This window comes from Thalia democratica, chromosome 1 (genome assembly GCF_965202585.1).
Source record: "Thalia democratica chromosome 1, ktThaDemo2.hap1.1, whole genome shotgun sequence".
Classification (NCBI taxonomy): Eukaryota; Metazoa; Chordata; class Thaliacea; order Salpida; family Salpidae; genus Thalia; species Thalia democratica.
The window spans coordinates 64275978-64415235 of NC_139165.1; the positions used below are offsets into that span (position 1 = coordinate 64275978).

General features: G+C 25.3%; 6 protein-coding genes across 11 annotated transcripts; 2 read left to right on the forward strand and 4 right to left on the reverse strand.

The window, feature by feature from the left end:
- Positions 1-7886: 7886 nt before the first annotated feature.
- On the reverse strand, positions 7887-18447 carry LOC145829384 (histone deacetylase 11-like). 2 transcript variants are annotated; one of them, XM_082937168.1, is made up of 8 exons: positions 18316-18447; positions 15285-15430; positions 13825-13925; positions 11716-11807; positions 10468-10612; positions 10111-10283; positions 8926-9091; positions 7887-8617 (listed from the first exon to the last, which is right to left on the reverse strand). In XM_082937168.1, exons 1-8 carry the CDS (start codon positions 18339-18341, stop codon positions 8351-8353), a joined length of 1116 nt encoding a protein of 371 aa, XP_082793294.1. In that variant the 5' UTR covers positions 18342-18447; the 3' UTR covers positions 7887-8350. The 2 variants fall into 2 exon arrangements, with proteins under 2 accessions (XP_082793294.1, XP_082793285.1); XM_082937159.1 differs by lacking the exon at positions 18316-18447 and having other exon boundaries at positions 15285-15899.
- Positions 18448-21980: 3533 nt separating this feature from the next.
- On the reverse strand, positions 21981-31982 carry LOC145844820 (thrombospondin-1-like). The gene is made up of 11 exons (XM_082952243.1): positions 31905-31982; positions 31527-31714; positions 30983-31160; positions 27289-27446; positions 26833-27028; positions 26181-26224; positions 25627-25740; positions 24312-24434; positions 23435-23557; positions 22485-22679; positions 21981-22127 (listed from the first exon to the last, which is right to left on the reverse strand). The coding sequence occupies exons 1-11, from the start codon at positions 31964-31966 to the stop codon at positions 22012-22014; spliced, it is 1497 nt and encodes a 498-aa protein (XP_082808369.1). The 5' UTR covers positions 31967-31982; the 3' UTR covers positions 21981-22011.
- Positions 31983-36933: 4951 nt separating this feature from the next.
- On the forward strand, positions 36934-59474 carry LOC145830603 (protein fantom-like). Of its 2 annotated transcripts, none has more exons than XM_082938278.1 (29): positions 36934-37104; positions 37391-37461; positions 38470-38576; positions 38719-38798; positions 40393-40556; positions 41111-41255; positions 43350-43470; positions 43862-43977; positions 44344-44483; positions 44722-44832; positions 45367-45486; positions 47045-47151; positions 47747-47848; positions 47908-47982; positions 48285-48496; positions 49441-49510; positions 50990-51119; positions 52349-52431; positions 52891-53050; positions 53364-53524; positions 53714-53839; positions 54361-54521; positions 54848-55034; positions 55131-55438; positions 55621-55817; positions 55963-56063; positions 56644-56854; positions 58407-58535; positions 59038-59474. In XM_082938278.1, exons 1-29 carry the CDS (start codon positions 36944-36946, stop codon positions 59208-59210), a joined length of 4029 nt encoding a protein of 1342 aa, XP_082794404.1. In that variant the 5' UTR covers positions 36934-36943; the 3' UTR covers positions 59211-59474. The 2 variants fall into 2 exon arrangements, with proteins under 2 accessions (XP_082794404.1, XP_082794405.1); XM_082938279.1 differs by having other exon boundaries at positions 55966-56063.
- Positions 59475-96037: 36563 nt separating this feature from the next.
- LOC145832692 (organic cation/carnitine transporter 2-like) lies at positions 96038-109078 on the forward strand. 3 transcript variants are annotated; one of them, XR_014369751.1, is made up of 11 exons: positions 96038-96346; positions 99309-99397; positions 100046-100149; positions 102633-102787; positions 103551-103719; positions 104472-104628; positions 104809-105038; positions 105365-105579; positions 107119-107321; positions 108013-108148; positions 108617-109078. XR_014369751.1 is itself a non-coding variant. In XM_082940037.1 (11 exons), exons 1-11 carry the CDS (start codon positions 96052-96054, stop codon positions 108702-108704), a joined length of 1821 nt encoding a protein of 606 aa, XP_082796163.1. In that variant the 5' UTR covers positions 96038-96051; the 3' UTR covers positions 108705-109078. The 3 variants fall into 3 exon arrangements, 2 of the variants coding, with proteins under 2 accessions (XP_082796163.1, XP_082796224.1); XM_082940037.1 differs by having other exon boundaries at positions 107119-107301; XM_082940098.1 differs by having other exon boundaries at positions 99312-99397; positions 107119-107301.
- Positions 109079-122507: 13429 nt separating this feature from the next.
- On the reverse strand, positions 122508-132800 carry LOC145830068 (uncharacterized). 2 transcript variants are annotated; one of them, XM_082937956.1, is made up of 7 exons: positions 132642-132800; positions 132536-132578; positions 131655-131855; positions 128235-128303; positions 126545-126689; positions 123922-124055; positions 122508-123123 (listed from the first exon to the last, which is right to left on the reverse strand). In XM_082937956.1, exons 5-7 carry the CDS (start codon positions 126606-126608, stop codon positions 122773-122775), a joined length of 549 nt encoding a protein of 182 aa, XP_082794082.1. In that variant the 5' UTR covers positions 126609-126689; positions 128235-128303; positions 131655-131855; positions 132536-132578; positions 132642-132800; the 3' UTR covers positions 122508-122772. The 2 variants fall into 2 exon arrangements, with proteins under 2 accessions (XP_082794082.1, XP_082794090.1); XM_082937964.1 differs by lacking the exons at positions 131655-131855; positions 132536-132578; positions 132642-132800 and having other exon boundaries at positions 128235-128530.
- Positions 132801-133988: 1188 nt separating this feature from the next.
- Positions 133989-134891, reverse strand: LOC145838032 (SWI/SNF-related matrix-associated actin-dependent regulator of chromatin subfamily E member 1-like). Its single transcript, XM_082945557.1, has one exon. The coding sequence runs from the start codon at positions 134889-134891 to the stop codon at positions 133989-133991; it is 903 nt and encodes a 300-aa protein (XP_082801683.1).
- Between the last annotated feature and the right edge of the window lie 4367 nt (positions 134892-139258).

Genomic DNA, 139258 nt, shown 5'->3' on the forward strand with positions numbered 1-139258 from the left:
TTTACAAGATGTAGCTGAGTTTCACGCTCTTCTCCAGAACCTGTTATGTTGGTGTGCTACGAAGAATGGTTATGGACAAATCTCAAATACTCTCCCATCACTATTGAACCAGCGTATGTTATTTTACGAAGTTCCTCTTCAAAGGCTGAATCTCTCAACGCTATCGCCAAAGTATCGTTTGCTTTTATGCAGTTTGTAGCCAACCTGTTGTGCAAATCAGTACCAATAAGAACTTGTTCGCCACACCAGAGCTGTACTAATGAACTGTAGCTTTCATACATGATGCTGCAGTAAAATGAAAGCAGCCTAGTGATCTGCTGCGCATCTTTGAGGATTCTTTCCGCTTCAGTCAACTTTTTAGCTTGGGTTTCAGCGTTCCACCAAACCCTGCACAAAATTCTAATGAAATTCGTGGTGATGCTGCTGACTGCTTTGTGAACTTTGTATGAACTTTCGTCCGCAGACACGAATTCTGAAAAAAGCTGGTTTACAAACTTTGAATTTGATAAAATCGTTTCTTTCGGAATGAACTTTGTATGCCATTTTAAATCTTTAAGGTTAGGATTCATAACCTCAGGTTTCTCATTTTTCAGGTTATTTTTATTTACAGCAGTATTTTCATCTTGTAAATGATCGATATTTTCGTTATCATTTGTTAGTGTAGGAAGTAAGTTTTCATTGATTGTTTTTAACATACGTTGAAAAAACACTTTTAAGTAAACATTATTGAACCAATAAAGAATACAAATCTCTTTAAAATCTTGTTTTTGAGTAATTTTGGTGGTAGTACTGGCTTTTTCTTCTTTTTTCGTAACACTAGTAGATGTTTTTGGTGTACTTTCGACGTTGGCGCTACTTGGTGGTGTTTCCAGGTCGACTTGTTCACCTTTAATACCAGAAGAATCAGTAGTTGGAGTTTTTTTGTTTTTCCTTTTATTTCTTTTACGATTTTTCTTAGCTAAGTTATTAGGCTTATAATTACTAGAATTACCATTAGACTTGAGTAAATTGATTTTTTCGCAATCCACAGAGCTTTCTTTCTGTATTTGTTCTGCAACATCAGCTGTTTTTGAAACAGATTTAGATTTTACATTAGGTTTCTGTTTATTTTTCGTTATGGCTTTTTTGGAAGGACCTATATTCATATTAGTAGAGATTATATTTTTCGAATCAACTTGTTTGATTTTAGGATGCGATTTATCATTGTTTACACCTTTGTTTTTTGTTAATACTCTTGTTTTATTCTTGATGAAATTCTTTTTGGGCTTTGCTGCTGATTGAATCTTCTTAACATTCAAATTATCAGTGGAAATGAAACTTTGATCCAATTCCAACTTTAAAGGGTCACTAATGAACAACTTTTCATCAGTTACTTCCTTAGAGGTACTTTTAGGTTCTAAACGTTCTTTTGGTTTGTTCTCAACAGTTTGCAAGACTTTTTTCACATCACTTTCAGACGCTTCATTGCAGACCTTCTGAACGTTTTCATCGTATATTTCAAGAAACTTTTTCATCCTCTTGTATTTCCGAATAGCTTTTTTCATTCGCAGAGGACTAACTTCTTTTGAAAACAAAACAACCATTTTTACACCTGTTTAGTTTTATTGATTTAATGAAATTAATTGCATTAAACTGATGAAATTAAAAAACATAAATAAATTGTAATTTCTTGAAACTTATTTAGGATTTTTTTTAATAGTTAGGTATCAAATATATAAAACAATGTTTTTATTTTTACTATTTTAATCTTGTCTTATTGAAAAATGCTATGTAGGTTTATGAAATAATTTCATTTAAGAAATAATTAAACATAAACTATGGGTTGTAACAACAGTACAAGAGATGCATTGAACTTAAGTAAATTTATATAACTACAATGATTATCCTGTTATGGTATCAATAATACTTTTTATAACATAAATTTTATTTCAATATCATCGGAACAAGAGTTGGAGGAAAATGGTTTTCTTATAAATATGAAATTTAATAATAAAATGACTAGGATTTAACTTTAATAAGAGGAGGTTGAAGTTCTTAAAATTACTTTTGTAACACATGTCTGAAGTTTGAAATTTGATTAGAACACAAAATTTTGATATAAATGAAGTTAACAAGACATTAAAACTTAAACTTGTCAACCAGTGATCAAATTATCTTAATGTGATTTCAGTGTAAGTAAATTGAACCATTATATAGAAAAAATTCACTCAAATGCATAAAATAAAATTAAGTTTATGATTGAATATTTAAATTATACTGCTATTGATTTGACTGAAAAAGTGTCGTATACACTTTTATGGTTTTTTAAGTTAAGTTTGAAATAAGCATTGGTGTATAGCATTTATGGGAAATAAAATAACTTGTAAAACATCAGCCGAACGATTGCGTTTGACAATATACAGTAAAACAAATTTTTCAGTTAAAACTTAATGGAATAAAAACAAATCTGTTTTTTTACATCAAAATTAATGAAAGGGTTAATAAAACATACGTAGTTAAAAAAAATATTAATATATACCAATCAATTAAAACTTAGTATACTCTATAAAAAGTTAAATGTTGTAATTAATAACTTTTCTTTTGTTTCTTTTACTAAGTTTAATTTTTTTTTTACGATTTTGTTTTCATTTTATTTTATTTTACGATTATAATATAGTTATTATATTCTACAAAGTTTTAGATGATAACTCTACTTTTGCTATTAAAATCAGTACTAAACTTGTCGAAAAGTTATAAAACTACTTTAAAACCTATTTATCAGTTTTTTATTATTATTGTAAGAACAGCACTGTTTTGAAGATTTTTATATTCAGTTTTTTTATTTTCTTTTCTATTATAAAGCTTTTGTTTATGTACCATACCTTGATTTTTTTACATCATGTTTGTCGTTTTACTAATAATAATAAAAAGTTACCATATAAATAATCCTAATTAAAAAACTATATAAACTACTGTTTATAATATTATTTCAAAATTTGTGTTGTATAAATTTAAAACTAAAACGTAAGAAAAGTAAAGAGAAATGTTCTGGTAAGCATATCAAGTTTTAATAAACTGTTTTTTAAATAATTTCAACCTTTTACTTACATTTTTATGTTTCCTTTTCTTTATTTTCTAAACTTTATTTTGGTTATTTTGTAGAACAAAATTGGATATTTTGATAAGTATTAAGTTTAATTCACTCTATATTATAACTTGTTTTCTTTTTTTACTAGTTAAATAAGTTATAATAATAACTTTACTGAAAAACAAAATAATAATTGTATTTTTATTTTTATTCTTGCAAGAATATAACTATGCGGTTTTTCTATAATTATTAGTTGTTTAACTTTTTTTTTTATAAACTTAGTTGTTTGAGGAGAAAATGTCTTAAACTAGTGTAAAAACTAGTGTTCTATCGGATCAAACTATCCAAATTCGGATTCGGCCGGATAATGCGTTTTTAGATCCGAATCCGGATCCGAAACGTATACTATTTTGTAAAAATATCCGAACCCACATACTGCCGGATTTTAGTTTCCGGATTCGGATCCAGTAGATCACTAGTATTAGTTTAAAAATAAGTCTTAGTAAGCTATTTTATCTTTTCGGACATAATTAAAATAAAAACATTATTTGTTTTAAAACTAAGTTAAAAGTTCTTAACTTTAGTTTTTGTGACATTATTAAATTTGAATAAAAAACTGTACAATTAATTTAAAGAAAGTTTGTAATGTTTTACTATTGTATTTAACTTTTATAAGGTGAGGTTGAAGTTCTTAAAATTACTTTTTTAATACATGTCTAAAGTTTGAAATTTAATTAGAACACAAAATGTCCTGGACATGACGTTAAACTGGTCTGGTGTATGACTCGATAACCGAAAGGTTTTTTCGTGCACCAGGTCCTTGAACCAAACTTTTTGATCGTTTTTTGTCACTCAATAAACAATATTGAATTAAGTTAAACATTAAGTTAACGTAATTATGTATTTGAAATTTTTTAATTATTCTATTAATTTTTATGAAGTATTACTAACAACAAACTTAAGAAAATAGACAAACTTATATCATTAGTGTAAATGTTATTATGCATATCAATTAATTTCTTTAAAAAAGTTAAAAGAATAATAGTGAAAAATCAAAAATTTAATCAAAATCACAAACATTAGTATTAAAATTATTAAGGTTATAGGAAAAAAAAAGCAAATATCTTAAACAATGTACTAATCTTTTTTTTTAATGTTTTAAAGTATTAAAAATTTTTTGGTTAGTTCATACTAAATGCTAATACATATATTTTAGAATAAATGATTATCTCCGAACTTTAAAAGATTTAATAAGGAAACTAACAAGATATTCTAACTTTAAAAAAAAATTTCACAGTTATAATAACTTTTACAAAGAGTTGTCTAAATGTATATACGATTGTGACACATTTTTTTTTAGACGTGTTTAAAATAAAATTATAAAGTATAAGTATTTTATATAAATTATAAAGATATGTATTTAATCGTTTTGAAAAAGAGAAACTTTTTTCTAATTATTTTTGATATACAAACAAAATAACTGTTGTACGTTAATTTTATCTAAATTATAGTACTAAAACTTTGTCGTGGCAAATCTTTGAATAGTTTTTATGGTGAACAAGCAAGCCTGGTAGATATAAAACTTTGCTTACAAAAAAATAATGAACTTCACACGAGCAATAACAACAGCATCCGAGACAATCTACGACCGGTTTTGTCGTTATTGGGACTCATTAGTTAGGTGTAGTCGCGAGAAGCCGCTGCTGTGATCCTACCAAGCAGGTGTAATTACAGAGTACTGAAGCGAACGTTTGTGAAAAAAGTTTAAAAAACTATAAGTTCATTATTTATTGCTGATGGCGCGAACATCTCAACTTTGTTGATGATGGCCGAAATAGATATTGCTTACAATAAAGAGTTAAGATTCTAGGAGAAGCACTTTATAGTTATATGTAAATAAAATAAGTTAATAGAACTTTAATAGTTATGATTGATGACTAAATTATAGTTGTTTGAGATAATTACAAGTTTAAGTACTTTTTTGAATACATGGGTTATTTGATTAGATGCAGATGTTTCTTGACAAACGGTAGTCTTGTGTTTGTGCTTCACTGTGGTTCTAACAGGAACGTATTTTGACTGGTATTCTGTGCGACCTCTGAAAAACTGGAATAAACGTAGTAAAAAAGCAATTGAATATGGCTTTATTTTAAAATATTTTACTTCAATTACTTGTAATTATATACTTATAACAATAAAAATCATCTATATATGTTTAATTTTTGGTATTATGTAATGCCTAGTTTATGCTTTATAAAGATCAAAATCAAAATTTGATATTTTTAAAAGCTGCTGCAATTAAATCCGCCCATAAAACAGTACCCCTAAAATTTTCTACTGTTTTTTTAAGAACAAAGTCAAAAACTAGGTAGTTTTAAAAGTTTTTTTTCTGTAGAATAAAGTACAAACAGTATTAAATTCAATTAACTTCCACAATTTGAATAAATTTTTCGTTCAAAACTAGCCAATCAAAATTATAAAAAAAAACCATTTTTGAATGATTTTACAACTCGAAGAGTTTCATTTTCAACTTTAGAAATTTTTTAAAAATTACATATTGTTTTTACATTTACAACAATTTTCACAATTTTTTTTCATTAAGTTGTAAAATAAATGTTTACCTCTCTATAAGTTTGGTTTTTTATTATTTTCATTTGATTTATATCAAAATTATTTTAACTGGGACTGTTTGACAAAGGAACTTATCAAAACATCATTGAATATGTTTTCATTTAAGAGTTGCTCAGGATGTTAAAACATATCAAATTTTTCGGTTGGAGTTACTCAGGTAGGGATTGATTTGAATTGGAATTTTTGTTATTTGGAATTGTCGGGTTGGAAGTAAATGGACAAAATAAATTGGGCGGGAATTAATACGGAATGGAATAAACTCGGATAAAATTTGATCAGGTGGATATTGACTCGGGTTGAATTTACTTGTGTGGCAAATGATGGTGAATGAAAAAACATGGATTGAAACTAAGTGTGTTTCCTATCAAACATAACGGTGTTGAAATTTGACAATTTGAAAACATTACTTTTTACTACTTACTAAAATTAACACCAAAAACTTTAAGAAAACCTCTGTTTCTTATATTTTTTAAAACTAGATATCTTTGTTTTTTTTTTTTCTTGTAAATTTGTTTCCTTTTAAAATTATTTTACCGTGTCTTTGGTTTTATGCCCTTATTATCCCCGAAAAGAATTATATATAGGTAAATTGAAGAGACCTACAAAATTGTTCTCCAACAAAAATTATCTTTGCATATATTTTTAAGCTCTGTAGAAAAACTTCAAACTGCTTGTTTCAAAGTTAGAAAACACTTTTTATTTCACTTGTTAGACATTACGTAATTAAGCGTTAAATCATGGGCATCCAAATAAGCAAAGCCTTTTGGAAAATAAAAGCAGCTGTATTGTATGCAAATACATTATTAGACCGACTGAAATAACTATCATATTTAAAAGCAGCAAAACGCACTCATTTTAATAATTTATTTGCACATACAGGTTTTTTTTGTATGTTTTTATTAATTTAACGATTGAGTTATAAAATTGATGAAAATTTCTATTTTATTTTTACAATATAAAACGTAAAAAAACTTCATAAAGTTATTTATTTTTTGAACTTAATTAATTTTGTTCAGCATTAAGTTAGGTTTAAACTAGTTTACATTTTAAATCTATATGACTATATTGTTCTAAATTTAAATTTTTTTTAAAGAATTTAAATAATTAAGTTAGAAAGTTCTTGAGACTCTTTTATCTAATGACAAAATTAGTGTATAATGATCATTTTAGTATGTATTTTAACCAAGTGCTCCTTTCACTTTTGTCAAATTGAACAACCGAAATTTCCATATTAAGTTCTTGGATAAAAGTTTAAAGCTTCTTGCAAAAACTAAGTTTTTAATTGAAAAGTTAAACTAGTCAGTCTATTTAAAATCAGCTAAATCTTGTCAGGCGAAATAACTCACATTTGTTGTTTATAACTTTCAAAAAAAAAGCAACCGAATTCCAACCAAATTTTTTTAGCATTTTCTCTGGAAACTGACGCTGTTTGTTCTCGGTAATTTATTTAAAACAATCCTATAAAGTTATATAACTGCTTCTTGAATTTTTTTATTAATTTATAAATTCTTAATAAAAGATATCTATCTTTTTTGAATGTTTTCGATACTTCGTAAGTTAGGTAATAAACATTAACCATTTCTTTATATGTTTTTCTGACTCACTATTTTATTTTATTATTTAGTCGATTTTTCAAGTCATAGTCTGAAAGGTGTAAAAAGGATAAAAGCACCGATAAGTATTCGTTTTTTATAACCTTCTAACCGCAGTGTTTCAACTGTAAGAAATTTTATTAGTATAAGAAGAAAATAGCGACAAGACCATGGTTGGTATTATCTACGGCAGCATTCATATGTTTTGTTTTTTATTTACTGAAAATAAGTTAATTTACAAAACGGTTGTTTTTTTAACTAAATTACAAATAACATATTACTTTAATACAGACGTGAAATCCGAGAGATCCGACAAGCAGGACTCATTTAAAAATCAAAACAACTGTTTTTGTACCAAATACAGTCAATAGAGTGTTTGCGTACAATAACAGTTGAAAAATTTAATTACTTAATTTTTAGTTTTAGAAGTTTAAGACTGTTAAAGCTTAAAAACAGAAAATAAACTGTTGCTTGCTTTCTAAAGTTACTTTCAAAAGCAGTTTTTCCCATAAAAGTTAAGTAAATCACCTAACTCATAGAGATTAAGTAATGGATAGTTAAGCAATTAAACATGAAGTGTTAGATTTTTGGTGAAATATTATATAAACTTTGAATTTTAACAACAACAAGAAAAATAAGTTAAATACACTAAGGTTTAAACAGTTTGATATATCTCTATTAACAAATATTTATTAATAAGTAGAAAGCAGTAAACATGTGACACTAAAAAATATGTATTGCAAAAAGGTGATAATAAGAACTATATTGGCAAGCTTATGCGTAATACTAAAATGAAGGCTTCGACGTAAAATCAAAAATATCGACAACATTTACTATAAAAAAGACAATTAATTTAAATATAGCTACTACCACATAAAGGAAATAAAATGCATTAACTCTATATAAATATTCGACTTATAAAATTAACACACCCGTTCTAAAGAAATGACAAGTAGTATAAGATCATAAACATAAAGATTAAAAGAAAATTGTTTAATGTAACTTAAGGTTAAATAGCTTTTTTTAACTTTATATCAAAAAATTAATTAAGTCTAACGATTTAATTAAAACCAAATAGTCTGGAAAGAATGCTAGTGTTTTCATTTTCAGTAGTGTTGCAATCCACAAAAGTGCTATGAGCGCAAGGGTCTTGAGATGCAATAGTTTGCTCCATTGGAACTAACAGACCCTTGCTATACATAGAAAGTATGGATTTAGAGATTACTTCAGCATTTAGTTTTTGATATCCACCGGATAATAACATACAAATAGGAACTTTATTTTCAAGACAGTTCTGGAAAACAAGCTCATCTCTTTGAATAACACCCTGTTTTGATACACTTTGAATTTGAAAGCTAAATAAAAGCTACTCAAAGGTGTAACTTGAACACTTATGGATTCTTTATAACTTTTGTATAAATACATTGATTTTTTAATCTCAAAACTACTATTGATAATCAAATAGGGTAAAATTTGATAAAACGAAAACATATTTTTTTTTATCAAAAACTTCTTTTGGTTAGCAGGGAAACCCCGTAAGTCAATAAGCTTTTTGCATAGAAAACAAATAGTTTTGATTTAGGTTATAAACAGATTTGATAAAACTGAAAATAGTATAAAAAGTACTTGAACTACCTCAGGTGTAAGTGACATTTTACCGAGACAGTCTCCACGTAGTACATCTGTGCCAGCATTGTACACTACGAAATCTGGTTGGCACTCACACATTGCTTCTTTTAAACCTTTTTCTAACAAACTTAAGTATTGCTCATCTTCAATATTGTTTTGCACTTCAATTTTTCTATATTTATTTGTTTTTGTTACAACCAGTTTCTATATACTTTTTTTAGTATTATTAGATGATATATATAAATGTAGCTATTTTTGATCATAAATAAAAGATAAAAATAATGGTAAATAATGCTAAACAATACTAGATATGATATTTTGTAAAATATAATATATATTAATTTTTATCTAATAATTCAAACCGATTACATATTTTTATAAGAGCACTTCGATAGTTTTACACAGATTAATTTACAGTATTTACTGAAAAAATAGATAAATGAGAATCCCTCGGTCATGATGAGAATCATAACAAAAAGTAACTGTTACAGCAAACAAAAGCAGACATCTTTTTAAGTCCAGTGATCACCTTGGCTACATAATCTTAACTTTTTACATTACTTCTTTAGCAACATTTTGAAAAACTAAATTGGCTATTTCAAAATACTTAAAATTTCACCAAATGACCTATCTAAAGATCTGCAAACTGTTTTTACTCGTACTTTTGTGTTGTATTTTAACACAAAAATCCAGATAAAAACAATCTAAACTAACTAATAAACAGCATTGCTAAAATTATAAAACTTTTAGTATTATATAGCAAGTAAGGTTTTAGAATTAATGTTAACAAATCTATCTTGGCAAAGTTTAAACTCTTAGAATTAGAATTAAAACTCAACTTTAAACAGTATCTTAAAAGTAATTTAATTAAAGTAATAGATGCGTTAAAAAAAAAATCTATAATTTTTTATGTTTAAAAAATTTCGATAAGAATTTAGTATCAAAAAAAATAAAAAATAAATACATTTTAATTTTTGTTACTTTTGACTTATTAATAAACTTAAAATACAGTTTTTGTATACTTAAAACTTAACTTGGAAACCTTCTTTCCATAATCAGTTTTAAATCATAAAAATAGTTTTTTTTTAATAAATTGACTTTAACCATTTTTTTCTAATATGAAATAATTAAGTATAGTAACAAAAAATTTTAACAATCACTAAATAAACAAAAATTTAATTGAATATAAACTTTTTTATAGCACGTTTTGCGTAACCATCCTGAGGAAACACATTGCGATTGAAAATGTCGAATATGTACACAGAGTTGTCGCACATCAAATCTCTCGCATATCCATTTCCTTGATGTGCATCTAAATCAACTATCATGACTTTTCTTACTCGACAGTAGTGATGCCGTAGGAACTAAGTTAATTTAGTTACAATATTATAAAAGAAAAGAAATAGGAAAATAAATTTCATTTAATACGTTATTCATACAAGACACTACTTTGTCAAAAAAAACTAGTTTAACTAAACTTTAGCAAAACTACTGATGCAAGGCACATAAGTAAAAATTTAAATAGTATAGCTCTTAAATAGTCTAAACCGCAATAAGAAGTTGAATATCCGCGTACACACAAAAACCCCCTCCTTTTTCGTAGCTAGCATGATGGAAACCACCACCGATGTTGATTGACCAGCCGTACTCCATTGCCAGCTTTCCTGCCATTACACTGCCTCCCGTTTGCATGCTGTAATATTTCATATATAAACTACATTTAAGTGTAAGTTTTTTTTTTACCAAAAGAAATATAATAATATCAAAATTTAATAATTTGAGGAAGTGTTCTAATATAAAAAACTAACTTACGTAATAAATTTAATCATAGTTGAAATGAATATTTGGTATAAATTTACTACATTTTGGTATCAATATCTTTTCCAAAATCATCATTTTTTTCTAATAAAACAGATAAATACTAAATCTAGTCATTTTGTATTCTAAAGTTGTGTATAATATTAGTTAATTATGGAACATAATTATGGTATGTGTATTAAAGTTTTTATAAAATTGTTTTTTTAGGAAATCTAATTTGTTTGAAAATATAAATTTTATTAAATGTAAATCACTTTATTAAATTAGCCTCATTTTTTACATTGATAACTAAGCTACAAATTGTTTTAAATGTTTTTTAAAACTTAAAGTATTTTTTTTAAATATGAGCGATCAAAGTTAAAGAAACAATAAGCTTCTTATAAAAGCGCTAGAAAGTTTTATAAGATTCCTATGGAAGGTGGAAACTAAAAAGATAAAAGTAGACTAATATACTAAAAATCAATCTCCTCCTACAATCTCTAAGAAAAATTTTTAAAACTTTCTTAGTTTAATCTTTAGTTTAATGTGAATAAATTAGAGGAAACCAATCTAATAATAGCTACCTAAAAAAATTTATCGAAATTTAACAAAAAAACTGATCTTTATTGTTTTGGTTTTTTTTTTTTCTTTTTGATATTTATAATTTATTCAAGAAATTTCAATTAATATTTCATAAAAATTTGAGGCAAATTCCTTAAAAATGTAGGTAGATAGATTTTTAGTTAATTTAAAATTACCCAAGAAAATTCGCCATGAAATTTTCCCTTTTATAAGCTTAAATCAGAAATTTTTCAATATTCATCATATTTCAAACACTAATTTACTTGTTTTATGTTTTATAAAAAGTATCTTTCACTGTATACTTTGGGCTTTTAAGTAAGTTTATAAGTAAAACGATTAACTGACTAACTAGTTTATTATATGTAAAGATTTTCTAAATTACAAAGAGATATGTAATGTAATTAAGTAGAAAATTACCGCAGAGGAAGTAAAACTTTTCTTTGAAGTAGTGAATTAGGTATCAATGCTATAGCCATCACTTCTGCAATTCTTGCAATTGATGAGCTCCACTATAAAATATATTAAATTTTATTATATACACTTTCATTATATTCAATTAAAATATATAAACTTATAATGTAAATCTAAGTTTAAGTTACTTTATCTAAAATTTAAACATATAAATAAAGAATAAATTAATTGTTTAATTGTACTATATAAGGGTAAAAAAAATTTTATTTATTCTTTTACTTTAGCTACTTAACGATTTGAAACAACAATAAATTTTGAATTTAAAATATTTAGAGGTTGTAATAAGAATTAAATACTTAATTCTTATTTTTAATAAAGCAATATACAGTGCTTCCTCACTAGTTATCCGGTTCCATGCTTATCCGGACAGTTTTAGTAAGAAAAGGATTTATTTAATTCAGCTAAAATCAATGCTTTACTATAAATACATGTCTTATTTGATTTCAATTACTAAGCACTCAGTTCATAGTAGCGTAATAATTTTTTATAAAAAACTTGCTCTTATTATTCATATTTTTTGCACTACACAAATAAAAAAATATTAAGGGCATAGGTAAACAACCTTTTTTTTTGGTTTTTGATCTTATTTTATATAGTTTTTACTAAGCTACAAAATGCTTTTTACTGATTAAAAAAATTCAAAATAAATTTTGAGCTATAGCGGGTCAAAGTCAGAGGCAACAATAGGATCCTTATGGAAGGCGCAAACTAAAACCGCAAGTAACTAGAAAGCACTAAAAATCTATCTCCTCCTACGTTTTTTGAGATAACTATCTCAAATTTTTAAGAAATGTTCCTTGATATATTTAGAAAAATTAGATTATATTAGAAAATTCTGTCAAAAACAATTTTTAAAAAACTAAAAAATAAAAATTTTATATAAAAAATAAACAAAAAACAGTTTTTTTTTTTTTTGTTATTAAATTTCTTTTTTTTTTATAAATTTTGTTGCAGAATTTTCTAAGTACTGCAAGGAACACTTCCTGAAAATTTGAGGTATTTATCTCAAAAAACGTAGGAGGAGACAAATTTTTAGTGATTTCTAGTTATTTGTTATTTTAGTTTGCGCCTCCCATAAGGATCCTATTTTTGCCTCTGACTTTGACTGGCTATATCTCAAAAAATTTTTTGAATTTTAATAATCTGTAAAAGACATCTTGTAGCTTAGTAAAAACTATATAAAATAAGATCAAATTTCAAAAAAAAAAAGTGTTTTACATCCCTATGCCCTTAACTAAAATTCCAATGGTCTGTAAACAATATATTTCATAGTAAAAAGTCTGAGCTTTCAAATAAAGGCCAGTATCAATTTTTGTAAAACAAAGTATTTGACCAATCACTTATTGCATTAGTGTTGTGCGTATTATATTCTGTATAAAATTAATAATAATTAATGAACTTTACCGCAAGATCAACAACAACAGCATCCGAGACAATCATACAACCGGTGATGTCCTACTAATGACAAAACCAGTTGTAGGATTGTCTTGGATGCTGTTGTTGTTGATCTTGCGGTAAAGTTCATTAATTACTATTGATGGCGCGAAACATCTCAACTCTATTGGTGATGGTGGTAATAACTACTAGTTAAACTTCTGTATAAAAGAAAGGATGTCACTTAAAATTTTATGGACAGTTTTTATAGGAATTTAGTTTTAACTTGAGATAGTGTTTAATAAATATAGTAAATAAATATAATTATAGTAAAAAATTATAAACAACAAAAATGAGAAGTTGTCTTCTGCAGACCATAAACAGTTACTACTTAAGAGCTCACCCCAACTGCAGCAGAAATGTGTGAGAAGAAATAATAAAAAATCAAATAATTTTATAAAAATTGTCTCTAAACATCCTAGAAGCAGCTAGTTCATCTTGGCCCAAAATCAAAAAACTAAAGTGGAACTTTTAAACTTTAAAATTACATATTTGTTTAAAAATCAATATTCTACCTACAATAATTTGAAAATTATACATTACGTCAATGGTTAATCTAATTGGTAAAATCTGATAGCATTTATTTGTCTAAAAAACAATTACTTGTTGTAATATAATCACCTTTAAACTATCCAAATAACTTTGATCGTGCACTATTAATAAGTCTTTTTCAGTGGCTTCACTTGCATTGTAAGTTTGATATTTCATAACCATCTTCTCTTCTGCAACAGTATACGTTCATAAATTTCTTATAAAACTAGCAATATGTTTTTAAAACGTAAATACTTAAAAAAATAATATAGTTACTTATATACCATTTGCAATAAGTGTAGAGAAGTTACTCATTTTTATTTTATACCTTATTTCACCAACGTTTTCAAAACTATACAAGATTCATTCTCAAGTGGTTTAAATGAATTTGAAAAAATTTTGGTTTCTAAAACAGTTTAAAAATTAAGTTTTAATTATGATGTATGAATAAATTCAAATAAAACAAATTTTAAAGTCTAGCAAGTAAATCTTAAGTAAAAGTATTTTATTTGATTTATTTTAAGTTTTGCTTTTCCACTTAATGCTACTAGTTTTGCGTATTTAAATTAAGTCAAACTGCCTCAATCAATACTGATTCCAGGCTGTAGAGTTCGCTTTGTAATGTTTATTACATTGTTTGAAAACTTTAAAGTCTTGAACTATGTCAGAGTTTAGACAGCTTGTGCAATAAAAATATTTTAAATAAATAAGATTTTAAATCTACTTAGAGTAGTTAAATATTTTATTTTTAATCAAACAGTTACTTACGATGTTGATAACTTAGTTTAGTATAATTCAATATTTATATTCTCGGAACAATAAAATATAAAACAAAATATTTAATCAAGTTGTTTTATTCAATTTAGAAATAAGTTTTTGAAAGACATTGATTATCAATTACTACATCATTTTAGTATCTTTTATTTAGCATACTTTGTTTATAAAATATTTTAGTAATTAAATTTCAAAAAAAAAACGTTTTAACTAGTACGGCAGAAAGTACTTAAAATGATACTGTTTTTCATTGTGCAGTTGGTTAGTTTTTTTATGTTTTTCTCAAGTTTTGCACAGGGAAAAATATTTTTGATTTTAAGACTTATTAAAAAATACTTTGATATTTGTTTTTTTTATCAGAAATGTATTTTTAACAACCAAAATTATTGGAGAAACTAGCTTTTTACTTAATCACAAAACATTCTCGTTTGACCTCAATGAAAAAAATATTCAACACACTTTTGTAAATAATATAAATTCAGCTTTAAAAAAAAGTATGATAAAAAATTCAAGTAGTTAGTAAGGTCTGGTCAAATACTGAAAGATATTGGATATTGTGCTGACAAGTATTGTTAGATGTTACTTATGAGAGTCTACAAAAAAGAATATATTAAATTAAATAGAACAAATACAGGAAAATTTAGTTAATAGATAGCAATTATTTATACACTAAACAATTTTAAATTAAAGCTAAATTTAACTTTATAATTTTTCTTAAGGTTGAAGCAAATAGATCCAATATCATAAACATTTTTATATTGAACATTTGAAAAAACCTATCAATTTGTTGAAAACTTTAGGCCATTTTTGAGTATCAAAAGGATGATATTTTTCAAAACCAAAAACTGATACAGCGTATTCTGAGTTAAAAACTATTGGGTATTTTCTTTTGTTCACTTCAAAGTCATACAAGTTTGATTTTCTAAAAAAAATTTTTTTTTTAACTATAAGACTTACATACTTCATGTAAAAATCAATAAATAAATATTAACGCTATTGTCATCATAAAACACAATGACTTATTACTTATACTATATACCAAAAACTTGTCTAGATCAAAAAATATTGACACTAGTTTATTCTTACATTCAACTAGACCAAATGCGGCCCTCAGAGCCAAAATCTGTAGCTTGCAAGGTAATTTTTAGCTTAAAACATACTTTTTTTAAACCATAAAGACAAAATGTTTTGTATTAAATCTTAGGTTAAGGGCATAGGGGGTTGGTAAACAACCTTTTTTTTTGGTTTTTGATCTTATTTTATATAGTTTTTACTAAGCTACAAAATGCTTTTTACAGATTTTAAAAAATCAAAACAAATTTTGAGCTATAGCGGGTCAAAGTCGGAGGCAACAATAGGATCCTTATGGAAGGCGCAAACTAAAACAGCAAATAACTAGAAATCACTAAAAATCTATCTCCTCCTACGTTTTTTGAGATAACTATCTTAAATTTTTAGGAAATGTTCCTTGCTGTATTTAGAAAATTATGTAAAGAATTTTTTTTAAACTAAAAATAAAAATCTTATATTAAAAATAAACAAAAAAACAGTTTTTTTTTTTTGTTATAAAACTTTTATTTTTATTTTTTTAAATTTTGTTGCAGAATTTTTTAAGTACTGCAAGGAACACTTCCTGAAAACTTGAGGTATTTATCTCAAAAAACGTAGGAGGAGACAATTTTTTAGTGATTTCTAGTTATTTGTTATTTTAGTTTGCGCCTCCCATAAGGATCCTATTGTTGCCTCCGACTTTGACTGGCTATATCTCAAAAATTATTTTCAATAAAGGGTGTTTACCGCCCCCCCCCCCCCCCCCCCTATGCACTTAAAGCTCCTAAATCAATAAACACTTCTTACTAGTGCTTTATTATTGCTTACTTTATCATATTTTTTGCTTAAAACTGTATTTTTATATTAAATACTACAACTATTAAAAAATAATTGCAGCCCTTAAAAAATTTTTTTTAAATAGTGCGGCCCACGGGCTACAAAAGGCTGCCGACTCCTGAAGTAGACAAAAAGCAAGTTTTTAAGAATGTAATTCCTTCAAAGAAACATGCTCCAAAATCAATCAAACTTATAGTTTTAAAAACATTTAAACTAAACGTTTTTTTAATTAAAATTAAGAAAAAAGTAAGGTAAAATTCAAAAGTTTAAAAGCTTTATCAAACAGCTGGAGGAAAAAGTCAGAGGTTGTTAAAGCTGATTAAACAGCAAACAAAATTAAAATTGATTTTGGAAAATAAAAAAAGATTCTTCTTAAAATAATAGCAACAAAAGAAAAAAAAAAGCCTTGTTACTTCTAGCTTTAACACAAACAACTCTTTAAAAAAACAGTTCAAATTTTGCAGACCTGTTAATTAATATACAACTATTTTATTATTATATCTTATAGTTCTAAGGTATAGCTTTAAAATTTTATAACCACTTTAATTGTACCTTTACAAAAACACTAGTTATCTTCTAGTTTAGGAATATGTATTTTATATATTAAATTTATTATTACTTAAGGAACTTTTTCACATTATATTTATTTTTTTGTATTAGCAGGGCCCTGCTAATCTTTACAATTATTATCAAAGTTAGTTTCAATTTTTTATTTTGTTTTTTTAGTAATTAAACTTTTAGAGCCAGTATTTATTTTGGCCGTCATCAACAAAGTTGAGATGTTTTATGCCATCGATAATAAACAATGAACTTCACAGCACGACCAACAACAGCATCCAAGACAACCTACGACCAGTTTTGTTCTTATTAGGACTCATCAGGCAGGCTTAGTCGCAAGAAACCACTGTTGTGATCTTAACCAAGCGGGTTAAAAAATAAGTCCTAATAAGAACGAAACCAGTCGTAATCGGATGCTGTTGTTTTTGGTTAGGCTGTGAAGTTCATTGTTTATTTTATATTTAACTTTTATATTAATGTTTTTATTATCACTGTTACTCTCAGTCAGTAACTTATTTATTTTACTATTATCTATTTATTTTTTTAGTTATTATTTGTATTTTATTTTTTATACTTACTATCACTGTTACCCCTAACCCTTACCCTTGGTTGGTAGATTTATTTTTATTATTATTTTTCTTGTTTTTGGTTCTACTTAATAATAATTTTAGTTAGTTTTTTTCATAAATTTATACTAGCCCTGCTAATATAAAATAATCTATATAATGTAAAAAAAGTTTTTCTGAAAACAATAAATTCAATAAGTAAAATACACATTTCTCAACTAGAAGATAACCAAAAAACTTTCTAAAGTATAGGCCATTACTAAAAGCACTCTTACTCAAACAATTGACTAAAGTTTTTATAAAATCAGTTCAAGTTAGCAGATCTGTTGCTAAATGTACAATATAGTTTACTTTTGTTTTTTATAGCTTTTACTAATGCATTAAAAGTTTTTACAACTATCTGAGCTTAGGCATAAAAAAGAACATTTAGATGTGTTGAGTCTAATTTTCTCTAGTGAAAAACAACTATGGTAGTCGCATGTCTACTTAGATAACGATTATACTACTATATAGATAAATATTACTTTTAAAGTTTAACTTTTTTAATATTTTGATTGTATGATGCATTAACTTTTAAAATCATTTTATTGGGAAACCACATTAATTAACATGAAAATCATAGGTAAAAAAATGTCACAAACTTCCTAAAACTTGATTAAGCTTAACACACAGAAACATATGTTGGTACAATAAAGAAAGATTACTGTACAATTTGTTTTTATTTATATTCCAGTTAAGTTACTTCACTAGGATCTTTTGTTAGCAAAGGATTAAACCTATACTTTTGAACAGTTACCTGATATATCTAACTTTCGATGTCATCTTCTTTTATGTTTTTTAATCGATATTTTAAACAAAACAATTTAATACTTGACAAAGTTTACATTTGTTACAATAGGGCAGACAAAATGTACAATCAAACTTTTCTTGAGATTATTAGTGTTAGTTACAGTAATTTTGAAAGGAATTCAACATTTTGTACTATTTGGAAATGTAAAGGTTTGATCATACTACTTAGTTAGATCGTCTAACCACAAGCTTTTGGTAGACTAAGACCGAAAGTATACTTAGAGATCAGTCTTATTTGTTGATTTGCTAATTAAGCTAATTTTTTTTTAAGTTTTTTTTTTTTCGATTTTTTTTATACCCTTATCCCTAACCCACCTTACCTAAACATTCTTAAAATTAATCGAAAAATAAAGTTTTAATTATTAAAATTAAAAATACAAAGAAAAAAAACTTTTTTTTTAGTTGCTTAACAAGTGTGCAAAATATACTGAACTTTAAATGAACTAGCCGACTAAGACCTAGGTTTGATTCTTATTGAAACTCGTCAGTCAGTCGCAACCGAAAAACTTACAGTATTCAATCTACAAACGGCTGATAATGTTTACCATGAAGCTGGCTTGTACGATAAATGACATCAGTTTTGTCCATTTACCGTGCAAAACTTAAACATTTTCCACTAGGCAAACCATCTGAGACGCTTGTTTTAAATATAAGTCTAACAGAGCTTAAGCCTGGACGTTCGTACTCCGTGAGAAAAGCTTACATAAGGGTTAGACCATACCACTTCAATCATCAGACTGGCTAACGAGTTTCAATAAGATAAAGTCTCACAAAACCTTTAGGTCTAATGATCGAAGTGTTATGGTATGATCAAGCATGTATGCATGGTTAATAAAAAACTTTTAAAAACATGGAAAAAACATAAATTAAATAATTCAGGCAAAAAGACCTGAAATTTTAAACAAAGATCACTTAAAAAATTATAAAAATATGAAGTTTAAACTATTTTGCATGTAAAGTAAGAAAATTTGAATTAGATGTAAAAAATCTACCATAAAAACAAAAAAAAATGTTCAATAAAAAACAAACATAATCATTAAAAAACACGTTTAAGCTAGCTTTACAGTATATTTGTAATGTTCTTATACTATTTAAGAAAGTTTTTTTTTTTAACTTATATTTAATTTTATACTAAAAGTGGGTCAAAAAATAGTTATTTTTTAAATTTGAAAAATAATCAGAAAACTTGTAAGAATTTTACTAAAAATAGTTGGCAACCCTATTTATTTTAAATTTAGCTTGTCTCACGGCATACGAAAGTCCAGTCCAGGCTTTGTTCAACATTTACCAATGTATAATTGATTTGGAATTGTAGAGAAGAATAACGAATTTGAAGCTTTCTTTAGATTTGTATTGTAGTAGTTTGCCTGTTTAATGTGCATTCCGCATGAATATACACTGAGTAAACGAGTAAAAATATATCGTTTTTTTAATAATCTAATAGAAGTTTCAATTACTTAAAACTGTATAAGCTTTTTCAAACTTAATTTTACAATTTAGAATTTAGTAACTTATTTTTACTATAAGCCATTTCAAAGTCGAATAAGCAAAAACTCCACTTAGTTTATTGTTTGTAAGTAATGTAATGAAAATAAAAACAAAATTTCTTGTTTTTAATTTCTCAAAAATTGTTTTTTGTTTACATATTTTTAGTTAAACTCTTATCTTAATTGAAGCTTAGTTAACTTTTAAAATAATTTGAATATAGTGAACAACTTAATTTTCGTCAGCGTTGCTTTTTACAATTAGTTACTAGTTTTCTTTAAACAAAAAATATATGTGTTTGTATGTCTTTGAAAAACCTATATAATCCAACCAGTTTTATAAAACAAAGAAGCTTTTTGAGAAGTTTACAGTGTAATTAATAAAACAACAAACATGTTTGATTTTAAACTACTGCATAACCAAAAGTTTACTTATTTAGTTAAATAGTAAGAATAAATGAGGTTTTTATAGAATAAATGAAATATCGAGGTTTTTTGCATTAAAGAAATAGGCTAAGCTATTATATTAAGTATCTCACAAAATAGCGATAGAGTTAATATCTATCTTTTTTATACTAAGGAAGACAAATTAATTTTAAAAGTAAAACTTTAAACTTCTATTACTAAAATTATTTCAAACAAACAACCACGAAGTAATAAAATGTAGAATTTATAGTAATTAATTTTTCTTATCTTTTTTTCCTTTAGTATTAGACAAATTTTATTTAAACACTTAAACTACTTAGGTATTGGTGAAAAATATTTTAAAAGACTGCTTATTTTAAACAACAAACCTTTTTTATAATTTCTCTTATATTAAATCTTTCTAGATTATAGACACTTAAAACAAAAAATATAATTTTTTTTGCTGTAATAAAACAGGCTACTTTATTTCTAGTTTTAAAGTTTTTAACATACCTTTTAAATTAATACAGCTTGTTTTAGCAATCATCTTTTATGAAAAAAAGTGCAATGAAATCAACATTTCATTTTATATTTTTAAAGCGTGTGAATAAGTATGAGACTTTTTGTAAAAATAAAGATTATTAAATTGTCACTTTAAAGTATCGTAAACTAATATTATAAAAATGTATAATATGGTTTTATTATAAGGAGTTATATTTTTTGAAATGCTTATAAAAAAAACACTTAACTTGCAATCTCTCGCAGTTATTGGTGAAGGCGATATGCTTTATTATGTTGTATTACAAACACGTTAAGTTTAAGATGCTTCTTTGATTTAAGCTCTAGGATATTTATTAGTATTCTTTGATCATTTTTGTTAAACTGTAGTTTAAGTATAGTGTGATGTAGTTATCATGTATCCTTATTTGTTTTAATTCGTGTAAAGAAAATTTTAGTTATCATTCGTTTTGTATATTAATCTTTATGTTTCTATACTTTATTTACCCAATTGCCCATAAGAACCTTTGTATTGAGATAATGTCTTTAAAACACATAAAAAAGTCTTAGACTGTTATTTGAAAAATTGTTTGATATTTATAGAAACTTTTTCAAGAGTCAATAAAAAGAAAAAAAAAAAGAGATTGACTGATTTAACCTAGTTTAAAATATTTATACATTTATGAAATTATATCAAAAACATGTTAATAGGTTATAAATATATTTTAACTTTTATTAAAAATTCTGTTTTTTGAAGTTAGTATAAAGAAGTTTGTATTTTTAAGTAAACATAGCTTCTACTTAAATAATGAAATAGATAGTGTTGATTGATATCTTAATTAGTTTAAGTCTAAAGCTATGACTATAATAAGAAAATGCATGTAAATTTGTTTGACTAGTTTTGTGATTTATTTGAAAAATGGCCTTGAAAATGAATAGTTGTTTCAAACAAAATGAAAAACCTTGATAAATGCTGTGTAAATTTAAAAAAAGCTTTACTATATACTTGACAAAATATAAGATTTTACATACAGTTTTACAGTAAGATATTTATACATTTCTTTAAACTTCCAAAAATAAATTGTCTTTTTTTATAGTTTTTTAACTCATCAAACTAAGCAGTATTTAATGCTCTCAAATAGTTGCCTAATTAATTAGTCTTATGAAACCTAGCTCTTTGAAATAAAAATATTTACAATGAAGTTTTTATAATAAGGTAGAAAATTTTACACACGCATGAAAAAAATGCAACATTGTTAGCAGAGTTTACAGCTCTTTTGACAGAAATGATTCATGAAAACTCTGTGTGAACTCTGGTCACAGTAACCTCGCTTCTGCCACCGACTACATTGTCTGTTTTTATCCTTGCAGTCTGAAATGTTTTTGTGTCGCTAACTTATATTTATAAAGATAATACTGAAACATGCAAAAGTTTAAATATAGAAACTTGGTAGAAAAGTATTTATAAAAAGAGTTAAGCTAATTCGAAAGCTTACTATTGTTTATTGAACGACAAAAAAAAATGCTCAAAAGATTTGGTCCTAGGACCTAGTGCACGAAAAACCTTTCGATTTAATTATTGGGTCGCACACCACGGATATCTTTCAACGTCTTGTCAAATACTAAAAACATTCAGTTTAATAATTAAACATAAAATCAGATATCTTCCAACCAATTAGAAATTTTCGACTAATATAGAAATTTGTAGTAAATACTTTTATAAACTAACCTTTGACACATATCATACTTCCTTCATTAACGAAACCATTTTCTGTGCAAGTTGTAGTAGTTGCCCCAGTAGCTTTGTATCCATCTTCGCATTGAAGATTTGCTTGTTGTCCTATTGCAAAAAAATCAAATACATATTCTTCCTCATAAAATCCTTCACCTTTAATTTCGGGAAGCTCATCGAATGTGCACCCCTCTAAATTTTTTTTTATGTTATGAAGTCTTATAATATTTTATACTACTATAGAATACATTATAAACTTTAATAAGCTTTATATTTTTATACAATTTTATGTTTTTTAAATACATTTTAATACTTTTTTATCAGAATAACCATATTTCAATTTATATGTGCGACTGCTGACTTAATTAATGCTTATAAATTACTCTTGTTATATCATAATATATTAGTTTGAAATCTTTTTATTTTAATAGGTAAAGATGGTGTATATATTATTTATTGAACGATAAAAAAAGCGAACAAAATTTTTTGTCCGAATGCATGACAAAACCTTTCGGTTATCGAGTCGCACACCATGAATATCTTTTAACGTCTTGTCCGAGTAATTTTTAAATTTATTATAATAGATTTGTTTTAGATGCATCATATTAAACTGCAGATTTTATAATGTCCTCCTAGCCTAATCATAAACAATATTTACAGTAAAAATTGCTTATTTTATAGCTATATTTTTTAAGAAGTTAATAATATTACTTAAAACAAATTTAGTTATTTCCTCTTTTTTCCTTAGAAAAAAAAGTAATAACTTTTCAATGTGTTTATAAATTAATAAAAGCTTTTTGTTGAAAAAGCTTTTAATCTATATAAAAGTTTAAAAAGCTTTATAACATATCTTGTTATAGCGAAAAAAGTATTAATTTTTTACAGCTTAAAGCTCAATAATGTTTTTTCGTTTAGTAGTTATAAATGTAGTAATCAAAATAATTAACGAGTGCAATTAAATCCGTTTCCATGGAAACCAGGGAAACAAAGGCAGTCGTAACCACCATCGTTGTTCATGCATGCTGCTGATTGGTGGCAATCAGCTGTTTGTAACTCGCACTCGTCCTTATCTGAATATTGATTGTTTCAAAGTAAAGCTATAAAGTCGTTTGATTAACTAAAGTGCAAAGAGTTACTTAATTAGTTAGTGATTATAAAGCAAAAATGCAAATTTATTAAAAAAAAAAATTAATACGTGTTAAACGGTTTGATCTAACAGTTTAATTTACATAATTTAAAAGAATAGTTATTTTTTAACTAAGTTGGTGCAAATAAGGTGTTCTATTATCATAAAAGTACTAAGCTTATTTTTTAATCAAATTTGAAACAAAAAGCAATTCAACTTAATGCACTTCATATAATTGCATGACAATGGTCAACTAAATTTTAATTTATTAAAATTTTAAACTATAAAAAGCAAATAAATAAATTTATGTGTCCATATGATAATGTGCTTAAATTAGGATTTTCAAAAGTGGGCGACATCGCGCTATAGGACGATTTTGGTTATAATATGGCGAGCTAAAAAGTAGATGAGTAATTAAATAGTTTAAGGGAGATATTTAATAAATAGAGGCGACTTTTTTTCTATCAAGTAGGTAGTTATGATAATAATTTTTGGATAGCCTAGCTTAGATAGTTTAAAATGTTAATTATACAGCTCAGGTTAAAAATAAATGTACATTAAACTATAATGAATATTAGAGCTTTATGTTCTATGCTATACATCATTTATCTTAAATATTATTAATACTAAAAATATTCTTAAAATTCTCCAAACAATCAAAATTCAAAAAAAATATTCAACAATTTGAAAAAAAAAACCTTCACACAGAAATCCATCACCTTCGTAACCATCTTTACATTCGCAATCGAATGCACCATCTGAATTTATACATTTAGCGTTATCCGAACAATCATGTGACCCTTCTGTACACTCGTTTTCATCTGAATATTTAAACTTTCTAATTTAAATATAACAGATTATAAGAAAACATCGGCGAAAGTAATTAGAGTCAAAGTCTAGACTTTCATGGACCTTGAGACAAATTAACATAAAGTGTTGTTCATACAATATATCACTTGACTTATATCAGACCACAAACTTTCAATAGACAGAGACGATGTTTTCTCTGGTCGCATTACAAACGAGCGTACCAGCTGTATTGCCAATGTACAGTATAATAAACGTTTTTCGGTAATTAGAAAAAGCTGACGTCACTGATTACACCAGATGACGGTAGCCTCATCACGATTAAGTTTTAGTAGATCGACTAACTGTTAAGTATTAATAAAAACTAAACCTAAGTCTCTGTCTACTGAAAGCTTGTAGTTTAATGATCTCTAAGTGGTCTAATAAAAATTTTATGTGAGATTAATATAAATTTAAGAACAGTTTTTATTTCTCAAAGTTTTTGTTAGGCATAATAAATACTCTAACTCTATGTAATATTATTATTATTTTGTTTAACAAATAAACACAAAATCATGAAAGTTGTTTTATTTATCCGTATTATCAAATTCTTTTAGTAAAACTTGGTCATGTTTAACAATAAGACTGTAATTTTACGCATTGTAACTCTAGTATACAAAACTGATCAAGCCTACTTTTTAATTATTGGTAGGGTATAACTCTGTAATTACTTTTAAAAATCAAATTTAAAAACTAGTTATAGCGTTTAAAAGCATAATAAATAAAAAATCGAAGTGTTTAACTTGTATATGTTGTTGTAGAAATTATTGACAACTAACTACTCAACTTTTCAATGGATAACTTTACGTTTTTAAAACTTTAAACTTACTACCAATTATATAATGTTATATCTACAAAAAAAAAAGTTATCAGAAGTACCTAAACATAATTAGTTATAAACTAATGTAATTTTTAAAGTAAGATAAATACATTTATCATTTTTTAAGGACGATAAGTATATCTGCTATTTAAAGAAATAAAATACATTTACTATAGTTTTATGGTAAACTCTAAATTTGTTCTAAGAATTTTTACAAATACAATTAAAGTATCACAAAATTTATAAGTAGTTCTTTCACAATACTTGATTAAAGCTTTGGTTATACAAGTTATCAAGAAAAAATGTTCAGAATACTTTTAGTTTTATTAAACAATTAAGAAAAATACCTGCACAAATTTTTCCATCTCCACGAAAACCAGGTAGGCAGTGGCATGCACTATACAAACAAACTGCGTTGATGTCACAAACTTCTTGTGGATTATCTTCAGTACATAGTACTTCTGTATAAGACGAATATTTCTTTATCAAGCTTTGTAAATTATATCTTAGTATAGATAATTTATGATATAAACCAAACAATATTTTAAAAAGGAATATTTTTTGAAAGAAAAAGCTTAAAGTCAGAAACATATCTAAACTGTTGTTTGGTTTAAACAATAAATAAATATTGCTTTAATTTTCCTATGAAGTATAGAGTAAATTAAATCATATCTAAATAAAACAACACGTTACATACTTATATTGAAATATATAGACCAAAAGTATACAACATAAACTTTTTCCCAAAAAAATCATAGGTAAAACAAAATCTTACAATATCAAATAATGTAAAATAACTCGTCTAATAGGCTACTTTAATTTACAAACATTCATTTGATTCGTTCTTAGTTTTGATATAATAAATTTTTAAAAATATCGTAAAAACACTTCTAAAACATACCGTTTTCACAACATGTTCCATTCCAACCTTTTCCGCACATGCATCTGTATTTATTTAGGATATTTTAGCTGATTAGAAAATAAGGTGCTTTTCTTTTTTTTTAATTTAAAATAATCGGTTATTAGCAGTATTTTTTTTACAAAAAGTCAAAATGTAACTTTTCGATGTAAAAGTTTATTGATAATAATTATAACTATTAATTAAAGTATAAAACTTTACTTAAGTACTGCTGTTTTCTCTTGATAAATGATGTCATCTAACTTTCGAAAAGCAGTGATGTTTTTTATACCATCGTAAAAAAAGTAGTACACTGCACCACACAACCACCAACGACAGTCCATGTGACAATATGCGGTCTGGTTTCGTTATTCATAGGACTCATCAGGCAGACAAAGTCATTACGAACTGTTGTATGTAATTTTCAGCTGTAGATACAACATCGCGACTATGTTTATCTGATGAATCTTAATAAGGACGAAACCAAGTCGAAAATTGTCAAATGGTCTGTTATTGATGGTCGATTGGTGCATTCTAGTCTTATAAAGGAAATTAAAAGCTTTTAGAAATGTTTGATTTTTTTTATAAATAAAATAACAAACTAGTTTTACTTTAAAAAATGTGCAAAAGCCTCAAATAGTTGTAATTTTCTAACTCATTGTTAACGCTGTCTATAACTCCTTCATTCAAACAGATTAAATTGCAAACAATATTTTCATTCAACTTTTTTGGGCAGAAACCACCACACTCCGCCTTTTTTTTTACTTTTCTTTCACGAAAAGAAACTCCGCTGAGACCACACGTTTCAGTACATGGCGACCAAGAGCTCCAAGCCGTTATTTCGCAGTCAACTAGAGTTAGTTTACATATAATCTACTCTTTTGTCGCTTGAAAGATTGAAACATTTTTTTTCAATTCAATTTTTTCTAGATTTATTATGCAAGCAATGTTTCGCACAATGAGCTCAATAGTGCATAAACTAAAATTCTCAAAATATGTGTCAAAAAGTCACAATAAAACTTTTTTCTCTTATATTTTAAAGTGACGATTTTATTAACGTATATACTGTATTAAAAAAAAAAACAAAAAAAGAAATTAGTTCAAAACCTACCAGCGCAGCACTCGTCATTACAGAAGGAAGTTTCTTCATTACTTCCTTCACATTCTAAACCTCCACAACTTGCAGTTACCTCTTTCATTCTTGATCTCATCATTGTTCCATTGCCGCAGGAAACCGAACATGCACTAAAGTTTCCCCAAGAATCCCACCTATTTGGAAATTGCCTTTATACAAGTTAAATAGAGTTTTAAACCTTATGTTCATTTTTAATACTTTTTAGCTGATATTTTATTCTCTTTTTAAGCAATTAATTAGAAATAGCGAGATATTACATAACAAGACAGTACATCAAACTGCCTAAAAGTCTAATAAATACTGAAAATTGTGGTTTATAATAGTTTCTAAAAATGTTACTTCAGATGAAAAAGCAACATTTGAAGTTTAATAAGTATACAATATAAGCACTATATTATTAAGTAAAAACATTTTAGATGAAGTTTTTAGATTTTTTCTTCATCACCATTTAAAAACAGTTTTTTTTTTAATTCAAGAATTATGTGTAGTGGTAAACAATGAATGAAATATATAAACTTATATTAGTTCTAGCATCGCCAAAGTATATAAATAGATTTTTTCATAAAGCATTAAGATTTAGCAAACAACTTACAAACTTCACAGATCAAACAATTTTATTTTTTAGTTTTATGTTTTTGTAAAGTAAACGTGCATCGACTAAACATAAAAGTAAAGAATTTGATAAGTTTGAAATATTGATTAACCTTTTTACAAAGCTGATGTTTTTGACTTGAATTTTAGATTTTTTAATTATAAACCTTATCTATGAACCCTAAATGCAATCAGTGATAGGATAAAGTAAAAGAGGTCTATGTACAAATCAAGGCTCAGGTAATCTGGTGAAATTACTAAAAGAACATATAAATGTATTTGGAACGTTTGCTTTAAATAAAGACAACGATAAAACATTTATAGTTAATACCAAGTCTCATTTCAATCAATTAGTAAATAAAATAAACCGATAACAGCTGTGATAAATTTATAAAACTTTGTCAAAATTTTAGTAATTAGTTGTATTTACTAACAATCTTAATTAGTCAAAATACTCAAATTAAACAATAAAAGATAGTTATACAACAAGAAATTATTTGAAAAATCAAATTCTTTTTGATAATACGGGCTTATTAAAACAATTTCAATAAATATTAAAGTTTAGGTGTTTTTAAGTATTGCTTTTAATATAAGGAATTATACCTAACTTTTATCAAAAAATATTATCAACATTAAATGTATTGTATCACATGTAATGTCACTAAAAGCAAAAATTAAAGAAACCGTTCAACCTTTACACAAGACTTATAAACTACTAATCGGTAATGTTCTAAATATCATACAGCTGTTTCTCTTTCATAAAAGCACTGACGTGCATAACAAAAAAAACCTAATCGGAAGTAAAGAGTAAAATCTCAAGTATTTTGAAAATAAAATTACTTGTCAAAAAATCAAATGCACGTGACCGATAAATAAAAAAAAACAATATCAGAGAAAGGTAGACAGGCTCAACTATTTAAAACCTTTTTATAATATAATATTAGTAAAGCTACTTTACTAAACATAATTAAAAACCTCAAATTGTATAAAAGTAAAAAATCCAAATTCTCGATAAACTGGGCAAAGCGAAATCAAAAAAAAAGTTTACAATAGAAATATTAACTTATAAACTAATTAAATAAAAAAACTTATTTAATTAAAGAGTATACATTTTGGCAAAAGCGGACGAAGGCAGTGTATTAAACAATTCTTTTTCATACTAGTAACTGTTGTATACAAAACATTTTTGACAAGACTTTTTTGATATGTATCTTATATTTTTTTCTTAACACTTATGTTTGAGTCTCATCAAACCATTTTTAGTAGGAAAATCCTAATATTTTTTACTTAGCATTTAAAATCGCTTCAGTTTTTAACAGTTTTTGTTAGTTGACTCACAATGTAGTAATTTATTTGACTATTAAGTAATAATATAAAATACAAAGTTTTCTATCATAGTATCGTACACTCAAGGACGATACTTGTCCAGTGGGACAAGACCTGTCACGGAGTGCAGAGCATTGCGGGTCAATAAGCCGGGGCTCGACGCCTTGGTCTCGCAGTCGGTTACTAACTCGTCTTGTAAAGTTAAGCTCACTGTCATTACTATTACTAGCCATGATGGAAGTTATTTAGGGAGTAGGGGTTCTAAATCCACACTATTGAATTACACTGATGATATTATTTCAACAGGGTATAGGGTGCTAAGCCACACTATTGAACTGCTGGTATCAAATTTATATAACTTAGTTTGATAGAAAAATGTTAACAAGTGAGAGAGACTGCTTGCAAATTATTTACTAAAATCACAATGATTTACACATATGAATAATGGTAGAAAAAACTAAAACTTATTTAATTATAGCAACAACCAAATATAAATTAACTAACAGTTGGTTATTAGAATACTTTACTCAAAGAATTCAATTATTTTAAAACTCTTAGAATTAATCTTGACTGAGATAACTTTTAAGAGAAGCAAACTGTTTACAAATCTTATTAAATCTATAGCAAAAAACTTTTACCTAGTAATGTGAATGTAGCAACCACAATGTATAAACAAATCAAAGAATTTATTATAACACGAAATTTACTGCAAAAACAATACCAAAACAATATCAAATATACTCACTAAGTTTTATAGTCCACTTCTATGTAAAATTCTACCAAAAAAATCCAATCTAAAAAACTCCAAAAAGGAAAAACCGCACTATTCAGTAAGATTATCATTATATAACTTTTGTTTGTTTGGCGGCAAAACAATATAAAAAACCCCCTAATGTTTGCAATATTGAAAAGTTTATTTTATTTAGCCAGAGGCGTTACAATAGCATTGGTTAATATACTGTTTTAGATCTTTAAAGATTTATTATTGAACTTTTATGAAAATTCAAAATTAATTTTATAGTACAGGATAGGAAACATACTAATTAAAAAAAAAAAAAAATAATGTTGTCCTACAGAAGATCGCGACTTTTTCACTTAATCTTTTGAAGCCTTTTGTATAAAAACAAGACTAAGTAAAAAAATTGTATACAACTTAAAGTAATAATATATTTAGTTATATTAGTTCAAATTCCGAAATCTTCTCATAAGATAGATTTTTAGTGTTGTCTACTTTATTTTGTAACTTCACTAAAACTTGAACAAAACGGTCTTATTAAAATATTTTTTAAAGTTTTAAAGCAACTAGTACGATACTAGATATATTTTTTAACTTTAATATCACTTTAACACTGATTTAAATTTTCAATATTTTTGAAATTTGTTTATTAACTTAAAAAAAAATGATACTTTGCTATTCAATGCATATTGTTATGCAAAGAAAAAAATAAGGGGAAACTTAAATTAAAGTTAAAACTTTCGTAAAACATAAACTTCAGCTGTAACACTTTTTTTTCGATCTCCTAAGACGACCTTTAATGCCTCCTTTGTTTCCGTGGTTATAGATTGTTGAATAAATTATTTTTCTAAATAGAATTTAAGTTTCGTTGATGCAACGAGGAAAAGTTATGTTAAAGATTTAACTATATTATAATATAAGTGTTTCATTCATTCGATAAAGAAAAAACAAGATAAAAATAATAAATTTTAGTTCATTTAATTCAATGAAAAAAGCATTAACAAAAATTAAGCTAACTTGCAATCAACAGGACAACACTGATTACCACATGGTTGAGTTTCATGAGTGTCTCCCACGCAATCAGCACCTCCGTGTGCGGCTTCTTCTAGCTTGGATCTTGTTCGAACCCTCGTTCCACCTCCGCAAGACACTGTACATGATTCCCAAGTGTTCCATTGGTCCCACACACAGTTGACTATTAAAATTTGTTTAAATAGAGTTTGATGTTTGTGACGTAAATAAATTTAGTTCGAACTTTAATTCTTATTTATTAATAAATATAAGTTAATTTTAGGTTTCATTAAGTATGATTCATTTTTTAACTTATTCGCAAAAAAAAGTGTTTTAACAAAGATAAAAATGTTTAAGTTCCTTTGTAAAACTCCATTTATAATTTCGTCTTTTTTGTTTATTGTTAACTAAACGGTAAAGGTCATTAGTAACTTTTGCTTTAATAGTCATGAAATGCCCTACTAAACTATTTATATTTTTTTAAATTATTTTATATAGAGCTAAAAGCACTAGGTCTGCTAGTTATTTAAAACGGAAATAAGCAAAATACCAGGACATGCCCTAAGGTTGCAACTTCTTGGAGACGGGACAGAACAAGCACCGCAAGGTCCCTTTTGTCTAGTTATAGCTGCAGTTTGAGTTCCAGGGCCGCAAGACGTAGAGCATGATCCCCATTGCCAACTGCATGGGGTCGTGTCGCATGGTGGCGGGCTTCTGCGGCGTCTCCGTACACGGAAGCTTAAAAAAGTAGTAAAAGATTGTAAAAGAGAAGAAGCAAGAGCATATTTTTGTATGTTTTGTAAATTTTAGCAAAACATTTCTAAACCATCTTTTAAGTTTTATAATTATTTTTATTAGTTTTTATTAATAGAAGGCAAAGGCAATGTAGAAAATAGTATTAACTGTTAAATTAAAAACCAAAGCTTACCCTGCTGAAGCAAAATTAAAGATTAAAAACAATGCAAAAACTAAAAATATATATTTTCCCATTACTTTATTACTTATATATTCTAAAACAAATCTAAAAATAGAAAACTGTTGTTGTTGAATGCACTTAAAAAACTTCAATCTAATATCGTCTGCATTGAACTTTACAATAAACTTAGTGTTTTATACTTTTAAGTTAAAATTTCAAGGCAATTACTAAACTAGAAAAAAAAGGTAGTTTTATTCACGTTTAAGTTATTTATAAATTAAAGGTCGCCAATTGGACTTATAAAAAATAATTATAACGTTAAAACTTTATTTAAAGTTATAAAACTGCTAACGAAAGTTTTGTACATCGAAAATCTAAAAAGAACATCGTACAAGACCTTAAATAGTTAAAAAAGCAATTATAAATTCAATTTTTGAAGTTCAGCTTTTGATTATAAAATAAAAAACAAAAATTAAGATGTTTATTACTTCCGTATCGGTACAAAAATAAAGTAGTTTCTGTTTTCAACAAATTAATTAAGTAACAGTTAGTAGAAACTAAAACTTAAAAATAAATTTTTATTTTACTTTATTAATGCTAAGTAAAGTGCAGTAAATTCTGTTATTCTGATAAAAATAATAATAAAACACAGTTTATAAACAAAGAGAAAAAGTAAGATTCTTTTTAGATAGTCTCCTAAAACTTATGATAATATTTTGATAAGGAAAGCTTAAGAACTAAGCAAAAATTATTCCCTAAAACGGTCTAAAACAAATTAAAAATATTAACTTTAAAGACTTATAGTTAACAACTATACTTACAATTTCAATAAAGCGTTATGATTCCATCTATTAAAATAAAGTATTTCTAAAAGTAACTTAATGTGGTGTTTAATCCTAAAGACTCTGAAATGCAAAACTAAACGTAAATGCAAAAGAAAATTATATACAAACACTTTATTCAATACGATAAGTTATAAAAAGTAGTATTAGCCTAATATTCAAAATAAAAATTGTCTCTAATTTAATAAATATTTTTAGGCACAAGCTAAAGAAAATTTGAGTTTTAGTTTTTTAATAAAACTCTAAAACTTTCTACTCAAACTAGTTTAGTTCAATATCTGCCCTAAAAAAAGAAAAAGAAAACAAATAAATTGACGATTGTATGCAATTTCGTTTATTCTCATAAACTGATTGTCTAAGATAGGCATTGTAATGTATAGATTTTACCTTAATATGATGGCGATCTCGCCTGCTTGGTAATCCTTGCTCTAAATCTTTTAACAAGTAATCGATCCGATTGTAAAAAAGAACTTTTATGCAGGCTGTTTTATTATATTTGTTGTATATCCAAAATAGTCTAGTAGCATTTCTTAATTAAATATTATATAACTAAACGATGTTAAATACAAAAAATTATAATAATACAGTAAAAAATAAAAGTAACCTCAGTATAACTAAATAAAGTTCTTTTTTAGTAAAATACCTACCCTAACGAAATGGACTGGAGGTAATGCTTGAATATTAAAGTTTTCTAACCCTTGATCGTCGTAATTTCTAAAATAAGTCAAAATATTTTATCTTAGATACGCACTAGAAGGGTGCCAGAATGCTGATGTTGGTTCGCCATTTGAACACTGAAAAACCAATGAACATATTAACTACATACTTCAATAAATATTTAACAAGTAATGTGTTTTTATTCGTTTTGCTTCAAAATTTCATGCGCAAAAATTTTTGTCAGGAATTTCTAAATCAAATAAGCAAGTCTGCTGCACACCATGACCAATAGAAATAAAAAAACAGAACAATGAATAGATTTTTTTTGTTTTAAGTTAAAATGTCATGCTTTTTTGTGTCTAAGTTAGATGAAGGATGGCAACCAGCTTAACACAATTAAAAGTGTATATTTTTTAATTTTTTTAGTTAAAAAAAAATATTTTGTATAATATAGTTGAGAAAATTATTTTTTTTAATCAAAAATTTATGTCACTAGAACTTCTTACAAGTTTTTAAAAAGCATGTAAAGTATATCAACTTTTAATTAAAGATTTAATATCTAATAGCTTTAAATTGTGGCCAACAAGAAGTTTGAAATGTCACAATTAAAGACAGATAATTTGATAATGCTTTTGCTTTTTTTTTGATTACTCAGCATCGTTTTATTTACACTTTATCATTATTATTAAAATCGTTATTTCTCTCAAGAAAAAAAAATATTTCAAAACTTTGTATAAAGTCATATAATTGTACTTTTTTGTTGAATTTGTACTAAAATTAAAGACAAAATTTAATTTTTTTATAGATCAGTACTGGGAAAAGTTTACTTAGGTTTTTTTCTTATAAATACATAGGTAAAAAAAAAGGCATCTGCAATGTAAAATAATGTTTAAATGATATGTATTAAAAGGCAGCAAAACCCACAATGTATTTGTCTATTTTTACGGGTCAAATTTAGGCCTAAAACTTTTACCATTGAAAAAAATTTTCTGCGAAACAGCTGCAGCAAAAATGAAGAAAACAAAACTCATATATCGCTTGTATGACTTTACGAAAGCTTTCAAATTGTGATATTGTTGAACATTGTTTGTCCCCCAAGTTCCTTAAATCTATCAACCTTAAATTGTGTAACTAAAATATTGACTACAACTCAAAATTTTACAAATTGCGCTTTGTGTTTAGCAGGAATTAAATCATTCTAAAAAAACAAAAAAAAAAGTTTAACTTAAAGGGTTATGGTCAAATTACTTTTAAAACTATGCTTAAATCTTAAATTTAACTTATAACACACGTATTTAATTTAAGTGTGTTATAAGTGTTGTTTAGATTAAGTTAACTCTATCAACAAAAATTACAAAAAGTAAAGTTTAGTTTGTAAATGTTAAAAATAAGGTAAATATACATTCAATGTTCAAGAAAATAGCTATATGATGTTTATTCGTTGTTTTGTACATACCTAAAGTTTAACATATCAATTAACTGTTTTTTCTAAGTTGTAAAAGTATAATTTAGATTTCATACTTGCTTGTTTTATAATTACACTTAAAAGTTTTACTTCTTTTATTATTGTTTCTTCTAAATGATCTAGGTTTTGATACCTAGACCAATCGTTGGCTGGGCAACTTCTACACCAAACCCTTACCCTTGGTTGGTTTTTTTATTAAATCAATTTATAAAAACTTTTTTTTTTGTTTTTCTTACTTTCATTATAACCCAAAACACTTGCACTTAGTCTTAATTGGAAAACAAAAAAAATTGTTATTATTACTTTCATATTTTTTTTTACTTTCGGGAAAAAATGACCCATCGTAAAAAGCAGGTGAACCATTGTGCAAAAATTACCCTTCGCTTAAATGTTTCTTCTTTGATATTGACCGTTTTCATGTGCAACTTTTGGAAGTACTTGTATGAAAAAGGATTTTTGTCGGCGATCATGCAACAGCAACATATGTTCAAAAAGAATATTGTCTACCTTAGGTTATTTTATTTTTTCCAAACAAGCTACTAAAACTAGTCTAATTCAAGCTGTTTTATAAGTTTTAAAAATTAAATTTTTACAGTAGTTTATTGAATAAAAAAAATACCTCAAATAGTTTGGTCCCAGGACATGGTGCACAAAGAATCTTTAGGTTCTTAGTCGTTCACCACGAATACCTTTTAACGTCTTGTCCAGGACAAATACCTTACCTACATTTTATAGCATCTTAACTTAACTGTGTAAAGTGTATTCAACACAAAATGTTAATGCTCATAAATATTGTGAATGGACCTGGTTTGGATTAAGACCTTTCTATCACTGATCTTAAACATATACTTTGACTGATTAATGATTGAAAAAAAAAAAAAAAACTTCTTTTTCTTACTTCTGCAAACACTTTGGCAGGCATCTTTATTTTACCTCTTATTAGGCCTGTAATGGTGATTTATATGTGAGTATGAGTACTACTGCTTATTTGTCAATCAGTTGTCTAGACCTGTAACGAGATCTGATGTATCCTCAGACCTAAAAATCAGTACCCCTTCCAAGCAATAAGGTACAAGAAGCAATAATGAATGCACTGAGTAAATAATGTACAGTAAAACTTTATTGAACAAGTACAATATATCTTAATAAACATAGATTCAAAAGATGGTTCTCCTTATGCCTTTAAGAATTGAAAGAAAATATTTAGATACAGTTATAATATGTAGGTACAAGTATATTAAAACTTGATATTATAAATTATTATTAATATAACAAATTGAGGTGGAATCACAAATTAAAGCTATTTAGTATCTATCATGATAAATAGATCTTTACACAATTTGCTAGGAACATAGTACCATTATTATGTTAAATAATCTAAAAATCCCACTAAGACTTCACATTATAAAAGTAATATAGTTTGTTGCCTTATCTCAGTTTGTACAAAGAATTAAAAAACTTAAGCATAATAAGCTAAGTTGTATAACTATGGCAAATGTTTTCTTGGTCTAACTTTTGATAACCTGTTTTACTAGTTTTTTTATCTTAGTCGTACAGTTGCTTATTATAAATAAAAAAAATTTAAACTATTAATTTTCTTTTTGTTAAGAATAATAGTTAAAATCTATCCACCATTGACAAACAGTATAACTAATGCATGATAATTTTTTATAAGTTGTGGTCTTAGGTAGGGAATTTTCTTTTATTTGTTGATTACTGTTAGGTTTTCATCACAGTTTTCTTTTAGTTGTTTTAATAATATTACTTTAACTTTTTTATTGCTTCAAGTAAAAAAGTTTATGTTTCAGTTGATTTTTGTAAGTAAAGTATAGCTATACTTGAAATCTCTTATTACTTGTGTTTTTTCCTACAAGTTGATGAAACTTGTTTAATTAGATCAATGTTATTTAAGTTTACTTTGTTTAAACAAAATTAAATTAAAGTTATAAAGATAAACTTTAGTATATAAATTGTTGTTCAGTTTTAGAAATGCATCAAAAGTTTTAAAAATTTCTTTTTAATTAAATTTTTTCTGCAAATTGTTTAGTCTAATAAGTTTTTACATAAAGGTTTTTTATTAATGGTGAATGCTTTATGGATCTATGGCAAAGTCAAAAAAATACTCCAATCAAACTTCTCAAATTATCAACTGGGACAGAGAAAAGCTTGAAGATGCTTACTTTAAAACTTCTAGCAATCTTGAAGCCCTTAAAGTCCATGCAATAAAACAGGAAGATAAAATTAAACAGTTAGTAGTTAATTTTTTAAATTCAGTTAAAAAAAAGTTTTAATGGTTTTAATAAGTTTTTTGGTTAAGCAAATATTTCAACCTTATTATACTAATCAAAACATATTCTATAGTTAAAAATTTAAGTTTATGATTAACATATCTATATTATAAAAAAAAATCTAAAAAGCTTAGATTAATATCAAATCATTAATAGTATACCTAATAAGCTGAAGTACCTTTTGTAACCTTTAAATAATTTTATACTTATAAATGACATTATCTAATCAAATCATATTATTTTTAGCTTAACAATCAAATTTAAAACTCTTCACAAGAAGCTAGAACTGCACAATATTTCAACTAGACTAACAACAAGTTAGTTTGGTTATGTAAATTTTTGCCTTTTATTAAACACTGTGTAACAAATTTATTAAGTATATGCTTTTTAACTGGTATTAGATGTTAATTTTTTAGTATAAGTTTAGTTGTATTATCTGGTTGTATAGCATTTTATTATTATTATTTTTTTTGTATACTTAATGAACACAAAAAACTAAAACAGTTAGAACAGAATTAGCACCAACTGTATCCTGCAAGCTTCATTTAATTTATTTTTTACAATTTTATTTTAAACACTTGTTATTATGTATTATATTTTTACTCTATTTAGTATTTTGTCTCACAAAATAATTTTATTCAAATAACTCTTTTTATCAGTCTAAAAGTGTTTTTTTAGGCAACTTTTGATTGTTAATTTAAGATGCTGTTTACCCCTGACTTATTCTATTTTAGTTACACATTTTTATATTCAAGTGTTTGTTAGTAAATATGTATTTTTACATATTAGGTTTTTCTAATTTTCTTTAATATTTTGTTTATACAGCTCTTAATAGTGTAGTACTTTTTTATATTTATAATTTTAATTTACACTGTGTTTTTTTCTCACTTTAAAGTTATTTGTTTAAAAGGATGTCTTACAATATATTGAAAAGCTTTAAAACATGAATATTACTTTTTTTATTACTTTAAATATAAATTAGCAGTTAAAAAAGTCTACAGTAGTATTAATTTGATTAGTACTTAAGTTGTATCCTATAAGCTTATCCCTTTCATTATAACACTTATTTTATACTTTTTTAACCCATTTAAAGACATTAAAATGATTAACTTCAAACAAAAAAGCTAGTTAAAGTGCTTAAAAACATTCGTAAGGATAATTTATATATGCCAACTAGTTATAAAAATGTTTAGTTTTAAGAAAGTATTAGTTTTGGTAAATGAAGTATATAGTTTTACATTAATAAGTTTAAATAATTACTAGTCGTGATAGAATTGTTATACATACACATATAAATTACTTTCATTCCTAAATAATATTTTAAGATGAAAATGCAACTGAAACTTCAAATAATGTTCAGAAAAGTGCAAATAATGAACAACCAAATCGAATAAAGCAGCTACAACTAGATAAAGATGTTTTAAAGAAAAAAGTAAGTTTAGTTTTATTAACACTAACATAATCCACCATTATTCTGTATTATGTTAACATAATACAAAAAAATACTCATCAAGTTATTATTTTTATAGTTTTAACGTTTTTTTATGTACTTCTTTTAATTTTAGTATTTTTAGCTCCACCAAATCAATCAGCAGTTCAAACTTTATGTAAAAAGGGCAGGAGTTTCTCCAACTGTTTCTAAAACAGTTAGCAGGTATTGATTATTATTAGTTAAGTAGTGTTTTATATTTTATCTTAGTTTATTAATTTTAGTTTAATAACTTTTTATACTTTAAGTCTTATTAAAACTAAACTTCGCACTTGTTTTACACTTAACCCTGAATAAAAAATGCTTGGTACATAAAGTTTAAGCTATCAAAATCATGTCAATTTAAAGAGTTTTTTTTACAAACTGGTTTAGTTTTGTTAGTTTTTATCCTCTGAGTTACTTATGATTATTTATAGAACTTAAAGTAATTTTACAACATGAATCATTTAAGTTTAAATAGTTCAGTAGGTTCTTAATGTTAAGTGCAAACTAAAATGGTAACATAGACTATGTAATGAAAAAAAATTAACTTCTTCAGTTTTTAGGCAATCCTTTTAAAGCATTTATAGTTTGGTTTTTCCAAACTTGAAGACAAATAATTGTACTGATTTTTGAATATTTTTTTAGTAAAACCTTTTTTTTACTATAAAACCTATTTTTTATGTCATAGTTTGATTTTTTTACACTATTCACTCTAAATAATTGTTTTAACTGTGCAAGGAATATATTGTGAAAACTTAAGATCCCTAGCTTAAAAAATCTAGGGAAGGTAGGTTTTAATAAAACAGTTTTATATATGCTATTTTGTTTGTGTCTAGGAATTAATTAAAGACAAAATTGTTGTAAGATTGTTTGATAAGCGTTTTTCATACTAACTGTATTAAATGTACTTAATTTTTATTGCTGCACTAAAAAATATCTCTTGTTGTTTGAGTTGATTAAGATTCTTTAAATAATTATTCTATATCTAGCTACTATTACTTCCTACTAGCAATTGTTTAAAAAGTTTTTGCTTATAAAGTATTTTGTTATAACAGTTGAACCATAGGTATATTTGGCAGAAAATTGTGTTTCTTAATTGAAGTAGAGCTGATGTAATGGTAACATTATATAAAAGTTCTAATTATCTTAATTTTAAGATGTGAAAATTGTTTTTAAGTTAAATTGTGATAAGTTTGTTTTATTGAAAATAAGGACGCTGTTCATCAACATTTTTTACTTTAGTTTTGAAGTTTTTGATAAACTAAAATTTTTAAACTGTTTTGAAAAATAGTTATTTAATAAATTAGTAATAAAATATAAGTAAAACATATTCATTAGAAGTAGTTGAGAAAAAAAAATCTTGTTAAAATTTTAAGACATAATATAAAAAAAGTAGGAAAAACTTTGTTTTTTAAAACTTATAATAATTTATTTACGAAAACTATTAAAAAACTCTAAATCACGTTTAAATAAACACAGATAAGAGGCAAAAACCCAATTTTACTCTTGTAAAGAGTTGTAAGAACTTCAGCACAAAAAAAAGATAAACAATTCATTTGATACTCAATATTAAACTTAAACTTATCAAAACTCGATATAAGCTTACAATATGAATACTTAAATAACAGAAAAAAAAAGTTTATCCTTTACATTTTCGATTTTTGATTTATTTTTTATTGATGTTTAAGAATATCTAAAATGTTATAATGTTTTTATAATTGAAATTATGATTCAATTTAGTATAACAAATTTTTAAGTATTGAAAAAAATGTTTTAGTGCAGAAACAAAATCTCGTATTGAATTGAGAAGACTTGGTCATGTAACAGACAAGCTAAGTTCAGAAAAGAATTCATTACTAAGTGATATCAAATCAAAAGATGAAATGATCAATGTTTTAAAGGAAGAAATTGAGAAATACAAAATGGAAATTAAAAACATGGGTTTGTTTTTTATAGAAGTAAGTTTGAAATTGGTTAATAAGCTGTTTATTGCATCTACGTAAATGAAAAAGGACTAATTTTGCTTAACTTGAGCATTATCGTTATAAATAGGTTTTCCAAATATCCAACTATAAGTGTAGAAGATCGAGTTATAAAAATAAAAACAATAAAATTGTTTTAAAACTTAACTAAAATATATTATTACCTTAATTTTATTATTAACATAACTGCAGTGTTTATTAAAGGGCTTACTAAATCATTTTGCACATGTTAGGAATATAAGACATATTTAAAAAAATATACTTAGAGTTTTGTTGTAAATATACTTCAGTCATTTTTAAAGCTTTAAATAACTTTATAAAATATTTTTTTATACATTTTGAAAATTGTTACAATTTATACCAATCGTATTTCGTTTGTTTTTATTGGTTTGTTGTATACTTAAAAAATAAAGTTTAGGGTTGTTTTAATAAAAAAAGGATTATTATTTATTGTAAATTATTTAAAATTGGTATAAACGGTTTTGTAGTATCTTAAATAAGAATATTTTTTAGATATTGCTCAAGAAAACCAATTACTTAAGTTAAAGGAGCATATGTCATCATCGCAAAGGATAACTGTGAATGAAAACATTGAGTTGATCAAAGTTAAAAGAGAAATTAAAGAAAAGTCTACTGCCTTCTCTAAGATAGAAAATAGGTAATTTTTAATAGTTTTAAAAACATTTGTAGCTATATTTTAGTTAAAGATAATTATAATTTTTATTATTTTGTCATTTCCATCATTAACAATTTATTAAAATTGTCATTCTTAAAGTGTGTGATGTATGAATGCTTCTTGACTAAAAATCTAAATTATGTGCTAGCCGTAAAAATAGAAAAATGTTATGATCGTAGGCTTCTTGAACATAAAACTAAAATTACACCAGTTACCTGTTTATGCATTTTACTATGTAAATTAATGGCTCAACCATAAAGGAATCTAGTTAATTAAATTGATTTCTGCTGTACCTTAAAACCAACCAACAAGAAGGAACTAGTAGCAATATCTTGGCTAATTGTCAGCAAAGATAAAATGTTTTTCCTCTCATACAATAAGAACTAGACTACATCAACTGCAACCATAAAAAATTTCCGCGTAACATTCTTCGACCTGGTTTCAGTATTAGGACTCATCAGGTAGACATAGACATGTTGGACCATTGCTTAAGTTTAACTAAGTGAGCTTTAGTACTAAAGAATCTGTTCATGGTTACAGTCAAAAGCTACAGGTACAACAAGAACTAAGTAAGCTTGATTAAACAAAAACACTTTTAAATTTATGAGAGTTAATTAAAAAATTTAATGTCGAATAGTGTATGGGCATTGAGAAGTTTTGTTAATAACTTTAACTTTTAGACTCTTTTAATGCTTAATAAAATTCAAAGTAACTTTTGAAATATAAGTGATCAAAGTCGATGAGCTTCCAAACTATGGAAGCTGCAAAACTAAATGGCAGAATAAGATTAATCTATGTTACTTTCATTTTTAGTAATTTTTAAAGATTTTTATAATATTTTTTAATAGTGTATGTAACATACTATCAAAAATATTTAATATTTAGTAAAAATTAAAATTAAAAACCAATTTTTTAATATTATTTTTTGTCTAAAAATTTTGAAGTTTTATATAAAAAAATATTATTATCAATATTTAAAGTTTATTGTGATTGTTGCTTGAAAATTTGAGATCTTTAGCTTAAAAAGGTATATATTTATACGTTTTCAGTGAAATTTTAAATAAAAAACATGAAAAAAGTTCGGTCCTTGATACGTTTTAATGACTTTATCTCAAATAGTAATTAAAAGTCTAATATTTTATTAAAACTGATTTAAAGTTAATACTTTAAGCTTTTATATAAGTACCAATGTTGATTTTGATGAAATACATGCCATTAAATAAATCTATTTATGAAATAGAAAAAAATATGTTTCACTTACCAGTAACTCATAGTAAGTATGTATAACCGTAAAATTAGTCATTATTTTCTGCTTAACTTATAAGAATATACTCACAATTTTTATACTATTTTGACAACTGATGAAATTAACTTTTTAAGCTTAAAATAAACATTAAAAAAAATTATTATTGCTAGTTTATTGTCAATACGATGGATCCATGCATCAAAACCTAGGCTACTTAAACAGAAAAACTCATAGCGAAGAGATCGAGAAAATAACAAAAAAAAAATCATTTTGTTTAAAACAAAAATAAATACATAAATTAATTTGATTTTAAATTTATAGACTAACATAAAAATAAAAAAATTTAACACACAAACTTCTACATTTTAACTTATTTACGCTTCAAATGTAAAAGTATGTTGTCTCTTCTCTTCCTTAAAAGTAATTCCATCATTAACACTTACAATGATCCGTCAGATCCAACAACAGTAAAAAGATTCACACAATTTGAAATCGATATAGTAGTATATCTGCAACATTTGATGTCATTTTAACTTCAGAAAACATAGTGCAAGTTATTTCTTTACTATATAAAAATAGTAATCTAAGTTTTAACTATTTTTATGATGTTTGTTCTTATGATAAGTTTTTGTTGCACATTTCGTAGGTTTGATGACTTTTTAGATGCATTATTTTAAGTCCTGATGTTATCTGAATATTTTTTAGTTATGCTGTCCGATTTATAGAAAAAATCAGCTTTGATTTAAAAAAGGTACAACAGTTAAGCTGTTTTAAAAATGAAAACTTATTGATTTATATTGTATTGAAAAATAAGAATCAAAGACTTTTAGATACATAACCATGCAAAAAGATTACGAACGAATGCGTATTTACATAGAAGAATTAAATAAGGAAAAGGCCAATTTACAGTCTCAACTAGCAAGGAATGAAGCAACATCTATTATATCTAATGTATGTTTTAGCTTTAGAGTAACTTTCGAGATAATTTTAGAGAATCTAATAATGTTATATTTATTATATGTTTCAACAACATTATTGTTTAGTATTTTATTGATAATATTTTTATCATAAACTTAGTTTATTTTCCAAAAAGGTGCTATATAAAGCTTAATTCTTTCGAAACTAAAATAAAAAACATATCTAGCTCATACATAAACTAGTTAAGTTGTGTTTTTTATTGGTCTTCATCAGTTTTTATGAAGTATTGAGTTGTTTCAGTTTTATTATATTATAAAGTTAAAAGTATATATTTGTTATTTGTTTTGATTTTTAGAAAATAATTAAAAGCTTTTATTAGTTAGCCAATTGATTTAAATCATAAATTTAAAAGTATGTTTTTTAGACTAAAGTGCAGCAACTTAGCTCTTCAATTAATAGTGGTAATTATTCAGAAAGATGCAAATTTCTTGAAAAAGAATTAGAGATTCTTCAACAAACTAACAATAAGCTTGCTAACAGGTTAAAAAAAAAGTTAATAACATAAGTTTGTTTGTTATAAAAAGAAGTTAAACAAACAATAATCGTTTTTTTTTAATTTACAAAAACCTTCCGTGGTTTTATGCTAGAAATTTTTCTAAACTTTTTAATTATTGATAAGTGTTTGTACCAAAATTTCAGTTTTTGAAAATAAGTATCTAAAATGTTACCCATACAGAATGTTTTATTTTAATGTTTTACAAAAAGCTGACTTTTTTTTTATTACTTAAAAAAGTTCATTCGATAAACCATAATAAAATAAAAAAGTTTATTCAAAATATTTAATATAAAATATTGTCTTCTTTAATAAACTATCAATTTAACAATTAAAGTAATTTTTTGTTTTAGTGCATTTGATGTTGATCAAGAAAAGAAGTGGAGAGAGCTGGAAAGGAGGTTGAGAAGTCAGATAGCTTTATTGGAGGCATCAATAAAATCTGATGCTGTAGAAAAAAATAGTCTCATTGACAAGATGTCAAATGAACAAGGTGTGTAGTAGTTAAGTATGATGTTACATAAGTTTTGTTAATTAAATATGGTATAAAGTTGTAATAAGTTAGTTTTTTTATAAAAAATAAAGTTTATTATTTAATATATAAATATTTTTTACATTTTATTTTTAAGATACTTTTAACGTATCATAATAGTTTGTTTAATTCCAGCTTTAGCTTTGGTTCGTTGAAATACTTTTTGTTTTAAATATTATATTATTATTTTACAAATCAGATTACATGAAGCGCTTGAATGATGACTGCAGAAATATGAGACAGCAATACGAAAGATTAGGCAATGAAAATATAGAATTACGACAAAAGCTTCAACTACTTTCTGCTATTGGTAAAACATTATATAATGATATGTAATAGATTGAAATATCAAATCAAGTATTTGATAGGATTGCCTATCACTCACACTTACTCAGTTTTATTTTTCAACTCTTTAATAACTTTTGCTGGCTTAGACTTTTTTTGGAATACTTAAATTAGCTTGAATTTAATTTATAAAACTTAGGCTAATTTGTGTTTTATATTCAATTCATTTTGACTTAAGTTTACATATATAGTTTTTTTATTTTTAGGTACTTTATTTTATTTAATTTTAAAAAGTTATTGTATTGATAACAAGTTTTCAGTTAAATTTTCTATCTGTAAGCTTTGACTACTGAAATAACTAATTTTAATAGTTTTATAAATTTAAACATTAACTCAGGCTAGATTTAATTGACTCAATCTACTTATTTCGTTGATGGTGGTACCCATGACCGTTTCAAAGTATAAATTTTATGATATAAAATAAAGTTATTGTTTTTTGGATAGTTTTTATATTTTTAATTACGAAAAAACGTTTCGGTAAGAAATTTTATATTTTAAGATTCAGAAGTAGAAGCCGATGATCTGAGGGAAGCCTTGATTATGTTACGGAAGAAACAAGATATTGATAAGTTAAAGGAAAAACCAGATTATGTCGAACATGTTGATCAAAAATTTCAAAGTTAGTTTTTTTCCAACTAATAAATCTGTAAAGAGTTGATTCTATTAGAGGCAATTGCGTTTTTTTTGATAATTTATACTGCAAGAATCTTTTAGTTTTAAACATCATAAAAATACATACTTTTAAGTTTTAGAGAACTTGAAGTAACTTTGATCTAGAAAGTTTCAGTTGTCTTAAAATGATTTGAAAATTAAAATAACTGGAAATTAATGTTAAATGACTATCTATCTAAGAACTTTCTATCATAAAAACTCAAAGTATTTATTTTAAAGTATAATTACGTTTACGAGTTTTTTAATAATTATCAAAACTTTCCAAACAGAAAATTTTTATAATATACATTTCTATAAATTTAACCATGCATATGACATCTTAATAGTAAGTATAACTTTTATTTTGCAAATTTATACCAACTTTTTATTGATTTTAAAAGTATCTAAGTCTTAATTACAAATCTTTAATAATTAAGAGTTACAAAACAATTTACAATATAAATCGAAGTTATTAACTTGTAGAATACCATACTATTATTTACTTTTTATATAACTAAACATAAAAACTAACAATTATAACTTTTGAAAAAAAAAGCTTCTGTCTTATAATTTTGAGAAATATATCATTATTTTTTTAAACTAGTATTTCTTATGCTAATTTTTATTTGCTTTAGTTATGATTATAATTTAGCATACTACAAAAGACTTAAATAATTCTTCTTAATGGTTTATTATTTTTTATAACTCTTATACTTAATATTTAAAAAAAGATAATTTGATGATAAAAAAGGGTTAAATTTGTAATGTTTAATTAAGTTATTCTAATGCAATTTGTTTATTGTAATTCTTAAATAATTCTTTTCTACAAAAATTAGCAGTTCTTTTCTACAAAAGTTAGCTTTGGTCTAAAATATGTTATACAAATACACTGGTGACGGTTATTATACTAATTCTTTATTGCAATTGATAAATTCTAAATATGCTTTTGTGAAATGCAGACATTTTTGTTTTTTAAGATCATAATTCTCTAGCGAATTTTGATTTAAGTCTTATACCATTTGTATCTTGAAGTCATCATTTTATTAAAATTGCTAAAATATGTACTAAAGCTCGTTTTTTATAAGTATCAAAATTTGTTCAAAAGTCAATCTGGTTAAAGTTTTATAAGATTTTAATTATACAACAAAAATCAAGAATTTTTATAAAATTTTTCTTAATAGCTTAAAATCAGAAATAATTTCTTCATGATAATAATTTTTTTTTCAAATAAGTTTATTATCTATATTGATAATTATTTATAGAGAAATAAATAATAAGTTTACAGGTTTTAAAATACTTGACCGCTCATTTAAAAAAACAACGTTATTTATTTACTACTTTTTAAAAAGTACTTAAAGTAGAGACAATAAAAAAAAAACTTTAATAGCTCAGCATTAAAAAAATCAAATAAAACAAATATTTACGCGTTTATAACTATACTGTAGTTTTGATTGTTAGAAAACAATTAGATGTCTCTACTTCATAAAAGAGGAAAAAAAGTGTTTTTATTACTCTTATAATACTAGGTTACAAAGAACAACAAGAGTTACTGGTTAAAACATCGCAAGAGTTGAACAAAACTAGAGAAATGCTTGTCATGCAACACAAAATAAATAAGGACTATCATCAAGAAGTAATATAAAATATGTCTTGATTGTTTTTTAGTATTTTATGAAATATTAGAGTAGTAAAGAACAAAAGAGATACAATTTCGTTTGCATAGTTATAAGATGTTTAGTTTGGTTTTAGTTATGGTATGTTTTATATAACAAGTTTTCTGTGTAGTTATGATTTAAAAGATCTTTTATATTTTAATATACCAGTTTTTAGTACATTTTGACAAATATGAAAACTTATTGCGTTAAATAAAAATGTTAACTATATATACTTCATTTTTTCTTATTCAATGTTTAGACTTCAGGCCATTGTACTTTAATTCTGTAGCAACGTAAATTGTTAACATGTTCAAGATTTCAATTACTAAACTGTCAGTAGCTACGAAAATATTCAAATGTTATTATAAATGTTTCAAGCAAACAGTAGCTTATAGATCTATACCGTATAACAATCATCAAAATTTGTAAAACAAGTTGTTAAAAAAAATGAACTGAGTAGTTGTTTTTTTTGTTTATTAATGTTTGATGCTGACATTTATGATTTAAACAGCTGATCATACACAGAATGCTGTGCAGTCTGTTTATTACACCAATTGTTTTATGTCTTTATAGATTGTTGCTATGACGAAAAAGCACGACGAAACTAAAAGGAGTAATGAAGAAAAGCTCAAAAAAATGGCAGAAAATATCGATCGTAAATCAACTAGAATAAAAGTTTGTTACTTTTATTGTAATTTATTGGTTATAGATTAATTGTTTTAAACATGTTTCAGACTTTAGAAGGTCAGCTCAGAGATGTTGCGTATGGAACTAAACAATTTAAACTTAAAAATCAGCTTAAACTTTCGGTAAGAATGACAAAATGCATTGTTTGTTTTTAAGAAGCTTTAATGTTTATGATATTATTTTTTTAAGTTTAATGTTTTAAAATAAAATTAAACTTACTTTAAAAAATAATAACTGTATGATAACGCTAAGAAATATTAAATTATCTTTTCCTATATTTCAAATAATTCTGACAATAAAAATACAACGTTTCAATTTAACGATGAAAGAGCTTCATGAGCTTTAATTGAATTTCAATTAGATTTTCAATAAGTAAACTGTCCTAATAGGAGGTACATGATACTATCATACTATGTTTTTTTAGGAAAAAATTGAATCAAACGATCTTGACTCAACATGCGACGAGCAGGAGTTAGTTGAACTTAAAAGAGGTGAAAACTTGCTAGAAATCAACATATCTAACGTCCTTCTAATTGCAAGTTGCATGGAATGCTTAGGAAACAGTCCTAGTATATTTGTTACCCATGCTTTCTACGACTTTGAAATCGTTTCCACTCAAGTATTGTCTGCCACAAAGTTGGTTTTATGTTTATTTCTATTCAACTCTGTTATACTTACATTTTTTAGATATGTAGAAATAGTAGCTTTGCTGCTTTTAAAAAGCATTTAATACTTTTTCAAAGTAGTCATGTAGTAAGTACTGTTTTTTTTTTTTATTTAAAAACCCTTAATTTTTCAAAATAAACGTTTTGTTTAAAATTTAAATAAAGTTTTTAGTCAATGCAATATGCTAATTAATTGTTCTATTAGGTTGATGAATGTGATAAAATTTTGACGGTTTTGTAACTTTTATCAAAAAATATTAGTGAATTAAGATAATAGAACTTAATCAGTCAACTAAAAAAAAAATCAAAGTTTTACAATTTTTTTAATTTATTGTTTTCTATAATAATATTTTACGTTTGGTTCTCATACAATTAAAGAATACTCAGTTTTACTTTTTTTAAAAGCTACATTAATATTTATAGATAGTTTATTTAGGAACTCTGATATGAGTTTTTGAAAGATTTTTTTTAACTTTTAATATAGAAAATAATCTTCTTAATTGTTTAAGCTAGTTAAATTTTTAGTTAATTTTTTTGAAGCTTTTTTCCATTTTTAACTAACTAGCTATTTATTTTTTGGGTGATGAACGTTTTTATAAGTTCTTGAAATTATGTTAAGTTAGCGTAGCGTAAACTACATTATTTAGACAAACTTGAATAAAAATAGCTTACGCTCTTAACTCAATTGAATTAACTTTACAACCAATATTTTTAAAATCAAGCTAAGTTTTTAAAAATCAAGTTAAGTTTTTCAACTTACATATACAACTTAACCTCCTTTGTGAGTTAAGCCCTAAAAAGAATGTTGTTTCCTAAAATTTTCATATAATATTTGAGAAAAGATTTTAAAAATTTATGAATCATGACAAATATAGAAAAAAGTTATTTTATACTTTAAATTTAATCGTTTTATAGTGCACATTTCAACTTTACCTCACAGTACAAGGTAAAAGTAGACGAAATATTTCTGAGCTACTTGTGCAGAGTTAGTAGTTATTTTATTACACTTATATATTATTATTAAGATGTCAAATTTCAATGTTAACTTTTTAAAAAAAAATAAACACGTTAATACATGAAAGTGAGTACTAAAAGTCTTTCAATTTTAATATAAAAAAAACAGAGAATGATGTGTAGACCTTTTTAACTTTTATTTTATAAAGTACATATTAGTCACATTTTCATTGGGTTTTATGTGGTGTAAACTATCTGTAAAAAACTTTGTAAAAAGCTTTCCAGTAAAATATTAGTACACATTTTAACTTCTGTTTTAATGTAATAAGAAATTTTTAGTCCGTGAAGTATTTCTTTGAACTTGAAACCAACTTGTGCAATTTCAATAAATTTGAGCTTTTTAATATAACAAAATAACAAATTTGAAATGTGATCTTAATTAGATTATGAGTATATCATACTGTTTTTTAAGTAAAAAACAGATAAAAAAGTGTTTTTATCTTTTTTTTTGTTTTATTAAAAAATCCCGCATCAAATAGATCTAAACATTAGTAATAGACTTACTGTAAAAATTTGAAGAAGATTGCTTAAAAATTAAAGAAGAAGATAAGTTTTATTGATTTTTTATTTTTTCGTCTTTTGGTTTGCTCCTTCTAGAGCCTATTGAGCTCACAAACTTTAACCTCTTATATCTCAAAAGTTACTTTGAATTTTTTAAGCTGTTAAAAGTATCTGATGGCTAATATAAAGTTATACAAAATAAGATCAACTTGTTAATACCAAGGTGGATCCCTATGGCCTTAAATGATTATATTAAAGCAATTTTAGTTTTTAAGAGTGTTCTTTACAGTACAGTTTTTCAAAGTTTCGTTAACCTCTAAGGTTTTTTTTTTTGAAAATCCGGTACGCGAAAGATTTTTTTTGATAAATCCAGCCCTCCAGCTTGGAATCTTCCTTTGATGAACATATAATCGTTAACTCTAAATATGTGCTCGTAAAGTTCTGACGTGTTCTTTTTGTTGTTATATGTCTTTTTATTACAAGTTGAATTTACGATTTAAAGTTATATAAAATTGTTTAAATAAAATTAAGTATGGTTCAAATAAAGAGTAGACAAATTTTTGTAGTCAGCGGTCCACACACATCAGATTTTTTTGCGAGTCGCGTAACCTTATAAAATAGTACCATGTTTACAAAAGTTAACTTTTAAAAGTCTAATGAAATAATCGTTTAATAATCACTGTGCTTTTTAATGTGCACTAACAATAGAATTAAGAGTATATTTCACAGTATTTTTTTAATAAAAGTTCAATTTCATTTTATTTACATTAGTTTTTTTAAACTAAAAAATACGTCGCAGCTATCTCTAGTTTATATGAACTACAGACCTTGATTATTTCATAAAGAATTAAAACTTAAAAATGGTATTTTTTACTAAACATAATAAGTGAACGACATATTTTAATTGTTACTTCAAGCTTTTTTTTTTAAATTTATGACTTATAAACAGACTTCAACGAAATTTGAGGTTCATTTAGCTAAAGGTGTTGAATATGAAACTGTCGCCAGCTGCAAAGTCACTTTTGATAAGCTTCTTGATTCTCCACAAGCTAAAATGTACGCCAGTGCTACTTTGACTGGTTTGTTAATTATAAGATTGTATTTAATAGCAAATTTAAGCTTTTTCTTGTTTATCTTAGAAAATACTTGCAGATTAAGTTGTTAAAACAAACAAAATATAATTAGCTAAATGTTCATCTAAATATTTGCTTATTTCATTTTAATGGTTTTTTCACCAAGTTGAATAAAGTTTAAAAAAGTTATGTTAAATTTTATGCCATTGGTAGATGTATACAAATATTAATTCTCAATTACGGTTGTTGAAAAAACAAACAGTATGTTACTAATATTTTTGATAAGGTGTTTTTTTATTAGAATATAGGGGTATAAAGACATTTGTTTTAAAAAATTAAGATTGGCTAGTATTTAAAGGTTGAAAGTTTGAATTATAATTTTTATAGGAAACATTTTTTGAATTATTTTTTTATTAAATTTTGTATACCAATTTATAGACCGCGGATTGTTTGTTTTTAAGAAATTTCAAGTGATATAAAAGTCTACCTTTTTTTTTAGAAATCACCTTATTTAAATAGTTTAAAAATTTGCACGTTGGATAGAATAAAAATATATCAAAATTACAAAAACTCAAACGCGTTTTAATAAAATCAAAAGTAAAAAATATACCGTAGTTATTTAAAAATATTAGTTTGAAATTATATAGAACATAAATTATTATTAAATAAATTATACTTTTGCCGTAAAATTTACATACTAACCATATTAAACTCACTAACTTAGATCCCTTGTATTTTAATTCAAAAGATTCTTTTAATTATGTTCAGCTGTAAAAATATCTTGCAGATGAGATTATTATTTACAAATTTAAGCCGGCTTGTAAAAAAACACGTTAACCCTCATATGGCCTTAATTTTAGATTACTGTTAATTTTATTTTAATAGTTTATGTTAAGACAAGCATGTATATTTTGGTTTCGTGAGTGTAAAGGTATGTTAAGGTATGTAAGGTTAGTTTTATGTGGTTAATTATTTTAATTGATTACTTTAAAAAAAACACTCGTAAATTTTTTTCTTTTAGGTTTATTTTTGCTGTTGCCACTGTTATCAATTATCAATGTAATTATTGATGCAAACTATGCACATTCTTAACCCTTATCAAATATAACTTTGTTAAGAAAATGTTATTTTTACTTTGAACTAAACTATAAGAACTAAGAATAAATATTTATGCAACATGAAACAAAATTTCATACTGTCAAATGAACTTGGTATCTAAATTAGTTAATTATTAGGTACAGACGGAAGTACAATAGGAGTAATGGATTACTGGGTGAGGTTAAGAGTTCCTATGGAGCAAGCAATCAGACTTTATCAGGTAAAGAACACTTTTGTATCAATAAGTTAAATGAAAAAAGTTTAAATGGTTTTTAACATTTTTTAGTACATATTTTAACGTTTTGTTTGCTTTACTTACACAACCCAATTTTTATAAAGCCGGTTTCGCTTATTAGCTAAAATCTAATAAATAAAAATATTTAATCACATTAAACAAAAATAATTTCAGAAGTGAGGTTAAAAGACATTTTAAAGATGAGATTAAATTGTTTTAACTTGTTTTACTAAAAGAAATTGTTTATCAATAAACTAGAAAACTTTATAGTTAGTTACCTTTGTTATGTTAAAAAAAGTTACTGTGTTTTGAAACCCTTACTTTTTCTAACTTGCACTTATTTTGAAAACCAGTCCGTGTTAGTTCTTATAAATAAAATATTTATTCAATTTAACTTAATAATAAAATTTTGTATAAATTAACACTAAATCCAATATTTTGCAGTCAAAGTTGAAGGCTCTAGGTTACATTTCCTCATCAGTTGGAAATGATATCCTGCAGGATGATGACGTCACAGTTAATGAACCTAAAATTTTGGATCTTAATGAAAAAGTTAATAAATTGCACGTCACAATACATAACTGTTCTGGGTTAACTTCGATGAGTATGTTTAGTTTTTACTTCCAACCTGCTTATATTAAGTTAAAAACATTATGTAATCATATAAACGAAGTTAAGTTTAAAATTTTAAGAAATATATAAAAGTATAAAAAATACAAAAATGAATGACTGTAAATAAAAAGTCTGTCATTTTCATTAAAAAAAATTATAGCTAAATATGTATTAAATTTTGGTTTATTCTTACTTGAAATATGCGATTAAGTTTTGCAATACATTTAGGTGGTTACAATGCGAATATTTAGAAATATTTAAAAACCAGTAAAATAAATGTTAAGAAATATAAAGATTATAAACAGAAAATGAAGTACAGCCAGATGTATACTGCGTGTACAAGTTATTTGACTTCAGCAATCATGCAACTTCAATTGTGCCTTCTTCTAATCACCCTGTTTTCAATGACCACCAAACTTTCACTATAGCCATGAGTTCGAGTTTTCATCTATACCTACAAACTGAGGTTTAATGTAGATTCATACAAATTCTAATTTTTAAATGCTCTTTTTTAGTTTAGAGGTTAATTTACTTAAAGAATATGCTTTTAAAGTTTTTCTTTGTGAGTAAATTTTAAGAATAACCTTGCCTTTACGTATACATAAGATATTTCAGGACATAAATAAAAGAAAAAAAAAACGAAACTTTACAACAGAAACTACTGATATATGTGTTTGATGATAAGGACTCAGACCTTACAACTTACATTGGAAAAGCAGCTATTGACTTAATACCATTAGCTTATAATGATTCTATCAATGCTCCAATTGAAGTTTATAATGTAAGACTTTGGTTTATGATTTTTTCCTACTATCCAAGTACATAATAATTTTTTTTTATAAAATGGGTGAGTTTTACAAAAAAAATATTTCGAAGTGTCAAAAACACGTAATTTTCAATTGTACCAAATGTGTTTATTTCTATTGATATTTAGCTTCATAAAATTAAAAAAATCATGGTACAAAAGGAAAAGTAAACATTATTCCTAATGTTAGGTATAGTTTAGTCACTAAATTTTTCATGTCAAGTTTTATTTTTAGTATAAGTGTAAATCAAGTTTAATGTTAGTTGTATATTATTTCTACATTATTTTGTCAAATTACTTTTATACTAGTAACTAAGTAATGCTTAAAGAACAATTGTAATTTCAATATAATTTTAAGTTTCTTCAAAATTTTTGTTGCAGCTGAAGTTCTGTAAATTGTGCTGCTTTAGTAAACAGTAAAAGTTTTTTTTTAAGGCTAATTTTCTTTAACGTAGTTTACTTTATTGAATTAATTAGTGTATTATTGTTATTTATAGAAAGAAGGCCTTGTTAATGGCACAATTCAAGTAGAAATAAAGTGGCAGAACGACTATGAAAATACAGCAAGTGACTTGGTTAGTCCAGAACCTAAGAAGTCAGCTGTTTCTAAAGTTGATGAAGTTTCCCCATATACGCCAGCTAAGCCTCCTAGAAAAAAGTATTTGTTTTTAATTAGTGAACATTTTAACTCAAAATATATAAACATCAACTTATCAAATTATATAGTGTAGTTATTGCTAATTTTGATCTTTGTATATCACATTCTAAATAATAAACATTTTTTTTAAATGTTATTTTAGTATTAGATAGACAAACTACTTTGTTTTAATTCAACAATGTGATTTGATTTAAGTTTTGTTACATGCTATGTAACTATTTAATGGAGTGTGAACCTTCTAAGGTATGTAAATGTAATACTAGTAAAGTTAGTTGTACTAACAAATTACAATTAAACAGTAAATAAAGTTTAAACTACTAACACAGAAAAGTGCTCCCAGCAAACCCACCTCCCAAGTCTACATCACCTCCACCACATATACTTAATGATTTAGAAGATGCAAACCTTAAAGTTGATGAAAAATTACCTGATGTGAAAGATGTAGAGTCCGATAATGGATCTAAGGATAATTGTGAAGATCAAGTGGAAGATTCTAACATTTTTACAGAGCAGGTTTCATTCTCTTTTATGAGATTTTTTGTTTTGTTTGTTTATTGTATTGGTTCTTGAAATTTTTTTTTAAACTTCAACTTTATTTTGATAATTTAGGAAAATAATGAGGTAACAGAAAATGCTAATGATAATGATCAAGTGCAACACAATGAAGAAAGTGTCATCAAAACAGTTGATTCAGCTGAAGAAAGTACCAGCAGTGATGGTTGCAGCGGCATTCATCCAGTTCCTTTGCCTCGAACCAAAGTAATTAAAGCTCATGACGAGGCTGAGAGTGTCAATAGTGAAACAAAAGATGAATCTGAACATTTTGAAAGTGAAGATGTTAGTGTCAAACCTGTAGATGATATTTTAGATGAAGGTAATAATCCGTTTGATGAAGACACAAAAAGCGAAGACGAAAGGTGCTGAACTTTGTTTAAACTGAAATATTTAAACTTTACTGTATTAATATTTTTTTTGTTTTGTAAATGTGTCTACTAAATATCACAACAACATTATTTGAAGTTTTATAAACGTAAATAGGATTTATACTGTTTTTTATTTAGTTGTTAAATTATTTTTTTTACATCTGTTTGCTTTACAGCGAGATTGAAGAAGAAATTGCTGTTTTGCCAAGTGAAAAAGACGAGGAAGAAATATTTACTTCTGAAGATTTAACTGGAGGTGAAAACGAAGACACTTATTTCAGCGACAAGAAAAATTCAACTGTTGCTGGACAGCACAGGGTGAGATTCGTCGACGATGAAGCGGATAAGTCGGACGAAAACTTGCAAAACGAAAGTTGTTTTTTATAGTTCCTTCATGTTAACCCTTTAAGAAACGTAAGCCTTGCAAAAACAGTTTTTGTAAAAATAGAAACTATAAATGTAATTGATAACATTTGTGAATACTCTATTAAAGTTTTATACTATTTTTTTTTTCAAAGAAGAGTTTGAAAATACTGAAGAATCAAATGAAATAACCGTCTTAGAGGCCAATGAGGCACATCTTAATGAAAACAATGAAAAACAAGATGACGCGTTAAAAGTTTGTATGAAATACGTTGTAGATAATATAAGAAAATATGAAACTTTATTAACATACATTTCAAATTTCACTTGTGAATATTTAAGATAATTTTCTTAAAAGAAAAGTTTAAGATGATAATTCAAATTTGTTATTTAAATTGTAGCGACTGACAGGAATTTCTTTAAGCATGAATTTTTATAACTTTTGTAAAAGTTTGTAATACTTAATTAACTTTTTCTACTTAATCTCTGTTTAATGTTTTAAATTTGTTGAAACAAAGTTTAACGTTCTTTTAAAAATACAATCTATTTGCACATCAGTAAAGTTTAACCACATTATATTTATAGTTTTTTTATGAAATATAATCAATAATTGACTATTGTAGTACGTTAAAATTATTTGTAGCATTCGTTTTATTACTTAATATTTAAAACTTGTTTAAGGTCGTCATATACATTTTGAAAACTTCAAAAAAAATTAAACTGCTAAAACATACTAGAAAACTATTTTTACTCAAGTTTGTTTACAAATAAATCTATATTTTGTAAAAATAAAGTTTGTAAAAATTTAACTCTTAAAATTATTATTTTTAATAAAGGTAAATCAAAACACAATCAATAAAGATGACTCGCTAAAGTTACGTGTTTCAGTGAATCACCTCACACTGAACGATAGCCAACGCTGGTTGGACAACAATATTGATCACGTGTTTGTCGAATACGATATTCTTGGTAATGTGCATGAGACCCCCCAGTCGATTCCTATACCGAGAAAAAATGGCGAGAGAATGCTTTTCAACCACACGTCAGGTATCATATTATTGTTTATTAGATACATATTTTTATTTTACAGTTAATGTTTTTTATGAAAATGTCGTATGTAATTTTTCGAAGATACACTTTTATCATTAAGAGTAATACGTTAACTGTTTTATTTATTGCTTCTAAATGTATACTCTTCTATCATGTAGCGTATATACACCCTTATCAAAGTATTTTGTGGCTAGTAATTAATTACTAGGTTTTATTACATTTTCAGTATTTTATATAAACTTTTTTTTCTCGTTTTAATTATTTTGAACAAGAACCCTTTTTTAAAGTTTTATAAGCATTTTAAAAAATAAATATTTGAGCTTTTCAGGCAGAAATAGTGGCGAGAAATCTCTGTTTCATTGCAATTAAACAAGCGTAAATTATAATTTTGCATTAGAACAGACAATGTGTTAGACGTTGAGTTGTGAACGATTTAATTGCGTTAATTTTTTCGACTGTACCCAAAAACATTGTAGAACGACATTACTGAGTTCAATTTTCTTACATTGAAATATTTGTTTCTCGCGACTATGGTTCTGATATGGTCTTATGGAAATAAAACCGGTCGTATATTGCCCCGAAACTGTTGTTAATGGTCTTTCTGTGCAGTCTGTTGCTTTTTGTGTTATAGCCAAAACATCTCATATTTGCTGAAGGTAGCCAAAAACTACTATAACCCTCAGCTTTGATACTAGCATTTGCCGTTAGTTTAACATTATCCTCTGACATCAATTTGTGTCGGTCTGATACGTTAGTCGGCTCAGGGTTACTTATTTGTATGTGGTTACTGGCATCCAAAACCTTTTCAGCGTCTTTAGCACGCAACGCGTGCTCAGTAACTAACCTCAAGCGGTCATAGGCTGACAAAGGTATGGATTTCTTGCTGCTAGCACTCATACTCATATATTAGTGATTAGTGCTACTAATTGTGTTAACGAAATTATGTTACAATTAAACATACTCTATAGAAGGCCTAATTTAATCTAGCCTATAAATAAGTGCTAGAAATATAACTTAAGCTTAACTAGGTTAAATTCTAGTTAGTTAACAATTGCAAATTAACACTCAATATTTATTTTACAATATAAAAATCTACGATCTTAGAAAAGAAACTAAGTGACTCGCTGAATTAAAATTAGTATGCTGTCAAGAATATAAATCAGTGCCCAATTACAAATAATGCTTAGTAAGCGACTCAAAAATATGTCTCAAACATAGTGCTCGAAAACTAAACACATACGCCTACGCACGCTTGACTTTAGGAAAACGCTACGAAAACACTAACGTCTATCCTCTCTCGCGGTGTTCGGATCGTTTTTCGCGTGTTTTATAAATCTCTTCAGAACGAGACATAGCAGATATGCTTGCACTACTACTATTATTATTTTTAAACAAAAAAATTTAGGCAGTTGTATAATTTTCCCAACTTGAATTTATTTTGTTAGGCGTTTTGAAGTGTATTCTGTATTATATTATTAAACGACATGATAATTAATATTTGTTTTTAAATTGTAAACTAATTTAAATTTAGCATACGTTTAAATAACAGAAACGAAGTTTGAAAACGAGGAAACAAGGAATTTATTGGCCAGAATGCTGCAAGGAAGTTCTTCTGATTTCAAAGTGTTGCTACTGTCTGACCCAGTTGATGATAATGACCGTGATTGTGAAGAAATCGGTTAGATTTAATAAACTTATTTCTAACCTCTTCGTTGCTTTCTATGTGGTTGTTATGTTAATGGATTATGTAAAAAATATTTTGTAGTATAATGCGAAAATTCCAAAGTTTTAAGTAGTTGTATATTTACTCTTAGTGTGCTTTTAATGCATAAGTACTCATAAGTGTTTTTGATTTGCTTTGATATTTTAGTTTTTTTTATGTTTCCTGCATAATTTATTTCAAAGCATAATTTACTAGTGATATCAAAGTTATCCAGTCTTTAAAATTATGCTACTGAAAAACTTGTATGTTCTCAATTGACATAATTTTCATGACGTAAGATAATTACAAGAATTTAAAAAACTGAAAAGTTTATTATACCTGTTACCAGCTTGGTTTTTTTTTAAGTTATAGGTAATAGTTTTTGTATGTAATGGCTAGGGTAGCATATTACATATCTTTTAGATAAATTGATCGCAGTTAAATTTTATTAAATTTAATTTTAAGTTTTATTCACTAGGAAGTGCTACTGTTGATTTGGCTGAAATCGTGCGCAATCAAGACAACATAATTGGTAGAGAGTTGGTTGTCAGCGATGGCGCAGGAGAGGTTGTCGGTAAAATAAACATGGATGTCGATTGCTACCAGCTCCTGCAATCCGTACTGCAAGAAAACCAAGTCTTGAAAGAATAAAGGTAGACTGTCGAACGACAAAAAAGTTAAGAAAAAAAGTATCTTTATTGCAACAGAGCTTGTTGTATGTATTTAGTTTTTAAACGTCTTTAATTTTAGCTCGCAGCTGATAAGTTACAGTTTGTTTTTTTGATTCTGACAAAATTTTGTAGGTAACACAATGTGAGTGTGCGTTTTTACAATTTAACGTTCTGTTGTAAAGTTTGTATCTATTTATACACTCTTTTAAAAACAATTACTGTAGTTACAAACAAAAAAAAAACAAATTTTATACATTCTTAAAAATACTTTATTCTGAAATTAAATAAAATCTTTTATTTTACTTTTATTTTCAAACTTTGTTTTAAAAGTATTTTCTGTTTAAATTGAAAACTAATGATGCTGACTTTTTATAAACTATTTTTACTTTTTTTCTTCACTTATGCTTACTTTATATATTAATGTATTATGGTTATATATATCAAGTGGTCTAATCCATAGTTTCCCAAACTTGTCGAATAAATCACCAATTTTTGACTTTAAAAACATCACTCCGTTATCGAATGTACATTAAGCTAATATGTAATAACTAGTATATTATTGTTATTGGAGTTTATTATGCGAAGATGGACTCGGGCATTAAAATCTGAGCCGCTTAAACAATACACACGAAAAAAAACAAGTTACATTCAATGAAAATTAAAAAACTAAACATAACATAGTAAAAATTACAAACAAATAGTCCTTTATAATCAATTAAAACTTAGTATGCACAAAAAACTAAACGAAATAAATTCTCATATAAAAACTTATGCATTGACTATTAAATATCAAATGAATCTATATTTTGTACAGTAAAAAAGAATACAGCTTTAAAATAAATTCATTATATAGAACAATGTAAAATAGTTTTAACTCTTAAAAAGCTATTAAATAAGAACCAGTGGGTTAAAACTTGATAAAATTTGAAATCAAAAGCAAGCTTGATTTTATTATGTTAAGAATATTTAGTAAAAAATATAGTTTTTGCATTTACTTGTTTTACTAGTCTTAATATTGAGCTACTCGCTTTGTGTCAACAGTTGGAATTAATGTTAATTTTCTATGCCATTGAAATATTTTAATGGTTCGATAGTTTTACTATATTTTTCCAAATAAAAAAAATAAGGACATTGTATGCACTGCACATACCTAGACGCCATAGCATAAACAATTCAAACCTTAATAAGAAGAAAACCAGACGAAGGGAAATAACAAACTTCAACCTATTATTTTGAGAAATTGCAAAAACGTGCATAAGATAAATATTTAACGACATATGGACCAATATTTTAAACAGACGTACTCTAAACGAATTAATAAACGAAATAAATTGCAGACTGTCATAAAGTTGAATGGCTAACATAAAAATTATAATACACCCGCAACAAAAAGCCTAAAACAATATCGACAAGATAGAAGTACAGGCTTTAAAGAGCGAATGTGCAGTTGTTGAAAATCTCATGGAACTACGTCATGCTGTGTTGAGAGCTACATAGATTAGATAGTTGGTTCAAATTCCATCTAGAGCGAGAAAAACTTACTACCTCTCCGTCACACAATCGCTTTTCATTATAACTTGCGAACTGAAAATCTGTAAACAATGAAATGTGTATAATTTAAAACTGTATAATAATTTTTTTTGGGTGTTTATGCAATGTTTTGCTTTTTTAATTCGGTTTTAAAGTTAATTTATTATAGTCGATAAGTGTTTTTTTCATAAAATCCTATTTTAGATCGGTTAAGAATAACTTATTTCAGAGTAAATATGTTTTTAAAAACATGTTTTACATTTAAATGTTTATTAGATAAATATTTTAACATATTTTTAAAGTGCAAAGTTTAAAGAAATATTTACTTACTAGGCAATTGTTGAAACAAGTATTACACAAAAATTTATATTGTTTTATTGGGTCAATATTTTAAAATGTTTAAAGATATATATGATTCTAATTTAGTATATAACTTTTTAGTACTACATATCTTGTACAGAAATCTAAGACAAAGTTCATTCAAAAACATCTTTATTAAAGCAACAAACAAGTAAAATCGATTTCGGCTAACGCTTTTCAACTACTTTTGTTAGCAACTAATTTTAAGATTAAATTTTGAGTATATAAATAGTTAGAGGTTACATCAGAAAAATCAATTAACACTAATTAGCATAATTGAGCAAAAATTAATTAGACATTCACAATTCATAAATGCATATATAAAACAGTTGATCAGTAATTTAACTAAGATAAGCAATGTTAAAAATAAAAAATAAGCGACAAAATTCAAATAAAATCTATAACAACTTATAAAGATTAGATTTATAAACGTATTGTTGCTTACACAAATTAGGTTTACATGTTTTTATAAATAAAGATTCTAAAACACTTAGGTGATAATCGTTACGAGCTTTACTTAAAATTGAAAAGTTACTATCACTATAGTTCTTTGCGCAATCTGAATTGTTAAATAAGTGTTCAGCAATCGCTGATGATCTATTAGGTGTTTTTTTTAAACCAGTTTCCATCCATCTTCTGAGGGAATTAAAAACGTGTTAGTCCCTTCTTATCTGGAATCTTTGGGACGTTCTGCCAATGTACTCACTGTCACAGTGGCATTTGTACATGTAAATTATTTTGCTTTTTTCATGATCGGCAGTACGGTCTTTACAAATTCCATTTAAGGGCTTTCTTGTAGCATGACTAATAAGTGTTCAGCAATCGCTGATGATCTATTAGATGGTTTTTTTAAACCAGTGTCCATCCATCTTCTGAGGGAATTAAAAACGTGTTGGTCCCTTCTAATATGAAATCTTTGGGACGTTCTGCCAATGTACTCACTGTCACAGTGGCATTTGTACATATAAATTATTTTGCTTTTTTCATAATCGGCAGTACGGTCTTTACAAATTCCATTTAAGGGCTTTCTTGTAGCAATACGTTTATAGATCTAATCTTTATAAGTTGTTATAGATTTTATTTGAATTTTGTCGCTTATTTTTTATTTTTAATACTGCTTATCATAGTTAAATTACTGATCAACTGTTTTATATATGCATTTATGAATTGTGAATGTCTAATTAATTTTTGCTCGATTATGCTAATTAGTGTTAATTGATTTTTCTGATGTAACCTCTACCTATTTATATACTCAAAATTTAATCTTAAAATTAGTTGCTAACAAAAGTAGTTGAAAAGCGTTAGCCGAAATCGATTCTAATTTTCAAAAAATGTACAACTATTTAAAAAGTGTTAGTAAAATAATAAAAAGCTCATTAGTGTATTGCAAGAAGTTTTTTCTATATATTAATTTAAGATATGCTGTTAGCGTTAAAAGTTAAAGTTGTAATTAAGTTGTTAAATTTTTTTAACTCAAAATTTAGTTTTGGTTTACAACGAACCATTAAAAAACTTATAAGTTTAAACTTTAGAGTCATATTTGCAAAAAACTTGAAGTCCTGGACGTGACGTCAAAAGGTATCCGTGGTTTGCGACTCGATAACTGAAAGGTTCGATATAGTCTGTTAAAAACTTCAATCAGTACTAAAACCATATTGTTAAGTCTATGTCCAAACGATCCAATAAATAACCTAAAACAAAAACCTATCAATTATTAAAATTTTTAAGTTACATCTTTTTCATCAAGATTATTTGCAATATTAATACTTAAAAATCATTGATAAATAAAGTTATTATTGTTCAAAACTATTAAATCTCGAACAAAGTAGTTATTTTGTTCTGTTCATCAATAAATAGCAAAATGAAGAATCAAGAAATGTCAAAAACAAAACAGGTATTTATATAAATGTAGTATAGAATCGAAATGACTACAAAAAAGTTAAGTGATATATATTTTTGCACAAAAAAAAAACGATTGATAACGACAGTAAAGCAATCATTCAATAGATTACAAAATATATTTAGAAAAATGTATTTGTAAATAGAAAGAAAAAGTTAAGTTACCAAACGTTTATTAGTACTGATGTACTCCAGGCTACCTGGGTCTCTAGCTTTATGTGAAACCGCCTCTGTAGCAGGTTCGACAATTTCGACAGGAGCCAGATTAGCAGTAGCTTCGGGGCCATCTTTAGTTGCTAAGAGAGGGTTTAAGAGCTAATATCCTATTCATTTTACTTATAATGTTAGTTTAAGTAAAAACTAACAAATATCTATATGCTTTATTATACAAAAAAAAGGCACAATAATAAAGTTTACTACTTTAGAGAATTCTTGCAGTTCACGATTCTAGTTGTTCTGTAACAAATGGTTGCTCGTACAGCTTACTGGTTCAGAACGTAGGGACTTATACTTTCTCATTGACACCGGGTGTAGAGCAAGCGAGATAAAAAGATACAATATTGAAATACATAGATGAAAGATAAAAGTAATAAGTTTATGCCACCGAATATAAAGGCTTATGCGTGGAGTTCAATGTTCAAATTGACCCAAAATGGAAGTTGTTGCTGGAGGTCAGCTTGTCTGCTACATGTGCTTATGAATATAATGATTATGAATATGGCACGTTAACAACTCAAATCGAGTTGTACGCCCCGTCGACGTTTAACAGATCTTGATTGTATAACAGTTCCGCATGATCAAGGCATGATTCTAATTATAACATGCTGACTAAAGTATGATACCCGGCGTGATTGGTAGTTAATTCTACATGGCATTAAGGAAATGCGTCAATTATTGTTGTTGTTATTTGTTCGAAACAATGTTTTTAAAAACCAAAGTGTTTTTATCATTTTAAGAACTATTAATAAAAGACAACTATTTAAAAATTAAACTATCTATAAATTTAAATTTTGGACTATCGAAGCGAAAATAATAACATTTTTACGTCGATGTCCAACAGTACAACTATAGTTTCACTGCTTTGTAGCAGATCTTCCGGTACACATTTAAATGAAATAGCATTGGTGACAGAGTACTATACTTAAACAAAAAAACTTAAGTAAAAAAATGTTGAAATGAATGTACTTTTACCAATCTATAAGTGTAAATAATAATTAGTTAGTTATTGAAGATATGTTATAAAAAGACGATAAAATAATTATCATTAAAAAATGGTTTTAAAATTTTGGACTGTCATAAAATTTTGAAATTTACACTAGATATTCTTGAGTGGCAGATAAAAAGCAAAAAAACAAAAAAGGTCTTAGGTGTTTTTAAATGGTAGTTTTTGAGAAGTCTTGTTGGAGTAGGCAATAGCCTTTTTAATTTCTTTAAATAGAGCCATTTGAAAAAAGTTTAGGAAACTCTGCTCTAGAGTAACATGATGACGAAGTTTAAAATAAGTAAAAGAAATCAAGTTTCAAAAATTTACAGACTTTAATTAAAAATACAGTATAAAGAGAATAACATTAAACTTAGATACCAGTACAAACTAGTTTAATATCGAGTCGTATAAAAACCGGTTTAAAATGTTTAATTGAGTGTAAAAGTTTATATATTTCCTTATAAAATAGTATTAAATTAGAAACATTTATAAAATTTACCATCTTAATTTATTTTATATTACTGGAATTTCTAAATACATAACACAATTGGTATGTTTGTCAAAGTTGTGATTGTGTAATATGTCATCAGAGTTTATTTTCAAAGAAACATAAACTTATTTTCTTCAGGTCAAAAAACAGCTGTGTAGAAAAAGCAAATACTAAGTGCGACAGGCTCCTCAGATATTTCGAAAATGGAACTAAAATAAAAGCAGACAGAACAGTTTTAGGTTCGTCCTTAAAAAATAATTAAATTTTTGAAATAGCCAGTGCAGATTTATAGCGATAAAAATAAACAGTTTAAAATTTAAAAACAGCTTGTTGTTTTTTGAGATGATTCGAAATGTCTTTGTCAGCAAAAGTTTTCTAAAGCAACTGTATCTAAATCTTCTAAGAACTTTAAACAAAAGTAACTGCCTGCTTTGCCGTGTAGTTTTGACCTTGTTTGGACTTGAGTTACCAATTAAATACTTCAGAAAACTAAACTTGTCTAATTCTTGAAAACGTACATTTAAAAATTTGTGTTTCAAATATAGTATTAGCTACTGATAGAATAATTTCAATGTTTGGTATTTATACAACAACTTTATATTTACTTTAAAAAATATAAAGAGTTAGATCGCCAGCTTTTATCTGCTGAAATTAAATAAATAAAAAACAATTTGTACAGGTATTAGTTTTAATATTAAGTGCAAACTTTTCATAATAAACGATACATAGTTTTGTAAATCAAGACGTTTACACTTACTTGTTAAATGAGCTTTTACACTTAGCCCGACAGTCGTCTAGAAATAAACAGTTAAGTTTAAAAAGCTGTAGTGCCACTAGACCAGGTGTTCGGCAGCACCGTTTTTTTTTTCGCGGGCCATAGTCATTTGAAGCCATTGTAGAAATCAATAAAAAATACTAGTTTAAACTACAAGACTGATAAACTAAACAATAGTAAAAATCATAGGAGCTAATTTAAAGTTTTATCATAAAAACTATATTTTAAATCATTCGCATATAGTAGGTTTAAAGTTTTTCACGAGATTTTTGCTATATGAGTCCTTTGCTTAAGTTATTTTTTAACGGTCCTTCATTTAAAAATATTCATTTCGCAATAAAAATGTGAATTGAGAATTTTACAATTAACTGGAAAATTAAATTATGGAACTCCTAATTGTTATTTCTCTTGTTTTTCAATATTTTTTTTCTGACAAAACTTTTGTGATAGTTTTTTGATAAAAAGTTGAGTGGAAAACTTAAGCAGAAGCTAGATAATATTTGTCTAAGTAGTTATTTTTAAATGTAGTATATAAGAAAAAGAATAAACTGTTTGATCTTATAATGATAAAACTTATTAAATGTAAGCATTTTTAACAGATGGTTTATCTACGTATGAGCTAATGGCTAAACATAAACAAATATTGTCGATTAGGAAAAAACTACAGAAACATCACTACAGGTTTATACATCTCATACAAGTTTTTTAATGAACTGTTATGAAGTTGAAGCGAATCATTTAAAAGACGATGTAGCAAGATTAAAAAGTGAGTTCTGTAATGTTAGAGAAAATATAATTAAGAAAATAAAACAGTTGTTTGACAAAAAAATCTACAAATTATCTGAAGCTGCAAAAGAACGGTTTAAATATAAAATGAACCCTTAACAAAAGACCATTCAGGTCACAAGCTCCTACAAAACTCTCTTAAACCCACTACAGAACCACAAGTAAAACGTTTGATAACTCATAAAAACGATTAAGTATAAATCAAAGTAATCGAGAGGGAAAATACACATAGTTGTTCCAACAGACCCCAATACGAATAAAGCACGTAAGTGTGAAATTCCAAGTATACTCCTGCTTCATTGACCTAAAACTTTAAACATAGATGGGATATTAAAAGTGGGTTTTGAGCCTTCACTTGATGGAAAACATGGCTCAGAAGTTAATTTGACCAACAGTTACTACTAAGCCTCTGGCTATGGAAAATGTTAAATAATTGATGACAGAATTGTTCATTTCAAGGTATGTTTACGTGTAAACGAGGTCAATACATTTCGAGAATCAAAAACAATGAAAACAGAATACTTAGAACAACCTTAAAAAAGGGCTTGTTGTTAAAACATTTGACCGTGTATCAGGAAAAGAAATAACTAATATGGACGACACTTTACTATCCATTTTTGACAGTAAAAACAACAAAATAGAAAAAGGAACATTTTTAAAGTAAAGTTATTGCAAATGTAGAAGTGTAACAGTGGCTAATAATTAAGTAATTCCACTTTACCTCGTTAAAAATCAAGGAAATGAGAGTCTTGCTCAAGTGTTTAAAGAGGTACTTTACGTACTTTACGAAAACTTGAAAGTAAAGATATTTACTGATCGTCAAGTTTAAGTTTACCAAAATAAGGTAAAAGAGTTCGATTTCAAAATACTAATTGATGAAAAAAAAAACAAATTTTAATCACAAAGCTTAAATAGCACACATTGTAGTACAACTCTGTTTTGTGTGCTATTTTTAAAACAGACTCAGTAACTAAACAACTAAAATTTGTCTTTCAACAGCCTTTTTAAAACCTGTCAAGAAAAAAGTTACAAAACTAAAATTTTAATAACTAAAGATAACGATTGCTAGTACATAATGAGCTTGATAAAAAACAAAAACAGTTTTTACAACTACAAAGTTTTTCAAATATTCAAAACTAGCCCGGTGATAGTAAGGAAGAAAGATTGAAAACGTAAATAAAAACAAAAATAAAAAGGCTTTTTCTGTATGGAGTAAAAGCGGACATGATTTAATCAATTCTCAAAAGCTCATTTAAGTTTGACAAAAAATCTGAAATGTACGCAGCAACTAAAGAATTTGAAACTGAGTTTGCAAAGAGCCGCAGCTACTGTATTGCAGAGAATGAGGTGAAGAATATTCATTTGTGTTTGTTACCAATTCGTTAAAAATAAATAAAAAGTTAGAGAGAGAGATAAATATGTGAATAAAGACAAGCGTATAAAGACCAACAACTGTTTTAGAAGTAAAAAGCTAGAGATAATAAATCAAAAACTACTTCAATGTTTACGACTCCGAAATTCTTAGTTATTTTTGAGGTTTGAAGAAATTATCTTAATATAAATAAACAAAAGGGTTGCAAGTTTTTTTATACACTTCAGAAGTTTCATTACTATTTTGTATTATTTTTAACTGAGTTTAAAACTCGGAAGTTAAGTTTAACTAATACTTTGTCTTTAAGTACAAAATTATAATTCAAATTTATCTTAGTGTTTACTATCTTATTATAAACATACTTATTTAGCTTATTGGATTTATATATTTTTTGTGTTCCTAAATTTTATGAAAACTCTGTTTGAAGTTGTGAATACTAGTTTCTTGACTAGCAAATAACAAAAATTAAAAACAGCTAAGATAACTTTTTTGAAAACTTTTAAATTATATGATCTGTAAAAGCATTTACCGATTTTTTTATCAGCTTAGTTTTTTTTTTGCTTTTTATTGTTTTTATAACGAAGACGCTACAATAATTTTTTTCTAAAGTAAAAACCTCCTGAATATTTCTAAACCTCTGAATGATATTTACTTAATTTTTCTAAAGCAAAAATATTGTATTACAGCATTAACTTAAAATATTACATTAAAAAAAACATTTTTTTTTTATTTAAAACGTTTATTAGATACAACATATAATTTAATAAAGCTAATATATTTATAATAATAACATATTATACAGTATCCTTTGTTTATTAAACTAATGTATTATACTGTACAACTTGTTATTATTATATATTGCAGTTAACTTGTTCCGATAGGATCTTTTGTTAACAAACGCTTAAATTTATATTTTTGAATAGTTATATTTATTATAATTTTGTTTTTCATAAAGATTTAGTTAGCCATACTAAAAAAAAATATATATGTAGTTTTCAAGGAAATAGTTTTTTAGTACCAGCATTTGCTTATTCTGTAAATATGATTTTTTACTCTTGTCTAACCTACAGAAATGACACTAGAAAAGGTTCATGGGTGGTTTTTTAGTAGTTTCATGTAGTTGTTAATGTGTTTTACTATTATTTTTAAGATGAGTTTTTAATCGAATTTTAGGTAACGTAATGTAGTATTATAATAATTAAATATTTTTAGTCTAAAAAGTTTTTTTTTGAAAAGTTTTTGACAAGGAGAATGATCAATTCAAAATTTTTAATTTTATTAACAAAACAATGTTTTACTCGCTTGAACTAAATCAAACGAGATCACCAGTTGGATAAAATCTTATTCAAATAGAATTAAATTAAGGTTCTGTTTGAATAAGATTTTATCCAACTGACGATCTCGTTTGATTTAGTTCAGGCGAGTAAAACATTGTTTTGTTAATAAAACTAAACATTTTGAATTGATCATTCTCCTTATCAAAAAATTTTATTGCAATCTATAAAGTAAAAAGTACACTATACTAATTTTAAAGAAAAAATTTTTGCAATAAAAAATTAGATGTGTTTTTGATTTAAATAAACGTATAACATGTAAACCAACATAGATATTTTAAAAAATTAAACAATTAAAAAGAAAAAATATATAAAACAAACGTAAAAATAGATAAGCTGTTTAAATCATTACATATTAGTAATTTAGTAAAAATAACTATATATTAAAGACTTTAAAAAATCTACTTTGAATAAAAAATTAAACATAAGACTTTCAAAAATTAAAGAGTAAATTTTGTAGAATAAAAACCATTTGGTAAATAAAATCGGCTTCTAATTCTGCTTAACATAAAGTTTTATTAAATATAAAATTTTTGAAACTACAAACATAGGTAACTGAGTTAAAAAACTTCATCTAATACCCTTCTTTATCAATGGTCAATGGAATGCTTGCCATTGCTTTAATGTCAACAGAAGGTCTAAACACGTTTTGATATATAGCATCACAAGCAACTGGTTTTATCAAAACTTTTACGTCTTCAGATCCTAACTTTATCCAAACATCCCCATTGTTGGCATTTTGATAATTAATTTTTTGAATATCCGATAAAAAATCGTTGTAGTCAAATATCTTTAAAGGCTGAACACCTTTAGTCTTACAACTTCTCTCAACTTTTACGTCTTTTAAACTTGAACTTTGCACGAAAACTCTAGTTTGACAGAGGCGATATATCTCCAAAGACCTTAAATTATACTTAAGAATTATTCCTCCTTTCGATAAATTCAGTATTGCCAGTACTTTTGGTGAGTAGCCTGCTTTTAGTTTAACTTTTATTAATCAAATAAAGTAAAGCAAAATGTAACTTGAAAACCATTAATAGTGTTCTAACTACTGTAAAGTATAACTTTTTACTGACTTCAAGTAACTTAAAACTAATTAAGTCTTACTAGAAAAATATATTTGTACATATACGTTTACAAAATGAAGAATCAAACTTAAAACTTGATTTATGAAAACATACTTAAGTTACGCGCTTTAAAGTTAATACTTTTTAAAAAATTAATAAAAAGAAAATAGATTAAAAATGTCATCAGTTCACTACAAAAGTATAAAAAGTTAATAATGTTAACGACTTGCAACAAGCTATTCATAAGAATTAAGGACTTTGAACCTAACTTTTACTCTTACAGTAGTAAAATCCACTAACAATACTTTACCTACGTTTATAACTTTAATAACTAGAAAAGCACTAAAAGTGGCATAAAATTGAAACTTATATAAAATTTGAATAAAAAAGTTGTAAGTATTACGTTTCATTATGCAACTAAAACATATAAACATTTAAATATGTTAAGAATAATAAAAGTCTTATACAACTTATTATATAAATAAACGAAAAATAGTTAACTTTCTGTTATGTAATATTTTACTTAATTCAAAAAAAAATTTTATTTATTGTTTTTATTTTGTAATCTTAATAAAAAGTGTATGTCAATAAAAATTTTGTTTTAAATACTTTTGTAAATGTAATGTTTTTAAAAAATATACAAATGAAATTTTAATGAATTTTAACTTTTTTTTTGTCTGTATTTTAATTTCAGTTTTTTATCGTTTTATCGTAAGGTAGTTTTATTCTTTCAGGATTAATTTATAACAAGTAAAGAGTTTTGTTCTGAAAAAGCTATTTTTGTTGTACTTTTCGTGAATCAATGCAACTTTATAGCATATATTTTTAACGGTGTAACATAATTGAATGGGTTTTTGTTTAAATACTCAATTAAATAGAGTTGTGTAAATTTTACAATCTAAAGTATTTACTTAGAATTTTGTGACTAGTAAAAAAAAAGCTAGTTAGCAACTTTATTAAACACATTACTTATAATAAAGTATTTTTAGAGGAAATAACTTAAAATTTTTAAGTTCTATAGTTAATAAACTTTACACATTTATATTAAGACGAAATTGTTGCTGTAAAAAGCACATTTGTCCTATTTTACAACATACAAATCTAAACCAAACTACAGTAAATTGCACAAGGTGGTTGGAACAAAAACTATATTTAGTTTTTGATTTGTTTAGTACAAGCAATCAAAAAACCACGTTGTGTAAAAAGGGTCTTTTTAAAATATTTTTTTTAATACTAACTGCTCTTATTTGTTTTTCACTCTTTAAAGAAACATTTTTTTAATTTTTTATGTGGTTAATAAGCTATACTTGCAATAAATAAATAAATAAGTAATAAAATTTTCATCTAACCAGTATACTCGAGTACTTTAACTTCCGTTTTTTCGTCATCAATTATTTCTGCTTGTGTTAGATCATATTTAATAATACTATCGTTATAGTTTTTGATAAAGTTTATATGTACTCTTTCTTTAAAGTCATGCACGAAACTGTGTTCTACTTTGTTCTCGTACAGTACTTTAATTTCAAATTTCTCAAGAATGCTACCTTGTATTTGTAAATTAAGTTATTAATAACCTATTATGAAAAAAATATTTCTATGTAATATAAAAATATGTTTTTATTCATAACTCAAGTTTTAGTTTTGATTAAAGTAACTAAAAATATTCTTTTTTTTATTTTTTTTATTTAATTATCTTAAACTTTATTTAAGTTAAAAATTTACGTTTTACTATAGTGGAATGAATATTTTTTTTAAATAAATTTAAATCAAAAAAAAGATTTACATAAATAATAAATATAGTTTATATATACCTTTTTATTTTACTATGTTTTAACGATAATGTCTAATTAACATTGTTAGCGAAACAAATCTGTTAAAATATAAAAGCAGTAATTTAAAACCATTTAGTATTTTTAAACTTACGATGTTTTCCGTGTTAATTAATAGTTCGCGTAGCTCTAGAAATACTTAAGCAAAACAAAAAAATTTGTAAATAAATATTAATAGATATGTATTTTATAATTTTCAAAAAAATCAGCAACAAAAACCATAAATACTTCGTGAACTTCGACATAAACAACTTTTATCCAACGATAAAAAGAAAACATCTACTAGATGCTATCAACTTATTAATTTCTTATTCAAAATTTACAGAATTTGAGATAGATACAATTATACAAACATACAAATTAGTTATGATCTGTGACAAAACTATGTAGAAAGAATATCAACAGCAATGACAACTTCGACGTCCCAATGGGCTCATTTCAAGGCGCTGAAGTTGGTGACCTCGTGGAACTATAACTCTTAAACCATTTGTCTACAATAATCGAAGCCGAGTCAATTGGACTCTACAGAGATGATGGACTTACGATTATCAAACAAACAAGCAAATTTAATATTTGCAAAATAGAAAACTAAATTACAAGAAATCTATCAGACATTTGATTCAATATCACAATCGACGCAGGTGAAACCTCTACTAACTTCTTAGATATTCAGTCAATCCTTCTAACTGATGATTACTGTCCATACATCAAACAAGGTTCAAAAAATATTCGTATTAACAAAGACTCTAACTACCCCAGAACGATTAGGAATGTATTCTAAGATTGATCGAAAAAAGAACTTCGAAGCTTACAAAAACAAAGACTTATTTGATAACGCAAAACACATTCACCAAACGCTTTAAGCATAAGCAACTTCAATTATAATCTCGAATATAATTCGACAAATGATAACATTAAACCTAAAAACAGAAAAAAAAAAGTATATTCTATAACCAACATTTTTGCGAATCACAAAATAAACAAAATTTGGAAGTCTATTCTTAAAAATGCTGGACAAACATTTCTTAAGCTCAATTGAGCTCTATAAATTTTTTAATAGAAATTTCATCAAGATTTCATACATACCCTAAATATAAAAGCAACCATCAGCGGACACAACAAAAAGTTACTCGAAAAACCGCCAACAGACTCAGAACTAAGTAACTGCAAACACAAAAAACAATGTCCAGTCAAGAACAAGTGTAAATCCGAAAATGTAATTTATGAAGCCGTCGTATCATCTGAAAAAAATGCCAATATGTCATATGTTAGATCCACACGAAGACCTTTCAAGAACAGATTATACGAGCATTAAAAATTTCATAAACCAAACAAGAAGAAGCCCACCAACTGCACACAACTTACAAACTACTTATGGAAGTTATATGAAAAAGATTAAAAATACACAACAAAATGGAAAATAATTTAATGGACAAATTAAAAGCAATCTTAAACCAAAATTCATGTCCTCATTATGCAACCTGGAAAAACTATACATAGCAAATGCTAACAAATGAAAAATCCTAAACAAGAGAAGTTAACTTAACCACATTACCCTAGGGAATATTTTTTGTTCATTTTTTATGTGTTTTTTTTAATCTTGTCACATTTACTAAGTTTATTTTATCTATTATTTTGTAATTTCTATTTTTGTATTGTATATATGTAGTTGGCTTGACTTACAACCTTTTCATAAAAAGAAACATTTTAAAAATAAATCCTATATATAATTTTAAGATTTACATTTTTTCAAAGTTTAATTTGAAAAGATAATGGTTTAGTTTTGTACAGACTAATTTTTTTATATTCTTATTATAGATAAAGTATATTACACTACTTAAACAATAACTCAAGTTAACAAAATACTAGTATTAATACTTACCCATGTTTAATTTAGTTTTAATCAACAAAATGTTATAGGTTAGTCATGTTTTAATTTTATTTTTTCCTCTGTTTTTATTTTAATTCATCGCTCTTTATTTTAGTTTTACAACTTTTCTTGTGTCTGATGAACTGCTCTGCAGTGAAACAGCGTAATGCAATATAGCTTAAACAAAAAGTTAGTGATTTTTAAAATATGTTTGAAATATTTAGAAATCACATATAAAAGAAATATTTGTTAGTAACTACACTGTTTGTCAACTATAGCAATGTTTCGGCTATCGCAAGCAAACCTGAGATGAATTTGCTATTATATAATAAGCCTAGACTGTACCCTACGACCATCAAGAATAATCCACGCGACATTTAGCGACGTGTATCAGCTATCGTCAGCAAAGCTAAGTTGGTTTCGTCATCACACAATGTGATATTGTGATTTAACTTTAAGAAAAACATTTCAAATAATTCTTTAATGATTATTTTACTACATATTTTCTTTTCTGTATGATTATTTAGATTACAATGGCTCGCAAAAGACTTTTTAAATTCAATCAGGCACAATACTATAAAAGACTACATACCGACCATTGCCTTAACAACTTGTAACATGAATGGCTTTGGCTAAAAAAGTTACATATACTAAATATACATACAAATTAGAACAGCTAAACTACAGCTTAAGTATAGCATTTTTAAGACAGTAATCATTGAATAAATTATTATTAAATTTGTTTTAAGATTGCAACATAACAGAAAAACTAAAAACAAAAAACTCATAATACTTAGACACTGTTTTAAAATTAAAAGAATTTAATTTCTAAAAAAAATACTGTTAGATATTTTATAATATGTTGTTGTACAACTGTTTGTTTTTTAGATAAACGATAAAAAATTAAGTCAAACGGTTTTGTTACAAGACAAACATATTTTTGAAGAAAAAAATTAACAGAGTTCAGGATATTTAAAAAAAAAGATAACTAGTTCTAAAATACTTCCTTTTGTACATATCGTACTTCTTTATTGTTTAGCTAATTCACCTCAACACATTTTGATACTTTTTTAGTGATATAGGTTTTTTAATCTGGTACTTTTACCTCTTTAATTATTTCACCTTTGTTTTCTTAATTTAAAGTTATCATAGACATCAAAATCAGTTTGTTAAGTTTTTAGTCTAAAAAAAGTAAATTTAAAAGTATTAATATGTTAAAATACAATGTTACATCAAGTTGTTCTTAAAGTTACTTTTTGTATATGTATTTTTTTCGGTGTGAAATGTTATATCTGTAAGTATTAATAACTAAAAGTTAAATTAAAAAATATATCTTCAAATCAACAGACATTTACAAATTAACGATTGTTAATTTGTTACTATACAAGTTAAAAGTTTGATTTAAATTTCAGGTATAACTGTGCTTTGTTTAAACTTGGTTTATAGTGATCGATACTTTATAGACAAAGTAGAGCAACATAATTTCGATAAAGACAAAATAATAACTTCTAAAACAATTGTAAGTCTGTGTTTGTTTTTTATTCAATATGATAACAAGTATATGCATATACAATATACATTCACAAAAAAAATTGTTTAAAATAACAATCATGCGTTTAGGTAATTTAATGCAAGAATGCATATTTTAACATAAATTTAGAGTGATCTACCGAGTCCAAAAATTTTTGATTCGACCGAATCCGAATCCGAGTCTTATTTTCAAATTAGGATTCGGCCGAATCCGAATCTTATTTTTAAATTTGGATTCTGTCGAATCCGAGTCTGAATCCGAATGTTTTAACAATTGGACTCTTAAAGATTTAAGCTGCTTGTAATGTAAATACAATACAAGTTTATAAATAGTAGAGACTTATTTTATTGCTACTTATTTAGTAAATTAAGTTTAAAAATACATTTTTATTTAAGAATAGTTTATTTTTTAAGCAAACAAAAAGTAAACAAATGTCTTGCTAAAAAAAGACTTCATACACAAAAACTTAGTTTCAATATTTTGATATCCATGCAAGCAACATTAACAATTAACCTGTATTTTTTATGCAAAACAAATAATTCATAGACTTTAATAAATGCTTAAAGCAGAAAACAAATCAAAAACAAAGTAAAAACACTTTACGCTCAACTTAAGAGTTAGTTTTGATTTTGACTGTAAACGAATAAGAACATAAATTTTTGTAAGTGTATATGTTTATAAAACAAAGTGTAATTGAAAATAATATGGAGTCGTAGTAAATTAAAATATAATGCCAACTATAGTAAAGGCCTAAAAAAGAATAGGAAATGCATTTGTAATAAAGAGTTTTTAAATTCCATCGAGGATTTAACTTTTACAATTACAAAAAAGAAATATAAATTAACCTTAGCAACTGTTTAAAAATATAAAACAAACTACAATTGCAAAAGATGTCTTTTTTATACTACAAAAGACTTTTCTTGTTTTTTCAAGTTGTGATGGAGAAAGTTTTTTGTCAGTCTTTGGAAGCAATCATTTACGCTATTCCTCGTACAAATTAACATCTTCAGAAAATAAATTTTCAGAATACCTAGAAAATGATAGAGTAGCAAAATATTTCCTTGCAAAGCTGGCAAGACTTTGGTGTTTTGTCTTGTTCAAGTTCCATCAATATAAAACTTTGTTCTCTTCAGTTTCTGCATTCAAATTCTCTGCAGCAAAAAGGGTTTATTTTTGCTTCAATTTCTTCATCAGTAGGATCCTGCTGCTCGTCCTCCTGTGTAGCTGTGTTTGATTCTATTTTAAACAAAGTATAGTAAGTTGAAAACTTCTTCGGACCAAAATTTACAGAGGGTTGTGGTTTTGGTTTCTCTGGTGGCTGTATAGGAGAATCACTTTTTTTATCAGCCTCGAATATACATTTTAACATCTAGATTAACATTAACATTAGCTGCTTTTTAATATTTTTTTTGAGGTAAGAAGTGAAAGCGGAAAGTTGATATCAATGATCAACAGCTGTTGTGACTAGTAGTAGTTTGTTGTCATTCATGTTTAAATTGATCCTATTGGTATAGAATAGGGTTGGGCAATGTACGGCTCACGAAGTTAAAATGACCGGCGCCGACCCTTTTCTGAATTACAAAGGAATCCGGCACGCAGATGAAAATGACCGGCCCGCGATAGTGGTGTCCGGCCCGCAAAGTTCAAATTACAAAACTATTTAAAAATTTTGTAGCATATTTTTACACAACTAAACTGTAAGATTTTGACATAAAACATGTTTAAAAATGACTTTTAAATTTAATGTCTACTAATAAAAAACATTTCGTTCTTATATTTTGTGCTGTTCTAATTTAGTTGGAATATATTTTTGTCAAATTACCCAAAGCAAAATGTTTGTTTAAATCTGATATTTTACATACCAATGTTTGTCAATCACCATGTCAATTCTATTTGTAGACATTACATAAACATCTGACATGTCTCAATCTACAACTTAAGTTGTCACGTTTGAATTTTTTTTTTGTTAATTAGAAGGGTCTATAAAATTAGATTACGGCAAAATCCGAAACTTTAATTTAAGTTAGAATCCGACCGGATCCGAATCTTGATTTAAAATTAGTATTCAATCAGATCCGAACATTATTTCTAAATTAGGATCCAGCCGGATCTGGTTTTAAAAAGGCAATATCCTAATACTGGATCTGGTAAATCACTAATTTGAAATGCCCCGGCCTGCCAAAGACAAAAATTTTCCGCATCCGACCCGATTAAAAACGTTGCCCACTCCTAGTATAGAACCTTTTTCCGCAAGCCTATCCTATATTTTTGGCTAAAGTTTTACAAACACTTAATAGTTTTTTAAATTTCTATTAATGTTAACAAATTTCGTCAGTAATCTTGCATGCGGGATTGCGCTTGAAAGCAATGCCTTGTTTTTACAACACTCATTTGTTATAAAAAAAAGTTCAAGTAGTAGAGTAATGTGATTAACCAGTTGTCATTATTTAGCTGTAATAATTTAATCTTGATCGTTTTTATAGTTAGCCACATAGTACTGAACACCTGATTAAAGCTTTTTAGTCTCTCTAACATAAAATATGTTGATTTCCACTTTGTATCAACATCCTAAACAAGAAGCAAGGCTTTTTGTTTTGTTTGTGCTTTTTAATATTTCTTGCATTGTCTCGCAAAAAAAAAAGTAAATATGTTCCAAGGTAATATATCAATGACTAAGCATATCCTGAATGTAATTACAAATGTTTTGTCCAGTGTGCTCATCCTCCATTTTCCGGCAATGCTAAACACAATGTTTGCACTCAAAATTTTTATTTAACCAATGCGCGCTTAAATAAGTGTATGATTTGAAGATAAATAGCAATTAAAGGTCTCCACTTATTGCTAAAGAGAATGATATAACTTCAATTATTTTAATATTTTGTTTTTATAACAATCTTTCACTCCAAAAAATTGATGTTCAAAAAAATAAATATTAAAAATTATTTAAGAACTTATTATTAAAATATTATTTTTTCTTTAGTACATTGTTTTGAAAATAAAACATTAAAATGTTTGAAGTTATAACATATAAGTAAATAACTAAAATTATCAACTAAAAATATTAACATAAAAGTATATAGCTAAAAGTATGCAAGCATTTGCTTTAATGTTACATATTTAAATTTCATTTTTAAACATTCTTGAAAAAAAACAATCTTATTATAACTGAGATTTTTTATTTTAATTAACAGGCTCTCCAAAAAAGACACAATAACATGATAATTTTTTTTTAATTATGAAAAAAGTTAAATGAAATATATAAGTCCTACAATCCTTGTCACAAGTCTTTTATGACACAATCAAATAAATAATCGATAACGTCTAAATGGTAACAGAAATCCATATTGACCAAACAAAAGACACTTTTAATAATTATATGTTTTTTGTAAACTAGACCTCACTACTAAAAATCCATGAGTTTATCTATAAAGTATATGCCATACGTTTTCAAGATAACCTTAAAAGAGATGTTTATAAAAAAGTTACTGGTAAGGCATGACCTATGCAGATAAAATTTAACTGAACTGAGGAAAAGCTTACTAAAATGAAATAAATTAAATTACCTGCGAGTATATATTTTTTTTGTATTCTCGTAAGAGAAAAGGCATTTGTTATTTAAACCAAAATAGGTTCACGAGCAAACATAAAAAACTAAACATATGCTGAATAAGTAAGAGCGGTTATCTAGAAAGCTGAGATTAAACGCCTTAACTATGTACTTAATTTTATTTGAAAGTCTAACAAAAATAATTTATTATTGTCTTATACTGTGTACAAAACTCTAAATCAAAGTTGAGAAGGTTTTTATAAGTTTGAAAAAGCACTGTTTTATCAACTTAAGTATTAAATCATTAATTAGTTTTACATTTCATTTAACTTTTGACAAACAATTGAATAAAATAAAAAAAGTTTAAAGTGGTCTACCGAATCCGAATCGGAGTCCAAAAAGGTCGGATTCGTCCGAATCCGAGTCCGAATCTTGAATTCGGTAGATCACTAATATTTACTGTTATAAACAATTTAAAACAAGTCAATAGGCCTAAGTTATTGTTCTAAGCAAAAATTATTCTGCAACTTAAAGATCATTTATATTTATTTTTATCTTATTGTTCATGATAAGTTATTCTGAGTTAAAATATCGTTCTGTGTTTCTTTCTCTTATATGTGTGTTTTTCTTCTAATAAATTTTATTTTTGTTAAATTTCTAATTTTTAGTGCTAAATAATACATTTGTTTGTTAGTTTTAGATTACGAAATGTTTAAAGTGAAGCTCAATTCTTATGTTCTTTACATACACCAGGCCCTTTGACCAAAGTTTTAGAAGAGGATGTTTTCATAGTGTTTAAAATAATATATTTGCTTTAAAAAAATATTTAAAGTTTTATATAAGTTAATAAATAAAAATTTCAATTCAGTAAAAACTAATTAAGGAATTCAAGTTACAATTTTTTGTTATTTAAATAAACTATAAACTTGTAATAAATAATACTTTAGAATTTACTTGTTATCTGTCCATTTCTTAGCAAATCATCTAAGTAAATACTTTCTTGATCAGTACAAATTTTCTCTTCATCTGAAAATACGTATAACAAGTTTATTTATTTAAATTAGCATAAGTTTTGATAAACCGTTTATACATAAAACACTTTAACTAAAAATTAAATTTTTATTTAAACTCTAACTTCATTATGTAATTTTTTTTTAATAATTCTTTACTTTTAATCAAAATGTAGCTAGTTAAACACAGGTTGTAATATAATAAACTATATTTGAAAGAAACCTGCATAATATTCTTTCACATAACTTAATTTTTAAGTTACTTGTTTTCTAGAAAATGTTTTACTTTTTGACCTTTTCTTTCTGTTTTACAATGACATGAATAGAAAATAACAGTGTTTTTAAATAGTTAATTGCAAAAAAATAATAAAATTAAAACTTTTTAGGACTTAAAAATTATGAAAAGTATTTTATACAAGGTGTTAAAAGACTAAAAAATTTTGTTTTCAAAAATCGGCCATACAAATGTACTTTAGATACTATTAGGGTTTGATTCTAAAAGCGTTATCTAACTTAACTTTTTTTTTCTTAGTAACGTTTGTATAAAATGCTTTCTTTACATTTCTTATCAAATTTTTCTACCTTTTTATAAATACACTTTTCTTTTTCTTTTTACATAATAAATAAGTAGCTGTTACTTTAAGTCCTTTACAAGTTTTTGAAATTAATAATTAATTCCAAGCTTGAAATATTTTTAATTAAAACAAACAAGTTTTTAAATTAAGAATTTTAGGCAGTTTAGTAGTTAATCACTACTAACAGTTAGAAGTTATAAGTACTTATTATACACATTATTTTTTATATTTACGTTAGTAAAACTAAGAATAACTATTTAATTTTAAATTGTTGACGACGACAATGCATTTTTTAAATATTTCATAATTATTTATAGTTTTATGGGTTTCACTGCTTTAGACCAAATAACCTTTACAAACTTTTCTAAATTATCTACCCATAGACTTAACGCATTTTTAGATTAAAAAATAAAAACAAAGTAAAAAATTTTGACCAAAATACTTCTATAGTTTTTTTTTATTTTAATTTCAAATAATAAATAAAAATTTCAAATGAATACCTAGATTTAAAAGAAATAAGAAAGATTATGATATACTTTTTCAAAAGCGGTATTCAGTTTTTTGTAATTTCTGATAAATCTTACCAAGAGAAAAATGTACTAAAATATTTTTTAACAATTAGACCAGAAATAAACTTTGTTATTTAGAAAAATATCGTCAACAATTAGTTCAAACGAGCTTTATTTAGATAATCAATTAGTTTGTTCTAAAATTTACACTGTTTTTAACAAGGTACAGTTTTCTTAAATGTAATTTTATACTTCCAATTACCAAATGAATTCAAAACACTTATTTCAGGTGTTTCTGGTAGCTTTCTGTGGTTTAAGTTTAGTTCAATGTATTTTTTATCTTTGAAATCAAGGTTTCTATGAGGAGTCATATATGAGGAATGGTTAGTTGCTTCATTGGGTATGATATAGCTAGTTTCTTCGTTTTTTTTCGGTTGTATCTTTTTACTTTTCTTAAACATTTCTCTTAAAATAAAAATTTATTCTTTAAATTTTCTAATGCTGAAAAAATATTTAAAATTTTTAAGATGAATAAATCTTCTAAAAAAGTGTAATTTGTTATATGTAAAATAAAATTAATTTTCACAATTTTAATTATTCATTAGATAAAATGTTTCATTAATGTTTATTTACAAGTTTTACTTTTCTTCGATATAGCTCATTGATAAATTACTTTAATAGTTGTATTCATAGCAGCCTTAATCTTTATTATTAGTTATTATTAGTTATTTTTTTTATTATGTATCTAAATATAGTTTGTAAACATATTTTGTTTTTAAGAATATAGATACTTTGATAACCAAGTTGTCTGTTTTGTTTACAAAAGACTTTTTTAAATCTAGCAAATTTGTTTGCCTGAAGAGGGTCATAGTTAAAATTAATATGTTGAACAGCGTAAAAAAATATAAAAATACTTATAAGCGAGTTTAGTTAAATGAATAAAGATCCTATGAATAATAAATTTAAAAAAAAGTTACTAAATCATTTTTCATTTTACATAGTAGCCATTCTCAGTTTTTTTTACATTTAACAGTATGAGCCTCATTAAACTGTATTTTAATTTTAAAACTTGTGTTCATTTTCATAAGTTAAGTAAGTACAGACTATTAAAGTGTATCTAATGATTTTAATTCTAAAAAATATTTTAAAAAATTTTGTGAAAGCAAATACTTACTTTATTTAATAAGGTAAACATATTGACTAAAAACTATTACTAGAAACGTTTTCTGTGTACAACTTTAGAAAAACTCCTCACACTAAAAAATTACATTGCACACAATTTTTAAATTTTTTTAAACGATTTCAAATGACTTTCTTAACTAAAATTTAGTTTTAAAACAACACAAAAGTTTTATAATGCCAACACAAATAGAAACATACTATTAAAGAGCTGTTGTTTTTTATCATAATTTAAGCGCTTATTTCGTGGACAAGGCTTTAGACTGTATCTTTGTAGTATGAATCAGGGGCATGTTTTGACTGGTTTCCTGTTTCGTATGAACCCCCTGAAAAAAAATCTTAGAATATCACTAAAAACGTTGTTTATTGACTCTTTTTTGGTTATTTGATAAACTTTGAATAATGAATGTTGAATTTATAACAGTGAAAGATTATAAGTTTCCGTAACAAAAAATTCTTGTTTTCGCCCAGCTGAAATAGATTTCAAATAAAACTTTGATTGTGACGGGATAATAAGTAAAAGTTTTAAAGTAGCATTTTTTTTTGGAAACTTTTTACTAAGATGCTATTAGTTCCCATTATAAACTCTTACTTAGTGTAAATAACTTTGGATTAATTATTGTTTTTCAAGTAGTAAGTACAATTTTACTTAAAAAATGTCCAATATAATCACAAAAGTTTTATTTTACTTGGTTGATTGTGTATAATGTTGTGTGAAGCTTTTGTACTTGAAAATTTATATTTTTTGTTTATGTGTCAACCAAACCAACTGAATTTAAACCTTGAAAAGTTTAATTCAGAGAGTTTTCAAAATCATTTTCAGACCACTACACCACCTGGCAATTTATTCTTTTGTCATTTAATGGTATTTTGATATTTTTATTTAAGTTTTTTTATTTTTGTATATCTGTTGGCCACAAAATTGATTCTTGATTTTTTGAAATTTTCAACTCAAAGAGATTTCAAAACCATCATTAGAATCCCTGCACCATCAGGCAAACATTTAATTATAATCTAAATATATTTTAATTAAATTGTTTAAGTCTATGAACTTTTTTTTAGTGAAATTTCAAATTTTATAGATTAAATTACTTGAAAAAATTATTTTTGTTATAAGTAGATACATTTACATAAAGATAAATACATACTGCACTGGGCATGACGTTAAACTATTCTGGAGTATGACTTGATAACCGAAAGGTTTTTTCGTGCACCAGGTCCTTGGACTAAACTTTTTGAGCGTTTTTTGTCGTTCAATAAACAGTATAAATAATTCAATAACTGAAAGGTTTTTTCGTGCACCATGTCCTAGAACCAGGGGTGTTGTGTTGGCACACTGGAACTGTTGTTCCACGTAGTCAATAAAAAAAAGAAAGAAAATGAAATTTTCCATCAATTTCAGACTTTTAGCCGTTTTTATCGAATTCAATTATAAATTTGATTATTTTTCTAGTTTTTATATTCAACCTTCAAATACTAGTAAAATTAGAGCTGCATACTCAATCTGTGTCAACTGCATTTTAAACATTTACAAATTTTCCATACAAAAAGTAGTTGAAAAGCTCAATTTTAGAGCTGCAATGAACTGCACTACTGCGTAAATTAAAAACAAAATTAACAATACGCATTGAAAAATGTATTGATTGTAAACAAACTTAATATATACTTAATGTAAAGTTTACACTTTGAGTTGAATGTTGCAAGATAAAAATCCAATAGTCAACACGCATACAACAAAAACAAAACTATCAAACCCAAAAAGTATAAAAAGTTCTTAAAAAGCATTGTTATTAGAAATTACAAACTTGATAGTTTTGTGTGTGTTTTATTGATATTAGTTTAAGTAACTTTTCTTAGAAAGATAACCATATTTTTCACATTGTTATTTTTGTATTTCAGAACACCTTAAAGTATTCATATAAAATAAAGGCTACCTTTTTTTGTTTAAACATAACACTTGGATTTTTAAAAAGATTAATTATTTTTGTTTCTGGATATTTCTTACTATTTAAATAAGCAGTATGTAGCTAACAAGTTACATGCAAGTTTTGAATGTGTTTGCCCTACATTGATAATACAAATTGTGTACAAAAAAAAACATTTCAAGACTCAAATTAAGTTTGGCATTCACTTAGTAGGAGTGAAAAAAGATTAAATAAAGGTAAGGTTAGATCAACAACCTTTTATGATTTAAAGTCATGAGTGTGGTGTTGAATTGTGGTGTGATGGTGAATATTTTTTTGAATTTTATTTATAAACCTTTAGCTAGCCTACAAATTCGTTTTAACGATTTTTTAAATTCAAACTAACCATTTAGATAAGGCCAGTCAGAGTAAGAATCTATTAATGGATGGAAAAACTTAAACTATTATAAAAATTACCTTTTTTTTTATATTTAAACTAGTAATCATGTTTTTGTCATTTTTTTGATGTTTAACACCTAACATAAGGAAACTGCTAATGTTTATGTATTTTTAAATTCTGATCAAAATACATATTTTATAAGAATTTAGATACTGTTTATGAATGGTATATGGGTTGAATATAAATTTAAGCTTATACTACAGCATTGGTTAAATAAGTTATTAAAGATTAATATCATTATGTAGACTTTTAACTAAACTACAACTTGTTTAAACTGCTCTTTTGAACTAATTTCTTCATATAGCTGGTTAAAATTGGAGCGCTCAAAGTTTTCATTATGTGTGGGAAATTTAAAATTTTCCAAACAAAAATATTTGGTATATTTCTCTAATTTAATTTTTCAAGCCAATCCATTTAATTTTAATGATATACACACTTACACAGAAAAATAAAAGCATGTTTTAAAAGTTAAAAAAATAGTTCGAAAATTAATAAGATGATAGATAAATCTTATACTTCAACTTATATCAACCTTTATTTCAAATCACAATTTTCATGCATTTATTTTAAACAAAAAAAATATTAAAAATTAAGTTTTTGGAAAGGTTGTTTAACTGTTTTTGTTGTTGATTTATAGTAATTTGCTTCATTTTTTTTTTTTTTTGAAATTGGTTTTATGTCTTTAAAAACAAGCTACCATCTGATTTTTACTGATTTCATAACATTTAAGTTTTCACTCTCTCTTATCATATCATAAATATTTATTTAAATTAATTGTTAGATTAAAAATACCTTTGTCTCCTTAATGATTAGGTATAAATGTTTATAGGTTGTTTCACAAATTTTAGTTTTGTTAGTTTGAAAATATTTTACTATTTTATAGGTTTTGCTTTGTTTGTTAATTTTGTATGTTAAAATAAATTTTCATTTAACTTAATTTATTATTTAAAGATTTTAGTGATATTCTAAGATTTTTTTTTCCTTTTTTCCTTTTTTTTTTTCAGGGGGTTCACAGGAAACCAGTCAAAACACGCCCCTGGTGCAAATACAGAAACATAAATGGATATAATTTTTATAAAAAAGTATCTATAGTTGTTGAGAAAGGGTGATATTATATAAAGGTTAGAGATAGATTTATATATATATTTATCATTTAATATTTTATTTAAGATTTATTTAAACAAATATGTTTAAGCTTTTTTTTTGTAAAGTTTTCTCTTTTTTATACTATTTTATGACTTTTAACTAAATGTTTCAAACTTGGGGATTTTTTAATTTGACTATGTCAATCTGCAGCACCCCCTAACAAAAAGACCACGCAACGCCACTGCCTAGAACCATATATTTTAAGCGCTTTTTTTTTGTCGTTCAATAAACTTTAAAAAAAACAAAGTTTTTTTCAAGCCTTTAAAGAAAACGTTTTTAATACAAGGGAAAATATTACATGAAGCCTGATACTTCGTTACTAGTGTTATACAAATGTTAATGTGCTTTACCATCAAAGTGTTCTTAATCTGAAAATTAGAATAGATTTCAAGTTTTTATAATGAATGTAATAATAGCTATAGGTCCTGGACAATATATAGACCTATAGGTTAAACTGTACCCAAGTAGTGAAAGACTAAATAACCAAAAGGTTTCTTCTTACACCAGGTCTTTAAATCAAATAATTTGAACGCTTTTTTGTCGTTAAATAAACTACATATAAGTCTTATAGTCATAAAATTTTATTTTCTTATTTAATAAAATTTATATTTTGATTGAAATAAACTTTACATTAAAACATAGTGCAGTAAAATAGCTTTTAAAATTTTTATATTTTGGCCCAACCTTTTCTATCTAATTTGAAAATGAAATTAAATTTTGACAAAACAACTAGTAAGCTAACACTGAAATATTTGTTTAAATAAATACTAAAAATTTAGTACACAAAGCTAGTTTTAACTAAAACTTAGATTACAGTAAAAAAAAACTTTTTTAAAATCAATTAAAGCTTTTTCAAAATCTTTTTTTTTTTGAAAAAAATAGTCTTACATTTTTTCCGGTGCACATCTTATTTAAAGATACAACTACACACATCTTATTGTTATATACTCAAGTATTTTTGACTAAGATCTATCAAAAACTGTATTTTAATAATTTAAAATAACGTACAACCATAAACAACAATGTGCAAAAATCATCGTTAGGTTTTATTTAATTTTTCACATTTCTAAAGACCTTTTTCAGCTAAAAATCAAAATAATAAACTTAAACTATCTTGTTCTATGACATGAATATCACTTGTATTTATATTTTTTAACTTTAGTAGTATATTACTACGTTTTAAGTACGTAAACAAATCATGATCGTTGTCAGAGGGATAGTTACATTTAAAAATTACTTCTTAATCTAAATATGTAAAGCAAACTATCTTTACTTGCTTAAACTATATTTAAGTTATATTTCAAACAACTATTTCTGTAAGCAAATTATATTGTAATTTATTGACTTATAGTTTCACTGCTCTTATTTTATGACTCAACAGAGTCAGTAAAAACTAACGTACTTTAAAAAAGGATGAAAAGTTATGTAAATATTTTTTAGATATACATACTATAAAAGTACAACTTTTATTAAGAACTTAGCTATAAGATTATAACTAAAAATAAAAAATGAGGCTAAAATATAATAATTAAATGTTTTATTCAAGAACAACAGTATAACTTTTTAAAGAACTTGTTTAAGGTGTAAACTGCTATACTATAAAACAATTGTAAAACAAAAGATTAGAACTTTTGGGTATTACTTATATTTAGCTATACTCAAGTAACATTTTTATTAACACTACTAGCTTTTTCTCAACTTAAAACTCTTTATAATAGATATTATCTCATTAATTTGTATTTCAAACCAGACAAAACTGTTAAATAATTTTTTGGTACCATTGACAGAAGTTATATAATCAACACATGTTCCCAGTAAATATATTTCAAAGTTTTGCAACTACTATATAGCCTAACGACTCCATGATCTTTTAGACAAATTTTAAGTTTTAGAAAAAAATGAAATGCTTTTTTAGTAGTTGTGTTCGATTAAACGTTAGTATTAATAACATGATCAGTTTTAATTGAAAGTATAACAATGAACAAAAAAATTTAAATTGAAGCAACTTGAATTAAAAAAATATCATTCTAAAAAGTATGTGTAAATCTATTTTTAAACAACCAAAAATTAGTTAAGTAATTTTTTTTGGCATTAGAACAAGCATTAACATTGTATCATACTTCCATGATTGTTCTTTTATAATGTTACGTTTACCAATTTACTAAATAAATTAAAAATAACTAGTATTGGGATGTTATTTTCATACGTTTTGGAAAATGGTTTTGATTTTATTATCTATAATATATATTATCTTTAGTAATTTATTACATTAGTAAGAATTAGATTACACTGGTCCAGTCTCGATTTAAGTTTTTTTTTTCTTATATGTTTGATTGTTATTAAAATTTATAGTTTAATAGTTAAAAATAAACTACTTTTATTTAAGTTAAAATTTTTGCCTAAGTTTATAATTTTTAAGCAGGTTATATCTACCATTTAAATCTCATTGTTTATAATTTAAAACTATCAATATGTTAAAAGTCTAGTTTGTTTTTTCCTATTTGAATTTTTTTAAGAGCAGTTTTTTAGCTTATTAATATAACAAACTGAGTTTGTAAATGATGTGCAGCTCGTTGACTAAAGATCGTTGATATCTTTTTCATTTCCAATAAACATTACTTTTTATGCATTTATTTCATTATATATACATAAATATATTTATAGAAGATCTATTTTATTTACTCATCTTTAGCGGTAAAAAAATTCGAGAATGCTGTAAACATATAACGGGTATTTAAAAAATAGTAAATAAACTTTTGATAACGGAAAAGAACATTTCTTAGCCGTTTACTACTCAATTAAAAGCAAAAAACATTTATTTTCACAAAATTCGACATGTGATCAAATAGATTTTTATCAAATGCACTTACTCAATTGCAACCGTACTCTTGAGAAGTGTATTTATTTAGTAGTATATAAAGTGCAACTCAGTTGAACGAAATTGTAAGTGTGTTTTTAGTTTAACAAACCGCTGTTTGAACGCGCATAGATAGTGAAACTTTTATTGCAAGAATTAAAATAATTTTCACTTACAAAATACTGTTGTTCATATTAAGTATTTAAATATTAACTTATCTTAAAAGCTTTATTTTGTATTAATAAGTTCATTTTGAAATAAGTTTGTTGTACATTAGCTTCATTGAAATTTTTGAATACTAAAACAATTTAATTTGTTTTTAATATTGTTAAAGTGTTACGAAACAATGTATATGATTTTTAAATGTCTGTAAATAATTAAAATTTTTATACTGAAAATTACTAGAAATAAGATTATTTTATTGCAGTTAAAAACTATAAAATAGTTAATCTTATACCTTTTCTAGAAAAGTTAATACTTTACTAAAAACTTTTGACTTTAAAATAAACTAACTCAAGTTAAAAAACAAAGTGATTCACGTTATTCAGATCTATATGGCTTTACTTCGAACATTTTAGCTAAATTAACCTAGGTTTCATCTAACGCCATAATCTATAAAGTGTTTATAAGCATGTTTTAAATAAACTTTTTACAAAAAATAAATAAACGATGGTTTAAAAATCCACAAGTTTAATGCAACATTTTTTTCAAGTTAATTTCGGACAACAGTCCTTCATCAGTGAACTTTAAACTAGTAGAACTCTTTAAACCGATTTGCAAATTATATATAAATCTTGTTTAAATAAACTTAAAAGTAAAAAAAATATTAGAAAACTATTGCTACTAACTTAAATTTAAAAAATTAAATTTATTTGAAAAAAAGTTTACAAAAGTTATCAGCACTAAAACTAGTATTATGATAATTTTTTTAATACGATAATATTTATTTTGATATTAGTAAGAGCTTTCAATATACTTTCTTTTAACGATTATTTTTAGTTGCTAGTGTTAGTTATAAAAAAATATACGTAAACTATATTTTTAGACAAAACTTTCATTCAATAAGTGTTTGTTTGTACTGCATTTAATTTTATTATGCCTCAGTTACAAAATAAAGTTTTATTTTTGTTAGAAAAGCTTTAATGGAAATCTAAATACTTTAAAATAACTTAATTAGGCTCAAAGTAAGCAGTAATTTCTTCTTTATATCATTACAAAAATTTTAAATATCTAAAACCATCTTTTTACAACACAGTATGTTTGATAAGGACAAAATATTTTTTATGTTATAATCAAATAAAAGTTATCAATATTTTTCCTCTCAGGTTTTATTGTATTATTCATCACTAATATATAAACAAACCATTAAGGTAATATAAAAGAATTAAGAAAGATTTGTAAGTTGTGAGTTTATAGTTATAGTATATATACATACAGCAGTAAGTTTAATAGAGCAGAGATTTTGAAACATTGTTCAATTGTTTATATTTTTAAATGTAAATCTCTAAAGAAATGACTCCCAATGTAAAATTGTGCACAGTGGGAAGTTTTAGCACACTAAATTATGAAGTATCAACTTTTATTAAAAATAAACGGTTAGAATCAAATAAAAATGACAAAATAAAACCACAATGAAACTTTATATAAGCTATTAAAACACTAAAGAGGTTTCAAAATAGAACATATCATGTTTTGGAATTATATTACTTCTCTGTGCAAACTAAATTTAACTCTTAAAGTTTTTGAAAAATCTGAACAAAAAAAAGACTAATAACATATATTCTAAAAAGTTGTTTTTAATGCTGTCCTATATATTTTCTTCTATTTTTCTGAATACTAAAAAGTTTTTCACTAAATATAAACAGAACGTATAATTATATATCTTAGTAACTTATTTTCCAAAAAAGGCTTACGTAACTTAGTATTTACATAATAAATTTAGCTAAAAAGGTTAGACTTTACACACGATATATATTTCGAGGATAGGATAATCATCTTTAAACACTACTTACTTTCAGGAGAATGTTATTTTCAAAGTTTAGTAGTACTATTTTTAAACGGTGTTTTTATGTAATTTTTATTTTCACTTTCTATACCCACCACTTAAAGTTACCTATTCACAACAAAAATAAGTTACTTTGTAATCTACCACAAGAAACAGATTACTTTAAAATACAAAGCTTTGTTCCTATTTTCATATGGTTAGATGTTTTATGTTATAGTATTTATAATACGATTAATAAAATATAGAAGTAGATTACTTTAAAAAATGTATGCAATAACCTTAAGTTCTATTTTTTAAATAATCATGTGATTTACTTTACTAAAGTCCACTTGTATACACTTTTTGTTTATTACAAGTGTAAAACTTGTTTGCTTTGCGTTTTAACATAAAACTACAGGATATAAAAAAAATACAGTCAATTAAGTTGAACTTTTTGAATTTTATTGAAAAGCAAGTTTTGCTTAAGATTCGCTTGAAGGCGCTGTTTCTTCAGGTATATCATGCGCTTTAACGTGATAATGCTTTTTTTAAAGAGCACAAAAAGAGCATTTAAGCGCATGCTGTTTGTGAAATCAATGTTTACTTGTTCAAACTTTTCCAATACACTGTTTTTAAAAACTACTTCAACTTTGTTTTGTGGATATCTTTAGCCTGACAGTTAAAGTTTTTAGAGAGTTACATAACTTTTTTTTAATGGTTTTGGTTATAAAATGCAAGTTTTAATATATGTTCATTTAGTTAGCTTTTTTTGATTATTAAATATGTACGTATAACTCATAAAAACAATATTTTTACCTTTAGCTGTTCGTAAAACATACGAGAAATTGTATGCAAGACATAAAATAAAATAAGCAGTTTAGTTTAAGTTAAATTAATTAAAGGAATTTTAATAAGAAAAAACATTAAGTAATGATTTCTTAAACATTATCTAAAGCTACTTTAATATATAATATGAGAAAATTAAAAGAAGTCGGCGTACCTTTGTTAACTAATCGGATATGATCTTTATTTTTTTTCATTATGGCTTAAATTAATAGCATTTAGGTAGAATATATATCTTCAATACTCGATTTTCTTATTTTGAAAACTCTCTTATTCTCATTGCTTTTAAAATGTTTTTGCTTTAATTTTTTTTTCAATCAAAGTTCGACGTTGTGGCTGTTATAAATAAAATATTAAATTTTATATTCTAAATTAAGTACTAATTTATCCTTTAAAAGTACCTAAAAGTTTATTACAACAATAAAAAATTGTTTATTATTGAAAAAAGTAATATGTGTAAATTTTATGTTATCAATTAAAGGTAAAAGCAATTGTAATTAGAACGGTTTTCATAATAAAGCAGTTTATTAAAACTTAATGATATGCTTGTTTGTATTAGTTTTTAGATACTTTTAATTGTAAGGAGAATATTGTTTCAAACAAGTTTTTTTTTAGTTTAATAACTAAGGCTTAAACCTTGTTTTAACTCCAGGTTTTACTATATAATAAATAAAAAAAGTTAATAGTTACAAAATTAAGGTGTAATAAAACTAAAGTAATCATGAACAATGTTTATGATTAATAAAATTTGGACAACTTTTTTCCTGTGCATAACTTATTTAAAAAATATATCAAAACAAATTTCATTTTTTTCTTAAATTTGTTTGAGTACATACCTTCAAAGAAAGTTTTGTCAAAAATTGTGTCTTACTAAATTAAACTGAATTGAAGTTAAAATAAAACTTTTTTCCGGTGCATAACTTACTAAAAATATATAACAGAATGCATTTCATTTTCTTTAAATTTATTTAAGTACTTTCAAGTAGGACTCGTCAGAAATTATTTTAAAGCTACTTTTAAGTGTGAAAAAGTGGTTTGATGGCCGTTCTGAGAAACCAACTAAAAAATACTTCTCGGCGATTGGGCAACATTTGTTGGACAATCCTGAGTGTGTGAAAAATTATAAAAAGGACAATTTTTCAGTCTTAGTGAGAGCGGAGAACTCTTTTCAATTGCATATTCTGGAAGCCTTATGTATTCAATCTTTAAGGCCCAGTTTATGTAAGCAGAAAAAAATCGTTTACCAAACTAGACTTTTTAAATCCTTATATTAGTAATTTTAAAGTAATTAGTTTCTTGTTAAATTTTATTTTTAAGCATAGTTTTAATTTAAAATCTTTATCGCTTCTTTATTTAGATTGTTTTAATTCTACTAAGTTTTATTAGTATACCTAATTTGTTTAGCATTAGCACTTATTTAATTTTTAACATTTAATTATTACGTCATTTTATATCTTAAAACTTTAAACTGCAGTATAATTTTATTTCAATTTGTATTCATTCAAATCCAGTAGGAAACAATTTCTGACGAGTCCTATTTGAAAGTACTTAAATAAATTTAAAGAAAATGAAATGCTTTCTGTTATATATTTTTAGTAAAATAAAACTATACTATAATTTAAAGTTTTAAAATACAAAATGACGTAATAATCAAGTGTAAAACTTAATTAAATACTAATACTAAAGAACGTTGCTGTACTAATAAAACTCGTTAGATTAAAAACAAACTAAAACAAACCAGCGATAAAAAATGAAAATAAAACTACACTTTGAAAAATATTTTACGAGAAACCAATTACTTTAAAATTACTTAATATAAGGATTAAAAAAGTCTAGTTTGGTAAACGAATTTTTTCTGCTTACATAAACTGGGCCTTGAAGATTGAATGCATAATGCTTCAAGAATATGAAGCTGAAAAGAGTTCTCCGCTCTCACTAAAATGAAAAGTTCTCTTTTTTTATATAATTTTTCGCACACTAATGGTTGTCCATTAACACAATCGCCGAGATTTTTTTTTTTTTCGTTGGTTTCTCCAAACGACCATCAAACCAGCTTTTCAGGATTTTTGTAACATTCTGATCGATTCTTACGTGAAACCTTTGAGATTTTTTTCCCACGTACTCACTACCACAGTGACAACTAAATTTATAGATGATGTTACTTTTCTTTGGGTGGGAGAAACATCTTTGTAAATTCCACTTAGAGGTCGATCAGTATACAAAATTGCTCTTAAACGAACAGAGCTGAAAACCTGGTTTACTTCCTCAGAAATATTTCCAAGGTAAGAAAGTTTTAAGTACACTGGACACTTCTGAGGGCCAATCATTTTTAAAGCTCTTGAACTTCTTGCTCTTGTAATAACTTTCGAAACTAAGTTACCTGGATAACCAAGGGAAAGAAAAGTATTTTGAAGTATTTTTTTTTTGAACTCGCCTTCAAGATAGCAAAGAGAACAAAGCCTGGTGATAGGCTTCACTATACCTGTAAAACATACCCGTCATAAAATTAAGATTTTTGTGAAGATTGTTTAGGTAATTTAGAAAACTAGAACTTTCTTGTTTATTTTCAAACATGACAAAAATGTCATCTAGGTATTGAAGATACAGAAGATAAGTTCAAAAACAACTTTATTATTTTCTAAGTAACCAACAAAAAGTCTCAACAAGTCATTAAACTTTTTAGACATTTGTGTCTAACGATCAGTTGATGGAGAACTTTTAACAAAAATCTATAGTCAATTAAATTCAGAGTCATTATATATTCCGTGGGCATCTTTTGGTCCAGTCAAGCAGAAGTTAGGAGCTTTAACGGGTATGGTGAAGCCACCAGACTTTGTTCTCCTTGTTATCTTGAAGTAGAGTTCAAAAAAACACTTCAAAATACTTTACTTTCCCTTGGTTATCCAGATAACTTAGTTTCGAAAGTTAAAACAAGAGGGAAAAACATCTCAAAGGTTTCACGTAAGAATCGATCAGCATATTCCAAAAATTATGAAAAGCTGGTTTGATAGTCGTTTGGAGAAACCAACGAAAAAAAAAAACTTCTCGGCGATCGGGCAACATTTGTTGGACAACCATTAGTGTGCGAAAAATTATATAAAAAAAGAGAACTTTTCAGTTTTAGTGAGAGCGGAGAACTCTTTTCAGCTTCATATTCTTGAAGCATTATGCAATCAATCTTCAAGGCCCAGTTTACGTAAGCAGAAAAGGTTCGTATACCAAACTAGACTTTTTTAATCCTTATATTAAGTAATTTAAAAGTAATTGCTTCTTATATATTTTGATTTTTGAAAACTAATAAAAAGATCTCAACTTCTAGAGAAAAAATTATGTTTATTATTTTCAATACTTTTTAATGCAAACTCAGTTTCGGTCAAAGACCTCGTCAGTGCTTATATAAAAGAATTTATTCAAATAGAATTTAATCGAATAAAAATTGGTTTCTCGTAAAAATTTTTTTAAATGTAGTCTTATTTTAATTTTTTATTGCTGGTTTATATTAGTTTGATTTTAATCTAGCAAGTTTTATTAGTACAGCAAAGTTCTTTAGTATAAACATTTCAATTTTAATATTTATTTACAATACAATGTTTCACTCGCTTAAACCTAATCAAACGAGATCATCAGTTGATTAAAGTCTGTAAAAAAAATTTCATAAATATGCAAGAAGACATTAGGCTATCCTTGAAATAAGACTAAAACCAAAAACCAAATAAATCTTATAGTTTAAACCTATCAATTTAGGAAAATCATAGTGTTATGAGTTTAGTTTTGTTTTCATAAACTAAACTGATAAAAAAGATTAGTAGTATAGTTAGTAAGGGATTACTAAGAAAGTATGATTAAGAAGTAAGTATACTTTAATCAGTTATTAGTACTTAGCAGACAAAAGCTACAAAACAATAAAAGCTTAATTATTGTTAATTCAATTCATTTAGATCTTCTAAAAATTTTTTTTTTTTGCAAAACTAGGAGTGAAAATAAAATTCAAACAAAGGAGATAACTTAGTTTACAAACTGTAGAGTTGTTTGTTTTTGAGAAGTTTTAGCATTTAAATAAAATATAAAGTATATACAAACGGAAACAAAAACTAAAATGAAAAGCATCAGTTAATACTTAAGTAAAATTACTTAAATAAAAACGATTTTAAGCGTATTTATAGTTTTTATTTAATAGAATTTATTACTTATTGTTTATTGAACGACAAAAAATAAGCGCTCAAAAAAGTGGTCGAAGAACCTGATGTACGAAAAAACTTTTCGGATATCGAGTCATACATCTTGTTTAATGTCAAGTTGTCAAAAGTTGCATTTTGTCTTTTTACTTTTATAAAGTTTTCATACGTCTGAATATTCTAACAACTATAGTTCTCAACTTGAAACGTTTTAAGGTGACAAATGTGCCAGGCCTAACTTTTTCGTAATTGCCTATTTGGCGAAACATTTTTTTACAATATATACTCAGAAAAACTAAATCCGTTATTATATTCTGAACTACACTATGAATATGTAGCATAAAACACTACCATCTTTTTAAAATAAATACAACAACAAATGAGTTTAAATGATATGGAGTAAGTTAAATATATTGGTAATAAGTTCAAGCATAACTATTATAAGTAAAATCAAAGCTAATCGATTTTAAATAAATAAAGAAGAACCTAAATCTAAATTAACATTTTGTTTAAGTACTCTCTATTTGTTGTTAAACAGCATGTGCTGTAATTAAATTTTTTTTTAGATATTTAATAATAACAATAATGAAAGAAACAGAAGCTATAAACAAACTTATTCAGCGCAAAGGAAAATTTCAAAATAAGTTGGCGTTTGCCCTTATTGCAATGGCAATACCTAACGGAGCACAGCTTCTTATTGGAGTTTTTATAACTTACTTACCAAATCACAGCTGTAATATCCCCGAAGAATTTATGGTAAATCAAGCTTATGAAAGTGGACAAAACCTTACTTTGAAAATAAATAACAATACTATCAAAAATGTTGAAGTCGGAAAGTGTTCTATTTCGTATATAAACACTGGTTCGGAAATTTCTGAAGGTTGTTAGTTCATTTTTTCACTATTTTTTAAAATTTGCTAAGTGTAAAAGTTTTTTTACGGTGTTAGTCAGTTGGTATTAAGTTCACGTACTTTTTTTGATTTTATATAAATTAAATTAATATCTTTTTGAATATCGAACTATCACAGCATTTGTTTTTAATTGTAGCAAATTTGATACTAATCAAAAGGCATAACTCTAATAAAATAAAATGTTTTGGTTTTAAACAAAACTTTACTCTGCAAAACCTTTTTTTACTTGACAAAGAAAAATAGTGATTACAGTAAAATACTTACATACGTAAAGCAATTCTTTTGCTTCTTTTTTAGGAATATTTTAAGTTTTACTTTGGTATAAAATCACGATAATCAGGTATATGAAAAATCAGTGTTTGCACTATTTATAAACTCCTAACTTTGACACTTATTGCTTGTTATTTTTTCAGCTAAATGATATATTTTTGAATAATTTTTAAGGATCATATTTGTTTTTAAAAGTTCAAAAACTCAATTTAAAAAAACTGTTTTTATTTGAGCACGGTCTATTTAGAAAACAGGAAACCATGACATTTTTTATTTAACAAAAATATTCTCTATTTTTAAAATAAATGTAGTTTTATTTAAATATAAAGGTTATTTAAAAGAAAAAAAAGTTATAGCTTTAACTATCACAAAAATATAAGAGTAGGTAATTGGGAATTAAATAAAAAAGTAGTAATTGTTTCTCTGATACTCAGTCATTGTACCAAAGTCCACAAAAATAAGTAGTAATGTATTTAGCGTCTGACACGTAAAGTTGCATTTATTTGAAGTATTGTTAGTCTAATAGTTATAATTTCTTTCATTTATTACACTCTTAATGTCATGCATCTATTCTTAACAAATTAAATGCAAAAAACTAAGGTGTTAGAGCCCAAAAAACTAAAACAAACTAAACTGTTGTGATACGTTTATCAAAAAATAATAATTGCTATACTGTTAAGCTTCATTTTTAGATATTTTTTAATTTTCTATTTTAAATTTCACAAACTATAGCTTACTTTATTAACTTTTATATTTTTTTAAATTATTTACATGGTTAAATAAACTACAACATTCTGTTGTGCTTTAAAATGTAGTTTTTTATTTACCTACGTAAAAACAATTTATAGTATTATACTACTACAAGCTTCATTTTTGTTAAGACTATAAAATCAAACCTTAACCTAAGTTAAAGTAATTAGTTCTTGTTATACTTAATTTGACTGTGTATAAAATAATATAAAAGTAAAATACAAAAAACTGAATGCATTGGTACTGCCTTATGCTGTTTCAATAGCTATCATTTTATCGATTGATTTCCTGACAACCTCATAAAAACTAGAGCAGAATTTGTTTGCTTTTTTATATTTACAGTCAAAATTTTAACTAAACCCAAGAATATTTTAGTTAATTCGTATTAACTTACGAATTTATCATTTATTAAAGAAAAATATAGACTTAACTCCGTACGAAAGTTTTTTTACAGTTTATTCTAATCTTTTAATTCTTATTTAAATTTTCACTTTGCTAAGATAATCATTTAGTTATTTAATTGTAGTACATTAACAAATTAAAAGCTTTTATGTTACAAATATAACGAAGTGTTAATTTTCTAAACTCAAGATTCCGTCAAACTAAAACCATAAGCTAAAATGGTTTTACTCAAATTACCTAGTAACGTTTACAAAACATGTTGAGAATGATAGTTTTTTATAAGTTTAAAGTTAGTAAAGCGTATTAATTTATTTATAACAGAAAAATTCTTAGCTATAACTTGTTAAACATTTCATAACAAGTAAGAGTTATTAAGTTTTTTAAAGAACAACTTTTATCCATCAATATTTTTACAATTTGAGCAAGGTTTTTTTAATGCATACATTTAATTTTTAGTATTTTAAAAATATTATAAATGTGTTATTTAGTTCTTCTTGTGTAATAAATTAAATGTTTGTTTCATTATTTACTAATTTTTGCAAATGAACTCCTTTTTTATGGTATTATGTTTAGTATAAAAAAAATTTAAGCCTATATTTCTTAAAATAAGATATCTAATTTTTAAAGGCATAGTTTTCTAATAAAAATAATTGTAGAAAAATTAACAATTGCTTAAAGTTTTGTTTGTTTACTTATTTTTAACCTAAATGTTTTTTTAGATACTTTTATTTATAGTTTTGGTAAAGTTAATAATGATTTCGTTTTTAAAAAATTTTCTTGTAAAAGTTACTGCTTTTTTTGTTTTAAAATTATGAAGTATTAAGTTTTATAAATTATTTAACACTTTTACTAATAATTTCAATTTTTTTTTAATTTTTATGAATTTAATTAAGATAAAGGTTTTGATAATATCTTTTGTTAGTTTTGATGAAAATTAAAACAGTCTTAAAAATAGGAAGTTTTCGATTTTTATACTGATATAGTTAGTATTTTTGGAACTGGTTTGATTACACTTACTGAAGTTGTACTTTTCAAAAATATCTTAAAAAGAAAGTATTTTTTCATTCAAATGTTTTTATTTAAGAATATTTGAAATAACTGTTGCTGTCGAACTTAATAACATATAAAAACATATAAAGTTGTGTTTTCTCAGTAAATACAATTGAACTTAATACAAGTTCTTTTTACTTGATGAATTAAACTTAGTTTAAACAATAATTAAAAACTTTGACTCGCATACATTTTTTGTTTGGAAATGTTTAAGTGGTTATGTTTTCTGGTTTAAAAATTATTTTATTGAAAAAATATCACTATTGTCTGAGAGTCTACTTTATAGACACGAAACATTTCAATGTACTTTAAAGATTACCAGTGAACAATTAAAAGTAGTTGATTATCAAAGGTTGTATTTGTTTTGTATATACCATAAAAGTGAAAAGTTGCATTGTTATACTTTATATATTCAAACATGTAAAAAATTATGATAATCGTTAGTTGTAATTCTTATAGTAGCAGATGAAGGTCAGGTGCTGCCCTCTTGTGTTCACGGGTGGCAGTACAACGTAGACACTGAAGATGTCGTTAGTGCAGCCATGGAGGTATTCTAAATTGTAAAAAAAGTCCTTTATGTTGATAATTATACGTAATTACTAGGCGTACAACCAATTAGCAATTAATATAAGACAAAAAGCTTTAATAAGTTAAAAAAGCTTTTTACTTTCCATCAAATGTTGGATAAAAATTCAAGTTATTTCACGCCAAGTATAAAAATGCCCCTGTTATTATGAACTTAGTTAACATTTTTAAACATTGTACAAAACCATACTTTGATTAATCTTATGTTTACTTTATTTACTTACTGAGATGTTTTATAAATTATAAGCAAAGTATTCAAAAACTAAAATGTTTACAACTTACTTTTAATAAGTCTAAAAGACTTTTTGTTGAAATTGTAGGAAAATTTCTTGTTGATAATTTTGTATATGTTTTGAAATTTTATTGCAACCTAAGTTAATAAATGTGCAATTGAGTCTATTGAAACTAGTTTTAAATACTGATACTTCTATTAAGTTTAAGTTAAACACAAAATTCCGTTTAAATTAAGCTTATCATTTTTTATTTACTTAGAGCTTTTAAGTTTTAAGTTTAAATCAGTACTTTAAAAGTCCGTCAGAAAACAATAGTCAAAAAAACTTTTATTAAAGTCATGTTTTTATTTATTTATTGATTACCTTTTTATTTTACAGTTTAACTGGGTATGTTCCAGAGAATGGATGGGTCCATTTCTATTTTCTTGTCAAATGTTTGGTATTATGATTGGTTCTCTTGTTTCAACAGCTATTCCTGACAGGTTAACTTGGTTGTCATTTTATTATTTAAATTGTTTTTTTTGTTTAACTCATATGTAAAGCATTTGTAAAATATATTTATTTTAACTTATACTCGTGTCGTCTAAATATTATACTAACTTCATATGTTAACTTATAAAAACATTGTTAGTGCTTGATGGTTTACTAGTGTCCTTTCAGAAAACTTTGTTTCACAAGATTAGTGTCATTAATTATTAAAGTATGTCCTTATTGGTTTTTAAACAAATACTGAAGATAGATTTCTTTTTATCCGGATCTGTATCTGTCCCGATCTTAGTTAGGATGAGACTGAAACCAGATTTACTTTGAAGTAAAGACCCAGCCGGACTCGATAGATCACTGGTTTTTAATAATACTTTTTAACTATGTTCTTTATGCAGTAGCTTTTCCATGTTCTTTTAACTGTTCTACTTAAATCCTAAGTTATAATATGTTGCTTTGAACCAAATGTTTTGTTTTTCGCTAAAAAAAGTGTTGTATACAATGGTAATATTTAGTTTGGTTAGCTTTAGGTTTAGTTTTATAAGTTAATAATTTTAATTAATACTATTATAACATAGTTTTAATGTTAGTTAGTAACAAATACGGATACATTGAATTTACCTTTTAAAATTTACATGCATTGACTTGAAACAATAAAAAAGCCACGATATTTCTGACTTGTTGAATTTATATATAAAAAATACTTAATTTTTAATTAACAAGTTATGAATGTAACAAAAAAAAATAAACAAGACTTATACATCTATTAATGCAAAATATTTATTTTTCAAATTAGTTACACAAAACTACTTCTGCTTGGCTAAATTATTTATTTTTATTCCTTTTTTAAATTAAAACTTACCTATCTTTAAAATTTATTTATAATTTTTGTCCGAAATATAATCATCTTATCACTGACTAAAGTCAGATGAAAAGTTTATTATTTTAACCACAGGCTCATTTAAAACAAATGTCCAGGAAAAAATAATTCATTAATTTATAAAACAAACTTATAAAGCTTTAACATAATAAACTAATTTAAAACTTGGTTTTTTTCTTTTGTAAAATTTTCTTGTTAAATTTTTGAAACTGCGTACTAATTTTTTAGAGTATTAATTTTTTTTAAATATAAAACAACGATAAACAGTGTTTTAATTGTTTTAAAATTTACAGAATTTTTTTTGTAAACAGTAAACTACAGAATTTTATTAAAAAAATATTTTTTGAGGCACCGCAATTTTGTAAATATAAATTTTGGAAAAATAAATTTTAGACCCAACATTCCTCAGCTAAACTATAATAAACTATTAATGAAACTAGCAAGAGAATTTTTTCACGTCAAACAATACTATAAAACTAAGTAAACATTCTTCTTAATATCAGACTCTTAAAACTTTTTAGACAAATCAAACGAAATGGACCGTTTCTTTTTAAGTGTACTTTATTCTAAAACTTTTTTTATCTTTAATTTTTTTTTTGTAAAATATTTTAACTGGTGATATTTAAAAAGAAATTTAGTAATTACAAGATCCTGTTTCCATCAAAAAACATTCTTAATATTGTAATTCGTGAAAAAAATCGTTTTTTGTTTAAATTTTGTTTGTTCAAATGACTTAAGTCTTGTTTGCAGACGTTATAAAATGTGTGTTATGATGAGTTAAATGTATAATGGTACTTTATAATTTATAATAAATAATTTTAATACTTTTATACTTATTATAAGTAATAAAAAAAATTTCAGTAAAATATTAGGATGCATTTTATTTCTAAGATACGTAGGTAATAAATTTTTTAAAATCTTAAAACAGATCTTACTAAAGCTTACTTTATAAAGTAGCACAAACAAAATTATTTTACAATTTTTTCTTCAATTATTTAAGCCATAAACTACATAACTTTAGAATTGAATAAAATTTTAGTACTAGAAATTATAGCCTTAATTTTGACATAAGTTTTACCTTTTTTTTAAATACTCGACTGTTTTATCTGATTTAAAGTCGGTTTAGTTTTCTAAAAAAAAAATACATTTGTATAAAAGTCTTTGGTTATTTTATCATATTTTGAATAGTTCTGACTTTTGTTAGAAAAAAATGTGCACAGTTTTCCGCTTTTAAAAACTTTTAAATCAAGATATACAACTCTAATACAAAATAAAAAACTGAACATCTGCGAAACTTCATCTTTATAAGTTACATATAAAACTAATATGAATACTTCAATGTATAGTTTTACTTAAATTTAATTAATAATACAAAAAATACTTTATTTGTAATTTTGTATTTCTATTTACATAGTAAAGTATTGTTGTATTTTTTTGTGGTAAAAGTATTTAAGTAACTAATGTAAACATTAATAAAAGTCTAAGTTATTCAAAATTATAACACATCATTAAAGTATTTCAGCCATATAACAACAAAATATATTATATAACTTTATAAAGCGTGTTTTTGTCAGTATAACTTTAAATGAATGTGTTTTTTAGATTTGGAAGAAAATGGCCCTACATAATTGCAAATGTGTTGAAAAACTTCACATTCACAGCAGCTGCATTTTCACCAAACAGTGTTTTTCTTTTTATATTCATGATTTTGTACGGAGTTATGGTGATCGCTACTGCTATGATCGGTGTAATAATTGGTAAAAAACTGTTTTAAATATAAAAAACTTTAATGAAGATTTTTCTTAATAATTGACTTAAATTTTGGACATGTTAAAAAATAGCTTAGTTTTTTGTGAAAAATATGTATTTAAGTTCATGATAACATTAAACCCAAAAATATAAATCAATTCTTAAAAAAATATGTATGTATATAGATTATTGAACTACAAAAATACGCTCAAAATGTTTGGTCCTAGGACCTGGTGCACGAAAAAAACCTTTCGGTTATCGAGTCGCACACCACGGATACCTTTTAATTTCTTGTCTATTAAATCATGTTTTCTTAATAAACAAACTTTTATTAAAAACGCGTATATTGTTGATTTTTTATTACTAAAGATCTAAATTTTTAAATGATAAAAAAACTATGTGTAATAGCTCGTAAGAAACTTTATAAGCATGTGGTACGACTCGATAACCGAAAGGTTCCTTTGTACACCAGGTCCTTAGACCGAACTTTTTGAGCGCTTTTTTTATCGTTCAATAAACAATAATAATATTTAAGACTTTTTTTACTCATCTAAAGTCTCATTATCTAGTGTTTACTATGTTTTTAGGTTGAAATTTACTTGATATCTAACGTTCTCTACTTAAGAACTTAAATGTTGGTTTAGTTTTTTTTTAAAGAAAGTAACAGTTAAAAAAAAGTTTAAACTTTATGGTTTCTAATTCTATTTTAATAAATGGAAGTATTTCTAAAAGACATTTTTTAATACAACCTAAGAGATTATGTTTAATTAGGAACTGAATGCTTGCAAGAAGAATTACGACACCTGGTGTCAATGGCACAGCTGGGCATGTATGCAGCTGGGTACATGTACCTCCCAGGTCTCGCATATCTCATGCCTAATTGGAGACACTTGACTTTTGTAACTGGATGCATTGGAATTTTTTCTCTTTTTCTTGTGTAGTAAGTTTTGATACTTGACAAGACTCGTTATCATTTATGCACCTAGATATATTTTCTTTTTATTTTGTTTTAAATATTTTAATAATTTTAGACATTTTGTATTAAGTCGTTAGCTTTGAGAAATTTTTATGTATACTAGACCACCATTTAGACCAAAGATTAATTTTTTTTAGTAAACTGAAAAGTTTTGAATATCTTAACTTTATTTATCTATTTTTAATTATAATATTACTTATATTATAGTTTGCCTTTAAAACTAGTATAATAAATACTTGAAACTAGAAATTAAGTTTAAAGTGAATTTTATGTCAATTTAACCCTATTAAAATTTTTTAACTTTACAAAAGCAATAGACTGCATTGTATGACCATCAGCAAAAGTACATAAGTGGCTATTGAGGGTCGTACGAGGCAGTTTATTCCATTTTGTATTTTAGCAAAAACATATCAGCTTTCCTAAAGAAAGCCACAACATTGCTATTAGCCAACTTTACAATAAGAATGTTTTAAACAATTACAAAACACTAACTTCAAAACTGATGTAAAAGTTTTACAATTTTTAAATTAAAACAATAATTAGCACTTTGATTAGTAAAAACTTACAAATTTAATACTTTGTTATCACTGTGCCTAATCAAAAATGCTGTTAATAGTAATCATTAAGCAACAATAACGAACACATGAGTTTTTATTTATGTTCTTCAGTTAGTGTTTTAAAACTTATAAATTATTATAAAAACGTAATTTTGACAGTTACTTAGTTGAATCTCCACGGTGGTTGTTTTTAAAAGGGAAAAAAGAAGAAGCAATGAAAGTTTTAATGTATATTGCCAAGGAAAACCAGCTTGATAAGGATGAGTACGAAGAAATTTTTCAAAACTTTGAGTCTATCGAAACTATTAATAACGAAGTATTTTTTACTAATTTATACATTGTTTTAGTTCTCTTATATGACTTATCTCTCAAGTTACTGTTTCATTTTTAGAAAAGCAACTAGGTGTATCTAGATAAACAATCACGTTAAAATTTAATTAAGTTAAAAAACAAACACTTTTTATTCACGGTATCTAAGTTTCTTACTTTTAAACAGACTTGTGAATCCAAAAATGTTGAAAGCAAGCTTTTAAATGATAATAACAATAATGTGATCGAAAAACAAGAGTTCAAATTAGAAGTAGAAAATTCAAAAATGTTAGATAGTGATGAAAAACTTCAAGTTGTTGAAAAAACTGAAAAAATAACTAGGGAAAATCTTGGATATTTAGATCTTTTTAAGAAAAGCTGTCTTCGTTATCGATTTTTAGTCTGTTGTTTTTCATGGTAAGTATTACATTTTTACGATTAGTGTCGAATATACTGAATTTATGATACTTTAAATTCAGAGATAAAGGTCTAAAATATTCCTTTTTTTTCTTTCATATACTTATAACTAATTCACTTTAACGAATTGTTCAATTTATTTTTTAAATTAAAACAAGTAAAACTAAATAAATCAAAAGGTAAATGTATGATTCGATATGCTTAAAGTTGTTTTTTTATTTTATTTAACACTGCACAATTTATGTCGAACTACAAATTGTATTGTAACTTTACGAATCCGATTTTGCACAAGTTTAGTTTATCTCAAAATAGATACTAAATTATAGGTTTGCTGTCAACTTAGGTTACTACGGTACTACGTTTAGTACAAATGAGTTAGGAAAGAACCGTTACATAAACAGTTTTTTAATGGGTATAGCAGAAGTTCCTGGAATAGCTTTATGTGTTTACTTATTGAATAAAGTTGGAGGAAGAAAATCACTAATATTTTTTAGTGGAACATCATCAATTTTCTTACTTGGAGTTGCTCTTTTTCAATCGTGTTAGTTTGACAGCTTTCTCAGCTTTTACGAAATCTTTTCTAAGTTTGCTAAAAACTATCAAGTTCAAAAAAAAATAATTTAAATTTTACCTGGGCAGAGCATGTTTTGTTAAATATTATATATTCTAAAAAAATCAAATGTCTGTTATATGTTTTAATGACAAAAGATTTTGAACGTCGTAAACTTAATAAGTTAGGTATTTTGAAAATTGTTGTTTTCATAATCCAATGAACTTGTTCGTTTAAACTTAGTATAAATGAAAATTGTTAGTGATTACTTTTTTTAATTTTTTTGTCTTTTAGTCATAATTTTTAAATATGTATAGTATACTAAAGTATAAGTATACTGAAGGTTATCAATGTTTAGTTTTTAATATATAAAAATAAACTTTAAGTTTTATGAAAAAATTTCGTTGAAAAAGATTTACTATAAGCGACTTATAAGTTTAGTTAGGAAATACTACAAATACTGTTTTTTTTTTCTTTACCAGCTCTTTGATAATTAAAAACAAAATTAAAGAAATAAAGGTATTAATTAAACACTTTTAGTGCAAGCGATAATCTAGTTTAAACGGTTTAACAGGCTTTTTTTTTTTTAATAACGTACATAGATAATATTACATAATTTTTAAAAACTTTATTTGTTTTGTCTGAGTATAGGTAATGAATCGTAGTATTGTCTAACTAAGTAAGGTAGGTCTTGTACCTAAACTAATGAAGTTAAAAATTATACCTATAGATATAAAAACAAGTATTTTAAGCACAAGTAGTTTATTAATCTAACAACACTTTGCTGCCAACTCCGTAGAGCTGTTCATGTACTATTGGTAGCAAAAAGTTGTTAATGCAACAAATTGTTTGCGGGTAGAAATATTTTGTTTTTATGTCTATAGAAGTATTTTTGATTTCTTTGATTTAAAAATTTACTTTAAGTTTTATTGGTAAATCTGTTAAACTTTTAAACTAGAAATAAAGTACATTAAAGTCAAACAAGTTTTGTCAAGGTATTTTTCGTAGGTATTTTTTGCTATTAAATATAATAAAGAAATCCCTTCAAATCGCCACGCACCAACTGACATAACATATGTTGAAAAATATTTTCAATCACTTATTTCTAGTTATAGGCCCACTTTCAAAAGCCCGTTGAAAGCTTCTTCTTTTTTCGGAAACACTTAATCAAACTAACGACGTTCGCTGCCGACTCCGTAGAGATGTATATAGCTTATGGGCAAGGAAACTTTATTAAATTAATAATAAATTAAAAGAAAAATTTTTTTTTTTTTTCCGAAGGGCTTTTCTTGGTTGGAACCTTAGAGTTTAAGGCCCTATTACGTTGCCCCTGACGATTCTAAAGTCATTGTACAATTTGATAAACAAGACAGCAAAATATTAAATTCAAAGTATTTTAAACTTCTAAAATTTAATTAAAACATTTGTTTTGTTGAGACTTAAATATAAACTATATGCATTTAACGGGCCAATACTTTAAACTTTGAATAAGAAGCATAAAACTAAATTTTGATTAAAAAGTTTAAACAGTTTCTCAGCTGTGTACATTAATTTGTGCGATGATAGCAAAAATGCTACTTAGTGGATCATTCAACGTCAACTATGCTTATACTGGAGAAGTTTTCCCGACACTAATAAGAAATCAAGCTTATGGAAGCTGCTCTTTCGTATCCAGAATTGCAGCAGTTTTGACTCCATTTTTAATCCACATAGGTATGCTATGTATATATTGGGTAGGTAATAAAGTTATTTTATAGCTTACTAGCTTTACTAGCACACTTTAAATTTCTTACCTGTAGTAAAGTTTTTATAGTTTTATAAAACTAATATTGATATTACTAGTTCTAATACGTAGTACATGAATTTAGTTTGCTTTTTGTCTAACTAGACTGTGTTGAGCACACTACTTAGTTAAAGATTAAAATTTAAACAGTTTAATGCAATATTCATTTAATTAACTTACGGTTCTCCCTAAAATAAATATAATCAATACTCCTTGTAAAATAAGTTTTATTAATTAAAACAACTGGATAGTTTTAAATTTGCATTTAGAATTATTATTTATGAAGCAATAAGGAATAAAATAATAAGCGAACTAAAATAAAGTTTTACGCTCGTGATATAAAATTATCAACATTGTAAATAAAAATTTAAAAAAAAGTTTGATAAAAAACTCTAATTTAAAAAAAACTGTTTACCACATACAATTAAATGTATTTACATTTTTGTACTTCATTATAGGCTGTTGGAATTATTATTAAATTAAAATACAAAATAAATTACCTAAGTTCATCATTCACTTAGTAAAATATTTAACAACTTTTTGTTTATTTTCAATTCTTTTAAATTTAATGTTTTTGATCTTTTAAACATAAAAAAAACTATAACCTTGCAATCTATAAAACAAGTAACTATAAATTTCAGGCAAAAAGTATTCTATGTCAATACCATATACAGTGATGAGTCTCGTTGGGATGCTTTGTGTGATGACTTTTTTTAAGATGCCGGATACTAAAGGAAAACCAATTCCAGACACCATGGCTGATATTATGCAACAAGAGTTAGTTTTTAAAACTTCTGTGTTTAAATTGAAAACTTTTTCTTGTAAGTTTTACTTTTTTCTAAATTTTGTAAACTTTATGTATCAAAAAACATCCGTTTTACTCGAAAATTCCTAGTATTTAATGTAAATACAAATTAAGCATTTTTATGCTTTTTTAAACTGAAGTTAAACAACATAACCCATTTAAGATTTAAATTTATGTATCTATAATTTCAAAATACTAATGATGTAATAACAATTGGTGGCTTATTTCTTCGTTTTTTTTTTGCTTTTACTTGTTAAGAAGCTTTTAAAGTTACATAACTAGGGCTTAACTAAGATAAAAAGCTTCAATTTTCTTTTAATAACGATATAAACCTTAGAAAACAAGTTCTATACGGTTGAAAAAAATTAAACTTGTTAATTCAACAAAAATATAAACAAAAGCTTGTCATTGCTTTTGGTGATAACTAAAACATTTAACAGACGAGAAATTAGATGTAGAAAACTTATTAGCTTCACCTGTCGGAAAAAAAGAGATGAAAGTTGTGAATCTGTGACATATGAAGTTTAATAACTTACAGCTTAGCTAGCTTGCACTGTTCATAGATAGATATTTACCATAAACTCAAAAACATACTACCTATTTTAGTATGAACTACTACCATATTTCTTATCTATAAAGATTTAAACAATTGTTTTTAATGTTTTGTTTTTTAACTTAACTTTGGATATCGTAATTGTTATATTCAAGAAGATGTTAAAATAAAGGAATATAAAAATTTATACAACAAAAGCTTTTGCACAGTTTTATGTTTAATACAATGCCTGGTTTTATAATCAAACTTCGTTTTAAAACTTTTGTATGACTTCTTTTATTTGTTTTGTGGTGTTCGTAATTTTTTCGTAAAGTTACTTTTTTTTGAATAAATCGACATACTTTTCAACATAAAAGTAAACTAATTTATCCAAACACTTTTGAGTTAATAGTAAAAACTTCAAGTCTGAGTTAAGATAGATATTTTTCTTGTATTTTAAAGATGAACTAGTTAGAATTATATTTCTGGAATTAAAAAACCTCCAATGTTTTTGAAATACACAAATGAAGATAAATTATTATTTATAAAACGAAACTTAAACGCAGTTTTTGGTTACTCTTAAGGTTAAGTAGTTATTATTTATTTCCGTATGTCAATAATTTTAAACTGTTCCATATTTTTAAGTAAGAAAACATAACAAACAAATATGCTTCTTCACGCGTCTTTGTTTAAATTTATAAGTTTTAGCGATATGATACTAGAAACCAAGCATGTACTAAATAAAAACACAACTGAGATTAAGACAAAACTCTTCAAAATGAACTAATGTAATGATTTTTTTTTTCTTGGCAGAATCTTAAAGTTTAACTAATCTATTTCTCATTCAAACAATTTCCACCAAATCAATTTAGATTTAAGTTAGTACCCATCCGATTACTCACATTCAAATTGATTTTCTATTGATCAATAACCATTCGATATGTAAAATCTAAAAGAAATACTTTAATTTGTTATTAAAACCTAACCATTATTATATATAATAACCTTCTGACATCTTTAAACAATATAAATAACTAATTTTGTTTATCAAAGTATCAAACTACATTGAGGCATCAGTTAACCAAAAGCTACCGGGTTCAGTGTCAAGCTTACTTTAGTTTCAAGTAATTTGGACTAATTAGGGATATATTTTTATATACGGTATCTGAAAAAACCTAACTCCAAATAAACTCTTTATTTCGTTGTTCTTACTAAGTATATGTTTAACTTAGTCGCTTCAAACTAATACAATTTCTTCATTTTAAATATCAGTATTTAGTTTATATAATTTTGATTTCGTCATTAAAAATAAAAATGATTCAATTTAAGCGATTCAAATTAATCATCCATATGGTTCTTTTAATAACATTTTAATATTAACCGGTTAGTTAAAACTTAATGACATTTTAACTTTGTTTTTGTTATAACATTATACGTTAAAATAAAAAAGTTTAAGTTTGATATCAATATTATTATTTTATTTTTAATCAGTAAGTTTTAACCCTAAAACGATTTAATTTGGTTTGTTTGATCGTATTAACACTTTTCAAAGTTTACAAGTTTAAACCTGATTAAATTCAAGAAACTAGAAGCTATTTTTTATTATTTTCAATTGATGGTGCTCTGATTTTTATTAATTGTCTAAATTAAAAACTAGAAGATTATTTAGTTTTTATGCAGTCGTAATTAACAATTAGAATACTAAGTATTTGTTTCATTATTAAAAAATATATTATTATTTAAGACTAATAAAGCTCGCCTAAATAAGTTCTAGCTTTGATTTTAAATCAAATAACTTAAATTGTATGTATTCTAAACGTCGTAGCATTTTGAACTGTCGATTTTTATATTTTATAAATTTAGTTGCAGCGCAATCTATAATTGTCTTAAAACTTATGGAATTTAATAAAGAAAAAAAAATTCTATATCCAAGTATATCATAAAATTTTATAAGAAGTCTTTACTTTAAATGTAAATAAAAAAGTATCTAAGATGAAAATAATTAAGAAAAATAGTAAAAAAATTTATACCTGTGCGTGATCGAAACCTGATGAAAATCTGAATTTAAATTATTGATAATCAAACGGAACGCAATTGCGTTGTTTGAAAATTATTTGAAAAAAATAATGATCAGAAGCGAATATATTTAGAAAGCGAATATGAAAAAGTTCTAATAAGAATTCAAATAAACTGAAAATCTTATGATTCGGAAAAAAAACCATTAAAAAAATCGGATCGGATTTATACTTCTCATTTTGTATCAATATATTGTTCGAAATTCTGTTGATGTTTTCAAACTATTATACTTTATTGTATAAATACTAATAGGTGTTTTTAGTTTGTTAGTCTTTAAAATTTTCAATTATTTGCATTGCTTTAAAGTTTAAAACCTTTTATTATTATTTTAATGTCCTTTTAAACTGTTTCGTTATGTTTTAACGTTGAAAAGCATTAGAACAAAACAGTTACGCAGCAACTTTGTATATTTACTTTGTGACTTTAACTTACAGAAAGGCAAAGGAAGTGTGGTTATCTTAGTAAATATTGCATGAAAACTAAAATAAAAGGTGTAATATAATAATTTCTATGCTCACTGTTATGGTAAATAAAAAGATGTGGAGAAAGACCTTGCGGTCATGTTGTTTTAAATTAAGTTTAAAATAATTGACTAAAAGAGTAAAAAAAATCTACAAAAACATGTTTTGTTTTTATAGTTTCAACTTTTTATACTTCAAGTAATACCATAAAAGGCAAATAATACCATTAGACAATAAAAAATATATTGATAAAAGGAAGTCTTTACTAAAATTATTTTATTTGGAGGACCAAAAGTAAACTGTGTGCTCATATAAGCAAAGTTTTTATTAAGTTTTGTTTATATCGTTTTTAACTTACGATTAAAAGTGTTTTTAGTTTTTTATGTTGTAAATTACTTTAGACTGAACAAAAAAAAGCTCTCAATTTATGTAGATATAAGGAAACGAATTAGATTTTAATTTGAAGATTATTAAAGACAATAGTTTGTTTCACTCCTATTGTAGTTTATAAGAGATCTTTAGAATGAAAGTTTATTATAGATTACTATAGGAGTAGGAGTGAATCAAGGTTTTATGAATAAACTAGGGTTTTAGTTTTGCAAGTTATTAAAAGTATTACAATGTTTCACTCCTACTCCTAAAGTAATCTATAAGAGATCTTTTAACTAATAATCTCTTATAGATTATTGTAGGATATGTTTTTCTTATAATTTATTATAGGAGTTAGAGTGAAACATTCTATTGTTTTAAATAACCTGTAAAAATAAAACCTTAGTTTTTTAATTCATTTTCTATCATACTTTAAACGATTGTTGATGAACAGTTATAAATTAATATACTAACTGAATAGATTGAGAGCAAATGTTAATAATTTTCTGAATGTAATCTTTGTACAAAATTTTACATCTAGATGTGCACAATCTAAAGTACAAGTAAAACTAATAAAACCTTAAAAGTATTTAATAACTTCAAGTATAAACATATTAAAAACTATAACCATTATAAATAACAAAGAAGAATTCATGTTATAAAAATAAAAGAAATAAAACAAATATTTTATTTAATAAAAAACCTTAAATTTACTTATAAATTTAATAATAAAAGAACAAACATAATAAGTTTGGATTTTTTCAAATCTAAATGTGTTGTTTATTCTTGTATGTAGCATAATATGATAAAAAAAACAATTATTTGGTAGTTCAGTCAATAAAAAGTAGATCTCAAAATTTATAAAAGTTATGCATTTTATGGGTGTGTAAACAGTATATAAATAAAAAAGAAACATTGTGCAGATTATGGATTTAAAAAGCTTAAAGTGTTATTTTAAGAATACTCTCACTATTCATAAAAAATTCTGTACGTTGAAAAACACTGGTTTGTAAAAAGAGTTTACTGAGACAAACATAAATCCTAAAGTGCTTTTTTAGTTTTATACAGAAAACAATAAAACTTTCAGATGTATGACCAGTCCTAGTCAAGACACGACATTAAACTGTATCCAATTGGTGTACGACGCGATAATCGAAAGGTTTTTTTCACACCAGATCCTAGGAACAATTAATTTGAGTACTTTCTTTTGTTCAGTAAATGATATATGTGTTATGTACTTCAACCGACTTTCATTTGATATATTAAAACGAAGTAAAAGACAAATAAAGTTTTATAAAAAAATTAAACTGTAATGTTCAGAGATGGATGCATTTGTTAAGGTTTGTACTGAACATTTTATAAAGAATCTGAACTATGCAAAAAATTATAAAAGAGTAAAAGTAAAATTACTACATATTTTTTTTCAATTAATTAAATTTAATTTATCTAAAATATCATGATCAAAAGGTCTTTTTCCACACCAGTCCACTTTGAGCTTTCAAGTTTTTCTTTAACTTCTTTCATTTTAGTTTACATATATATCTAATGAAGTATTATATTTCTATTTGTAATTTTGTTAACTAAAGTCATTAAGTAAACATACAAAGTAAGGGTGTAACTGTTTCCTTTTTTTATAAATTTATAATGTTTTTGAACATTAAAGCAAAACAACTTAAAGAGGTATTAAATTAAAAATATTAAGTTTTAACCATTCAAATAAAAGCTTTTACAGATGAAAAAAAAGCAGTACAAAACAAATTTGACAATAAAGTAGCTTTGTTTAATTAAATATTCAGCATGAAAAACTTAAGTTGTTTTTCAATTGATTTTATTATTATGCGAATGTAGTTTTTTTTTTTTGATTATTCATATAGTTTAAATACTTTTATTTACTGTTTTGCTGTCTTGTTCTAATGTACGCATTTAATAAAAGTTAGTTGTAATATATTAGATTTGATCATATAACTGAGAGCTTTATTTTTATGATATAAAACTATAAAATACTTTTATTTCAAACTGAACTTTATGTACAAAACGTTTCAATTGAAAAATATTAGTAGTATTTCGGTATAGAGATTGATTTTGCTATCCTTTTCTACAAAATTTTCAAACAAATTAAGTTTTTTTAAGAACCCTTGAGCACATGCATGGGGCGATAACAAAGATTATAAAGATATTTATAAGATTGTATTTTAGATTTCAATTGCTTATATACTTATTTTGGTTTAAAAAGTTTCTAAAGTTATCTAAACTTAGTTATGCTTAAATTATGTGGTTTGAATGAAGATTATGTAGATTACTAAAAGCATTTTATAACTAAGATAGTTATTAACTTTATATAAATTTTAAGAATGTATTTAAGTTACACATTGTACACAGCTTGATTATGACATCATTTATTTTCGTACTCCGTAGATTTGCTCGTTAATGATAAAAGTTGGTTATGAATAGCAGACTTTAATGTAAAAATGATTATTGAGAAAAAGTATTTTTTATTTTTTATGTTTATCGAACTTATAAGATATTCTAAAGAGTTACAATGTTACCAATGCAAAGATGTTGTGAACATAGGGTCTTGTACAAATGAAATTACTTGTGATAGCAAAAACAATGAAGAATTTTGCATAACCTCAGTGCTTTATGGTAGGAATGTTAATTAATAATAAATTATAGTTAGAACAAAACAGGAAGTTTTTTATATTAACTAAAAGTATAACTAAACTTACTTTTTTTGTTTAAATCGATAATTTTTTTCTAGTTAAATATAAAGTGAATTATTGTGATTCAAATTTAATTAAATATAAATCTAAATTAAGTTATACTCAATTCAAAGTATTATAAAAACTTCTTGTTTTGCAGACTTATTTTTTAATTAAACTATTAAATAAAATATTATATTCCAATTTTATAAAATATACCTGACTTGAAAAAAAATAATTATTGAGTATATGTATTACAATTTTCAAATATTGAAAGCTGTTGTGATTTTTAATATATTAAGTTGCTTAAAATAAATGAAAGATAACGTAATTAGTTTAACTTATATAACAACACTTCACTATTTTTCACAAAAAAAAGCGTAAGTCAACTTTACTTTAAGAAAATAGTTTTCATTTGATTAATTCGTAAAAAACTCTATTTTTTGAATTACTAGTTTATTAGATAAATTAGTTTAAGCTCTTTTTACTTTTTGACTAACTATAATTAAAACTAAAAAAAACTACATTAAGTACTCTCTTTTTACCAATACTTTTTACTTGTTAAACTTATAAAACCAAGTTGTGTTATAAATAATCTTTATAATATAATGTAAGGTAAACTGATATGGATACTACAAAGTGTACGTAGATACTTTTTTAATACGAGATTACCCATATAACAATATTAGACTTAGAGACGTAATTTTTAGAAATTGCAAGCAGCTTGTTTTAATGGCATAATGTTTGAACTAATACTGATTCAAAAATAACACTACTTCTTTTATCATAAGTACTAATACCTTCTTAAGTTGTTTTATAATGTTTACTTAAGTATATCGAAAGTTACATAATATTTATGACGAAAATATAGAATAACTTACATGGAATTAGGTCACTAACAATCTTATTCTGAGTTACAAAATCAATAAAAAACTATTATTAACATTTGTATGTTTTTTCATACTAAAATTTAAAAATACCTATACATTATATAATATTTCATTAGAAAGTCAAAATACTCATTTCTTATGTTTAATGAGCTGTGAAAAGTATATGATTAAAAATCCTTAGTTATTAAAAAGTATTAACTACGCAGAAATATCAAATAAAGGGTGTGCAAATACTACACAATGTACTCCTACAGAAAATGAAGTTTTGTCAAGAACTGAGCCAATGTACAAGTGCTGCCAAACTAATCTTTGTAACAAAAACGTAATTTTATTTAACATTTTCATAAAGATTTACACAGATAGTTAAAGAAAAAAATTTTATTTAATATTTTCATAAAGATTTACACAGATAGTTAAAGAAAAAGTTCTTGTATTTTTTTTAAATACACTAATTTAGTTATTTAAAATAAATCATACAGTATTATATGTTTTGATTTATTGAAAATAATTTACAAAGACCTATACTTCTAGAGGAAAATTGATTTAATTTATTATTTCAATACTTGAATTAGTAAACTAAGTTTTGGTCAAAGACCTCGTCAGTACTTATATGAATTATTATTCAAATAGAATTCAATTTGAATTTTATTTTGTATAAGTACTGACGAGGTCTTTGACCAAAACTCATTTTACTAATTAAAGACTTGAAATAGTAAACTATAAGTCACATAGTTGCAATAAAATTGAAAATAACTTTTTATTAGATGTTTTATGTTAAAGTTTAACAATATCATAAGGAAGTTTGTTTCAAATAAAAAAACAACAATTAATATTTAGTAAATATAGTTTTACTGTTGAAATAAAATGAGCAAAACACCATAAATCAGCTATGGTTAAAAGACTACGATTTTTTTTTTACTTTTTCAGCAGCTATTAAAATCTGAATCTAAATTATTGTTGTCTATCATTTAAAAAACTCTTAATTTTTGTTATTATAGATCATTTTTTTAAGTTATCATATAAACCTTATAATTTGAGCTTGTTTTTCATGTTTAGTAACTTATTAAAAAAACTAAATTATATGAAAGTTAAGGCATGGTTTTGTTTAATTTTTTTTTTTAACTCATAAAAAGTTTGTATCATATAAAAAGTATTTGTATAAAAGTTCTGTGAGTTTTCGACAGCAATGAATAACTGTATAAGCAAAATATAAATAAACAAGTTTAGTAAACACGTTTAAATTGAAGTTCAAAATTCTCTCACGAAAATAAAGCACATAGTGAGTAGAAAGACTTTTCGGTCATCGAACAACAAACCACTTTTTTACTTTAACTTTTCACAATTATAAAACAAACAAAGAAAAAAAAAGCATTTAACATTAAAAACTTGTACATAAATAAATAACAAAATGTAAAAAAACAAAATATGACATTCAACTGACAATAACTTAACATGAAAAATAAAAGGTTGAATTAATTTTTGCTTTTAATAATAAGCTTATGCCTTTTTAACCGTTTTAAGTTGTAAAAATATATAAAATATTTTAGATTAAGATTTATATTCTTGTAGAATGTGAAATGTGTAATTATCTCATTAGAATTATTATATTTTTCAACTGAAAATATGTATTTGTACCTTTATTTTTAAACTTAAACAAGACAAACCACATAGAGAACACAAAGAAAGACACACGTAAACTGTTTACTATAACAAATTATACATGAGAAAGAAATAATATAAAAAATAACAAAGTTTTTTTTTTTTTAGATTTTAACAAAAATTTAAGTTAATAACTTTACTGGTCAACTTTTTTGAAGCATGAGTATCAAAACTTGGTATAGTTATTTATTAAACGATGTTTTCTAATAGTCTAAAAAAATAAACTTTTTGTTATACAGTAAGGACTGCTCTCAAGTATTAGGTAAATATAAGTTTACTCCTAAAGACATATGAAAATTATACCCCCACTGCAATAAAATTAGTTAAACTACTAGCTTATTGTAAAAAATTTCCACAAATTAAGAAAAAGGTTATACCATACCATTCATACTTATTTTATACTTTTAACTAGTTTATTTTAAAACCTTATTTTAGAAATAAAGAACTTTTTCGTCGGTATTTTACTGATTATATTTTTTTAAGCTTTTAACTTTAGTATAATGTAAATTTTGATATCAGGTCAAGTTCGACGTTGATCCAGTGAACATACTTGAGCAGTCTATAGGTCAGGATCCTGAAAGTTTCATGAAAGTTTTATTGGTGTTTCAAATTGTGCTAGTAACGATGTACATAATCGTAGTGACTTTCATCGTTCTACTCACACCAAAGACAATTCACGATGAAAATGCAGACGAGCAAACAGTTAAAGACTCTCAAGGTCTTCTTGAAACATTGGTAAGACAACTACTGTACTGAAGTAGTCACACACTTTAAAGAAATAAATGTTTATACGAAATAGGTTAATAACTTAACTAGTTTTAAACATTGCTCTTAAAATACTTAATGCTTCGAAACTGAGCATAAAGAGAACATGAACTTGTTATAGAAAACTAATAATTATATATAAATATACTTTCACGGTCTAGGGTTTTCGCCGATTTTTATTTGATGTTATCACTAAGAGCGTACAAGCTGTTTCGCTAGTTGACAATGTACTTTAAGTTGCATGGCAGTTAAACAATCGTATATCATTAATTATATTAGCAAATGATAGTTTGTTGTAAAACGTGGTAGCTGTTCGTAAATTAACAACTACAGTTTTTTTTTGTTGACGACTGACTAGCGAACACAGTTACCATGACTTTAGCCTTTTATTTACCCTTGTGTTTGGTTTATTATATTTTTTTTTTATTTAAAATACTTTTGGAAACAACTTTTGCGAGTTTTAGTAAAAACGAAACTCGGGTTTCAGTCTATCGAGAGCTCAGGTCTGATGATCCAGATAATATGATCACAGCTTGTTCTTAAAAACAATTTCATAAGAAAAAATTGCCTTTGTTCATTTTAAGCTTATGAATCGTCAAATAATAAAAAAAACATTAAACTGTTTGAATGATACTTCTAGGCAAAATAATTTTAATTTATTTAAAGGTAGCAATTAAAATGCTTTTAAATTAGTTTTATTATATTAAAGAAAAGTTTTTTTAAATGTCCTTAATATACTAGGATATATGACAATTAAAACTCTATAAAAAAGTATAAGGGACTACATCTTAAGAAGTAATTTAAATCTAAACAAAAAATTTGCTCGTGTACGTCTATTTAAAAAGATTATGATAGGAAGAAAAAGTGTTTTGAAAATATTAAAAGTTTAAATTCAATATGACTAAAAAAGTCGTTTTTTAATCATATCTTTAAAAACATTTTGAATTATACGTAGGTCTAGTTGTTTTCAGGATGGTGATAAAAAATTATAAATATGTATATATATAGCATAAAATACATAATTTACATTATTTCAGAATTTTTAGAATCAAAGTTGAATTAATTCATAAGTTCTTATAAACTATTAAAAAATGATATAAACGTGTTTTCAAAACTGTTGTTTTGTCAATTTTTTTTTACTAAACGTTTTTTATACAGTCTTTGGTGCGTGATAATTTAAAAGTAAATATGACGCTGTGATATCTGTATTTTTTTATCTATAAAAAATAGTATATTCAAAGTGTGTTTATAATAACAAACAGAGACAAGGCGATTCTTCAAATTCCAACTCGTGTGAAAGTGGAGAGGACTGACTTGCTTTGAAAAACAAAACCATCTGAGTTAATCGCTATGAAATGTACAAAATATTTTTTAGTTACGAAAGAGTTACCCTGAGTAATTCCTTTTACTTTAATCAGATTGACATATTTAGTTTTATAAGCTATATATTCATGACGACATTTTATAAAAGTCTGTGTTTTTTGATATACTATCGTTTCAGTATATTATCTACTAACATAGTTATAAATCAAGTAATATTACATTTGAATTAATTTTTTAAATTATACTTTAACATTTTGTTTATATTTATTATTAGTAGTTTAAATTTTCAAAGCTACACGATTAAAACATCAAGCAGATTTTTAGTAGCTGTTTACCTAACATTATATCTATACTGATTAAAATAACTCACCATACGTTTTAACTAACATTTTTTATATAAAAACTTCGCTTTATTTTTTCGTATAATTTTTCAATGTATTTAATAAACTTTTTGTCCTTTGTTTGTTTTCAAACTACACTTTATTTATATATTTACAAAAAACAATTTTGGATATTAACTTGATTCTACAAAAATACTAACTAAAAAACAGCAGGATGAACTTGACATTAAAGAAGTAAGTTAATAAATTTTGACATGAAAGCATTTTCAGGATTTTATTAATTTTAAAGCTATGAAAGTATACTTTAGTAAGACTCCAAAAGTCTATTAAGTTATAATAAATTTTAAAATATTGTTATTTAAACGCGCTTAGGTAATAACTTTTTGATATATTTTTAGCACGAGACAAAAATCTAAATCTGCTGCACCTTTTTAAAGTAAAAATCATTTCAGAATGAGACATTAACCCTTATATTTTTTATGTACCGTTTAAATGTTGCTAGATACATTTGTTAACAAATTGAATAAAATAAAAAGTCTCCATTTCTAAAATCAAAACTTTGTATTTTGTGAAGTGCTGTAGATAAACTTAAACTAGTAACAGGAATTAATTAGCTAGGTTGTTAAAACAGTATTAATTTTTTCCTTATATAAGAATTGCTGTAAAAAAAAAATCTCTTTAATAAAAAAATAATATACCACATTAATAGTAAGTTAGTGTGTGTAACTTTTTTATCGGTTCTTTTCAATTCTCATCTGATCACTTTTTAGTGACTAATTACCACCAAAAAGACACTATATCTCTAACAAGTTTTCAAAAAATGCTAAAAATATATTTTTTGGTTTATTTAGATTTTAAATTAGAATAATGAAAATTTTTCTTTACATTCTTTTATAAAAATCAAGCTTGCAAAACAAATACAACAAAACTTTTTTTTGTTTCGATTGACAATTAATAGTCAAAGAAGAAGTTTTTTTATTAAAAAACCAACATAATTCTAAAACCTTAGTATGTTAAGGAAATAAGTTCAATATTTCTGATATTTTATTCTTAAAATAAGAAGGACATTTTAAACGCCGAAAAGAATTTTCAGTTTTGTAATACCTATGGTTAACAATGATGTTATTTTTGGACTTGGGTGGTTGGTTTATTTGGTCGTGTCGTGTTCAACACTTGAAATTTTACAGCCTATATTTTTGATTGCATTTTCCAATCTCTTTCGGATAACTGTTGACGAGAAAAGTCCTTTAAACAAGCACATCGCCATTCTAAGTCACTTAAGCCTTCATCACCACTGTCGATTTTTAGCACTGTGATGATAGAGGTTTGAAGAAATATTTATATTACAATTATGAAAATAATATACAACAAGAAAACCAGTACAAGTACTAAATTTTGGTGATTAAATTTTTTTCCTTAATTTATACGAAGTGTACCACACTACAAAGTGTTGCAGCGGAAAAAATTACCACTTAAGAGTAAAAACAAATATAAAAAGACTAAGAAAATTATGATCCAGTTACTATTTTTTTTTATTTTCTGACATTTTTCACATGTTTTAGATGACCAAGAAATACTGTATTTGCCTCAAACTACTGGATTTTCTTACTTTAGAACCACCAAGTCATTGACTAGCTGTTTTAACTATCGACCGACGGAGGTTATTATCTGACTCCGTGCGTTATAATAATATCGGCGATGCTATTTAAATGTTTAGAATTGACTTAGCTAAGTCGACTTAATGAAATGAGAGTTAAACTTAGACTATAATTTAATGCTTAGCCTAATTAAATAGTTAGATTGTTAGAATGCTTAAACTAATTGTATATAAGAAATAGAGTTCTAGAAATAAAAGCTGTATTATGATGAATATAAACTACGATAAACACATTAACAAAACATAGCAAACTATACAAATAACTTCTTCAATTCAAAGGTGCATACAACAAACAGTCGCCTTCGTACAAGAAGTACGAGGCGAACACAACCTTTTAAACACGATATGTTATTAATACAAAGCTAAAAACTAACTACCCAAAAAACTAGCGCTTTACTGAATTTAAGCGTTTTTAATTTTGAGAGAAAAGAAAGAAAAGAACAGTGCTAACTGTTACACTGTCTTTTATGTTAATCATTGCTCACATCATATAAATATTTTATCAGTAAATGGGTCACCAAATCAATCAATGATTTTTTTAGATCCTGTAGAGATAGGGTTGAATCTGTTGTTTTATTGTTACAGTTTGGTTGTAATTTAAGAGTACTTAATTATTTGTTTCAAACGCAAGTTTTGATGGTGTTCTAATTTTGGTTGCAATATTGTCCGCCAAAACCACGCTTTTTAGAGTAGTAAAGTTTTTCTTCAAGCATATGTAGTATTTCAACTTATATCTTAACAAATGTTATAACACAAATGTTGCAATCGGACTAATTAAGTAACCTTTTGCATATTTATAACAAAAATAATTTCGCCCCTTACAAGCATACCCGCATTTCTACAACGGTACTAAACTTAGGTTTGAATGAACATTATTTATAAATTATTTGCAGTTTTATAAGCGTGCAAATTAACTATTTTATTACCGGTTTCGGCGAATAAGAAATCTGACCTTGTCAAATAGATAAATAAAGAGTTCCTAATCTACTGGTCTACTCAAATAAACTGATTTTCAAATTTTATTCAGAAGTTTAAATTTTTTAAAGCATTTAAACTAAAATTATGCAAATTTTCCAAAAAAAAATATTTAGCCTGACGCTTATGAACCCTGAAACTACTGTATTGCATATTAAGAATTTTTTGTTTGCACAAATACAAGAAACCATTTAAGAATATTTTGTTACTAAACAAGATCTGCTATAACATACTTCATTTAAAAAAATCTTCCTAAACGACTTAATCTTATTCTCATATGATTTTCTTTTAAAGTACAGACTTATTTTTATAACAACTTTTCTTTTTTTTGTCCAGTTAACTTTTTAACTATGAAACCCACTACCTACATTTTATAATTTCTATATACTTTGTATTTACTATTGTTTTTATTAATTATAACAAATAAAACTCCTGTATAACTGCCTTTTTTTTCTTATGTTTACTGAAATTTAAATAACCAAGTTAGTCTTTTAGAAAATCAATGTCTAAAATTGTTTTGTGAATTAAAAAACAAACGACTTAAATTAGCATCTGTACAAGCGCTTTATTGTTTTAAAGTAAATTTTAACTAAGTAACCAAAAAAATTCAAAACCATTTAGAAGTAGATCAAGAAACTGTTAACTTTTGAAAGTTAATGATTGTGTACATTTAGAAACCATTGGAAGTATAGTAATGATTGTACACTTAAAGATAATTGAAACCATTAAAAGAAAATTAATTTATATTGCAAAAAAAAATATTGCAACTAATAATATGGCACATAAATAATTTAAAACAAAAAATTCAACCGAAATTATTAAAAAAAAACAGTTTTAACATATAAAAGTTCATTTGGTTTTGTACAACTGAGGATAAGTCAGAGGGTCGAAAGGAATTTTGTTGTAGTCAGGATTCTCCTCAGCTTTCTTGTAAACTGGAAACTCCTCACCTTTCATCCATCTGGAAATTCTGCGGCGACTTATTCTTTTTTCCGGGTTGCAAAAACAACAAACTGATGTTTTGTTCTTGTCGTGAGCAATTTTTTCACGGACGACAGCTGGAAGCAAGGCTGACTTGCAGCTACCACCGGTAGTTTGAGAAGTCAGCAAATTTTTCTGCTCCCTTATCGATTTTCTGCTCGACTTTTTCGAGTAGCGACTCTTTGCATTGCGCGGCAGCAGATTGGCGTCATCGTGGTTCTAAAACAAGAAATTTCATGATGAACTGCAATACTTCCTTGTTGTCGTTATAAACAACACATTTGAAAAAATTGTTGCTTTTTTGTATGTTAACATAACTATTTTTTAATTATTTGCACTTAGACATTTAATTCTAGACTTACATAATACGTATAAATTTTTAGAGCTGCATCACAAATGTTTATGCACAAAACACTATTGTTTTTTAGGTTTAAATAATATAACAGATTTTAATTAAAAAAATTATTAAAAATGCAGTTACTGTAAATTTCTATCAAAAATTTTAAAGGATGATTTATTCTATAAATCAATTCATACTTGTTGATAATCAGAATGTTTTATGAAAAAGCTTTAGCTTTGTAAACTATTAGATTGTAAAACTTAATTTAAAGCTCAAGAAAAGTTAGTTTCTTTTTAATGCTCATAAAATGTTTTGTTTTTTTCATTTAAAATATGAAAAAACATTTATTTGTACTAACTTATAAACTTGTTCTATATTAGCTTGCAGCAAAATATTTTGTTTAAAAGTAACAACTTTATAACTTATTAGAGTTATAACAAAATTTAACTAAATAAAATACGTGTTAAAAATCTTTTTGTCATGTAACTTGGGTAAGATTGGCCAAAAAAAGAGTGAAAGGTGACTAGTTTCCAGTTTACGAGAAAGACCAAAAAAGAAATACTTTTATAATAGCTTTTAAGGACATAATGCAATAAATTCAAAAGAAAAATAACGATCTTTTTAATATCTTAGATTAACCATAAATTTCAGTTCTAAATAATTCACACCTATCGTACCTGAAGCACTTTTAGACTTCTAGTGCTCGACACTTTGGTATATGAACTTTGAAATGCGGCACTTCCAGCAAAACTGACTAAATTGCTACTTTGAGCTGTTTTAGAAACATCTACTTTTTCAAGACTGTTCTCATCTGTTAATAAATCAGTATTACCAGTAAATTTTTTGAAATTAAGGACAGTTATAAAAATTAAACTTAGTTGTTGAAATTTTGTGGGGAATAGTTTATCATAAACTATAACTATTTGAAATTTAATAATTGTATTTGAGAGTCATAACTTTTTTTTTAGCTATAATTCGAAAAACATATTTGCTTTTTGGGTTTAAAAATTACATTAAAATTGTATAACATAAACCTAAAAGTACATAACCTTTCAGAAGTTATTTTCTGTTAATAAAACCAGTAAATAGAAATAAAAACATTAAATAACATAATCTGTTTTGCAACACTAAATGTAAAACAGAATATGTATTGTTCAAACAATAATAAAGAAAATTAAAGTTTTTTTTTGTAATAACTTGTCAAATCAATTCAGCAGTCTGCCACATAAGTTCCCGTACCGTAAACATTCGCATTTTTCAAAAAAAAAACCTTAGGTTCATTGTTTAGTTGAAAATTTTAATTTTTTATTTAGAATTTCAATTATATACTTTTCTAGCATCACTATTGAAGCATATAAGATACTATTTGAATAAGATTTACAATTTCATTTTGAAAATCCGCTTTGCGGTGAGTCACTGTAATCGTTTCTCTCTAAAATAACAAATTATGAATTTTAATTATATCATAATTTAGCTTTTTAAAACTATATTTAGGATAATTCTAAAACAAAAACACTTTTGTGTTTATCCTTGCTATATTTAAAAAAGCAGATTGGAATTAAATTTTTATGCATTTAAAACTAGGTAAGGTTAGAAGCATACGAGCTTTTATATTTATTTATGGAAACTTTACATTCTTATAGAAAATTTTGATTAACTAAGGCTATAAAAATAATAAATAACAAATAGGCCTTAACATTAGTTTCAAGTCCAATTCTGAACCTGCAATGGTTCTACACTATTGCAGTATATATTCGTAATTTTGACCTGGGTTAAACATGCGATGTTACCAGCAGACTGCTGTAATTTTTATATAGTTTTCGTTTTTTTATTAAACATTATTTATACATTTTAAACTAAATCAAGGCTTTTTTTATTTATATTTTATTACTTATGTCCGATATGTGTTTTAAACTTTAATCAAGTTGTTTATTAAAGTTATACCTCTGAACTCTATCTATCAATGGTAAAAAACTATATTATTATATTTTTAATAAATTTGAGTATATACAGGGTTGCCTAAGGTTTTTTGGATTTTTTTGTAAGGTTTTCTGAATTTCTTCCGGATTTCTGAGAGTAAAACTTTTTTGATCCATTTTTATTATAATACTAAATTTAGGGTGGATTAAAATATTGAAAAGATAGTGTAATGCTACTTTTAATGTGTTTTTTAATATTCAAACTTTTTTAAAACACCAAAAAAAAAATTATATACAGTAACCTCTCGGATCTTTACGCACTCGTGACGTTACGCACTCTCGTTTAGTTACGCATTTCAAAATTCTATAAAATTCAGAAAATATTTTTTCTTTTAATATTGCACAAATTAAGTTTAATCTATATTTTTAAATTAAAATTTGTTATTGAATGCTAACACACCTCTCTATATCTTTGACTTTATAAATTTATGTTCCTTGACTAATTGATAAACATTTAGTTATACCTCAGTGTATCAGAAATTTTGTTAACAATAAGATATTAAATAAAAATTCTGAAATAAACATAACTGTGTTTAATAATGAAAGTATAATGAAATAATGAGAGTTTAAAACACAAAGAAATAATACAGCAATCTTGCCCTATATATTAATAAACACCATTTTATAATTGTAAAGAAATGCTTAATTATAAATTAAATTTGCTAAGTAGAATAGAATATAAATGTCACATATAAAATACTTATTATTAAAATAGTAAAATTATTTTTACTCGTATTATTAATTTATGGAAATTTAAATCTTTTTTTAATATATGTATAGTTTAATCTGTTGTTTTCATATTTATAAATAAAGTAAACAAATAGTTAAAAGTGAGAAAGTGCCCAGTCTGCTTTTAACTAGAAGCAATATTAAAAAACAGCCACTATAGTAAGTATATTGGTACCTCTCGTTTCTTTACGATCTCTCATATCTTTACGCACTTTTTCTGTTGACAAAATGTGCGTAAATAAGCGAGAGGTTACTGTATATGTAAGATTTTTCGTATTTAATTTAAATTTCATTAATTTCAATGCATGATTTGTTTAAGATTCCAGGTTTTTTAAAGATTTTTGTTCAAATTCTAGGGTTTTTCATATTTTTTAAAGTTTTTCATATTCCAGGTTTTTCTAGGTTTTTAAGCCTAACTTGCCAGATTCCAGTTTTTTCCAGGATTCAAGATTTTTTGGCAACCTTGTCTAAATAAAAATTTAATAACTTAGTTCAAAACTACATAAATAAAAAATAACAGCATCATTATTTAGCACTATGTTTTCACTAATATATCTCCTAAACTCAACCCATAACTAACAATACTACCAACCGTTTTCAAATGAGTACTGTGGTGCAAACTCTTCACTGTTAAGTGTTCCTTTTGAATGTGGCATTAAGTTAAAGTTTACAGCAGATTTATCCGCCAGTGAGTTAATTGTCGAAAATTCTATTTTCCCGAATCCACTAGATGTTTTCTACAATTTTAATTTTTTATGCTCAACTTTTAAATTGTAATTTTTTGTTATATTCTTAGAAAAACGTAAAAAGTTTGTAAAACTGAAGTATTATTTTGCTATTAATTCTACAAAGCTTTTTTTAATAAACTAAATATGATGTTTTCAATCATTTAAACTAAGTTCATGGTGGAAAACATTTTTTTCTGAAATTTAATTCTATTTTGAATTAAATAAATATTTAATCAAGCTATGAGTTGTTTGGAAAATTTTTCAAATGGCAAAATAAATTTTGAAAAGTAACGGGTCAAAATGGAGAGTTAAATAGGAACTCACACTCGGCGAATAGAACAATAAAGCACAAATTATTTTAAAATTTCCTTATCCTACAACTTTTAAAGAAAAGTTTTTAAACTTTTTATAAGCTAGAAAACATTTTTTTTTACTTTTTAATCTTAAACTAGATAACTTCGTACACTTTTATTTACTTTTCTCTGAACATCCGATGTTTTTTTATTTATGAAAAGTCCTGGAAGGAAAATTTAATAAAAAAATAACATTTCTAGCTTTAAAAAACGTAAGAGGATTCAAAACTTTAACAATTTTGGCCATTATTCTCTTACTATACAACTCTACCTAAACTTTTGATTTATAAAATTTATTACATCTCAAAAATTCATATTAAAATAATAAAAACATCATGTTATAGTTCAAAATTAATACCTTTAGACAAGGATTTATGTTAATTTTCGTATAAAAAAGTTCTTAGACCCAAGACCTCATTTATGACCTTTTATGTATCTATTTTGATGTTAGTTTGCTAATAAAGTAATATTTAGCCTAATTTAAAAAAAAACATTAGGTTGCTTACAAAAAATGCGACTTTAGAATTTTCAGCTATAAATAAAAATTATTTTTGTTTGGCAAATATATCAAAACCACCTTGTGCAAAATTCTAAATGATTTTAAAAAGTCTTTACAGAAGCTTTTTTCGATTTTCTGAAAACAACCCTAATGTGAACTGTATGGACCCAAAAAATGCGACCTTAGAGTTTTAAGCTGAAAATTGTTTTACATGTGGCAATTATCACAAAAACACATTGGGCAGAATTTAATGCGATTTAAAGAAGATTCAATGAATACACCTCCTTATTTTGTGTATACTTCTATCTTTTTTTTTTTAGAAATTTTCTTTAATTTTATTATTTTCGAAAAAACAAAAATTGCCTGCATGAAATTTTTTCAAATCGTTTCTGCACAATGTGCCTATTCGATAAATGCCAATTGTAAGCACTTACTTGGGGCTGTTATAATTAGTTATATTTATAATTTTCAGTTTATCTTTAAGTTACTTTATAAAGCTTAATAAAAAAATTTTAAGGGAAGCATAAGTTTAAGCCAACTACTAAGAGATATCTTATAACACTTATATTTCAATATGAACCAAACATTTCTAGTAGTATAGATTTATACGAAAATCTCCACAGTAGTAAATGACTGTAACAAGCAGCATGTAACAAGTTATTAAAAATGCAATAACACTATAGCTTTCTTTTTAATTCATACCTTGTTTGGGCTGCTTGTAAGAATACGCTTTTTTGGACTCTTAAGAGGAGAGTTTTCAGAAATATTGATCTGTAAATTATAATAACAAACATTATATTGGGAAAATACAATTGCAAAAATAAACTAAAAATATTTTGTATTTAGAAAAGCTGCAACTTAATTTTTTTTAATCAAATTTTGTGCTTAATGAGATTATATAGCCTCAAAACATTTTTAAAACCTAAACAAAGCGAGATTTAAAAAGTATATCTTTGGTATTACTATTAGTTTTTACAGATTATGATACCGTAAAATTCAAAGCTTTCGTTTAAAGTAAGAGTTTAAAAGGGTTGCCACAAGTATTTAAAATTTATTCACAGAGAGTTGTAGCTAAAATACTAAACTATCTTTATTAAATTAATTAAAATTAAATTTAAAAATTGGAAACAATTAAGCGTTCTTTTTAAAGGTAAAAATTTACACAATCCTAACTAATGAGATTAATTACAGGAAAATAAAATATATAAAAAACTGTTGAGGAAAACATTTAGAAAGAGTTTAACAAAAAAATGACTAACCACTTATATATAACATTTATCACTATTGTAAAGGGTAAAAAAACTGATTAGAATTATATATCATAGATGGCTACACTAAAATCTATAAAAAACGATAACTTTGTATAATAAACTGACGTTATAACTATATAAAACAATAACTTTACGCTTTTTAAAAAATCAATGAGAAACTTATACTATGAAAAAATAAAAAAAAACTTATGAAAAAAATCTATAGAAAACTGAAACTTTTTGAATCAAAATTAGACTTTTTTATTCAAAGTAACTAATATAAAATTTGTACTCGTATTAGAACAAAATTGACATTACTGCGTAAAACCATATACATTATTATGTTGTAATTCACTCTAATATCAACAAAAATATATTTTCACAACATACCATTGGGGGCTTGGATATGAGCACCTGTTTTTCTAAAAACAAAAAATGTTAGTAATAATATAATACAAATCTGTACTTTTACTTTTTTTCTGTATTTACCAACTTTAAGATGACTTTTTGTTATAAAGTATGTGTTAAATACTATCTAAAACCTAATACCAACATACCAACAAATTATTACTCATGCTATACTGTAAATAAAAAATGGTCTGTAAAAACTATTGTAGATATTTTTAACTATCTTTAAAACTTTAAATTTTTTGAACAGATTTATATCAAAAATAAATGTAAAGTAAAAAACTTAAAAATGAAAACTGTAAGTCATTAATTGTCAGTTATTTTTAAGCTTTAAACTATAATAAATTAAAAACTATTTCTATATACACAAGTACCCCAATTGTTTTTTTAAGCTTTTAGTAAAAGGTATTTATTAAAAAGCCAAAATTCATACAATCATACTTAGTAATCTTCTTTTATCTGATTTACTAAAAAGCGTGTACAAAAATATTTTTTATCTTGCATCATGATTTTTTTTTAACTTTAAACTCCTTGCATGGTAGTTTATCCACTTTAGTTTATGTAAAACTTTGTAAACATTTTTCAAAAAGATACCTTTGAGAACTCATTAAAACCATCAACTTTTAGAACTTTCAAATTAAAAAATTAAAAAGTTATCAAATTCAAAACACATGACTTAAAAGTACAAATGCTTTAAAAACTATATTAACTAAACACTAACTTTCAAAAAACTAAACTACAAAATAATATTTATATGTTTACATAAACATGTAAATCAAAGATTACGTTTAAATATTAGAAAATTGCTATATTTATACAACTAATACAAGCTTTATCAAATTTTAATTGTGGATAAAAATCAATTCTAAGACAAAAGTTCGTTTGAATTATGTTTTTTACAGATCTGATAAAAATACAACTAAATTGAACCTTTAACACTTAGTATTGGTATAAACTATCTATTTTCAAAAACAATCAGTAAAATATGAGGGTTAGGGTAAAGAGCATTTTTCACAAAATTTAACAAAGGCTTATTCTTATATGAAAGCTTAAAGTATAAATTATAAGTCAGTTCCTATAAATGTATAAGCCTAAGTTAAAATTCATTTTAGATATAGTAAATTGTAAAACTCAAATTGTAGTACAAACGCATTTTTTTCATACTCATTTTTCTTAAAATTTTCAAAATTATTTTCTGAACATTTTTTTCTTTTCTTTTTAAGCAACTAACATGACCTCAAATTTAAAAAAAATCTTAAAAAGGTGTTTTTACAGAAGTAAAAAAGTTCCTTAACTTAAAAGATTTAAATATTATTTATTGATTTATTGTAAAATTTTGAAGAAAAATGGTGAACAAATGAATGATACGATAGATTTTTGGTGAAATAGAACTTTTTACTTCTTAATTTAAATCTTCCATAAAGAACATACCAAACTCAACGACTTAGAGTGCTTATACCTCAAAAACAACTTTGTACTTTATCAAGTGGTAAAAATTTTCTGATAGCTAAGAAAAAACTCTATAATATAAGATCAATTTATAAAAAACAAGGTGGCCCCCGTTTGCCCTTAATAACAAAGGTTATATAAACTAATATATTTAAGTCAACTAACCATGGTATTATGTATCAATTTCAAAATTTAATAACTTAAATTATAAATCACCATAACAAAAGACTGAATTAGTCAAAGTTTACCAAGTTACAACTCAATTTTGATAGCCTTTTTAATAACAAATTTACTTAATTAGACCATTTTCTGCTAAAACAACTCTTTTACTGAAAACTAAAAACATTTTATTACAAATCAAATTGATAAAAGACTAGCTAAGACTAATACAAAGTTGATTTTATTGTATATTGACCAAATTATTAAATAACTTACTTTGTAAGTTTTATATACTGAATATTGAAAAGCCAAAAAATCCGTATACATATATCATCAAGTATCGAAAAAGTAAGACATAAAAAATACATTTTGGTCCACAACAAAAAAATTACAAAACCTTAACTTAAAACAAAAACAACCAAATATATTGTAAACTCTTGCTTTAAAAGTAGTTTTGAAAACAAATGTTGAATATACACATACCAAATCTTATAATGTTATAGTATTACTTTTTTAGTCAAGAGTTGTCTGATACAATTCTACAGTGTGTACACATATCATGTCATTACAATTAAAATCTTTAATTAGAAAGACTAAAAACAGTTCTTGATCTATTGCCCTTAACTTTAAAAAAATACCGTGTGTAAGTCATCACACGTGTCGGGCCGATATCTGACAACCCGCACTTAAAGAAAATCTTTTAACTTTTGAAATAAAATTATTAAAAAAAACTAAGCCACATGTTATTTAGGGATTTCAATAATGTAAATGATTACAAATTTACAAAACTTTAATGAACAAACTGTAGTTAAATTTTGAAATGTTGTGAGATACAATAAAATTTCATAAAAATAACCTTTTATGGGTGAAATATCTAGCAACTTTTTACCCAAACTCCAACATTTGTTGTGTGCTAAGGTTGAACTTGCTAGAGGTAGATTATTATATATCTTTAAGTCAGCTACAAACTCTTTACTTAGTTCTAAGCTTCTTTTTATTGAAACTTCTTTAAACGCACGACTTTCTTGTATTTCATCAAGAGATGAATCTTCAGTTGCTGCAAAAGTTTTTGAGTTGATTCAAAAAAAAACTTACTAACCTTTTATATAAACTAAAAAGTTTGCATCGGCCTTTAAGAGATTTTTTAAAAGTTAATCTTATTTTGTGCGGTATTGTCTTAGCTTCTAGACATTTTTAACCTCTTAACAAAACTCTAATTATCTTTTGAGATATTAGCCATTATAGTTGGTTAGCTCAATAGGTTCCTAATGGAAGAGGCAAACCAAAATATTTTTTTACTAAAAATCTATTTTCCCTCCATTTTTAATCTACTTTTCTTCAAATTTTTACAATTAGCTCATTACTAATAATTAAATCTTTTTTAAGCACGATTTTTTTTAAATTTGATAATAAATACTTTGTTAGGCAAAACTTTTAATTCTCTAAAATTTTTATTTTCAAATATTTTCAAAATTCCATCATTTGAAGTATTTTGAACTATATAACGTTTTCTGTCAATTGAGATCTCTAGCTAAGAAAATGGAGAATATTTTGAATTTTTTTTTCAAATTTTCTTATTTATTTGAAAATTGGGCAAGTTCATGATTATTATAAATAAATAGTATTAATAAAAACTATTTAGTTATTAAAATCTTAACTTTTTAGAAAAGTTTCATTTGAGCTAATAAAAAAAAGTGGTTTAGCTGATAAAAAAAAAAGTATAAATAAATTACTAACTTAAACTAAAAGTACTTGATGTTCCACTTAGGTCTTCATTTTTCTGCAAAATAGATAAAACTTATTTTTTCTTAAATTATATAAAAAATGTATATGTATAAAAAACCTTTTTTATTAGAATAAGGCTGTCATTGATAGTAGAAGGTCTGAGGTCTCTTTTAAACATATATTTCTTCTTTAACTTTTTTTGACCTAAAATTTCATTAAATTTTTTATCTTTCCTAGTGTTCATCAAGACCTTCTTTGTTGATCATTTAAATATACAACAAACTGTTAAATAAATACTAGGTGTTAACCGAAAAAATTCTACAATTGCACTTTTTTAGTATTACTAATTGTGTGCATGTTAGCTCGAAAAATTAATTTTTTCTATTAAAATTGCTTCATTTAAAGTCAATTAGACAAGTTTGGTCACGTGACAAATATTAGCCAGACGGCTTCACAATACTATTCAATAAAAAAGCAGTATAACAACGAAAGTTAATCTCAATTATATGTACAACAAAAAAACGCCAGAGCTTCGTAACTATTTTTTGATCAGTTCAATTTGTTTGGTAAAATATGTTAATTTAAACTAGAGAAAAAAAATTTATATTAAACTAACAAAAACTTTAAGCGAATAAACTAAATCAAAAAAATATCTATATAACAACTTAATCACAAAAGCGAATGTAGTAAATAGTTCTTGTGCTAATTGCTTACTTAAACTTTAACTGGCAAGCTTGTAAGACACTAAAAAGTATTTCATTTCAAATGTGGTGTGTTGGATGTTAAACAACTAGCTAAAAAACTCAATGTCATAAAAGTTATAAATAAGGCAAGCTTTTAAATGTTGTTCACCAGAAGCAGTTTAGTTAAAAATCACTATTATTAAGCAATTTTACTTATTTAGAAATGGTAGCAACATGACATTATACTTAAATTTTTTGATGATTTATTTACAAAATACTTTTAAAAACTTATCATGGAAAAAATCCAAATCACAATGTCTATTAAACAAAACTATAATACAAATTTTATCTTAACTTAAAATAATAACTAAAGCCATTAAAAAATATTGAATGGAAGATAAAATTGCTTTTAAAAACAATAATGCTTTAAGATAATTTTACTTTAAACTACTACAACTGAAACAAGGTAATTTAAGAAATGTAACGTAATGTAAAATTAAGAATTATAATTAATGTTATTACATTTTATTAAAACATATTGATAATAGTTGCTAAAAATTATGGTAAACAGACAACAAACTACCAGTCAAAGGTTTTATCATTATTTAAGTTCATATTATGTGTATAAATACATTATACTTCTAATGTACTAACTAAATAAACCACAGAGAAAACATTAATTCTAAGTTGTATCACTATGTTAACTCTCTATTTAGTTCTAAAAACATCAACAAAACTTATATTACAGCTTTTGAATTGGCATTGAAAACTTTTGAGTCAAGTCAGTGCTTTTCTCCTACAAAACTACCATTTTGAACACATTTATTATCTTCCAAATTTTCACCTTTGAATTTGTTTTCATCTGGCTTTGCAGTAACTTTTGTTTCAGTTGCTAACTTTTCATTTTTAGAAGCAGAACAAACCATATCAGCAGCAAAAACATTAGTATTAGGTATAAGACCATACAAATAGCTTGTCAACTTTAGTTCATAGCTGAAATCTTGTGCATCAGTATTTAGTGGAGCTTTCATTTTCTTGTTGTGCTCATCTTGCTGTGCTCTCCACTTACGCTTTTTTGCCTCATGCTTTTTTTCAAGTTCAATTACATCTTTGCTTAAGTTATTGCAGTGTTTATTTAATATTTCAACTTGTCTCCGCTTACTATCAAGCTTTGTTGAAGTAACAATACCTTCTCCAGTTGGCACTGTGTTAGTGTCAGATAAAATGTCACTCATCAAGCGATGACACATGCCAAATCTGTAACCAGAGGCTTGCTTTACAGAATAGTCCATTTCACCACTTTCGTCAACTAATGCTTCAAGAAAAATACTGCCAGTTGTATTTTCTCGTTTTAACTGTTTATCATACATGTCATCAGTATCTACACGCCCCCTTCCTCTTCCATAACCCTGGAATGAATTGGAAGACTGATATATTTTTAATACTTCATGGTATGCTTTTTTCTCATTTTCATATTCATCCTTATAAACTTGTTTATCCTTTTCTGGAAGGTCTTGCCACATATTAGTAATAACTTTGGTTATTTCAGAATTTCTCAACTCTGGAAAGCGCTCTCTAACATTTTCAACTATCCTATGGTGATACTTTATATTTGGCAAATGAGGTTTTTCAGGAGCTCTTACAGGTTTAGAAATGACACCAGAATCATAGTTGTTATTTTTCATTGAACTTGCATAGCCTATTTTTGTTTTGTTGAAAGCTAAATGGTTTGCTTGCTTGTTAATATAATTCCCAATTGAGGAACTATAACTATTCAACAAATTTTTTTGAGTAGCAGCAGGGCTATTATCAATAGTACTGTTTAAACCTCTTGTTTTCCTAGACATTTTTCTTTTAATTTTTTTTAATACCTATAGAAAGATTTTTACATTATTATCTAAACCATAATGTATCAATAAAAATTTATTTAAATATCTTTATACATTTTTTTTTTGTTTTTACAACTTATTTAAAATAAAATGAAACTTTAGTTTGAGTTTATCAAAATAGGAGATATCTTTTTACAAAATAAAATATAGCATTGTCAATTGAAATAATTTTGTACATGTTTCAACAAAAGTGTAAAATAGCACTATGTAAACTAAATAATGTTTTATTTTAAATATGATTTGTTTCTTTTTTAAAATAGGTGTTCATCATTTAACTATTAAATTAATAAAATCCATTGTCCACAATTATGAACAACAATTTTATTTTAGCAGGGTTGCCAATCTTAGAGTCAAAAAAAGTACACTGAGTGACTAAAAACTGTCTTAAGTCATGATAAGTTTTTTTAAATCTAACAAAGACTTGAATAATTACTTCTTAACTTAAAAAAACCTTTAAAATTAATAAGATCAAGTTTTGAATATTATTATTATTATTGCAAGTTTATTGCCAATATGATGGACCTAGGCATCAAAACCTAGGCCACTTAAAGAGAAAGACACATAACAAAATAAATCTGAAATAAAAATAAAACAAAAAGTTCATTGTTTAAAACAAAGATAAAAACATTTTTTAATATAATATATATAATATTATATTATAACATAAAAAGCTATTTTTTAACCACAAACTTAAACTTATTTACGTTTTGATGTAGAACAATCAATTGTGAAACATTTAAATGCATTGACTAACAACAAAAATAAAAACCTTAAGCCCCAAGCACATTAAAAATAGACTGGCCAGATAAATGATCATTTAACATATTGAAAAAGGACTCATCATTAATGATTAAAAGAAGAAAGGCGCTGCTTTAAAAATTGAACTATAGACTAAGTTAAACCTCAAAATTAAATCAATGGCTGATAAAAATTACTAATTAATATTCCTAAAAAACATTTTATTTATATCTAACTTGTTTAACTTTAATTAAAATTTTCAATTTTTTTGCAAGAAACTAATTCATTTGGAAGTTTGTTCTTTATTTGAACTGACCAATAAAAAAATGAACAAAATTGGTTATAAAATATCAAAATATTGAAACAGGAACAACTAAATTTCATTCAAAATCTGGAAAAAAACAGAACTGAGGCTTTAAAAACTTCTTAAAACTATCCTGAGTTTTATCCAAGGTTGTCTAAGGTTTTTTGAAATTATTTTTCTGAGTTTTCTAAATTTCTTCTAGGTTTTTGAACTTAAAAATGTAAGAAACAGTTTGAAATTTCATCACTTTAAATGTAAAAATTTTCAAAAATACCTGGTTTTTTTATCTAAATTGTCAAATTCTAAGTTTTTCCAGGATTCCAGGTTTTTTGGCAGCCCTGTTTTTTATTTTTGAAAATCAATCTAGTCTGAGATAGCCTGAGTCATCCTGAGATTTTCATAAACTTCAAACTGTCCTGAGTTATTCTGAGTGTGTGGCATCCCTGTTTTAGTATTTAGTTCAGGTATTTAGTAGTTTTTAAAAGTTATTCAATAGAACTTGATTAAAATTTAAGGTTTTTACAGGGCTTTTGCATTAACTTTTAAATTCCAAGTTTTCAAAGATTCAAAGTTAAATTACCAGGCTGATTGTCTTATTTAAGGACCAAAATAAACAATAATACTAAAATAGATACATATTTTTACTTTTCTTATAAAATTAAAATGTATTAACTTTTGAGATATAGTCCATAAAGTTAAAAGCTTAAGGTACATACATAAAAAAATACTGTCAATTTTATTTGAATTTTGAAAAATTTGCAGAAATTCACCTTTTTCTTTTTCACTTTTAAGCAGCTAAACACGAAATTTCACAAAAATTTCCTTAAAAAAAAGTTGTATTGAAATAACTCAAAAAAAAAAGAGCATTTTATGAGCTCTTTTTTACTTTTCAACAAAACTTTGATTTATACTCAAAACTTGAAAACAAAATGCAATACAACTTTTTAATTAGTATAACCTTAGACTAAAAACAAATTATTAAAAACTGTAGAAGATAGTTTTGTAGTAAAATGTTTTTTTTTTGTTACTTTTAAACTTGCTCATGTTCTAAGGAACTTATTAAAAAAAACTCTCTGAGTAATAAATAAGCCAGCATAGGTGATAAAAAACTAGCCTGAACTACACCTTACTAGCTTGAGAACAAAAAAGTTAAAAAATAATTAATATGAGTCAAAATCTGAAAATAAAACTGTTAATTAAGTTAACTACTTAAAATATAAAAACAATAACAAAAGGGCTTAATAAAAACATAATTATTAAGAAAAAAATAAAGTAAAAATAACTAGTCTGATTTTTAAGAAATTATCAAAACTAGCATGAATTTTTCAAAAAAGTTTAAAACTTCTTGAGTTACTCAAAATTTTCAAACTATCTGAGTTACTTTGGGTAGCTTGAGTATGTACAAATCTGTCATTGAATTTATACAAAGTTCAATTTCAGAGATATAATTGAGGGAAAGCCATGGATAAATAGCAATAACATAAGGAAAGTTATCAAAAAAAATTCAAACTATTTAAACTATTTATTGTACTACAAAAAAGCTCTCAAAATATTTGGTCCTAGGACCTGGGGTACAAAAAATCCTTTTGGTTATCAAGTCGCACACCACAGATACCTTTTAACGTCTTGTCCAGGACTAAAACAGTTTGTTAGACACTGTTAGTGAACAACAATATTAAGCTAATATTCATTCTTTTCTTTAACTTGATTTTAACTCTCATTTTCAAGGTTGCCAAGGGTTTTATGTAAATTTCTTTAAGGTTTTCAGAGGTTCTTCTTGTTTTTTAAATAACTAGTTTTTTGGTCCATTTTTAGTATATAATTGAACTTAAATTAAAAAACTATCTCAAATAGTATAACTACATTAAAATTATTTTAAAACTACTTTAAATGTGTTTTTTAGTGAAAAAAACTTTTTGATACAAAAAAAATTTTTGTGATATTTAATTGTTTAAAATTCCAGGTTGTTTTTAGGTTTTTTAGCCTATCTTGTCAAATTCCATATTTTTCAAGGATTCCAGGACTAGTGGCCACCTTGTTTAAATGTTTCAACAGTTTAAAATGTCTAGTTTTTCTAGGTTTTTCAGTGATTTTGTTTGAAATTCCAGGTTTTACTCAAAGTTTCTCAAATTCCAGATTTTTTTATCTAAATTGATAAACTCTAGGTTCTTGTGCATTCCTGCATACTTGATATTATTTTAAATCTTTCATTATGGTTATGAAATTTATTTCTATAAAATATATTTCTTACAGTCTTTTTGCCTAATTTATATAGCATATAGCATATAATGAAAACTACATGCTATAGACAATAAAGTATCTAAAAACAAAGCATCAATTATGGTCAAATTCAAACTTTTATGAAAGATTTTAAAAGTTAATATAATAGTACTGTGGTCAATAAAATGCTAGTAAATGAAAAAAACATTGTCAAGTACAAGTGAAATATAAAAATAAGAACAAATTTTTTTTTTAATGGATACCTAAGCAACAACACTAAGCTAGCTAAGTAGTGTAGAGAGGAATCTGATTTATTATAAACAAAATTGTAAGTAAGATAATATTTGGAAACTTTTTTATTCCAATAATTCACCTACAACAATTTTTTTATGGTAAAAAAGTCTCACTCTTCTTTCTTCAAAAATAAACACTTTTTTCACCAGTCAGCTGTATTAATAACATAGGTTTGTTATAAATGTATTAAACTTACAAAATAAATAAACATTTTTATGCTAATTTATTTTTTTAATTTTGAAATATTGTACTGGTTCTTATTTAGTTTTAGTATAGTAAAATATTCAAAATAATTGGATAAAACCAAGACTGGAACACAGATGCTTAAACCCATTTTGTTAAACTGGCCCAAGCACAAGTTAAGTGTTGCATAATACTGTTAGAAGCTTCTATAAACCTAGTAAAAATTTATAGGTTTATGTAAAGAAAATATTTTTTTATATACGTTTTTACAGACATTCAATCTTCTGATGTTTTAGAAAATTTCAAACACTCGTTAAAAAATGTGTTTAGAATGGGTTTCGATGTTATAATTTACAATACTTTAGTTCTCGTAGTCATTTTAGAACTCCTACATCACCATTCACCATACCTTTAAAAAAGTTTT

Bases quoted from the DNA above. Each gene is read 5' to 3' on its own strand.
- LOC145844820 (XM_082952243.1), bottom strand. From the start codon at position 31,966: ATGGGAAAATATATATTTTTAGTTTTTGCATTGTTTTTAATCTTTAAT. The intron at 25,741-26,180 runs GTATGTTTTAGA...CGTCTTATACAG, and splicing joins TGGAACATGTTGTGAAAACG to AAGTACTATGTACTGAAGAT. The intron at 22,128-22,484 runs GTTAGTTTATAA...AAAACATTTCAG, and splicing joins AAGTATGATATGTGTCAAAG to ACTGCAAGGATAAAAACAGA.
- LOC145838032 (XM_082945557.1), bottom strand. From the start codon at position 134,891: ATGAAAAATAACAACTATGATTCTGGTGTCATTTCTAAACCTGTAAGA.
- LOC145830603 (XM_082938278.1), top strand. From the start codon at position 36,944: ATGCTTTATGGATCTATGGCAAAGTCAAAAAAATACTCCAATCAAACT. The intron at 44,484-44,721 runs GTGTGTAGTAGT...TTTACAAATCAG, and splicing joins CAAGATGTCAAATGAACAAG to ATTACATGAAGCGCTTGAAT. The intron at 56,855-58,406 runs GTATCATATTAT...TTTAAATAACAG, and splicing joins GCTTTTCAACCACACGTCAG to AAACGAAGTTTGAAAACGAG.
- LOC145832692 (XM_082940037.1), top strand. From the start codon at position 96,052: ATGAAAGAAACAGAAGCTATAAACAAACTTATTCAGCGCAAAGGAAAA. The intron at 100,150-102,632 runs GTTAACTTGGTT...TGTGTTTTTTAG, and splicing joins TCAACAGCTATTCCTGACAG to ATTTGGAAGAAAATGGCCCT. The intron at 102,788-103,550 runs GTAAAAAACTGT...ATGTTTAATTAG, and splicing joins TATGATCGGTGTAATAATTG to GAACTGAATGCTTGCAAGAA.
- LOC145829384 (XM_082937159.1), bottom strand. From the start codon at position 15,474: ATGAAGTATGTAAGTCTTATAGTTAAAAAAAAAATTTTTTTTAGAAAA. The intron at 11,808-13,824 runs GTGATTATATTA...TATATTTTATAG, and splicing joins GTTATTTGGATAGTTTAAAG to TGGAGCTCATCAATTGCAAG. The intron at 8,618-8,925 runs GTAGTTCAAGTA...GTATCAAAACAG, and splicing joins AAATGTCACTTACACCTGAG to GGTGTTATTCAAAGAGATGA.
- LOC145830068 (XM_082937956.1), bottom strand. From the start codon at position 126,608: ATGCCACATTCAAAAGGAACACTTAACAGTGAAGAGTTTGCACCACAG. The intron at 124,056-126,544 runs GTTGGTAGTATT...ATTTATTAACAG, and splicing joins ACAGTACTCATTTGAAAACG to ATGAGAACAGTCTTGAAAAA. The intron at 123,124-123,921 runs GTACGATAGGTG...TTCTTGTTTTAG, and splicing joins GAAGTCTAAAAGTGCTTCAG to AACCACGATGACGCCAATCT.